General features: G+C 40.1%; 1 protein-coding gene across 11 annotated transcripts; it reads right to left on the bottom strand.

Moving 5' to 3' along the window:
• Positions 1-629: 629 nt before the first annotated feature.
• LOC143421385 (uncharacterized) lies at positions 630-111,774 on the bottom strand. 11 transcript variants are annotated; one of them, XR_013101021.1, is made up of 6 exons: positions 94,678-94,843; positions 93,530-93,667; positions 92,277-92,313; positions 53,384-53,490; positions 23,386-23,546; positions 630-829 (listed from the first exon to the last, which is right to left on the bottom strand). XR_013101021.1 is itself a non-coding variant. In XM_076890495.1 (6 exons), the coding sequence occupies exons 2-6, from the start codon at positions 93,579-93,581 to the stop codon at positions 23,536-23,538; spliced, it is 279 nt and encodes a 92-aa protein (XP_076746610.1). In that variant the 5' UTR covers positions 93,582-93,667; positions 94,678-95,005; the 3' UTR covers positions 22,809-23,535. The 11 variants fall into 11 exon arrangements, 6 of the variants coding, with proteins under 6 accessions (XP_076746610.1, XP_076746608.1, XP_076746611.1 ...); XM_076890495.1 differs by lacking the exon at positions 630-829 and adding an exon at positions 54,357-54,428 and having other exon boundaries at positions 22,809-23,546; positions 94,678-95,005; XM_076890493.1 differs by lacking the exons at positions 630-829; positions 23,386-23,546 and adding exons at positions 47,732-47,978; positions 54,357-54,428 and having other exon boundaries at positions 94,678-95,005.
• Positions 111,775-135,353: the final 23,579 nt, after the last annotated feature.

Genomic DNA, 135,353 nt, shown 5'->3' on the forward strand with positions numbered 1-135,353 from the left:
GTCCTGGCCATATATCTCCCCCTGTTCACTCGCTCGATGTCCAACACTCAGCAACTCTTGGCGAGGCATCATTAGGTATAATGTACTGCCCTCTCTCTCTCACAGGGATATTTTGGAGTGGGGTGAGCAAGCTGACCTTACTGAAGGGCTCAGACAGTGTTGCTAGCTCTCTCTCTCTCTCTGTCTGCATTGATGCCGCCCACACACTCCGCTCACTGCAACCATAGGACTGTCACACATGACAACATAGTGATTTACTCTTTAATACAAAGCTACAGTTTCAGCCAGTGACTCTTCTGTTATCACCTGCTTGTACAGATGGGAATCTTTGCTTGTACTGTTAGTTCCATAGAAAACAAACAAACATTCCTCTAAATGAAAGGTGTCTTAAGCAGTTTCGAGGTAAAACGTAACTTAGAACAAAGCCCCTTTGACTTGCTGTACCCCACTAGGGGTTAGGAACAGACTGTATATAAAAGATGGACATGGCTTCCAGTGAAATGAAGTGAAAAGTGAAGCCAATGGTTAAGTGCATAGAAGTGTATAGATTAACACACAGACACAGAGATAGTGGGGCATTATGGCCCTATAAAAGCACTCGCAGTCTGGTCAACTTAAAATTTGCACTTTTGCAGCCCAGTTGCTGATTTATTCCTACTGCTCACACAAACAAACACCCTCCTCCCAGCATGCATCCCCCTGCCACATCCGGTGACATAAGCAGGTGCTAGGTCCAGGTGGGCTTGCCAACACACGAGGCTGGCACGGACCAGTGGGGGGTCTGACCCGGCCAGAGTCCACCGGGGTTAAACCTGTTGCCAACCTCCATCTGCAAAACACATATACTGAGTGAGCGCAGTAAAAGGCGAAGCGGGAGGGGGTGTACATATGGGGACGAGCCGATTGTCAAATGATGAACTAGAGGGACAAATTAGCCCGAAGTTTGAATCGGAGCATGTGCGCGTCTGCGCTGAAGCTGATGAACCCCGCCTGGAAGACGATCATTAGTGAGTCAAATACCAGCACAAATGGCCGCCCGCGATAATGGCTGACATTCATCTATGTCTGAGTCTTGTCCAAGTCGCCGCTAAACACTCAGACAACGAGGGAGCTGCACACTGATGGGTGGAAAGGAAAAAAAAAAACTTTATACAGGAAAAAGAGAGCAAACTCAAGCTGAGGCGTGTCAGTTTTCCTCATGAGCTCACACTGGCGCTCACATTGAATTACCTCAGATTATCTCAAGAGGACTTAGTAGCACAAGATAACAAGTGAATAACAACGGAAGGTGTTAAGACACAAGCTGCAATCCTGAAAATAGATTTAACAAAATATTCCTCTCACCGTAGAAGAATCATGTATGATGAAGCCCTGCAAAGGAAGGAAATAAAAGCTTGTTGCGTAACATTTTAACACTCACCCACTTTAGTGTGATCAATCAGGCGCCCGTGCAGTCCATCCCTCTGCCCCCCCATCTGTTATTGCAAGTGCTGTCCATATAACAGGCGCCTGTCAATTTCGCCTGCTTTTTATTGACTCATCCTCTGAGCCACGGAGGGGTTTCGATCACAATTATCATTTTTTATGAATACATTTTCATGAATATATTAGCAACGTCCTCCCCACCACCGCCACCCACCACACACATACACATACACATTTGGTGGAGTGTTGTTTTCTCACAGTTAATCAGTGGCCAGATAAATCAGAGGCCATATTTGCAGTCCATCTGCTGGGAAGGTGCAGTGGGCTCCAGACGCCATTCAGACATGCTGGACAATAACAGGAAGTGGAAAGACCGCTCACAGACGTTACAGGCATCACACTTCACTGCTCACTATGTTCTGTCAATACAGATGTCAGGCCAAAAGGATTTCTTTTTTCCTGGAGAGCACACATGGCAACTTTGTTGGTTCGACTGTACATGATGTAACTTCAAACATTTACAGTACTCTCTCTTTTGTTCTTGTTTAACCCACCAGCAGCCCCCAAATGATCAACTCAAGACACACAAGAGGAGATGAGTCCCAATCTTACAAATGCAAAACACACGCTGCTGATTTACCCTGAATAACAGTGGCAACATTTTAAGGTGATTAATAAAGAGAGAAGTATTATTAACGGTTAATGGTGCTGCTAGCTTTGAAGGTGACAAGTGTGTGTGTTTAGCAGTCTATAGGAAAATAACCCCACTGGTCATGTGATCGTTCTCAGTAAACACTTTTCTGATCTCAATCACTCGTTTCAGCTTTTAGTTAATACAAAATATTGTTCATTGTGTGAATTACCTCATTATTTAAAGTTACAGAGAAAGATAAATCAGAGTATGCTTTACTGTGTAAGCTAGCCTATCAGTGTGCCCTCAGTTATTTACTGCTCCTCGCCCTCATCTAATTTCAAAACACCAAGATGGCGATGGCAAAAACGGCAAACCCATTTGTTCTTATTCTTTGACCCGTTCTTTGCTGTTAAATGAGGCCGACTCTAAAAGCGAGCCAATGCTCATAGACACCCGTGTTAACGAGCCCACCGGCATATTTAAAATAAACATTTAGAATCGGATACAAAAAGGTTTTGCTAATGTAGCTACAGCTGCACGGTGCGTGCAGTATTACATAAGTCAGGCTGAAAGTTCCAGGTGCTTTGTTAAAGGAGTGAGCAGTCTGAGTTACGGGTGGAGGCTGACTCAGGTTGTTGTAGTTGCTGCTCTACTGGCAGCTATATGTACTTACAGCTAGCACCAAAAGCCTGTGCTCCAGTTTTTTCTACTGAGTGAAATTATTGGACATGTGAGGTTTCCAGTGTCTGTGGATGCACATTACTAAAAAAGGAAGCTAGTGTTAAAAATCTTGAGACTTGAGAAAAAGAAAGAAACAAAACAAAACAAGAAGGTAAAATGGTGTCAATGCTTCAAATCAACAGATTACAAACAGTTGGTGTTGCCATGTTTGTTACTCCCATGTTTCTTATAAAGTATTTGTAAAGTAAAGTAATTGCTTCTCTATTCACTTTTTTTTACTTCTTGGCATTAAGGACAGTTACTTCTTACATGGACACCTAGTAGTTCACTTTGAAGTCTTGTAGGTTTAACTCCTTCATACAAAAAGATGTGCCTTATCAGGAATCAGCGGAAAGAGAAGAAAAACGAAACAACCTTTTAGACTCAGACAGGCTTTACTGGCTAGAATAAAAACTTCACCGCTAACTCTCCGAAACCTCTGAATAAAGACCCAAATGGGAGTCGGGTGCTTTGTTATTCCAGATGGCTTTATGGGTCATGAAAGAGTGATTCACGCGTCACATTAAAAGTGCTTGTCGCTGGCCTGCCGTCTAACCGCTCCTCTCCTTAAAAACCAGGAAGCACCCCATCAATTATTTGCTAAGCAGCCATACTGAAAATCTCACTTTGAACAGTGTGTGGGGACGGCAGCCCTGTCAGCGTGATGATAGATGCACTGGAGGCTCACGCTGCCCTCAGCACGCCTCTCTGAGGGTCGGCAGCTGTACAAAGCCTGAGCTGTGTGTGTGTATTTGTGGGCATCAGGGAGAAATCCCATCTATGTGTGCACAAGCACTCCTGCACAAACCTACACTTGCACAAGCGCCATGCCTGTATGTGCACACACACTGTAGACTTTAGTGTAGAGACTTTGTATATTAGCATAATCTGAGGAATTCAAGGTCAATTTAGTTCACAGCAGTAATGAGTTAATTATGTTTTATTTGTACAAAATATAATTTCAGTTTTACACATAAAAGTATTTACTTTTATATTATGAATCGGTAGATTCATTGCAGATTTATTGCAGAAAATAAATGCTAAATGGTTAATGTTGGAGGCCACCAAAAATATCTTTTATTGCTAATAATCATGCAACCTATTTAACAAGCCTCTATTAGGTTCTCTATATTATATTAGCACTTAATATCTCTGTTCTTGGGCTTTGTATGATTCTCTATTCAAAATAATCCTCATTTATCTTAAACTTTCTTCTGATTGGCTGCCCCTCATAACCAGGCTGCTGGTGAGTGGGGATTAAATACTGGCTATATTAGTGAAATCCTCTGTCTGTGACATCATAGAGATCTAAGAATAGAAAAAACTGTCAGAAATGGAGCATTCTGAGCAGTGCTATCACAGGGATTACTGTGGCCATGTTTAATATGAGAATCCACCGCTGTTACAGAGTGTATATATGACAGAAGAAAAGAAAATGATAATGGTTGATCTTAAACAACAATCATCTTTTCATACACGTACACTTGCATTGTTATTTCAGTATATAACCTGCTGAAGAACTGCATGTGTGGAAGTATAGGAATAGGAATGTCCAAAGGAATGCACAGGAAGACCCACTACAATACAAATTAAATACAAAGACAACATTTTGAAGCTTTTCAGCAGGAAGTATTGCATTACATATTTTCTGAGCTGTCAAATTAATTTGACCCAAAGGTCCAAATCTTCATCAGTTTTACTAATACTCAGACATTACCCATGATCTACCACACCAGTGTAAAGTGGTTAACCAGGAAGTCATCCTAAAAGGATGCTAAAAATATCCCACGTGGTTCATCATTTATTTGTAAATGATCTGTTCTGTAAATATGCAGTTAATTGATTTTATAATGTACGCACAAAGAAAAGAAAGACCTAGAAGAGTTCTTATTAGACAGGTTATTATGCAATAGCTTCACTGGTCTTACCCACTTTAAATGTCATTGGGTTGCATGTTAAAATGAGATTGACTCTAATTAATCAGTTCAATAAAAGACCAAACAACAGAAGAACTGACGATTTCAAATTTAAAATAACATCAAATAAAAACATTGGCTTGACTAGTAAATCATCTAAACTCTGCACAGCTGCAAACCCACTGAGGCTCAGACCACTAATTACACCGTTTGCCACTTTAATGTCCAATATAGCCGTTGACAGTTCAACTGGGTCTGATGAGAATTAATAGAGCATTAATCAACATGCACTAATTAGCTAATAACATGTTAATTAAATCAGGTATTTAAAGTCTTGAGACGTGTAATGCTTATCCCACCGTACACGTCTAATTTACTGTAGACACGCAGTATGTCTGCACATGCATGCTGTAGCAGTGCAGTACAAATGTCACCGTGTTGTGTTAAATCCAACTCATCTCTCCGCTGGGATTTCCCTCTTTGCACAATAGTTACCCCCCTCCACCTGACCTCTGACCCCGCCCACTTCGACCCTTAACTAGTCTAATTTCTTCTCCCCCGAGATCCGCTGTGACATATTTGCACAGAAAAGATGCTTTCAGATCAGTGTTGCTGTTTAGGTCGCCATACGCTGCACGCTCAGCTGATGTTCATAGATCCTACTGAGCAGGATTGAAAATGGCAGAAAGCCAATAGCCGAGCTTGTCTTTGAAGTCCAGATCAGTGAATTACGTTGATAGTGTGGAGACGGTCTCGGTTCCTGTAATGTAAAATCAATACACCCTCTTCCACCAAACGGAGTATGACGCTTGACCTGAGGCTGGACTTTTTGTTTTTTTCCCCTCTCTGTCTTCCAAGGAATGGCTCCATAAGTTTGGTTTTTTGCAGCAATGCTTTTTAATATAAGCTGGGGCCTAGCTCTAACCATACAGGTACCTGAACCATTAACCCCTGCACATAGATCACTACACTTAATCCAGAATTTACAAATGTATCTCTTCAGGTATAAATTTGGTTGAAACATGAAAGGTTTAAAGTTGCCTTTTCACACAGTTAAACTAGCATTTTACTAATTATGAAAGTTTTGCGCCACAAACAGTCACACAATGTGCTCTCCAGGTACGCATACAATTTTTATGCATAAGCATGTAAACAATGTTTATCAAGAGATCATGTCTTATTGTGCGCTGCTTTTTTTAAGATTCTGGATTCAAACTTTCTGGTCATTTGAAGAGTTTGTAGAGCATTTGGGAAGTTTCTCTTTTCAACACAATTTAGACATGAAAGAACACTTTTCTGTTGTTCTCATGTCTTCTCAAAAACATGCTGAACATACCAATGTTATCTCCCAGGACAGTAAAGACCAAGTGATGTTGGCATCGTCTCTTACAAGGCAAGAAATACTGTTGACATTATTGCAATAAAGCAAGCAGACACAGTACTTTAAAAAAAAAAAAATCGAATGACATTTCATTGGCAAATAAATTGGTTACTGATTGGTTGTGATGAATCATTTAGTGCATAGATACTAGATATATATATTTTTATATATAAACAACACTTATACGTTGTTTATCTCCATGAAAATTCTGTCTCATTTGTCGTATGGTGATCTTACGTGTTTGGACTGTCACTGCATTTCTGTTCCCAGGATGTCAGCATTAGAAATCTTGCAATGCAGTTGAATCGGGTCTGGATCAGACTGCTCAGTAAGATAGTAAGTTCTACTTTTTCTTGACTTTTGTGTTCTAATTGATTAAAAGACAACGTTTTTTTAAACTCTGTGTTAAAACAATAAAATGAAATCTACTGTGTAAGCTTCACTTCGCTTTGTGCTAAGTTTCTAACGGCTCTATCTTAATTTTTTTATCAGGATACTCAAAAATGACCTCTTTAGTTGTGCTCTAACTAGTCACGCTACATTGCTACCAACTAACATTACAACACACAGGGGAGAAATGCAACCGCCTCAATCTGCTTTTTCAGCATGGCTTTGCTGACATTTTATATCAGAAACAGCATCTGAACACCTGAAAGTTGCATTAAAAATCTCATGTTTTTCCACTGTTACAGGCTCTGGTTTCAGTCTTTCACCAGCTGTCACGAGCTGGCTGCTGGGATTTGCTCCCATTAGTGACACTGATGTTGGGTGATAAGTTCAACCCAAAGGTGATGGATGGGGCTGAATCACACAAGCCTTACTGAAAAGAAAAATTTGGCTTTCATTTCAATAAAGCAAAACAGATAAAGTGAATATTTCCTGTAAAATCCAGTGCAGTGGTTAAGAGACAAAGCTATCGCTTTAAGCTCTTTCCTTTTCCTGAAGAGTCACAACTGTGTAATATGAAAAAGCTGCCCAAAATCAATTGTTGAATTTTCCCGTCCTCATAGACATCTCTTTTCGTGGAACACATTTCAATAAAACCTTCACCCGTCCTCTTGACTCCACCATGTCACCATCTCTTCCTCCTGTCTGTCCCAGTGCTCCCAGTCACCTCACCTTAAAGGAGAAGGCCACAGATCAATACATTTGATGGGGAGGCAATAAGCAGCCCTATTAAGTGACAAAGGTTTACTCTGTAACAGCTGGGCTGGCGCGAGAGCCGAGCTTGTCTGACTAATGAATCGTGAAACAATCAGGCAGTAGCCATTTGTGTTTAGATCTGTAAATATGGCGCGGTACAAGTGCCAGACCATCGCTGGCACTCCAGCTGGGGCCACAGATGGTCTGGATTGGAGGCGAGGCGCAGGCAAACCGTTAGCTCCTCCGGCCCACACTGCACCGCACCTCCTCTGTCTCTGAGTGACAACTTCACTTTCGCGCTAACTTAGCCCGCATGCCCCACATTGGGAGCCAGGATTTGGTTAAAAAAAAAAAAAAGAAAAAAGGAAAGGAAAGGAAAGGGAAAAAAACACTGACAGCTCCTGAATGGGAGCCCAGCCGATGAGCAGTCTTGCTGCAATCCGGCAGAGGGAACCAGGGGGAGGAAAAAGCCAGGCGAAGGAGAAGAGCAATGATGATCCTGCTATTTAAAGACACGATCAACCTAATTAACCTTGGGATGCCAATGACTAATTCTGAAGTGGCTGGTCCACCAGAAGAGAGCTGAGGTGGAGGCCTCATAAATCTTACTAATAAGAAGCACTTTCTCAAATACGAGGAACACAGGCACAGAGGCTTGTCATTATTTGGATTGAAAATACTAGACGCAGCGTTCATATCAGTCGTGCTGCGGGTGGAGGCGGCCGGTAATGTGGCAGAGATGGACTGTAATTCACCCGGTGACAGCTGAGTAAATACAGAAACATTCAAAGAGACAAATAAGAATTCATTTCAAAGAGCTTTTGTCATTTGCCTGCACAAATAAATGATTGAAATAGAGACAAAATATACGCTTCATTTGCAGTAGGCAGAGTTGGGGGGGTTTGGGGGCTGGGGGTGACGGTGGGGGTGTCCTTGAAGATGGAGCTATGAAAGAGATGAAAGGTTTATTTAATCTATTTCCAAGGTAAAATGATCTTCTGGGCGCTTTACTCCACACATTTGGTGCGGTGGATGTGAAAGCGGTACAAAGCCATTACAATGCCCTCAAGTCTATTAAACTGAATGACAGACGTTGTTTACAACCCCAACTGCTTCTGCAACCGCACCATTATCGCTGCATACTGATGCAAGCATCAACAGCAGGATTGGCTGTCATTACAAAAGGACAGCAGTGTCTCAGAGCAACGTTTACCAGAGTTTATAAAGGATTTGTAATCTGCTAATCACTGGATGGCAGGTTGCATTCATTGCATTCACCAGGATATCCAGAACATTACTGTCTGCTCAGCTGTATGAAGCCTCACTGTGACATCAACCGGTGCAGAGATCCAGCTAGCTCATTAACACCTACACAATACACTAGATGCTACAAAGACGTGCTGTACTTAAGCAATACAATGAAAGCTATTTCCATATATTGTGTCTTATCCAACTGTTTGCATAAAAAACATTTACAGCAAATCTGTGTTACTTTATGAGGATACCAAATCAGAAAACAGCCAGAAATGTGTTGGTAAATATCAAAATACAGCCATGATGTTCTTTAGAAAAAAAGGGGGTAATTACCCAAAAGTTTCCTGCAATTCATGAAATATTTACTTTCCTATGCTATGATTTTGTGTTCGATGCCATCAACTTGATAACTGGTGTACCAAAATGTTCTCAGCTATTTGGAGGTTAGGGTTAGGTACCTAAGCCTTGAACTAATCCAACCATGAGCATAAAAAATGTTTGAGTTATATCAGAAAAATAAAAATAAAAAGTACAAGACTGTGTACGTAACTACCCTAACCCTAACAGTGAAGAAGCTACTCGTCCTATAATGCATTGGAAATTCACAGCTTCTTAAATTTAATCGATTTTTATTATCGCTTTTTAAAATATATTTTATATGTAGTCCAGTTTTTGATTTGATACATTTCATTCCTGAGTACAATCACCACTTTCTCAAGTTTTCTCAATAAATATAATTAGTAATATAAAAAATAATAATAAAATTGTGGTTTTTATATTGGTTCATAACGCTGTAGTTTGTAGTAGGGCTATGCGATATGACCAAAATCTTATATCCCAATATCATCCCGATAACAATATAAATCACAATAATGTAACATTTTCTGTAAATTCTGTGAGTCTCGGGCAGCTCGACTTGCATGAAGTGTTTCCAGCTGGGCGTCGTGTAGCTGGAGTCGAGCGTTTTAACCGATGCATGAAACGATACATTTTTAGACATAAGTTGTAACGGCGCCGTTATCCATTACACGGCGTGCTGCGGGGAAAAGCCTGCTCTAACGTTTGAGTCTAAGGTTTATTTTTTAGCACCTGGCGGCTCTTTTTTACTTCTCATCCATAAAAAATACTCTGCATACTCTTTCACGTGATTCAGTTTATTTTGAAAGGTTTTAACAGGATCTTGAGCTTTATTGTGAAAGGTTTAAGTGGAAAATAAACAAGCGGACACGCCATGGTTTTACCGTCATTGTTGCTAACGACAACGCATAAAAACAGGCGCTTGTCCGTCCGTAGTGTGGTTATATTAAATATAAGATAAAGAGAGAACTTTAGGAAATTAATATAGCCACTACAGCGACCATCAAAACGATGAAAAAATATTGCTGTAAACAGTTTATTTTGCGACACCACGAAACAAACGATAGCGTAAAATGAAACGATAGATGTTTTTATATCGTTATCCGATATATATCGTTATATCGAACAGCCCTAGCTCGTAGTGAGACTACTTTGGATGGTTACATTATTATGCCTCATTATCAAAATCCCAGTGAAAAGTATCAATGGGATTTTTACTTCCAGAACATCGTTGTTGTTCACATTATTATGCCTAATGTGTCAAATATATGTACAAAAAACAAAAGTGTTTACTTTATGAAAATCAGTCTTAATTAAAAGCATAACTATTCAGTGAAGTAACCTAAACTTTAAGCCTTCAACTCGACAGTGTCTTGACTCGTGTGCTATCAGTTAGGAGATCTAATTCTTCTTTTTGGTTTGTTTTTTTTTTTTTAAATAAATATCTGAACTTTAATTAGTTTAATCTATTTGGACTGATATTTAACTGTCTTTACATTTCTTTGTCATTCCTGTATTGCCAGGAATTTCCCTAACCTAGGGTTAGTGTTGGCTAATATCAGACCTCACTGAGTTAATTAGCTGGATTTACATGACAACGATTTATTTATTTTTTGGTACTGGTTTTGTTGTCATGCACGGGGCTTCGGTAGAAACCATCGTACAAACACTGTTCAAAGTATTTTAATCCTGGTGTAAATGCAGTTTAAACATTTTCTCTGTGTTGTTTTCATTCATAATTCAAGAGTGCATAATGCGCTAAAGCTCACGTACGAAAGCACGCTGGTTTTAAAGTGCTTTAAATCACTTTTAAGTCCTCTTTTATGTGGTGCTGTTTATATGATTTAGTCAAATCCATTTACCTCTTACAGAAGTGCAGCTTCACATTCAACATTCAAATGCTTCACCTTTAACACAACATGCAGTCTGCTCCTGTGCCTACATGTTCTGCTCAGATATTTATGGGCGTCTAAATGCGTGTGAGCAGGTCTGCAGCGCCTTTGTTTCACAGCGGTAATAATGCCAGGGCCAGACCCAGCGTCCTTGCCCCTTCAGCCCTGTGAATACAAACCTAGGCAATGGAACTTTTTGTGCAACGTTAACTGTCACAACCCGCGGCGGTGGCTGGAAATGGCTTAACTAAACTGTCAGATCTAATAAAGCCAATAAAGGGATCAGATAAATGTTTATTACATAGTGGGAAAAGATCATTTCTGGACAGAAATTGAGGATGACCTTTCCGGATAATTCCTCGCTGCCTTTGCTCCCCCTCCTTCTGCTGGATAAATCACCGGGTCCCTTTTGTTTCACGGCTGATGGAGCCTTGCTGACGTGGGATTGTTAAAACCTCGCCAGCTCTTCTTTCTTTGTCTCCCCAATTACAGGAGCCCTCTGAGTCTGAATGCCACCTCACCACACAGACAGGGGCAGGCTGCTGTGCCCCTGCTGTTCCAACAGTCACAGGAGATGATAATATAATACCTGAGTCTAAGTGCAGATGCAGACTTGTTTTTTTATTGAATATCTCTCCACAGCATTAATGCTGTACAGGAAATGGTGCAGATAATGATCTCCAAACTGGTTTGCATGTCATAACATGAGCTTAGGTTGATATAAACACTTTAAAGCTGCATTAAATGTTGTTTTTTGGTCAAGAGGGAGTCAGCAGCATCTAAAAATGAAAACACTGACTTCACTAAAAATCTGTCTCTAACAATCTCAAACATGGCGTCTAACAAGATGCTTAACGTTGGCCTTCTGTACTACTGTATGGAAACTTTGAGTCTTTTACAAACACAATATGTCTCTTAACTCACACAAAAGACAAATATTGAGAACTGGCTTCCTTCATATGTGCCACAATATTGAAAAACGAGCACTGCTTACTTATATGCTGGACTCTTTATTAAAAGCTCCCTGAAAAAGCGCTTTATCAAAACAACAAACAGGGACTAGAAACAGATGTTTCTCTCACATGAGCTTCTCTTCACTGGCTTCCTGTTAAACCAAGAATTAAAATCCTTCCTCTCACACACAAATTTCGTATCTTAAAGACCTCGTAGTATCATTATTATCCTAATAGATCACTTTGCTCTCAGACTGCTTGTGTTTCATAGTATTTAAAAGTAGAATGGGAGGCAGAGCCTTCAGCTTTCGAGCCTGTTGTCCCAGCTCCCAGTTTAGATTCAGGAGACCGACACCCTCTTTTCCTTTAAGATTAGTCTTAAAACTTTCCTTTGGTAGAGCATATATATATTTATAACCCTCGTATAGCTGTGCTCGGACTGCTGGGGGACTTTCCATGGTGCAGTGAGCATTTTTCCCCTCTTTCCACTCCTAATGGATGCCACACTGCACACTATCAACTTCTGTCTTTACTTAATAACATGCTTTAATGCTTAAAAGGGAGTTCTTCCTCCCCACCCATGCAAACTCCTTGCTCATAGGGCTGTCTGATCATTACGGTTCCTTCCTATTATTTCCAACCATCACATTGTAGTTATTTTCTTTATACTTCATGAGGCTAAAGCCTGCGTAAAGAACCAAAGCAGCCAAGTAAAGACCAAGTTTTCAAAGTCAAACGGCATTAGATCTGAATTCATTATTAATGCAGAGGGGAGGTCGAACTTATGTTTCGAAACACTGTAAAATTCAACTCTTACCCACAAAAAAATCCCTACAATACTCATCAAATATGGATGACGACGCCTAGCCAGGAGCACCTGCACTTCACTGATTCACTGAACAGATGTGGCGTGATGAGATCAGGTTAGGGGGTGTTTGAAGATGCTTCCTTTCTGCCCCGATCCCCCTTATTTTCCTCTCACACACCCCGCTCCCCGCCCCTCCTTGGCCTGTCCTCTGAGCTACATGTGGCACGGTTGCCTACTGCTTCCTGTGACAAGCCAAGCTGTCCACTGACCACTTCATTTTTGATGTTGGCAGGCAAAACTCGAGGCGTGGCGGCCAATCCGCACACACACACGAACACACACTGAGTTCAAGGGAACATCATCCAAGAAGAAGAAGAGTTTCCAAATGACCAAACACAGGCTGCTTGATGAGTGTTTGCTTCGCCTCTTCTTTGTTTTCTCTGTCTTTTCTTCAGAAGTCCATCATTGTATCTCTGTTTATCTTTCATTTCCATTCTTCCTACCCCTGCTTTGTATTGATATTTGTATTTCTGTCTTTATTGGCTGTCCCGTTTTTCTTTCTCTGAGAAGTATTTTTATCTTTTTTTTCTGCTGCTTCTTTCTGTCTTTTTGTTTCCCTCCTGTTTTACCGTCTTTTATTGTTTTTGTTTAGGGTTTAACTTTCTCTTTACCTTGTCTGTCCAAAGTGTCTGTCTTTCTCTTTCCTTATAATCTCTGTGCTTAAAGTGTTTGTTCTTCACAGTCTTTCCTGCTTTAGTCCATCTTTCGCTCCTTCTTTTTCGCCATTTGCTTTCTCCATATTTGAAGTGTCTGTCCCTCCTTTTCTGACTTCACACCATCAGCCTTTATAGACTTTTGTCTTCTTTGGCTGTTCTTATACTGTCATTTTCTGCTTTGTTTTCCCTTCTATTTTTTGTCATCGTCTGTCTCTTCAATGTGTTTCTTATGCAGCTTCTTCTGCAGTCGCAGTCTTGCTTCACTCAGTATTTCACAAATTAAATCTTTGTCATTTCTATCCGGATTTTTAGAAATCTGATTATAGTGACTGAAGTTGTATAGTCACCTATAATTAGCATTTTAAACTAAACTAAAGGATCATGAACCCAGCAGGGCAGCTGCAACTGACCCCAAACATGCTTATCTGGCCTAAAACAGGGATTGTACTAAAAGAAAAAAGAAAAAATGAGATTTTAGAGCACGCTTTAGCATCCAGTGGGAGCTACCTGCATCCGCACGATCTGGTCTACTTAAGATCAAATTGTGCAGTGCGGCCCCATGAACTAAACTAAGTTTGACATCCTTGTACTAAGCAGTATCACTGGACTCCAACATTAGTTGTTTGGGGTCAGGATAAGAGGGCTTGATTGCTGCTATCCTGCTGGGTTCATGATCCTTGGAAGCAGGAGTAGAGAGGCTCTCAGTGTGTGTGTGTTCATAGCTATAGTGTGAGAGTATATGAGGCAGGAGGGCCTCACCCAGCCCATTAGATGTGCGCACTGGCCTGTGAGATGTTGTATCACTTTAATTAGTGGGGAGCTGTGGGCCACGGCAGCGTGAGGAGATGGGGAGAAGGTTGATCGTGTTTTAGTCATTGCCTAAAGCCACGGACCCACCTCCCCTCACCCCCACCCTGACTCCAACCCCTGCCACCCCCTCCTCCTCCTCCTCATCTAAAAAGCTTTGTCAAGCTTGACTTCCTCTCTGGACCTTTTGTCAAAGTGGCTGATAACAACATGACTGTTGTAATGTTTTGTTCTTTCGGGGTTTTTTTTTAAATTTATTTTTCATTTTAAGCCCTGTGGTCAGGAAAATCACCTTCATCATCTTCTATTCAGATCTTTTAATTTACACTGCAACATTTTTTTGTCTTTTCACATCGTTTTCTTTAATTGCACCCACATTTCCATACTAGGCGATCTCTAAGACCGCTCATTTAGCCATTCTGCCTCTGGCCTCTGAGAAAACTGGGCAAAACTTAAACGCTGTCACACCTTCTGAATACATTGGAAAGTAATGAACATTTTAGATAATTACGGCGAATCAGAGCACGCTGAATGCATCCTGGCAGTGAGCCAGCCCCCGCAGACGGTCAAAGATGGAGCCATAGAGAGCGGGAATGGGAATTCTGGGTAATTGGACTCCCATTGTAGGAGCTAATGAAGTGATGCGATTGAAAGGATGATTCTTTGCCATTGTCTTAAAAGTAATTCGACAGCTTGTAGCGTTTGACAGTTAATGTGAACAACAATAATTGTACAACATTTAAGCAAAACAACACGGTTTGCAAACACCGTGAAACCAAGCAGAAAATGAAAGCAGGTGTTCATAATTTTAACGTCGAAATAACTTTTCTTTTCTGAATTTCAATCTGCATCCTTCATTCTATTAAAAGTGAGTAAAAAGAAAATGGAAATTATGACGAGAGTGGCTGATTTTAATGTGCGTTCTTAACTTTGGTGCTTTCTATAATATAAAGTGACTGGGGCGTGATCGTGACAGGAACCTGCTGTAATGCATGTTGCAGTGATTTCATGTCAGAGGTCATGTTTAACAAACACGACATCAAACAGTGAAGATTGATGAAAATCATCGGACAATGGCTTCCTAATGGCCAGTGTCAGATCCCATGTTTCTCTCTGTTAGGGCTGGGCTGCCGCTGGCTGGATTGGATGGGAAATGGAGGGGGGGGGTAAGCAGGGAGGGACGGAGGTTATTGGTGGGTGGCGCTGAGGCTCTTTATTGCTGTCATAAAAGTTACTTAAAGACTGCCATCTTTCACAATCCATGTTGACAGGACTTTTCAGAAAAAGCTTTTTGAAGCACAGAAAAAGAAAAGGAGAGCAGGTCGTACCGTTCTCTAGCCTTAGGTGCAACATATCCTTGTAATAGGAAAAGGAAAATATAGACTTATGGAAAATGAAATGAGCCACGAATGACCATAAGCGTGAAGACAATTACACCCTTTGGAAATCGTATATTTGTGAAGATAATTTCTTGTAGAGTCTGCGCGTTTGGACCCGGTGGGGTTACGGTTTCTTTTCTATGCTTGAACTCTCCTTGAACTTGGGATAAGCGTTGCCGGAGTGGGACGTGGCTATCTGCCCCTGCATCTGGTTATTTTAGCTCCAATTTGCTGCCTAATGCCACAATTACCCTGATCTATGGCTCGAGTCACCCCTTTAATGGCTTGGTGTCAAAATCAGCACATCTGTAGAAGCAAGGCCCTGAGAGCAAGTCCTGACTTTGCTCTACTTTGGACACTTTCCTGTCCTTCGACAGGCCTGAGACGATAAAGATTGGGCAGCAAAATCACAAAAACACAGGAAATATTTGTGTAAATGGTTTGTGTATCATTAACTGTCTAAAGTTTTTAAAATGACTGTATTCATTTATTAAAGTATCAAAAAGGTTGATACAAACATAAAACCCAGTACAATAAAATCAAGTGAAAACAAGAGAACAAAGCCAATTTGAAAAGGTGGGTTTTGAGCAATGACTTTGTCCAAGAGTCCCAATGTGTTGGAGCATTAGCATAAATCAGGTTACATGACCAGAAGTGACACGTTTGTATGGGATCTCACTAATAACACAAACAAATCCACCATAAAGCTGCTATTTCCATGGAATGTGCGATTTGACATTTAAAATTTTGGACAAAAAGGGAAAAAATATTCACTTGAATAAAACAAACAGTAGCTAAACACAAGATCAAGCAACTTGCATCCCATTGTCTGACATCAGAGAATCTGCAACAAGTCTATCAAGGTAGCTCTCCATGATCAGCAACTATTTACAAGGACATTATATTCAAGGAAAATAAATCCAGATGTTGTTTTATTGTTTTTTCTATATTAGCATTTAACATGCTAACTGAGCAGTCCACCATAACTAACAGTGTTAAGGTTAATAGTGTTAAGGTGGACGATAAAGAAACGTATTCTTGTAGATTACACAGAAAGTGTAATTTATGGTTCTGCAAATGTGTCGTGGTTTCAAAAACCACAAACATGCTCCTGTGCAAACTGCAACTGCAAGTCACTGGACGCGGATGGACGAAAAAGTCGTCAAATGTTAAAAATACTGCATAAAAAGTACAGAAAGTGACTGCAATGGAGACTTTTCACTGTTTTTAAACTCTCAGCTTCACGTCAGCTCTTTCTATGTAATAACTTGGCTCTCCTCCACAGCTGGCTGATGGACCAACAGCAGCACAAACAAGAGTAGTATCACATGTTTTTGACACTGCCTCCACTGACAACAAACACTCTCTGCAGGTGGACTGCCTTTGTACTACCCCCACCAAAGCATAAAACAAGCATAATTGTGACATTAGGCTACATTTTTACACATTATGACTATCTGCTTTAAAATTGGACCACATTAAAAGGTTGTAAACACCTTTTAAATGCAACCTTTTATAAACTGACAACCTTCCTCCAGTTGGATATAAAATGCTTAGCTCATACAGACACGTTTACACCTGTAACTGACGACACCTCGGTCACGGTGCTAATTCTGTAAAGCTTAATGAACTCGCTGCTCAGCTCTAACAACATGGTGCTGTGGAGAGATACTGCAGTGTGGAGAGAGTGACTCCACTTTGGCTGCCCAGAATCCTCTCTCAGCGATGAAAAGCAGCCCCCTGAAGTCCACTCCATCACGGCATGGCTCTCTGCCCTCGCTGTGGCGTGACTGGGACAAGGATGAGTGGCGGTAAAGGACAAACTCATGGACACCAGTTGGGCTCCCAGAACCAGCACACATTATTACCCCCAACAGAAGCCGAGTGAAGGCGGGAGCCAGGAGCCTGTCCTCGGCACAGCTTCGGTGGGAGATGCAAAAACAGATGGCCACCCCCAGCAAGACATTAGCAACAGAGATTTGAAAACATCTTGAAGCCCCTGTCGCCACACAGAGACTGCGGTCAGGAGGCTAATGTGTGAATAGTAAAACATCGCAGTTAACGGTAAAATGAGCTGCGATAAGAGCAACAGCTGTCCAAAATTACAAGTAACTGCACACTGCGATGTATTTACGCGGGTCTTCAATGTAACATTCAAAAGGCCTTTGTCTGCATGGATGAGAGGACGCTGTAGTTAAAACAAGGGAGAAGCTATTGAAATGAAACAAGCCAAATAAAACAGAAATTGCTGCATCATCAAGTATAAACTATTTATTGATATGCAGCCACATCAAAAGAAGGCACAATAAAACTGAAGTCTGCTTATTCAAAATGGATGTTCAGCAGGTGCCAAATTATGCTTCAGAAAAGCATTTTGTGTTCAAACAAAATCGTGTTTTTGTGCCCAGCCATTTATGATGTGCCATTACAGCCATCATGACCTGCCTGTGCTCCTTTGGATATCAGTGTAATTATATGTGTATATGCATATTAATATTATGAAATGCCCCAAGCACTCAAATTTTCTCATCCTATTAAGCGGCCCTTATCGGTTGTAATCATTCCCATAGATGTGGCGTGGAGGAGCCCTCTTATACTCGTACTTTAGGTGATAAACAGAAAACAACCCAGATTGTGCATGAGACCTTGTATTGGATATGAAATCTCTTCTCCAAGGTAACCTAGTAAAAGGGAGCTTTGTGCAAAAGGGTGTATTCTAACCAACCATCCTCCTTCCCTGACCCTAACCAAGGAGATTTTTCCCTAAACATGACCAAAGATCAAATCCAAATCAAGGTTAAATCCCAAATGTAGCCAGTGCCACCTATTCTGTCTCTCAAAGAGAAAATATTGCGAGGATATTATTTCAGCAGGGCGAGACCACTGCCTTTCAGTGAGGCATCTCCTGAGCCTGTAGGGTGGAGGAGGTGTCCACCTGATGGCAATACCTTAAGATGGTGATATCAACGGGTATAAGCCACTCAGTGGCTGTTACCACTTCAACATGTTGGGCTGTGCCGTTACAGAATTAGTGATATAAGAAAATCAAGATTGTGATTATATTAAGGCAGCACGGTGGCACGGTGGTTAGCACTGTTGCCGCACAGCAAGAAGGTCCTGAGTTTAATTCCACCATCAGGCCGGGGTCTTTCTGTGTGGAGTTTGCATGTTCTCCCCGTGTTTGCGTGGGTTCCCTCCGGGTACTCCAGCTTCCTCCCACCGTCCAAAGACATGCAGCTTGTGGGGATAGGTTAATTGGATAATCCAAATTGCCACTAGGTGTGAATGTGCGAGTGAATGCGAGTGCGAATGGTTGTCTGTCCCTGTGTGTTGGCCCTGCGACAGACTGGCGACCTGTCCAGGGTGTACCCTGCCTCTCGCCCTATGACAGCTGGGATAGGCTCCAGCGCCCCCCGCGACCCTGAACAGGATAAGCGGAAGCGAATGGATGGATGGAAGATGTGATTATTGTGCCACGTGCTCTTATTTAGCCTGTCAACACTCCAGGAAAGTTCAAACTCATTCTCTGTCAGGGCCAGTTTAGTTCAGCTCCCATATATTAATTTATTTATTTATTCAGCCTACTGAATTATAATTAAGATTTTTTAAAAATCTAATATTTTTTCATAGTCTCTGAGTAATCGTGTTCAATAATTGTGATCTCAATAGTGACTTAATAAGTGATCGATAATCGATCGGACCTGTAAAATGACCACTGTATGTACAATATGAAGACATTTACCTGCTACTTTACCTACATTTACATACTGGAACCAAATAGACTTCCTCAGGAGCTGTGAACTGTAATGCGACATATTTAAAATTTAAATAATGACACCAAACGGATGGTGATTAATCTCATAGTTGAGAGCAAATCAACAGTTTCCTGTATTCTAAACACTCCTAGTAAAAATGCCAATTCATGTTGCCAGGTTTAATAATAATAATATTAGACAAAAACTAGAAAAAAAGACGAATGATAATTCAGTTAAAACTGCAACAATTAACAACTATCCATCCGTTATGTTAACTGCTTCTCTAATCCAGGGTTGTGGGGGCAGCTGGAGCCCATCCCAGCTGTTATTATTATAGTTTAATTGGTTTCATCCACTTTTGGCCGCCTGAGTTTAAGATTTTTGGTTGGTGCTCAACAGAAAATAAAGAGTTTACAACCTCTTAAACCATATTCTTTGAAGGAGAGCCATCCATATAATGTCTGGAGAAGAGATTTTCTTTTGAAATTAAAGGTGAACAGATCACCACCGCCCTGATGCAAACATCCAAACAAGTGCTGCGGCAAGACGTGCACAAAAAAGACAGCAGAAAAAACAGAACCCAAGGTGACACGTATCATTGTCTGAAGTCCGGCGGTTGTTCAGCAGGGGCGATATTTGTCGCAGCGGTGTCAAGAGACTTGTGAACAGAGGGTTTGGCTATTCCTGGACATATTCTCCACACCTGCGCCCCGGAGTGCGCTGGGTTGGCATTTCAAACTTTATCACCTGTCACAAGAGAGAAACCGGCTGCTCTGGAGAGCACTGCACCCCACCGCCATCCTCCACGCTCCGCCTTTTAATTCACGAGACACCACACCTGTCCTTGGAAGTTGCGCTTGGAAAGAAAAGACAAAGATTTCCCCAGTGGGAGGGCTGGAGCTCTGTCTATGTTGCCTAATTGATTCGAAAGGCGTGACGTCATGTTGATCATGTAAAGCCAGAAGCTGCCTTTTCATATATCTATCCATTCGTATCAGCAAATAACATCCAACTTACCAGCATTATTCTCTCTACAGGCTTTCTGTCTCTTGTTATTGCCTCCTGAATCCTTTCATTTTTACTGCTGCAGGAACCAAATGTCCTCATAGGGATTATAATCCACAGGACTGCTGTCCTTTGCCGGTTATTAGGGTTATAAAACGATAACTGTACAATAGTCTTTGAAAAGAATGGATCCATTAACGTGATCTCTGATTGGAGCAGGAGGAAGGCTGAGTTCTTACTGCTATCACATGACCCGCATCAGTTTACACAAACAAAGCTGAGGAAACGTCAGTGAAGAGGTAGTCAGCTGGGTTTAGGGTGCATATTAGCATCTTTATGTATAAAAGGTTGATGGCGAGATGATGGGATGGAGGCATCTGCAGCAGGAGGAAGCCTCCATAACCACAGGAACGTATATTTTATAAAGAGAAAAGGAGAGATGTGTGTATGTGGTGGCAGTCTCCCGGGGACACACTGATCAAGGTGACATGTCTCTCTGGTCTCCACAGGGGGTGTCTGGGCTCCAGAAGGCCATGGGTGTCACGACAGCAAAGCCCCACACTGGATGATGTCACACCACACAAACACACACACAGACACATGTGGACTGACAACACCACCACTGGAGATTGTGAAAGGTTAAGACTGTTCGTCTAAATATAAACTGCTGTTTTTGTTAGAAAACACAGTGTAATATACAAACCATGCTGGAAATGCATTAGGAATATTAAAATATTCATCATCTGTTCACTGAAACTTTAAATCACACTGAAACCCCGGTAAACCCACCCCGCCTACATGACGAGTCTTCTTCTCCGTTTACACAGATTCATTTTGATCTTCTATTAACTGGTAATGCACAAAAATAAATAAAGAGTAACACGTAACAGAAGTTATTAGCTGTGGCTAATTTAAACAAATTGTAAATATCACAAATATTCAAACTTAATTAAAAAGTAAAAAATGAGCCACTTGACTGCAGGAGTGTGTTTTTTTGGATTAAAAGTATACATACTAATGAGTTTTTCCCGTCCACATAGACAAATAACTTCTCTTTGCACAAACTTATCTTTGTTGTGCGTCCAATATTCAATAGAAATCACAAATAAGTGGATCAGTTAACAGGTTTTAAAGCTGAAACTGGACAGTAAAGATCCTTAAACAAGAATCTGGAGTTGCAGAAATGAATTTCTCTCACAACTCTAACAAATAGTGCTCAAACAGCTACGTTTAGGGTGATGAATGTTTTCCTCTAAGGAATCTTGTTTCCTACAGTAAAAACTGAACTTTTAGTTTTTTAATCTAATCTAATTTACAGCTATGAGAGCTACATTTCCACAATAAAGTATTTCTTAAAAAGTAAAGCTACATTTCACCTCCACTTTGTAATAACCAGAGGGAACACTGTGATCATGTAATTATTGGGCAGCTGAAGTGGGACGGTCAAAAGCTCCGCTCTTTAGGCATTAGCAGCTAAGTGCTGGTCATTATCTGTCCTATAGTCCACTACGCCCACTCATGTCTGTGTCTGCATGTGCTGTGCGATCATCAAAAGTGCACGCCGGGGGGGAGTTAGGGAATGAAGCATAATGTCAGCAATAACACAAAGGACCTTGGTTTAACATTTCAGCCTGCACTGTGTCCCTGCTACAGCCCAGAGCAGAGCCAACACTGGCCTGCTGCTACTCTCTGACCCACCCATCCACAGGCTCTGCTTCACCATCTGAGGTTTGGAAATGTGTCTGCTGCACATGCATACGGTCCACGTAAACACACCACCCCCTGCAAACAAACACTTGTTAATGTGTTGCTGGTAAATTTAAAACTGGATTATTTTCCCCAACAAATGTATATAAATATGTGAAGGAGTACATGCACTTTATACAGGGCTACATCTAAGTTTAGTCTACTAAAAGATACAGGAAAAAAGAGCTACACTGAAAAAAAAATTACATTTTTAGTTTCAGTGAAGGAAGCATTTTAGTTTGACATCTATACCAATAAGGGTCTCCATATCATCCATCCACAGGCAGTATAAAGGTGACCGTAGAGCTACAAAAGATGAACCCCATGCTGATGTGCCTTATAGAGGTGTATAGAGGTCTATGGGAAATGAGTCTTGGCTTTGACCTCTATAAACATTTTCCAGACAAGTTTATGCACTCATTACAGAATAACACATGAAGTCTACTTTGGTCATTCTAAGAAAAATAAAGGAATAAAGTCAGCTGCATAGAGGATGAGCGTGCAGCTTCCTGTTACCCGTTGCTTGTTATTTCTGCCTTCAAGGTTGCAAAACAGGACTTTAAAAACGAATGGATATCTGTGCATGAATGAACACTGATGAAGTTATTTAATACTAGAATTCATCATCATATAATAATAATCTAATTTGCCAAATATTTTTTGTCAAATATATAAGATCTTCAACGTCGTTCAGCTGCCTCTCCACAGAGTTGGGGGAACACCAACTGCAGGTACTGGTTTTATTGGCCCTTTAGCTGGCATCGGTTACCAGAGCAGAAGGCACATTACTGCTGACAGAGGAGAAGAATGTCCTTCTGACCAATAGTGAGGCTCAACAAAACCTTGGTCAGCCTGATGGAAAAGAAACACAAACAGGAAGGACCAGTGCTAACCGGTACGCATAACTGAACTTTCAAAATAAGACTAAGTGGATTGTTCGCTAATAAATTGATTGTACAAGGCATCATTTCCTTGGATGGATGAAAAAGTACAAAAAGAGGCAGCTGAAGCAGGTTGTCAAATATCTATAAATAAATGGTTGTTGTTTAGAGATGCCTGAACAGAGCCCAGATTTCTCCCCCCATCAGCTGTGGCAACCAAGACAAAGCCTTGCTAAATATCTGACTTCTTAGTTTTATCATAATTAAAACCATATTTATGTAAACAAACACTTGCACAACTACAGTATAAAGAGACGAGCAGAGCGAGTAATGTTTTAGGCCTTATTTTGGCCTTGTTTCAGAAACTTTGACATTTTTAATGACCTCCATGATTTTTCTTGCCCATATATGCTCATACAGTACAAAGACACATATGCCACAATGCATACACACATATGTAACAGCCATCCATCCCTCATCTTCGCAGTCCTCTGTCATAAAACCCCAACAGCCACACATTTTCACCCTCTGCTTTTCCAAATTCTTACCCCTCCTCTCGTCTCTCTCTCTCACACACACACACCTCCTCAACCAAACTGCTTGAGCCACTTGCCTGCCAGGGAGGCAAGATGGCCCTCCAGCCCTCCAGCCAATCAGACAGCTTGGCTCGCACGGGAGATCACAGGACAGCTGATCCAGCCCTCTGACTTCCTTCTTCGCCTGCTCTTCTGGAAACTTTTGGACCTGCATCACCATGAGAGCGTCACTGGTCTGCTGCAGAGACAGATAATGAAAGATGTTTGTTGCATGATTTAGGATTGTGTGATTATGTATTTCTAATGAAAATGATTGCAGGAAAACAACTAGCTGTCCACCAACGCCCTATTTCCATCTAGATTCTGTGTCTTTAATCATTTCTCAAATATAATGAGTATTCAGTTAGTTGTTAAGCTTTAAATCATAGCTGAACAAATAAAGGCTGGTTTCTAATAAATGGAGAGTGATTAAAGCAAGCACGCAGCCTGAAGTCTTTAAATATGCAACTTCTGTGTGTTGAATTACTTTGGTAGCAGCTTAATAGTGATCATAAAACACAGCACAGTGAGAGTGAGTGGAAAACAATTTGTGAATACAGCTACTTCTATCCAAACAGAAGCCTGAGCAGCAGTGTGATATGTGTAATGACAGTGATAGAGACCGAATACTGTGAATGCTGACAAAATTAAAATTATACAGAATTTATCTATGCAGCAGCTAGAAACATTAAGAATTTATTATTAGCAAATTGCATAAACATTAATTTAAAAAGAAGTCTGTCAGGAAATGACACGTATAACAAAACATACCAGACAAAATCTTTGTTTACTACACCTCTTTTTAAAATTGACTAACATCTGGACTACACGCTGCAACCATACATCTTTCCTTTTGGTGCAAAGATAAACTCAGAATTTTCCACATCTCGCACAGCTTACATAGTTTTCTGTTCTGGAAGAATGTAAAATGGACTGTTTGTGAAGGTTCTCAGTCATGCAGGTCATCGTAGTCTAAGGAGCTTGGAAAGAAAAGCGTCTGGACTTCTTTGGGTTTCTTGAAGATGTTTCACCTCCTATCCAAGAAGCTTCTTCAGTTCTAAGAGCGATTGGTGGAGAGTCCCAGATTTTAAGCCCTATGGGAGTGTCCCCAAGAGGGTCATGGACCCCCTATTGATCCTCTGCCTAATCACACGAGCCAAGTGTGAAAACAGGTGTGGGTCACAATCAGTCAAGGTTTGAAAGAGGAGTGAAAGAAGCCATCTATGTCCACTGTGAACGACCATCTTTGGACAGAGGCGGGGGTTTACAACATCACCTGTCTGCCATCTATAATCCAGTTTTGAGATCCCTCCCCAGACGCCTTAACGCCCACTCACATCCTGGACCATTTGACCTCAGGAAATCACACTCAAAGTGCTCTATACAACTTGACACAGTGCTTTTTATCTAACATTCACACACATCGATACTTGGGGTTAGTATCTTTCCCAAGAATATTTGGCAGGCAGACTGGAACCACCAACCTTCGGATTAGTAGATGACCTCCTCTACTTCCTGTCACCCAAGGTGATTAAAGCGCTGCTGAACAACTTGCTGAGATCTTTTGATTATTTCAATTGGCTCTGTGAGTCTTACAAACATAAATGATACATTTTTCAATGAATAGCTACTACAATGTTCACAGTGACCACAATCGATTGTTATATTTACCCTCTCAGCTGAAAAGAATCCCTTTGAGACTGTGGGAACTCAGCTGACGCCCCTATCCACAGCCATTTACAGCACATAAAGTAACAATGTGGTACATCTAATAGATCACCAACACTATGAGCTGTCAGTAAGTGAAGAAAGCATGCTCTTAGTTTATATTCAGTGTAACATGCTTGCTGTGCTTGTCTTCCTGTCTGCAGCTGGTGGTGGAAATGCTGATCATGCTGGCATCAAGTGGCATTTGGCTAAGATGCAGAAAAACAAAACTGAGTTGTTCTACCTTGAAATTTGCCTTTTCTCTTTTGGAAAGGGGAGATTTAGACGGCAGGGGGCCAAATGAGAGAAGTTAAAAAAATCTCTCTGCCTGCTTCATCTACACACAGAGATTAAATGTAACATTTTTGTTGATACACGAACATCTTTGATTTGTCTGATTTCTGTAATTTATCTTACATTAAGGTCAAACTACAGTGAAAGTATTTGTATCAGCACCAGAAGAAGGATTTCTCTCTCAAGTTGAAACAAATAAAACATATTTTTTATAATTAGCCTGTAAGCTTTGGCAGTCAGTCCATTTCTTTTTTTAGGAAATTAAAAAAGTAAACTCTTCTGTATGCACATGTATCTTCATTTGACAACAGAATGGAAGACACCTGTAGCATGATAGTAGCAAATAGCTCAGCCATTACTATGATGACTCTTTGAATTCCAAATAAATGTAAATTTATTTGAGGAGTAAGGAGTTATAGCTATCACCTATGATGAGGGTTAACAAAAGTCTATGACTTTTATTGCTATTTCTTGCTAACAATAATGTGCTTTATGTATTAGTAAAGAAAACTCAGCTGACCATGGTGGCCAATTTTGGGGGAGTTAAGACCAAAGCCCCTTTCTGAGGGGTTTGGGGGTAGGCGTGGGGCCTGTTTTTTCTCTTGAAAACAAACACTTGTACACATCCATATAGAAACAGACATCTGCACACACAAACACAGTCCTCAGCACACACTCTGGATGTGAAAATCACATCCCTGTTCTACTGGGAAGGGAAACTGTTGTGTGATTATGATGAACTGGTTAAACTGCAATTACGCCGGCGAGCGATGGGAGAAGAGACGACAGCAGTTTAGACGGCAATTTGGGAGGCGGCTGCCGTGGCTGCTGCAGCTGGGGCCTGTTTTATGCAGTAATTGATAGACTCTGCCAGTCACTAGTGGGTTCAGAATTAAAACTCAAATTATCATCATTAGGATCTCCCCCTCTAATTGCTGCATCAAAGGCACATCAGCGTTTTTGTTTTTCATTATAAAATTACACTTGTGTTATCTAATTTCATCAGCTGCATTGACAGCGCCCACGAAGGCCTTGCCAGTGATTTGAGGAGGAGGTTGTTTGTGATTTTTATCATCCTAACTCATTCAAACGTGATAGATGTTTGTCAGATGTGACCCCAAATCGCTTCCTGGTGTTGATGCAAACCATAAACACAATTCTACTTCAAATAAATGCAGTATAACCAATTTGAACATATTCTCTTTTGAATTACTTACTTATTAATTACTTGGATAAAATCCAGTCATTCACTCTCAAACATTAAATGATTTGATCCACATTTAAACACGTGTAAGGAGAGATACAAATGCTGTACTACTAAACACACAGACTCCTCATGCTGTTACAGTGTGACAATCTTTACATGCAACTCCTTCAACAGTAGACTGCAAGCTTCCAACCAGGAATCCTGAGATCAATTTAGGAGATTTTAGGGGAAAAATAAGCAAACAATGTGTTTATTTTACAGATTTTATATATTTATAATTCCATGTTTTAGAGAAGTGCACAACAGATTAACATTCTAATGTCTTAAAAAATGGGGCCAGAAAAACTAACTAACTATGGCTCTTCTTCAAGTTCATAACAGACATTGACCATGTGAGGCTGCATTAAGGAGTCATTACACAAAATTACTGGCAGCTGACAGTGCCCAACTTAGCCTCCTATACTTCTGAAAAAGGTGATTTTCAATAACATTCCTGTGTTTTTAAATGTACTCTAAGAAGTATGCAGTACAATAAAAACAAGTGGAAAGATTTTTGTTATGTAGGCGCAGAAAATGGATAATAGTTATTGATTTGTAAATAAAATTAATACATTTAATATTACACTAGACTACATTTCTAACTAACTAGGCCACTCATTCTCTTTCTCTTGACAATACATTCTTTAAAGCCGTAACGCATTTTGGGGTCAACTTGAAAGAAAGGCAGCTTTAAAAATATAAGAGTGGGGTTAAAGGTCAAATTTCCCAAACAACAACAATAACATTTAAACTTTTTCCATGATAAAATACATTTTATGAAAGTTAGGGTCCACAGTAATGTGATATTAAGAATTCCCATATATTATTCCCTGTATGTTGCCTACATGTTGTCAATAAAAACAATGGTGGTAAGAAACACAGATGTAAAAATAGCTCGATATAGTATTATTATGACTTAGACCTTCAGATCAATCTATAGACCTTGAAGGACAGGTCAGAGGTCAAATGTGACATGATATTTTAAATCTTTACACAGTCCCTTCTATATGTTGACAAGACATACACATTGTAAGAGTCATGGCTTCTATGGCGTAAGGCATGTTTGTCCATTTTCAACCAGTAAGTCACTGAGTTGACCTTGAAGGGTTTGGTGGATTGTTAACATGACTCCGCTCTACACTCCTACAAAGTTTTATCAGATTTCATTGAAATCAGTCAGTCACTGCTTTTAATTACACCGTTGTTGTTTGTTAGCAGCAAAATAAACACTTGAAGCTTATTAAAATATTGAATTTCTAAATGTTGGCTATTAGAGTGCTGACAGTGTAACAGAAGAACACAATCAAATTATCTGTGCTGTGAAACTAAATGGCACTGTCCAACTAAACACTCTTCTGCTGTCCAGAAGGTAAAACGATTACACATCACTCTGAAAACATGAAAGCTAAACAGTTTTGAAAGCCTTCTTTATCAGACAATGTACAGAGTCTCCTTGCCCCCAGCTTAGTGAGTCTGTGTGTACTTCATAGGCGCCCGTGCCGAACATACATGCTGAAGATATTTGCTGAGCAGGCTGATGTTTCCCTTAAACCTACGACAATTGGATGCATGTGTGATTTCTGTGGGTGTGTTTGTGTGTGTCCTTGACGCCAGCAGTGTCCCGCTGTTATCCAGCTGTAACACAGTCAAACACCGAACAATCAGCTTTTGCAGGGCTGCCAAGCAGTTAGCAAGATGTCAGTTAGCCTACAGTCTGTCACACAGTGGAGCTTAAATGGTTAAAAATGGCATCTTGGGACAAACTACATATCCAGCAAGTTGCATATAAGAAAATGTGCTTCTAAAGTATAGATGCTTTGCTATTTGTATATGTAACTCTATATGTAACTTAATTGCAGTAACAATGTCTGTGCAGCTTGGGAGTTTGGGATGTGCAGGTGAGCTAGAAAAATGTCCCAGCGACATTGTGTACTGTTAACTCACCTCTGAGAGTCACATTTTGATGCAGCATCACTCCGTTACCAAAAACACCAAGAGTATTTTCCTCACTAAAATCTGGCCCAATTAGAGAATATTAATGATTGTTAAATGTGCATATGCTGGAGCTGGAAAATGGGAAGGTTAATAGACAGGCAGCATCACACGATTGCATTTATCAGTTTCTATTTATCTCTCCTTGGGAGGTGGCAGGTTTACAGTAAATACCTTCTGTCCCCCTAATTTCCTAATGATGGTGATAATGATGGAGAATGGCGCAGTCATTAGCAAGGACAGGCTCTGTGCATCACTCTGTCAGCTACGTCTCTCCCAGGCCCACAATGAGAAGTGATGGGGCCCAGCTGTTCCCCACATCCTCTCCCCAAACTGAACCTCTCTCAGAGACTGAGAGAAGAGAGGGGGAGAAAGAGGGCGGAGCAACGGAGAGGAGGTAAGAAAGGAACACAGTGCACAAAACAGAGAAAAGAAGAAAAAACACCTGAATATCTGCCAACCAACAGAGGACAGAGGGTGTCACAGGCCTGTTTAAAGAAATCCTCCCAAAATCATCCTCGTGTACCTATTACTGACACAAGTTTGGTCCCAAGTTTCAGATTACAAACGTTTTAGGATCTGTTGATCAGTCTGATAACAGTCTAACACTAAAAAGCAGATAAAAAAGTTTGCTGCTTTGACAAGGTGGCAGTTCATCATCTGACTGTTACGCGTACGAGTAAATAATTTATACTTGCAGGCTTGATGTCATTTCTTTAAATGGGGGTGCACATCACACATTTTCACATTTTAAACTGCAAATGAAGCAGAGCTACTCTGGTACAGTCAAAGATTTGGAAACTGTCTGCAGTTATGTGTGAAAGTTCACCCAACACAGCAAGTATCTCCCAGGGCTTTTTAGCAACGAGGCTAATCCATTAGTATACACTTACCTTGTTGGTGTTGGGTTGAACCCCCCTTTTTACCTTCAGAACTGCCTTGATTTTACGTGGCATAGATTCAACAAGGTCCAAATGTTGGTCCATGTCGACAGCATCACACAGTTGTTGCAGTCAATGATCAATGATGTGAATCTGCCATTCCACTACATCCCAAAAGACTTATGTCTTATGTCTTATGTATGCAAACACGCGTTGCAACTTCTTATCTGGTGCGCGTCTTTTATTTTGACAGCGAATGGGCACCTGCGGACCACTTATGTGCACCCCTGCTTATAATGGACATAAATATACAGAACCGTCAGTAAACACAGCAAATATTTATCATTTTTAGATCTTAGAATGACCTCTTATTCTGTGCACTACTGCTATATCCCTTTCTCTACTTGCAGTTTTTTTTTATATTTTGCATCCTCCTTTTGTCTGCTGTCTTAATTAGCAGTCCACACCACATGCACTGCTATCAGCCTTGTGAAACATGCTACAATTAGAGTTGATAGTCAAATATTCCTCTTTTCCAATAGATTAATTTGAGAGCAAGGCTTATCAGACGGGCCTCGGTTGTGCTGCGCACCAATTGCTTTCAATAAAAAGAATGAAAGTTAAACACTCAGAACCCACTCAATAAATTCACAGGAGACTGCAAATGGACATTTTCATTTGACTTCCAACTCTTTTGAACTGTCTTTCTTTTTTTCCTCTTAATCTTCTTGCAGTGTATTGAATCCTTCAGAGGTACATATTGGCAATTAGACACCAAGGAATGGCTGATTATGTACTGCATAAACCTCAAGTTGAATAAATTATATCCTCCCCCCCGAAAAAAATCAGTCTGTGATTTAAAAATGCTCAAAATTTCAAAGTCACCTCTGATGAATAGTGCAGGGTGATTAATTCATGATGGGAGACGCCACCTTGTCAGGCCAAACTCTTCACTGGGTAATGGCAACACATGCATAATAGAAAGGTGGTTCTCTGCCTCCCCTCGTTGTCTGAGAGACTTCAAAGGAATTAAAAATGGGGCCATCAAATTACATCTGTTGAGTTGCTTTGCTCAAACGTTGGATTCGAAGCAGGAGAGTACATCATTTCGCTTGGATTGTGTCTCCAATGTAGTGAAACGCCGGAACGAATGAAGTTGACTAGTTTGGAAAAGACTGTGAAATATTTCATCTGAAATTTTTAAAAACTGGGGGGATTTGGTGTGTTTTTTTCTGTAAAAGAGCTTGAATACATATTAAGCTTCCCTGAGGCAATATCTGTCAATTCATTAAACATTTTTCCTGCATAAGTAAAGACATTCAGTCTTTGAAACTGAACTACAACAAAGCCTGATTTCTTTCCACCTGGCATCTCCTCTACATATTGTTGGATGGCTGTGAAAACAAGTTAAACGTGAGTTTCAAAGTCACTTTTCAGGGGAAATAAGTGGAAATTGCAGCTGTAGTGAAGCAGACCCATGGCCTAATTACTCCTCTGTACATCTCTCTTTTACTGAAAGACTGAACAGTCAGTTCAGCAGCAGAGTGACCTTTTCTCTAAACCCTCCAATAACTCTCCAGCTGACAGGCCGAATGAGCAGATGATCCCGGACTCCTTCATGGTGTGTTGCGACTGCACTCGGTGCAAAATGACAAGTGAATCAAGCTCTATTTTTACCTCCGGGTGGGGAACTTGTGTCACTCTCGACCACTGCACCCAAGAAAATCCGCCATGAAGTTTGGTTTTGGGCAATCTGACCGCTGACACCGCGGAGCTGTCACTGTGATGCCCTTCCCTTCCATCAACCAATCCCCTGCCTCGACCTCACACTACTCCTCACACCTGACTGGCACCAGGGGTAGCGTGCCAGGCCAAAAGCATGATTGACACCTCGCCCGATCTTCTGTAAACACCTTGAGATCTCAGCACCTCCAGCAGGGAAGATCAGTGACTTGTGTGAAAGAGGCCTCTCCTCCTGGCCTCAGCTCAAGTCCGCTGGCACTCGCTATGATGCAGCTCGACTTGTCAGAGGGAGTAACAAGATGCTGAGTGACTTAGCACCTCTGGAAATGTCAGCCCCCGAGCTGGCGGACGCCAGGCTGAGTGGAGTGGGGAGTGCACAGACCCCAGTGCGACTGGCTCAGCTGCTGCCTGTAAGAAGCAAAGGACAGCACATACGCTCGACGAGACAAGACAAGCAGCAGAGATGAAGCCGCGCCCTTGTGATATGTTCTTGCCCCATTCCCCCATATTTCTGCCACACGTCTTACGCTTGCGTCTCTTTTTCGAGAAGTGCATCTGCTATCGTCCAGCTGCTGCTTTGCCTGAAACGGACCTTTGCTGCCCTAATGCTCAATGTGCAGTGGAAACGACAAAGTCCATCCGCGATGATGATGATGCGGGCAAAAGCAGAAACCAGAGCACGCCTAACTGCCCCGTTATTGCTCTGGTGAATCATGCTATAGGAGACAAGGCACCAAAGAGACACCCAACGCAGGGAGGAACTCGGTCACGGCACAGTTTGTCAGACTGCACTTACTTACAATGCCGACAAGCACATTTTTTCTCTCCCCGAGGAAACTCGAGGACGTATACTGCAACATATTTAGTGTTGCATATTTATTGAAGTCAAGCAGAGAGTCAGTTTGCTGAAGCATTAAAGAATCATGAGGCACAGAAAAGAGAGCTTTTACAAAAAGTGAGCGAAGAGAGTTAGGTTGGAGCGTGATGATGCTCAGTTAAATCTAATGGGCTGTTTACTCGCTGCCTGCTGAGATTCACACTGCTACACTGACTCGTGATTTATATTTTCTGATTCATAGAGGCGCATGCATCTTACTTTAATCAAGGTTCTCCCTATCATTCCCTCCTCATCCCCTCCATCTCCCTGGCTGCCATCCTTTTTCTCCCCACAATGCACATTAACAGCAAAAAATATAATCAGTTTTATGACAGACTATGTTTTTAGCACATGATGGGTGAATATAGCATTTTCAAAATGGCCCGTCCCCATCCTCAATCTCCAAATAGATCCGCTGGGACGGAAGGCAATATCAACTGAAAGGACACAGTCTCAAGGGTGCGAGTGTCAATGAATGGCTGCAATCTGACGCCTGCTATTTTTCATGTTTGTTAACAAAATACAATTTGAGCGAGTAAGTGAGTACAGAGATAAGGACATAAGCACATTATTTGGCTGAGTTGACGAATAAAGTTAGAAGTCTGCAATGTGAGGAAAAGAGTTTCTTAGTGCAAGTGTGGTTCAGTGCTGAACACAGATAATTGATTTCTCGATAAACTAAATATATTTTACATTCATGTTGGAAAAGGCATGTCCGATTTACTTAGCTTTATGACTGTGGAGTGTCATAAACATGTAGGACTAAGTTAATAAAGAAGAACTAGATTAGGGTATGCTGATTGGCCAAAGATGTTGGTGACTGAGTCATCACATTATTCATTCATTATTATTATGGACTATTTCTAACATTTTGAGTTATTTTCCAGTGTTAGAAAATCAGCACTGCTCAGTGTTAGCCATTGCTAATCTTCAGAACTGACTAGGTTACTTTTAAACATATAACACTGTCAAAAGTGTTAATTTAACACTCAACAGTGTTGTATTTAACACTCAGAGGTGTGGACCCATATAGACACTCTCTAGTGTTAATTTAACACTGGAGATTTTGCTGTGCACCTTTAACTCCAGTATCCAAATGGAGGACTTTTTAAATAAAATCATCCCATTACCTATGATAGAGCAAACTATTCATTGGCGTACCAGGTTGTAAGCACGTGTTGTGTTTTAACATGGCACTCTCTGGGGATCAACTCACTCCTGGAGTCATCCTCAAGTGGTCATTAGAGGAACTGCAATTTTTGGCAATTTCTTGTTGTATATTTTTGTTGTATATTTTCTCTCTGAGGTTGCTGTTTAGACACAGAGTGATGGAGATTCTGATGATTCTCACTGTGAAGTAGTATAGAACAACGCACCATATGACAGCAAATAATGACAACACCTGAGCCAACATGCTAGTTAAACTAGCCAGGTGCTTTGAGATTATTTTACCCCCTCACCAGGACTATCACAGATTACAAGTTGTGTATCCTGATGTTGTGCATACACTTCCCCAAATATATCAACGTCAGCTGGACCAACACAAACCTGTTGCGAAATTTGAACCAAAAACTTTGCAAACCTTAACTAGAAGCGTCCTCACACCTAAATTCTAGGGGTGCAACGATACACAAAATTCACAGTTCGGTTCGGTTTGATACTTTGGTGTCACGGTTCGATATTTTTTCAATACAAAAAAATGTTCATGCCTTTTTAATTTGTCATTTATTAAAATTATACATATATATTTTAACTCAAACGTACAGTTTTTAAGTGTAATGTTGCTGAAACAAGGAAATCACTCATCTTTGGAAAAGAGAGTTTATTACAGAGAAATGGCTCTTTCCAAAATAAAAGCTATATTATAGCTTCTTCTGGGCTATACTCTCAGCAGCATATTAAACATATCAGGTCCCCATAAGGAGAATTAGGTGCTAACGGCTGACTCGGGTAAAGTTTGTAGCATGCTGATTGTTGTTTTTGTCTGCTTCCACTTGTCTTTGCACTAGGATGATGTCGGCGTAAATGTGCAGTCATATTTGTTGTGTTCCCACTAGTGCTGTCAGCGTTAATCTCGTTAAAATGACATTAACGCCATAACGCGGCAAATCTCCGTTAACGAGTTACCGCGGATCGCCCCGTGCGTGGGGCTGGACGGTGTCAACATGTTAACAAGCTAACTGCGCTAACGCACTAGTTCCCACCAATTGAGCATTGCGTGGCACACCCGACATACTGTTTTACTTTTGTCCATGACGCGCTTACCTTCAGGGTCATGCTTCACATGAAAACCAAGATAGTTCCAAACGCCAGATCTGCATGAGGGTGGGGGAGGTTCAATTTGCCATGTTGCAACGAGCTTAGCTTCTGTCTTGCTAGCTTGCACTGCGCTCAGTAGATCTGCACTCGACAGTGCAGCCTGGGCGGAGTAGTCGAACACAGATCCACTGAGGATCGTCAGGTTCTTTCTTTATGCAAATGACATCTCCCTACCAACTTTAATGAAATTTTACTTGGAAGATTTTCCTTGATCTACTTTTGTCAAGGAAAATCACATCCAGCCCTGCACTTCAAAGTGCATTTAGTATGGAACCAAACTTTACTCGATGAACGAATCCTCTGGGCAAAGTCTGCCTCAGTCTCTCAGGAGTTAAGTTTCAGCTTTATTTATTGCTAGCTGCTATTAGCCGATATAGAAAAGGGCTAGAAGTCACAGGTTTGGTAGATTAAGACTGGGGATTTCTCTTGACCTTTCAGCCAAATGCCATTCTGTTTGAGGTATACAAACATAATTAGATCTGATCGTCCTGTGTCCTTCTAATCTTTGGCTCGCCATTTTTTTTATTGGCAAATCGTTGTTGTTCATTAGCGCTGTTTAAGATGTGGAGGGCACAGGCTAATGACAAGAGGTAGTGAGGTTGAAATAATCCTGTTGTTTCTGATGCTTCCACATGATGCCCACAACTGTTGCTTTGCTCCCTTTCAAGGAAGCCCCCTATTAATGAGGATGATGGCATACCAAAGGTCCATCTTAGTGATGTACATATATCGTTGGGAGGTGGTGGGGGGGGGGGGGAGGAAAATTGTGTTCTCTCCCCGCTAATGTAGGAGCCAATTCACAGTGACATTTGCCATTAGCTCCATGCTGAATTCGACTGGCGACAAAAGCAGAAGAAAAAGCTCAAATCATTCCCAATTAACGGAGGCATCAAACAGTGAAAATCCTAGCAGGAGATTTTACGGGCAGTGCACGGAGAAAGGTCAGGCTCCAGTGGAACAAGGCAAAGTCACAGGATTTATTAGAACTAATGAGCACTTTCGTTAGACTGAATTAACGCTGGTACACAAGGAAAATAATAAATAGTCTGAGCATAACATTTGGTTTGTGACACATGTACACACACAGACCTAAACACACATAGCTGACTGAATGACCCAGACAGAGCCCTAAGATTAATAATGTCACCTTAAATATGGTAAATTTCTCAAACAGAGCCATTGCTGTAAATCAGAGTTAACCATGCAATTTGTTATTATTTTTTTTAACAATATTAAATCTACAATAGAACCATACTTTTGGAAATGTAAGGATAAATAAATACAAATCAATAAAATAATGGTCTAAAAAACACGGCTTATATGTAATTTATTATTTTAGATTATGGTTTTACAAAATCTTCTCCTACAGTTTGATTTATTTTTTATTTAAAATCAAGAGCAGGTAATAACCTGCTTCTAACATACTATCACTTTTACCATAAGAAATAGCTCGTCTTACAGTGACTGTGCTAATAATTTCTGATACTGTAAAGGATTCATGCAAATCAGTACTAAATATAAATGTTGTGTTTGCTTTCTTGGTGTCTGTCTCCATCTACCAAAAACACCTGAGCCTCCTTTTACAATTCCTCACATTACTAATGAGCTGAGAGTTGTCGAACAGAGGAGAGAGTGTTTATTGAGATATTTAGATGTGTTCTCTTACCCGGTCTTTCTCCCTGTTTGAAACGATGGAGGTCTGGGTGGAGAGCTGTAACATAGATTGGCTGTGACAGCACCAAAATGAGGCTAACGAATATCCTAATGAGGAAATGCCAGCCATGCTCCCTCGTTCCAACCACACCAGATCGCTCTGGCCCCGGGAGAGACGAGCCAAAGCTGCAGCAAAAACTCACCAAATGACTGACCCCTACTGAAGCACCAGCTCAGTATGCATTTTTTGCACACTTATTTTGTGCCTTTATCTGAAATTTGTAATTTAAATTAATTTAAATGTTACTTTAGATTTACTGGTCAAACTGTATACATATGATCAATGCACTGTAGCTTCTGAGAGGCCATTCTTTGGTATGCAAAGTTATGTTTGAAGACTTGGCGTTAGGTTGTCTTCTAGATGTTTTGAAATCAGACATCAGGGACAAAGATCTGAATTAGAAGCCAGTGACATGGTAACACCTTGTCAGTCATAAGAAGCCTTAACGTAAACCATACAGTGTTTAATTGGCAATTTTATTCTAGGTCAAAGCATAACTTACAAAAATTAACACTCCATTGTTTCTGAACTGTAAACTACTGATTGAGGCTACGTCCACACTAGCCCGGATAGATTTGAAAACGGCATTTTCGTCTGAACCATAAGACCATAAGTTCATCAGGCAAGTGTTTTGTGCAGTTTCTGAGACTTTTATATAATCCAACTTATTTTTTCACCCTCTGCAGGCCTTTTAAACAGAAGGGGGGATCTATAGATAAAACAGGGCTCCTAAAAAAACCCCTGCTGTGCCTCTAAAAATGGACCAAGACTTCCATGTTAAAATGCCCAAGTATAGTAAGGGCGACACTATCCACAGACCAAAACCCTTGTAAAAAAAAAAAAAGAAAGGTTTTAGTCTGTGGCTAATGTCGCCCTTACTAACAGTGTGTGGGGTAAAACTTGACTGCATGTGTGCAGTGAATGCCTTGAAGAAAAAACATAAGACTTACGGTGTGGTATAAACCATCCAAAAAGTTTGCACAGTTTTGATGAGTGAAATTCTTGTATTTTATTAGTCTCCTACTTATCACTTATTAAAATGTTTCTGTATTTTTGCTATGCATCTGTACAGTTTGTGGTACTGCTAAGACAGTGTTTGACATCACGATGTCTACAGACAACCTTAACTCATGGCACACTAAAGTACTCCGAGTCACCTTAGCAACCTCTGGAAGTTTTAAAACCCTGTTTATGACAAGCACTTTCCAAATCAAACTCTCTTTCCCTCTCATTCTGACAAGGCTTTCTGAATTCAAGACAAGGCCTGATTGTGACGAGTGGCAGCACTGCATACAGTCATCTCAAAGGTCTCAGTGGAAACTATATTCCATTAGAAAACAACAGGGACGGGTCCCTCAGTCCCCCAGGTCCTAAAACAGCATATGACATAGAGCCTGAGGGCAGAGGAAGTAACTCATCCTTAGATAATCCACAGGACAAGCTGCACAAGAGACAGACTCGCTTAATGCGAGTGAGATATTAACAGAATCCGCTGCAGGACTGGTACATATTACATTAATAATAAAGACTTAATAACTGAGAGCAAATTCAGACTAGCGCACAGCATGATTATTCAGTGTGTTTTTGGTTTTTTACATTAATTCACAAATTAGGAAATTTTAATCAATTTGCTATAATGATTTGTTTATATGTAAATTGGATAAATGTTTGACTAACACCATTTTAAGAAATCTTTGTAGCCCTGAAGAGCGCACTGAGTGTCCAACTCTAATAAAAATATAATGTACTTCTTTTTTTCTTAGTCTTTTACAACTGGCTACTTATTATGGGCAGTAATATCCATCAAGTACCACAACCAGAAACTAAATGAAGAACATATGAATAAATCGTGTTTAGGAAGTACTTACTAGGACTACAATTTGTAACAAGAACAGTTTGCGCCCGGGTATCTGCACCAAGGCAAACAACAAACAACAAAACTTTCACAGCATGGCTGAATTGATTCCCTGGATCCAGAAGGACATTTGAACATTTTTACTGCTTACCTGGGTTTGCTTTTGCGGGGGCAGCATCCTAAGCAGACCAGCCCAGACCTACCTTTCCCAGCCACCTCCAACTCATCTAGAGGTACACCGATGAATTCCCAAGCCAACTGAGAGATCTATCTTTCCCCACGGCCTCCTGTCAGAAGGAGGTTGTCAGAACCACCTTACGAAACACTCAAAACTTCCTCCTGTGGGCCTACCACAAGCAGGAGGTGACATGGGGTCATGTGCAATGGTGGTTTGATCCCCAGCTTTAAAAACTAGTCTCTAAGTACTTTAAGCAATTGCACTATCATATACATGCAGTTTTAGATAATCAGGAGTGGTGAGTCTTCCTTTTAAAAGAGCTTTGGTTTGTCCAATCCCCTACCTGTGATAAAACTTTAATGCCAATGCATCTATTTTTTCCAAAAGTCAAACAAACAGAATCACTGATTTACCTCCTTGGCACTGATGACATCTTTACCCATACACCCACACAGACTCAAAAGGAGAAGACAATACAAGAAAGACTGTTGTGACTAGTAACAAATGACACTAGTCGCACACTTTTAAACTAAACCTTGTGTATTAAAAAAAAAAATCTTCTTTGTAATGACAGGAAATTCTTGATTTGTGTGAATAAAAAAATGAAACATATTAAAGGTGAAGGAAGTGCACGCAGGAGGGGTTTGCTTGTGAAATCATCTTCTATAACTTGTATGCATCCCTATACACGGAAGAACATGCTGAGGGGTGATGAGGTTGGTTGAGGAAGTGTATAGTGGAAGGAGGGGAGGGCGGGGGAATGGAAAGGTTGGCGTACGGTCACACGAGCGGCACTATCACGAGTTAGAGAGCCAAAGCTCTGCCTTGTGTAGGATATGCATTGTGGGAACAAAGATAGACACGTGGTACACGCGGGTGGTGGATGGGTGGGGGTGGATGAGGGTGAGGGGTGGGGTTCCAGTTTGGGGGACGTATGATGATGGCCTGAATTGAAAAGAGCCACCTTTTGATTTTGGACGGGCCCCGTTCCTGGCAGGCTGGCCGGCCATAAGGTGGGGTGGGGCCTGAGGATAATGGCAGCAGAAGGGAGAGGAGGCCGACAGCTGGCGAATTCTGCCCCAATATGTTTCCATGAAAGAGGCGAGGAAATTTCAGAAGACGTGATGCCCGAACGACACGCTCGGCGGCAAAAGGGAAGATTAAAAATAAAATTAGTTAACATCTTGCCCGTTTCACCCCACGATGCACATTTCAGCAAAGGGAAAGGGAGGGAGAAGGGTGATGACTGCAGTGGCCATTCGGATTTCAACAGCTCCCCCCAAAAAGAAAAAAAAAATCTTCCAGTTAATTAGAAGAAGTCATGTGTCACCTCCCGAAGCTTGTTCAGCACACACAGATGTGGCCTGGACTGTTTTAAAGCTCTTTCCATCATCTCGCGTTCTCTCTCCTCACTGCATGAATATCCTGTTTTCCCTTCCTAAGCATATTGTGACTCTAAAATGCAAATGACTCCCCCTTTCCCCCCCTCTCCTTTCTTTTTCATTTTTTTTCCACCTCCAATCACGGTGCCTCTAATGAGGTGTAAAATATGTGCATTAATGACAGAAAAGTTATTTAGATCTGGGGGAGAGTTAATTGGTTTTAATCACGGCCTACATCCATCTGGTTACGCGAGACAACAAACTACTTTATCCTGATGCCTCATTAGACATATTGTGGGACGCTACGACTCAAGGAGACGCTCGTCTCCTGCTTGTTTCCTTTGCACATGAGCATTGTTCAGAGGTAAAGTGATCAGGAACTGAAGATTAAACAGAGCGCACATGATATTTGACCATTTGAGTTATTGTTTAAAAAGCCTGTCTCACTTTTATGAGACACATTCTACACAAACCTAAATAACATTTTTTTTTAAATCTAAACATGATGACAATAGATAATCATTTTGACAAGGATTCCCCTATCTGATTTTGGTTGTATCACACAGCAGTGTTTAGGGCTAATTTGGCATTTTCCATATTCTACATGAACATGCATAATGTGCGATTGTATTATGTGCCTGTTATATACTGTTATAGGGCCACCACTGAAAAAGAGATGTGGATCTCAATGAAGAAAACTTTATATCAACTGAAGCATGTAATGTAACAATAAATCAACATAGACAAAACTGATACATTGTGCTAAATGTTGCATCACTGATGAGAACTAGAATATTATTCATTTAAAGCAGAGGCAGTTTAATCCACAAAAGCACAGTAGCATTATGTATTTTTAGTTTACCAAAAAACTGTTAACCTTTGACCCCACAACAGAAAATCTTTAGACTTGACATAACATGCTGCAAAACAGTTTGTCAATCAATGCTTTTAACATCATAAGGCATCATCTTCATCGTCGCATTTATGCATTTAAGTAACTTGATGAAAGTCGCATCCCCACAACATCCACGAATGGTCACACAAGTTTGAAATCTGACAGTAATTATGCCTCAGGGGAACATACATTTCATTCACTGACCTGAAGAGTTTCATGTTTCTGGGGAAGGGTCTCTTTAAGCAAAACACTCAGCTATCTGCTGTCATTCTCCATCCGCTAAGCCTAAAGATGCTCTCACCATCTGTTGGCAGTGTGACCATGTCCAAAGGACCATGTTTCTGAGGATCCTAACAGGCCAAGAACTAAAATGTGTGAACTGCAGGCCTGCTAATCTGAAGTGTTGATAAGAGGCTTGAAAACACACTATGTGTGACTTGCACCATAAAAACTAGGAACTCTTTGGGGATTCAGCCAAGATGAAGAGACTCAATATGCACCTCAAGGTTCTTTAAATAAATAAATAAATATTACAGCACCCCAAAGCTGTCTTCGTTTTATGAGTCTCAAAACGCCTCTATAGTTGTCAGCCACGGATTGCTGGTTTAAAGATCTACAATCCAGATTTTTTTTTTTAACTTTTCAAACTTTAAGAGAACATTTTATTGCAGATGGCAACTGCACGTGGGAGAAGAAGCAATGTGCAGCTAGGTTTACCCACGTGCCTCATTAATCATTAGCATTCGGCTGAGAGGCTGCTTTATATGCCCCCATGATTCACGTTGTCACTTACAGTAGTCCATCTTCATTTTATACACTGGGCCTCTAATGGGTTCTTTTGAGATGTGTCAACTGAACTGGGTGTGTGCGGGTGCAGCCTCACCTATAGTCGCATTTTTTCTCTCCAAACCTCAGAGTTGCAGAGTTTTCTTATTTGCTTCATTTAAAGTTACCCTGCCATGCAGAGCAGAACTGCATGAATGAACAGCTTTCACAGACGAGTGACTAATTAAAAGAAAACCCAGGATAAACACAACAATGCAGATGCTTCCACACAGGAGCACTGCATGGTGCGATGATGCAGAAGAAGACAAGATTATTTTGAATTAAGATGGTGACAGGAAATGATCTAAGTCAGCGGTCCCCAACCCCCGGGCCTCGGACCGGTACCGGTCCGTGAGTCGTTTGGTACCGGGCCGCGAGAGTTGAGGCTCAGGTGTGAAATGTATGGTTTTCAGGGTTTTTATCAGTTTTCAGCGTTATTTTGTTATCGTTTTTATCGTTAACTCGGTTTTCCTGGGTCTTTTCACGTGTGTTATGAATAAATTTTCTTTTTTTCGGTACCGGTATTAGTTTTATTTTGTTGTATTTATCCGCGACACCTTAAAGGCCGGTCCGTGAAAATATTGTCGGGCATAAACCGGTCCGTGGTGCAAAAAAGGTTGGAGACTGCTGATCTAAGTGATACTGAAAGAGAGCTCATTGTTGTGGCACAGATGGAGGAAGTCCACCTGGCTTCTGTTTCGTCTTGATAACAGACTAATTATGTGACATATGGAACATTTTTAAGAAAACTAACGAGCAACGTGTAATCCATTACATTTTCTGAGTAATGACCCCAACACTGTTGCTACCCAAACTTAAAAGCCTTAGCTAACAACTTAGCATGAAACCCTCTCTAAATATGGTAACTTCTGTCTCAACATGCTAGCATGGCAGTAGCAAAAATTCTAATGTTGTCCAAAACCATTTGAAAGTGGTGCCTCAACATGCTATAAACAAAAACACTCTGTGTTTCACTTATCACCCATGTCCTGTAAATATGTAATCTGCTAAACGCAAAGAAAAACATAGGGAGATATAACCGTTTATGCTGTACTGCCTTATGTTTTTCTCAGTATCCTGCACACCATCAGACAGAATAAACTCCTAAGAATACAAAGTATATCTAATAGAATAGTTTTTTCCATTTTTAGGCTTTGAGTAGCTCTCTCACACCGTACATGTTTGCATCCATCTAATTCAATCTATCCAAAACCATTAAAGAAGTCACATATTCACATGATGGATACAGAGGCAGATGGGATATGTAGAAAAAGACTTCAGCTTTCTATATTTTTACTCAGGCAGCTACAAGGGCTTCTGGTTGTTGTCCAGGAATTTCTGTCAGATTAGAAAAAATATGTTAATTATAGACATCAACATAGTTGCAGGCTTGTTTGGAAAAAGAAAAGTTTGCAATTTAGTGATTTGCAAGATGCTGCAGTTAAACTAGCAGCAGCCGTGATGGAAATTGCTGTGGTTATAATTAAGAAGACCTTAGCATATTTAGCTAAATTAAGCAGTGGGATAGACTCCATATTTACGGCGTCATTTCCTGACTAATTTGCCTTGCGCCCTTATGTGAGGTGTCAAAAAATACTCCCTGTGTTTACATTTGGTTCCCGCTTCCCTGCTAGTTCAATGTGATTGACATTTCTAAATATGTTAGGCCCGAGTGTGCCGATTCCCAACTAAGCACAAATTGTACAGGCAGGTAATGATGTGTGGTGACAGTCATTATCTGCTACTGAACTTTGACACCTAATCATGAGAACAGTATGCAAGTGGTGCAGATAATTATCTTTGGGATTGTCAGTGTGTGTATATGTTTCTCTGCATGTGTGTGGACATTGAAGGCTGCAGTCTTTTTAAAAAGCCTAAATGATCACATCTAGATATGCGGTAGGGTTGTGCTGGTAGATGGTGACTGAGGGTGATTCCAATCAAGGTGACATTTAGGTTATTTTCCCATGTATTATAATTACAGTTAGCTTTCAGTTAATATCACACTATAGTTTTTACTTTTGCTTTCCCCCAAACCTGCAGAATTCACACAAAAACATGACAACAATGAAATGAACTTGTGTAGGAGTGGCTGATCAGTCACAAAAGAAGAGAGCATAGACCCTGGGTATTTTTGCATGGTGGATTGATGGTAAATTAGTGCTTAATATCCAAATGGGTGGGAAATTTAAAGAAAAAGCACCTTGATAATTCTGGTTTTGGACTGAAGGCCACAGCAAAGTGATTGCCGAAACTATGCAAGAAATATGACCCCGCAAAACTGCTGGATCACCATGTTGCACCCAAGGCTTGTGGTTTTATCTTTAATTTGACAATGTGTGTAAATGCTCTCTGTCTCACCATCCATCCCATGAGTCATTTTTATTCACTTACAAGCAAATGGATATGAATTACATTTGCGTTCAGTTTATGAATACCCTCATTTTCATTGCAGAACAATGTATCCAAGTGACTATGTGAAAGAGAAAAATGCATACAAAAGTAACAGAAATGTTTAGAAACCTGTAAAAGTACGAGTCTCGAAAAATATCCTTGCTTAAATGAGAATCTGTAAAACAACAAAAACACTTTAAATGTGTGTTGTTTGCCGTCTCTCTGGATCACGCTGAAGGCCTCCACTCAAACAGCATAAATGTTCCCTTGTAACACTGTTGCATCATGGGATAGGATGTGTTCAAAGAGGTTGAAGCTGAGGATCCAGGCAAACAGACACAGAGCACCGAGGCTGTAAAACCACAGTGGATTTTTACATCTGTCTGGCCTCATTGCTATGCATGGAGCCCCGAGCCACATTTGTCTGCTTCCACCTAGGGGTAGAGCACACTGGCTATGATACCGCCCTGACAGATTACCGCCTTAAACAGTGAGAAAGAGGCCTGCCAGCAACAGCTGTCCTTTAGCATTGGAAATGCTAAGTTCCCCTTTGACAAAGACTGAACAGGAATGAGTGTCAACAATGCTTCGCCCTGGAGCGGTTGCTAACATCTTGTAACTTCCTGTGCTGCAAACCATTTCTGTTGGATACTTTTGGATCAACAGAGCAGCCGAGTTGTAATATGTATGGTAATTTTTCATTTCTGGCCCTTCTGATGCCTGCTGTAGAGAAAGAGGAAAAAAACGAAAAACACTATGTCAACAGTGCTCTTGAACTCGAGCGGTACGTTAGTCGGCTGCTATGCAAATGAGACCGGGGGAGAGGAAAGCAAACAAATCTGTTAATTGATACATCCTGTCAGTGAAGGGCCTCTGGGATTACCAGGAAGAGCTAGAGTGTCATTGTTGGATGGCTGGGACACACTGCAGGAGTTTAAAGTGCATCTAATGGGGATGTTAGCGGTCATCCTCTACAGGCTAATGGCAACCATTTTGTTGGCACTGGAGAGGTGCCCAAGCTGTCGAGGACCAGGTATTCGGAGTGACCTAGGTGACCTACGCCGACCTGGGCTTACAAGTGTGCGGATAAGTTCAACAGCCTCTCCAGAAAAAAGCCATCCGTGGCAAGACGACACTAATTAAGGTAGCACACGCAGCTAAGTCCCACAAGTGTAGCACACAGTTGGAGTGTATACTGAACCTTGTCATGTAGGTCACTTTGGCGCTTTTAGCAAAGCTATGCATATTAATGGACCTGTGATACACAGTTGCTGCCTCAGTGCTCATGGGGGGGGTTTGTATACTGAATGTGAGGCTCTTTTTGAAACATATGCATTGCAAATTGAGATTACGGGTGGTTACAGTTAGCACAGTCCCTGTGGCATTATTTAGCCATGAGAAAAATAAGAGTACACGATGAATCACGAGTTACCCATGGATGAAATGATAACAATAGGAGAGGTGTAGAGAAATGACTTTGTACTCTGTAACATGAAAAAACATCTGCCAATAAACCCAGGCATATTTAGGTTCTAACATACTGTTCGTGTGTTACACAGGGCAACAGGATGTATGTGGGACAATCAGAGAGAACGTAAAAGGGAAAGAAAGCACCTAACAACTGCTTTTAATGCAGTAAGTGTAGCTGATGTATAGATGTGCCACTAAGATCAGTTTTGCTTTGCTTTAATTTGAGATTTTCAGCTTTTCATGATGATAGAGAGAGGGGACTGTTGCCTTTCCACTCTAGACTAGAAATGTTTATATGTTAAAGAGTCAGGATTACATGGAGAGTGCTCTTTTGGTGCTCTTTGGGGTTTTGGTCCCTTTTTTGGCCATTTTGGATTAGGCCAATTTAATTCTTAATTCTTCCACATACAATAATATTTTAGATAATGATGTGCCTCCTCTACTATACGAGTGCAAAAGTATAATTCAATTTTCCAGTTAAATTGAGACAGCAGTGCACAAAGCTCTGATCCTACACACAGATTTTATTTAGGTAGTCAATATAAATATGTATGACTGCTATTTTTGATCTCTTTAGTTTCATGCACAATTAATATACTGGTGGGCAACCTCCTTGCTTTCATTCCGAAAGTTACCTCGTTGCTAACCAGCTAGCCCGGGGCTTTGATGTCTTTCATCTGTGGAGGCTGACTCATTGGCCAGCTTTCAGTTCTCAATATTGCTTAGCAGGAAGGACTTCTTCCTGCAGGTGCACACTTCAATATCAGCATCTCTCCTTTACAAAGAGTGAGGAGCCCGAGGAGGCGCTCAGTGTACAGCTGCATCTCTACATCAAAAGGAGCCAGATGAGATGTTTTGGGGATCTGACCAGGATGTCTCCTGGATGCTTCCCAGGTAAGGTGCTTTGGGCCTGTCCTACTGGGAGAACAAGCCTTGGCAGACATGCTGGAAAGATTCAAGCTCTCAGCTGGCTTGTGAATGCCCCTACTTCTCCCTGGCAGAGCTGGAGGAGATGGCCGAGGAGGTCTTAGCATCTCTGCTTAGAATACTGTGACCTACGCCCGGATAAATGGTAGAAGATGGATGGATGCATGAATGGAAGGGCTATCATATAAAGGGAGGAGTTTGAGTTTACACACATGAGCTGATGGACAATTAATGGTCTAGTGAGGAACATACTGAGCCTTAAGCTGATGATATTACCCAGTTATTCAATTTTGCAAAAAACTTCAAATGAAATATTTGAAGGGGAGAAACTTTATAAAACAGACATCTTTAAACTCTCACAAATTATTTTACCTAATATTGCTGAAGTTTGTTTTTCTTTTGGCTAAATTCACACAGTAGAGGAAAGCCTAAAACTTCAGGGTGGAACATGGTTTTGGGCTAACATGACTAAGATTTGACCACAAAGGCTTTGTGTATCTATCCATCATTCCTTAACTCATCGTCCATTTAACAATGTCATCTTTTCACATTAATCTCTAAATGTGTGTATTGTTATGTAATTTTCTGTTTTGCATAAATTGTAAATGTATGTATCAGAGTTTTTCTATCATTGTGATATATTTAAAAAAAACAGACAAAAGTGTGTCACAAAGCTGCACACAAAGGTGACAAAGCACTGCCAATTTGGTCCGTGTTGCTCTGATCTCCTTCAGTTCAGTGGCATGCATGTGGCACAGTTCTTCAGCTGAGCCTCACAAATCATCTGCCACCACGTCAGTCAAGCCTTGTTTACAGATATCCAACATCCTTTCCTTCTCGCCTGGCTGACTCGCTGCAAAGTCGGTCGGGGATGTGTGATGTACATCATCGGTAATCAGATAAGTTGGGTACCATCCTCCTGCTTTCTCTCCAAAACAACATGTCCACTGAACTGAAAGCCAGAGTGCAACTGTCACATTAGCAGCCAGAGAGTACTCACTCCACTGCATGCCTGGTAAACAAACCCCGAAAGATGTTTTGCATGACAGACAGACTGACGGCTCTTTCAGGCGAGTCCAGAGTGTCGCCGAAAAGACCCGCCACACTCTCCTCTCTGTTGTCAGTTGAAACTCTTTAACCAATTAAAATGGCAGCGCAGGGCGCATATTTGAATATGCATGAACAGAATGTTGCATTTATGAAAAAAAAGGGGCTGAATCTGCTAATTATGTGTTTAACAGTCTATCGCCGAGCTGTTTCACCTTATATTTAATTTGCACATGAAATGTCCCCTCTCATGACGGCAACCTGCATTTTGATCTCACATCGATTCGTGCAAGCTTTCAAGTGTGCTGCTTTAATGAGGCATTTCATACTCACTGAAAGGGACTGACTAAAAGAATTGCGATAAAACCTCCGTGATCCCAACTAACTGTTGTTTGTCACTTTTTATAATGAGCCACAGCCTCGTTAGATTTCCTTTTCCTGTAGATCATAATGGAGTCGTCACAGTTTTTCACCTCCCCACAGCTATGTTCTCCTGTGGAGGCGATGCTAGGCGGTTAGAATTTACCACTTGATGAGTTTTGCTCTGAGCACTCTGGCAAAGTTGGACAATTATTTTTGAATCCCTGGGCTCTCTGTGTAGCAAATGTGATGGAAAAGGCCAATTATGGAGCTCGATTTATTAAAATGTTACAAAGCAGTGTTTGCCATGTTGCTGGAAACGTCGTTAGGAAACATAGGAAATGGTTAAAAATGACTGACACATGTGGCTAAGGTCAAGAAAGTAGTTTGTAACCAATTAATACATTCATTTATTGCACCAAATTGCAGTTAACCAAAATGTTACTAAATGTTTACAGTGTCAGCGCTTCTACTGCCGGCCTCTCCGTATCCCAGCTGGAATTCCAGTAGCCTTCTCTTCTGTTTCTGAGGTACGGAGAAAAAATTCCAGTCAGATCCCGTGCCGCTTGCCAAAAACACTGCTCATCCAAAGTCATTTGCAGCAAAGTCCATTATCATCATCACTTGTGGTGATGAATTCCCTATGATGGTGGCAGGCCCGCAGCAGCCTCCACTCATAATGACATTCTGCTCTTGTTGGCAGTCACTCCCCGTCAGATGGCTCATTCCCAACAGCCAGCATGTCAGACAGTGCACACACACAATACTGGGTTGGGCCTTTACACCGTAAATGAGGGACAACAGGACTGTTGCTTGAAAGGCAGACTTCATTTCTGGTGTTCTATTCTAGTCAGCATGTTGTTTTTAATGTAAACATCTGTGACATCCTGCTATAAATATGTTTAGCTCTTTTAGATTTGGGGGGCTTTTACACTTGTTTATGTAAAAATACAGCAATGGGCAAGTATTAAAGGAGCTACCTATACATAGGGCGAGAGACGGGGTACACCCTGGGCAAGTCGGCAATCCATCACGAGACCAAAGGTATATCAGGACACTGCCACTGCTTTCAGTGCTGTTGTTCCATTTTCTTTCCATTCTGAAAGGAACCCCAAATATAAAAATTCTATGTATTTCAAACTAGGGCGTGATTATGGCAGACATGTTAAACTCACAGGTGGATGCTGAAGGCTACTTGACAGTCTGAAGCATAAAGAGAGGCAGCGTGGAGGTAAAAGGGAGAGATGGCGATGAGCTTCCCTGATTTCACTGATAGACTAAATTAAGGTCGATGCCCCATGAAGAGAAATGGTAGAGGTTCTGCAAAGCCAATAATATTTAAAGCACCATGCGACTAAGTCATCACTTTAGAAATAAAACAGCTCCGTAGTCACAGCGAGTCTGCTCACTCTGGCAGCACAACAACTCAGGCAAAGACGTGGAACCAGCTGCTGACTGGCTCCCTCCAAAGAGAAATACTCAGAAAGCACATCTTTAAGCTGAGGCCTTATGCAATCACATTTCTAAGTATCTACAAAACTGGGTCCTCAAAGGTGTGTCAGCACACGATGGTTATTCCTGAATATACATTGTGGATTGTTATTAAAAAGTGAACATAGTCTGCTAATCATTGTTAAGTAAAAAAACAAGAATCTGAATCACCCCAAATTAATCACAAAATCTTGCATGGGCTGTACCACACACACACAAAAGCATAATATCTGTGAGGTATACCTGTATCATTACACCTACATATAAAATCACCTGCTCTCCAGCTGTTATGAAGATGGGAACATGTTGGGCTGTAACAACTGTGAATGTGGACATTTTAACATGAAAAAAAACATTAGGGGGAGTTACTCGCCTTTTGAGTCAGCCTCGTGTGTTCATTGGAGGAACTGCAGTTTTTGGGACTTGCACAGTGGCTTCATTTTTCAGCCCTGAACTTTGCCACTTGCCTGTAACATACAGTTAATGTGTAATGCCCACGACCTCAAATTAACTGAGCGTGATTAAAGTGTGCAATATGATGAGAAGAAATTATAGTCCCCTTCCCTCTTTGGAGTGATAATAACTGAGATCGAATCATAAAGGTCACGAGCACAATGAGTTCTGGGACCACCCCTTTCTTCAAAGAACATAAAAAATGTGCAACAGCATATTTGCACATCAAATGCCAAGAGCATATAAGTCAAAATAAAAATAATAGAAAAGAATCGTTTGTTTCATGGGTTTTTGTAAACGTGTTCCTTGTTCTGTTGTTGGCAACTGTGTGGTGAATTTTAAGAGGTCTGTGGTAGTGAGCGCTCTGTTTATACTTTCATTTACTAAATTGATGTGTTATTATCAGAGATGGGATGGGTAATCCGATTACTTTTTTCAAGTAACGAGTAAAGTAAGGGATTACTATCGCAAAAACGGTAATTAGATTACCGTTACTTTCCCGTAGGAACGCTGCGTTACTGCGTTACTAAAACCGTGATTTTTTTGTGCAAATGTCTCATGACAGTGACGTAAGCAAGTGCGACGTTCGTGACAACAGCTGTGTGCAGATCAACAGTGGATCATATATCGAGTGCGGGAGAGAGTATGAGCGTGCAGCGTTTAAAGCGTGGAAGTACGGACCTTACTTTGAGTTTGATTCCATAAAAAGTGACAAAAACATTAGTGTCCATTAGCGTTGTGCATGGGAAGAAAACGTTTTTTTACAGCGAAAAAAACCCCTAAACTTCCAAGCAAGCACCGAGTGCGCTACGACATAATGGGAAACTCACAGAGAAACTCGTGGATTCTTCCACTGACCGCTGCGGCACACCTGCACCAGGGTAAACCTCCGCCTACCCTACTCCTGCTTTACAGGTGAAAATAGAGCAAAAGGACCGCTAGTCTGTGACTTTATTTATTTTCTGCTGTGTTTTACTTGCATCTATTTGAAAGACTGAGTGTAAACACACACACAAAAAAATTATGTGCTGGAATGTGCAGAAAATAGGTTTAAATATTAAACAAATTTCTTCCAGTCAGAGAATGTTGCATATAATTCAATTTTTGCTTGATGCATAAAGTTAAAAGATTAAAACGAATAAAACAAGTTTTAAAAAGAGACTTTTCCATTTGATTACATTTTGTATGATGGATTATGCAGAAAAAGTAGAATTGGGCTGAAAGATCTATCGCTTTATCACCTATTCAGGTTGTAAATCGTGTTTTTAAAAAGTAACTAAGTAACTAAGTAATTAATTACTTTTGAAAATAAGTACCGTATTTTCACGACCATAAGGCGCACTGTGCTAAAAGGCGCAGTCTCAGTTATGTGTGCCCTTACTGTATTTAACACACACATAAGGCGCACTGGACCATAGGGCGCATACAAGTACCGTATGCGTATTTAAAAATAAAGCGGGAGCAAACCTGAATTCGGTACCTTACTCACATTTCTATTGCCGGTAATCGTCATCATCAACAACACACAAGCATACAAGTGTGCGTATTTAAAAATAAAGCAGGAGCAAAACAAAGTTTGGTACTCACATTTTTATCATCAATCAAACCCATCGAAGTCCTCATCCTCTGTGTCTGAATTGAACAGCTGCGCTAAATCTCCATCAAACATGCCAGGTTCACTGTCTTCACCGTCAGAGTCACTTTCCGTGCCGTGCGGCTCCTCGGAAATGATGCCGGCTTTTGCGAAAGCTCGAACAACAGTGCCAGCAGACATGTTAGCCCAAGCATCTACAATCCATTGGCAAATTGTGGCGTAACTCGCCCGGCGCTGCCTTCCACTCTTAGTGAAACTGTGGTTTCCACCGGTCATCCATCGCTCCCAGGCCGCTCGCAGCCTTACTTTGAACGGGCGGTTCACACCGATGTCCAGCGGTTGGAGTTCCTTTGTCAGGCCTCCTGAATGACAGCAAGCTCACAGTTCATTTGCTTCACAAGTTTTTTCACATCGGCTGTGAGATGGGCACGCATAGAGTCACAGATCAACAGCGATGGTGATGCGTGGAAAAAACCACCTGGTCTCCTTACATACACCTCCCTCAGCCACTCTTTCATCATTTCCTCATCCATCCAGCCCTTTTCATTTGCCTTAATGATGATTTCTGCTGGAAACTTCTCTTTAGGCAAAGTCTTTCGCTTAAAAATCACCATAGGCGGCAGTTTCTGTCCATTAGCATGGCAGCCAAGCACAACAGTGAAAGAAGACTTTTCATACCCCGTTGTGCGTATCACTACCGTGCTGGTCCCCTTCTTCTCCACAGTGTGACTCACCGGGATGTCAAAAGTGAGCGGCACCTCGTCCATGTTTGTGATGTGGCTGGGCTGGATGGTTTTGTCGCCGATGTGTTTGCTGCAGTAGGAGCGGAAGATGGCCAGCTTTTCCTTATAATCCGCTGGAAGTTGCTGCGCTACCGTAGTCCTGGTCCGGATGGAAAAATGGCACCGTTTCATAAAACGAAAGCACCAAGACGGACCTCCTTGGAAATGTTCAATGTTCATCTCTTCAGCTAGTGAAACTGCTTTTAGCCGAATGGTGACCGTTGAAACGCTTCTCTCGCTCGCGCTTTGCTCGATGATCCACCGCTGGAGTCTTTCCTCCAACTCGAGCCACCTCGCCTTATGTCCGCGGAAACTCAGCTGCGTTTTCTTGACCTGCCGGAGCTTGTTTTCCAGCTTCCTCCATTTGCGAACCATCGATTCGTTAATCTTAAATTCTCTCGCCGCTGCTCGATTTCCATGTTCCTCCGCGTAGCTGATGGCCTTCAGTTTAAACTGTGCTTCGTAAGCGTGTCTCTTTGCCATTTTCAGGGTTGTTAAAACAACGATGTCCTGCATAATGCACATACCTGTTCTTTTATACAGGTATGTGCGATTGTCCCGGTATATACGATCAACGCCCACACTTCACCCTTTAACGTTCTCATGGTGTTCTCTACTACGTCCTCCTTACAACACATAGGGCGCACCGCGCTATAGGGCGCGCCGCACTTTTTGAAGAAAATCTAAGACTTTTAAGTGCGCCTTATGGTCGTGAAAATACGGTAATCAGTAAAGTAACGGGATTACTTTTTTGGGGAAGTAATCAGTAATTAGTTACTGATTACTTTTTTCAAGTAACTTGACCAACACTGGTTATTATCAAGAATTTGCTTTGAATTTCTCAATTCAAACAATTAACCGTGTGTTAAGTGTTTGAATTATAGTTGTTACATTTACATTTGTTTATGTATTTAACATTTCTGATGTAATCAGTAACATTGATAAAAACACCAAAATAGAATCTTAAAAAGGTACTTTGTTAGGTCAATTAAAAAAAATTGATCAAAATGAACTAAATACTGTCTATAAGAAATGACAATGTTGTCTTTGATTCTATTGTTGCAGCAGGGGTCAACCCCCCTTAGGTGGTCTGGGGACCGCGCTAGTATTACAGTAGAGGCAGCTTTTGGGCTATTGGCCCTCCTTCTGGAGAACTTTAATCGGTGCTCTTGGAATGATGCCTGACCTTCATTTACATGTCAGAAATATGCATATCATGGTGCTTAAGTTCTTTAAACTGGCTTTGTGGTAGTTGCTGCTAGAGTACATGTCACCAGGACCACACACATAAACACATACAGACAGAGTTACAAGGTGAGAACAATACCAGCCGCGCTGTCATGAACGGTAAAGATTGAATTGTAAGATACAATAGGAAACCCTGAGAGGTGCAAAGCAAGATGGCTGAAGGTGACTCTAAGCCTGAGCTTATCGGGGGATTCAGTAAACAAGAGGCCTGGCAAGCATTGCACTCGGCTGTTGACAACCGGTGATGGTGACCAGGTGGGATATGTTATCCTAACAGTCTGGAACTCTTGTGAATTATTTGCTGATAGATATAAACAGCTGTTATTCTTGGTAATGGAAAGCAATTAGAAACATCTGCATACTTGGCTGTGAGCGATGCCTCCGAATGGCGGCCGTTGCTCCCAGGTGCCGCTGGGAAATAATTACATCATCGGGACGGGGGCCGGGGCTGCTGAGGACTGCTAGTGATCTGTGAAGAGCGAGGAAGAGAGCCCAAAGAGGGACACACACAAAAAATTATATTAGTCAAACTTTTAAAGATGTGCAAGTTTGATCATTCTTTACGCTTAAAGTCACAGACCAGTCAGCAGTTAACCTTCTTTATTTCATTCATTTAATTTGGGGATGACTGATGCTAGTAGTGAGAACAAAAAGTGTTAGCCACATCACCTGTTCTGCTTTTGTATTGTGTAGGGAAGTATTGAAACACCCCAAAAATAACCTCTGCAACATTATATGACACACATTCTTACTTATCCTCATAAGGCTAACAGAGGTTACTGTGTGAAAGTGGCAGGAAGGATGAAGTCACTCCCCAAGACATTTTGAACAGCCCACTGCTCAACCGGCCAAAAGGATTTTAGATGATTCTTTCCATGTGCTGAACTCTGAGTATCTGGTAATGAACTCCTGGAGATATAGGCTCCCTTTGTGTAAGCTTAAGCATTTAAACATTCATTTTTCAGTAAAAATGAACAGTTAATACAGGATAGACACAGCAGTAGAGGCGCTGATGTAACTGCACTTTTTTTCTTTTAATTTTAGGTTTGTACTTAAAAACTAGACTTAAAGTATACTGCAAAAAAGATGGGTGCTCAAAAATGCTTAAGGAATAAAAATATCTCCAAATGATCTTCATATCCTACATGTTATTTAGTGACAAAATGAATTGAGAGAGCACTGGCAGTGTCAGCACGACAGGTGCAACCTGACAAACCTGATCAACATTTCTCAGAGAGCATCTGCAGCCACGTTAAATACACACCGTTTAGTCGTTTCAGTATAACCAACCTTAAAGATAGGCGCAAATGAAAAAGTTATACATTTTGGACTCACAAAGACTTGGGGATGATCCAAAATATTCTCACTTTGTAAAGCTGTCCTCTCACCAAATGTCTGAAATTCGATCTTCGTTGGACAGAAGCACAAGTACACGAGCACACTTATAAACACATACACCCACAGATGAAGACAGCAGACATTTGTTATGGTGATAATTAATTCTGTTTTCCCAGCAACATAAAAGATCTCTATCTTTCTGATATTTTCTTGAGTTTGAAGTTGAGCTGAATGTTGCCAAGTGAAACTCTTCGACACTCTGGAACTCCAGAGGCGTTGGCCGACACCATGACACATGGAGTATGAAACATATGTGAGAATACACAAACAAACAAATCAGCTTAAAATAATGACTTTAACTTGTTTAATTACATGTAAATGTTTCATGTCGTTCTGTTACATAAATACAATGTAAAATATTGCATTTAAGGGAATCTGGTCAAATCAAATTTGACTGCTGTACATTCACAGTTCACAAGTACATTCTCCTTAATGACTAATTATCTGAATAAATAAACCTTTCATTACTTTATACTTCAGTTACATTTTATTCAAAATTACTGCTTCATGTTTATTGAGGGTGAAACCATCGTTTCTGAGTGTGCCCAGCGCGCAACATCCTGAAAATGTCAAATAGTTTAAAACTAGATCATCTTTATTGTCCTCAATGTATTAAGAGCAAGCCAATCAAATCTGGAGACTGGTTTTACCTTTTTACTGATGATTTTTAATCCATTTAGGAGAAACATTACATATCTGTTTTTGATCAACATCTGAGCTAGATTCCCGCTCTCTTATTTTGAAAGTTCAGTTGCTACCGAGCAGCTAGCCTCAATGCTTCCTATCTCAGGTCTCTGGCTTGCAAGCTAGGTTTATATTGTGATGGTTTTCAAATTCATTCACCTGCGTTTTCAGAGAATATCTCATCAGTTAGCCGGCTGGACTTCCACTCCGCTGCCTTGGACTGTGCCTCACAACGGCCTTGCTGCTCTGCAGACCTGGGATTGTTAGGCCTCCTCTAAGTCTACAGCAGCAGAAGAACTGGTTCAGGTGTCACTGCTTTGTAAGCCTTATTTGCAAAACTATGAGAATGAGGTCCATAGCAAACACCTCCAGCTAGCCTCACAAGTCTGCCACAACTATGCAAATTTATTTGAGGTGCATTTATTTGAGGTGAGGGAAAATCTTCAAAGAATAGTCCAACAACGAATAGTATTTGTGATTGATGCACCTGAAATTAGCTCCTTCCCCTGTTTTGCAGAGTATATGCATGTGCACATATCTCCACCACAAACAATCTAAATCTGTGAGAAACATTGATTTTGTTTTTGATGACCTCACAAACCAGTCCAAACTGGGTTTCCTTGTTCTACCTGTTTCTTTGACATGCAACTAAGGTCTTTATATCAGATGACATGTGAGGTCACTGATATTGGCAGTATGCTCTTGACTGTAATTATGCAGAAATATTTTCTTCAGGCTTGGAGACTGGGTGTCTTGTCAGCTTTGGTATCCACAGGCAATTATGGTCCCATCTATAAAAATACCATCTCCCCAACACCTTTAGCACTCAAGCAGCCCCATATCCTCACACTCCTACCTCCAGGACTATGCCTTCTCTGTGGTAGTCCTGGCCAGGTTCACGGCAAACATGCTGGACTCCATCTGAGGCAAACAAATTTATCTCTGTCTCATCTGACTGGAAATGTGCTAGCAATGTGGTGTTTGCTATTCTTCTGCAAAGTTTAATTTAATTTTACACCAAGAAGTGCACACCTTAGTATCCTTTGATTGATTGATTTATTTATTACGAAAACACTTGTTTTTGGAAACTGTTTAAAAAAAAAAAATCATTTTTTTAATGCTAAAGAAAATATGATCATTTTGACAAGATGGTTAGAAGCTGAATACTAAACCAAAAGTCAATACTGGCTTGTTAATACTCCACAGTGCACCTATCAACATCAGATACATGGGCACTAATAAAGCTGTAACTGATGTTGATCTTGATGGTGGCAAATCTATATTTTTAGCATTTCTGCTACCTCTTCGGTTAGGTTGAGGCACCAAAACATCTTGATTAGGTTTAGCCTATGTTTATCTTATATAAGAAGTCTATTGTTCCAGAGACTGTGCATCTGTCATAGGACAGAACCAGAGAATAATTGTTCCTCTCTGGTACTTCAGTAAATCTAGTTAACATTTTCTGCTACTACATGACATGCACCTCTTTCACCCATAATCACTAGGCCCTTTACTGAAAATCTCTTACAGATATGCAGTCAGTCACGCCACAGTGTCTTCCTCTAATTGTGTTGTGTATGGAGTCGCTGACCTTCTGCACCAACGTCCCCTTTTCTCTAAACAATACTGAAGCTGTGAGAACCCCGACTGTGCGATGCCTCTGAATTTACCCCTGCTAAAGCATGACTGTGACTCTCCACATAGATCAACGTACAGGCCCCCACTGAGCGTGCTCATCAGCTGTAAATACCAGCAGTCTGTGCTGCCGTGGTGAAATGAGCAGTCTGGGGGATCTGACCATGTTGTGAGGTGGCAGGTTGGGCCCGACTGTTAAAGAGTGTGTCCTGTAAGCAGAAGGTCACAGGCCTGATTGGCTCTGCAGGCAATGAGTCCTGACTGGATGTCCTTGAGCAGCATAATGACCCCTGAGGTGGCCCTAACGAGACTTTGTTCCCAATAGCAAATTTTCTGCAACACTGCAATTACACTTTTTTTTTCCAAATGTATTTATATGTCTAGGTATATATGCATGCATTATTCTGTTTAGCAAAAGAAAATAAAAAGATTAACAAAAAGATTCCAAAAAAACCCCCAAAACTCAAAAAATCTTGCTCATTTCATCTCGCGGGAGAGTGATGAAAAACTGCTAAAATAAAGCAGATGGATGAGCAGGAGTCACCCACAAGCTTAAAAATGTTTTCCAAATTCAGCTTATCCACAAACCTGTGAGCAGATAATGTCCAGTCTGGTGGTGAAATATCACTTTGAACAAGATCTACACGAAAACAACACAGCAAAAAACAGACGGGGAAAAAATACTTTCAACTGCATTGTCTGTGAAGCAGACACGAGATAGAAGCAGCTCCAACACAAAACATTATGTTTGTGCCTTTGTTTCATTGGGCCTGTAATCCCTCGGGCAACAAACAGAAAATATCCGTCAGAACGGATGAACCTGCGGGCCGTGAGTCGCGGCTGTTGTGGTTGGATACGGTGATGCTGGCTGGCGTACCTGTCACAGAAAGCTGCAAGCGTGGTTCAAAAACGAGGTGGCTGGTGTCACACGAGTCTGCTGAGGGAGTCTGACGAATATGAGCACAGCAGCGCACACACAGCGAGTCTGTCAGCACTTTCTCCTCCTCACTTTTGTTTTCCCTGCTTTGTACTGTGTTTTGGGTTACATGTGCCCTCCTCCGTTTAACTGCAAATTATACTGTTAGATTCTTTTATTTGCTCTTTATTTTTTCAGCGTCGTTTTTGTTCTTACTGTTGAGGCAATGAATGGTCCTAAATGGCTGTTTACTTGAATGTCATGTTGAAATTGTATTAATTTTTCTCGTTTGTTTATATCTATAAAGGAAATGGAGAAACTCAAAAAAATAAAGGTTGAATCATTCATTGTCTTTTGTCGACAGGCATCGACAGGCCTACGCAATAGCATCTATGACATTCAGACAAATGCTCTACATGCTTCAAATGCAAGCAAGTTTTTGCTTTGTTTCTTTTTTAATTTAGGAAAGTGTGTATGTGCCTCCTTAAACATATGCATGCATGCATATCCACAAGCACCACAAATTCCAAATTAAATCTGCAGCAAAAACTAGATTTGGGTTTTTAATGCATGTCATTGTGGAGGGGCGTGGCCTGCGGTGCCGTGCAGAGGAGGCGGACGCACCTGCACGGCATCCGCAAGCCACGCCCCGCCACAGTCATCTTCATCCAAATTAAGATTAAGAAATTAAGAATATATTTTCTAAGAGGGGCCAGATAGGCAGGATGTGGACTCCAGGTCCAAACCAAGGGCATTCTTGGGTCAACTGAGGCAACAGTAGCTACTGCTCAGCACTCATTGAAAAATGTTATTACAATGCAGGTGAAGAAGCCAAAAAATCATGAATGTCATTGATACTGGACAATCCTGAGACCAAACAATTTACATCCTTTGAGTCTTATTAATTTTTGTGTAACATAAACTTCAATCTTTTCCCAGTAAGGTGACCACTGGCACTGACAACATGTACACTGTTGGTGTACATGTTTCTGGGTGGAGCTGTCCGATATCGTCATCTTGTTTAAATATAAGTAGAAAGGCTCCACTTGTGCATTTTTATTACTTATCAGTAGCATTTAAGGTCAACAGATGGTTGATGGTTGGTGCTTGCATCAGACCGGTGTACCCTTTGTACAGGTTAAGCCGCCCAGTACTACAGCAAAAACCACTGTACATGGTGAATAATGTGATTCTGATATAACACAGTCTGTTAATCTATTCATAGAGACTGTGGTGTCCTCATACTACAAATCAGGTACATGGTCAGATATACTTTTGTAAATGCTTTTCATTTAAACTGACCCTGTGGTCGGGGCTGATGAAAAACAATAATAATAATTGGTGCATGGAGGTATGGTACAGGACATCGCAGTGGATGAAACTAAAGTACTTTCCTCCTCCCAGATGGTCCGTTCAGCCTTTTAATAATGAAATCTGCTTTTGTGTTATTTAAAAAATTACAATAACCTTTCTACTAATCCTCCGACTTACAACTCCATACACCTGGATTTCTGCAATACACGTACGTCCAAAATCCCCTCGGCTCTGGATAACATATTAGGATTATATCTCGGATATGGTTCTTTAATAAATAGTTTAGATAAGCATATCTGTTTAATTTTATCCACCCGCCCTCCCTGCGTGCAGGATTACAGTGAAAGGATGGGTTTTGTTGAGCGTGTGTACTGCAGTCTGCAGACAGAACATGCAAACATCTGTACAACAATTCATCAGAAAGAATTATGTATGGCAGGCTGGAGGGCTCTAAGCTGTGTGTATTTCAACATCTCAGTGTCCTCAACGACAGAGGCACATCATAAATAATGGAAGCAGAATTAATTGGTTTATGCTATGAGCATGTGTTATATGTATTGATGGCATAGCATTGGTGCAGGGTTGCTCTGTATTGGGCTAGACATGTATACTGCAACTTCATATTTGATGAATGTTCTGGACTTGGTGGCAGGATTTATAGTTTTAACTTTTAGCTAATATTAATAGATAAATTAGCAGAGGAAAAACAAACAAACATGAATAAGGAACCAAGGAAGGAACAGGCTTTTGGAAAAGTAACAGAAAAGGAGAAAGACAGTTGTGTTGACAAATTCCCACAGTTGTCTTCAACCTTGTTGGTTTTTCCATGAATTTGGTCAAAATCTAAATGTCTTATAAGTAAAATTATAAAAGTGTGAGCAAACTGTTGTCCTGTCTGAACAAAGCTTCATCTAGCTTTGTTCAGACAGGACAACAGTTTGCTCACTGTTGTCCTATTTTAAAGTGGAAAAAACTACACAGCCCCGCTCTCAATCCAGTTAACACCTTTGGACGAACTTGTCTCGTGTGAGCCAGGCTTCACAGGTCTGAGTTCTCCCATGGACATGGTGCAGGTGCCCAATCTAAAATCATTTAATTTCTTTGCCAACGACTGAAAGCAAAAAGCTGACACAAGCATGACATGACAAAATAGCTGGAACCACTGATGTCAGTGGCTAACTGAGGGGCTACCAAAAGAAATTCACCACTGATTTGGGATGGGATCCTGGGACTCTGTCAGTAATAAATTTTCATGCCATGGAAATGACCTCAACTTTTGCCAGAACCATATTCAGATGTCTTAAAATGTGAGCTTATTTTCAAAAGACAGAACTAGCTCCAGACTGGCACCGCTTTGCTGGAAAAGAGGTATTAATGGAACAAATTCCTTCAGCCAGGTTCCCACAGCTCATGAACAGTTTTCCCAGATCTGGGGCAGCAGCGGATTCACTGGTTTCTGTACATAACACTTACTGGTTTCAGACATCAGCAATCCACTGTCTTTAACATTCTCTACATGACATCTATTTTACGCTGCTCATATTTTAGTGAGTACATGATCAGCAGAAGCCTTGCAATTATTTAAGTACAACCGCCTGCACACATTGTGGCATTTAAAATGGACCTTAGATACTCCTTGATTCTGAAAGATGCAACCCTATAACCAACCTAAATGTTCTGTGCCAACAATTTCAAGACTCGTGTTTTCTACAATATCTGTACGTGATAGCTACTTAAAAGTTTGTGATTACATGTCAAATCTATCCTTCAATCAGCCAATAAACATCGTACGTGATGAGGTAGGAGTAGCTGAGCTGCAGAAGCATTTTGATGTCACAATGAACAACAGACTGGACAAACAGCATAGCTGTGCATAAGAAGGGGAACAATATTTCAGCACATTGAACGCCTTCATATCTTTAAATGTGCAGACAATGTCAATCACAAACAATCCATCCAACACCCTTTACTTAATCCAATAGAGGGTCCACTGGATGGCCAAATAACCGTACACCCATGCACTTCAGTATTTACTGCACACACTGATTTGCTACAAATAATACCCAATGGGGATTTAATTGGGATTGGGGCACAAATCCAGTATTATTACTTTAAAGGTAACGCTTACAAAGATCGTGTTTAACAGCTGCATCATCATTTCTCAAATTTCACTTAGTTATACAGTATTTTACTATATTCACATCTTATACTTGAGTTTTTTTCAGCAGTTAAACTCATCAGAACAGCAAAAACATAATGTATTAAACAACCGGTCATCAGTTCACTGAGTTTTTACCATCACAAAGCAGCAAGATAACCAGTTTTCAGAAGCAATTAGCCTTTTGTGGTCTAACCAAAAAAAGTGTGACAGACCTTTAAATTATGCATGCTGCACTTGACCATGAGGTCTGAATTTCTAGGCCAGACACCCCACTCTCTGTGGGTCCTGACCCCTGCTTTTTTTTTTTCTTTCTTTTTTTTTTTTACCTTGCGTGCTTGGATAAATACCTCAGCACCTGCATGTTGCACTGATTTCACCCAGCCCCGGCAGATGGTCCTCACCCTTCACCGAGCACACACTCTGGCACCTGGGACGCTGGGGAAATCCTTCCGTGATCTTGCCACTCTGTCACGCCATACATGCACATATTATAAACACAGATGCAATGGCATGTGTGCAGGCATGCGTGTCTGCAAGCATGCACAGGCAAACATGAGCAACAACGAGTGGGTGAAAAGATCCAAACAGGCTCTTTATGCATGTGATTAAACACATAACAGAGCTTTTCTCTAGCTTTTATCTGAGATGTATTTAAGTCACTGCCCCTACTTTCAGTTTTTCACATTGTCAAGTGTTTTAAATCAGATATGTGGTTAAAGTAATGTGAACATTATTATGTATGTTTTTTCTAAACACATAGAAGTTTTCCAAATATAATTTATTGCAATAATTAGCCTTTTAAATTAACTTCTGATCATAAAATACACGTTTTTCAATTTCTTGATAATCTTGCAGTTATTTTACTTTTTAATTAATTTTCACATTGTTCTCTTCTGTGATTGATGGATTTATACAATCGCACTATGTTGGCATACTGTATTCTATTACTTGCTGCATCACTTAAAGCGCATTGTAAGGGCTTTAGGAAACTGACTTAAATAAAATTATTATTACAATAATTAACTGCTACATTTGCAATGTGAAATCATAATATACAAAACACATTTAAATAATGCATTTTTGAGTCCGAGTCAGCGTAGCAGCTTAGCTGTGTAAAAACACGCTGTTGTTACCCACTCACAAAGAGTCACACAGAAAACAAGCAGCCGTGCTCAGATTCATTGTGATGAGGAGGAGCTGTTCCTTCCTTGAGCTTAATGTGAAAATATGCCCCACAACCGCATGACTACCTGCCTGGACGGATGCGTCCGTAGGCACACTGTATAGACAAATAAATGCCTTATGGCGACTGTTGCAGCACTCCTCGCTGATTTAATTAAAGAAGCCTTCTGTGCTAGCAGTGCTGTACGAAGGAATGTTAATGATGGAATTAATGGCTGCTGTTTTCCACACTGAGCATCCACCAGCCGCACGCCGTCCGACAAGTATCCCTGAGCACTATTACAGGCCGACGTGAGCTACTTCATATGGACACAGGCTTCACTTCTTATATCTGGACTGTCAAAATGAGCAGCAGCAAATGCCTTTTGTTTTTAGCGTTAATTAAAATCTCCACCACACTAATGTGATGCTTTGTCTCAAGCAAAGTCACAGCTGAAATGTATTTAGCGGACTGAATATAAACAGTTTTTGTCAAGTGGAGGGCTAGTGGAAAAAATGCTTCATCTGGGTTTGAGGCTATGATTATGTTGCAGTTTTAAGGGGTTATTCAGCTGATGCTTCTTAGAGCGACAGTGGAGCTGAGTATAAGGGCGTTAAAAAAGTCACACAAGGCTAGGCTTGGGTGCTTTCCATTATTTCATAGCTTTGTGACATTTCAGAACAACAAATGTCTTTAAATGTATTTAAAGAAGAAAAATCTGTTGGTGACTGAACTTTTTGATGTAAAGGATTAGCCCACAACATGAGTTTTTGCTGCCCTTGTTGTTAACAGTTTGCAATTATTAATATTATCAATGTGCAAAACTGGTTCACTGTTGGGATGTGCACCACCCTTCATGCGGCAGTGGGTTACACTGCATTCCTGTGCTGCCCGGCTTCAGCCAGTGGAGCTCGTCCACTGAGGCTGCAAAAGAGCCTCAATCCTTACAGACCCCCATGTTAAAATGCCCAATTTTACAGTATATTACAGGAAAATTACTGGTGGCCACGACTGCTACAGCTCACTCTAGCAGATACACCTATTTTAGAAATGTGAAAATCCTAGGTGTTTTTCAGAAAAGCTGATCTCTGACCTTAAGGTCAAAGTCACTGGGATTCAAACTCTCCTGAGAGTTTAGGAGCTGCACCTATACTATGACACATTCTAGGCGACTTCCTCCTTGAGTTATTGCATACACATGATTTTCAGAAAACTTTACCTCTGACCTTGGCCTTTAGGTTGAGGTGGTTCTGCCGGAGTTTCTTCCTGTTAAAAAGTTTTTCCTTCCCACTGTCACCAAAGTGCTTGCTCATAAGGGGTCATATGATTGTTGTGGTTTTTCTCTGTATCGTAGGGTCTACCTGACAATATAAAGCACCTTGAGGCGACTGATGTTGTGATTTGGCGCTGTATAAATAAAAATGAATTGAACAGATTTTAATCATCTGAAATTTTAGCAGCTGCACCTATGGTATGAACTTGAAAAACCTACGTCGCATCATTCTCGAGTTGTTGCATTCATAAACTTGAGTGTCCGCCCTCACACGGCAGCGACAAATTTTGTACAGTTCTCTCGGAAAAGAGATTTTGATCTCAATGGGACTTATTTGTAAAATAAATAAATTAAAACGATGTCACAGACAACAGAAGTACCCATCAGAAGAAAGAAAAGACTAGAGTCAAAATCATCATAGGTAAATAATAACGATATCCAAACATGTCATCCATATTATTGCAACCGAGGCCTGCAACTTTCCTCTTATTAAACCATAAAGCCATTTCCTCTAATCTGATAAGTGCGTTTACCCTTGGCCTGTCGGGAATATTTATACACTAAGTGCCGCAGAACTTCCCTTCATCACAGGTATCATTTTTGTTAAACCTTTGAAGATATTAATGAAATTTTCCACAATGTTTATTCAAGAACTTAAATGAATCAGAAGCAATAAATCACGCCCATGTGTCAGAAGCCCCCAGACATAGTCAAGGGAACAGGGAGATAAATCACTGGAAGAAAAGGTGATCTGGCCTTACACTTCAAAGTTTAATCGTCATGCAAAGAATCACTCTCTCCTCGCTGGCGACTGAGGCAAAGATACTTTGAGGTCTAGACCTTCACTCCTGTCCCACATCAATCATACCTGGGCGTTTTTAATTTTCTAACTGTAGATCTCTCTGTTGCTCAAGATATTAAGGGTCAAGTTATTTTTTGACATTAGCTTGACACTTACCAAAGCAGCTGTTTTAACATAGAGCTCGACACAAGCGTGACAAAAAGTACTTTACAGTTTTTCAATATCCAGAACGAGATTTAAAAGGTCAAGGACAGACAGCTCCTTTGTATAAATGTTATAAATATCATACTGTACTTTTAAGGAAGTTTATGGGAGGTTCAATAGAGTAAACAACTTTACCCCTATGAAAAGAATAAAGTGATCTACAGCAGTCAGGGTCAACATCTGCACGCATGTTTAACTTTAGTAATATGACAAATACACTGAAGCGGTCAAGGTCTGACAGGATCGGAGGATAAGTCAACCCTTCTTAAACATTCATCATACATCCTTCCTAATTTCAATATGTAAAGTATCCTCCCGAACAGTATTTAAACGAAATGGAGCAAAATGAGATTAAATGAGTAGATGAGATGGAGATTATACCCTTTGTAACAGGTGGTGGAGTCAAAAAGGGGGTCAGAAATGGAAGCTACAGGCTAGACCAGGTCAAATCTTAATATCTTAATGTTGCTATCTACTGTGACAGCACTTATTGTTTATTGAGAACCTTCATATGCTGATGGATTTAAAGACAGAGTTGTGAAAGTAGTTTACATTTGAACTGAGTAACAAAAAGACTTTGAAGTTCAGTTGGAACAAGATAAACATGGTATTCAGCTGAAGCTTGCATTTTAAGGTGACTCAATTTTTACTCTCTCCCCAAAAACAAAAAACTGTTCATGCTGCTTAAATTACTGCTACGATTACAGCATATGGTCTAAGAATTAGGCATCTGTAATATTAAACCATCAAGCCCATAATCCGACAGTAACCTTATTCTTTTGAGGGTAAAAAGCGTCACATAAAAGATAAAATACAGCTATCATCCTGCCGTTTTTTATTCTCTTTTTTCCCCCTTTTACTTTACTCGTGTCATTTTCCTTTGCTTTCACATCCTCTTTTCATCCTCTCAAAGGTATCAGACTACTATACAAATTGGTAGAAAACAAAGTATTTCCATGGCATGAACAACTATACAACTGGTTCATACAGTATAAAATATAATATGTTATAATGGCATGCTGTAAATATGTATGCCTACAAAAAGAAAGGCTCTCAGTTCTCTCAGTTCAGTTTTTGACATAAATAAGCATTTTGTATAATTTTATACAAAACCTGATGTGCTCTTGCAGTAAAATGGCTAGCCATGGCTATTTTACTAAATGTGATAATATTTTGTCAAATAAACTCATGCACAATCATGCTTTTTTATGGAGCTCTTCCACACCCACATGAAATATCTGTAACCTCATGAGCTCCATTACATTCATAAGCACATCTGCTACATCTGCTTCAGCTTTTAACCACCTCTTAAAACTCATATTTATTGACTTGCATTTTTTAATGAACTTTATTTGACGAATTTGTTTTGTGTTTGGACTTCCTTGGCTATATATTTACTATGGTTGGTTTTATGGTTTTAAATAACGGTTATAGGCACCCTTCTTATTATTACTGCAAACAGTTTAAAGCAAACTGGCTACAGATGGGAGCTGGGAGAAGAGCATGATAAGCATTGCATTAGTGGATAATAACTCGAAGTCCATGTTAGTTTCACACTCACAATTTGTGTTGACTTGCACATGACTCAGTGACAGTTAGTATGCTAATCAGTGAAAGTTTCTCACATCTTTGTATCGCTGTACAGTAAATGCTCTCTGCATATTTGTCTGCACCCAAAAGATTACCCAAAGACATCTGTGCCAAAGCTCTGAAACCCTTCATGGTGATGAGGATGATGATGGTGCAGTTTTGGGGCCAATAGATTAAAATCCTAAGCTATTGACCCATAACTAAAGTAATGTTTGAGCTCATAATCATCTTGTGGTAAGTGAAACCCACTTTGTTGGATTTGTACCAGCAGCAGACAATAGAGAGGATCATTTGAACAGGGCTCCATGCTGAGCAGGCGGGTGGGGGGTGTGGGGGGGTGAGGAATTCAAGTAAAAACATGGGGGAAGTGGGGGAGGCAAAAAGACGGATATTCATTGTATCCATGAGTCTGGGTACGTCATTGTGAATCGAAGTATTACCACTACGTTCACTTCAACAAATGGAGCAAGACATTTCTTAATTTAAATCTCAAAGAAACACAAGTGCTGAGGAGTATCTTCAGCATCCTCTCGGGCTTTTCCCCATTGTGTCTGGCAAAGCGATTGTTCCAATACACTGATGCAGAAAGGAGGATACAGTTGGGATCCAGGCAATTTCATTACACCGAGTCAAGCTGTTTCAGTTCAGGATCCAGGCCTTTGTGCCGGTTGCCCGGCACTCAGAACTGGAAACATGGCACAAACAACATTATGTGTTATAGCAACTTCGCGCCGGGCCTTGTGATATGTCCATCTGCCGTGACTAGTGTTGCAGATCGTGCTGATGTCCCTGCCTCCCTCCCTGTGTTCCCTCGCCACCTCTCACTGAAGCTCTCCAGGTTGCACAACCGTCCAGCCATAGAAGCCCTAACTGCAAACTACATTTGTTATTTACAAAAAAACAAAACAAAAAAAAGAGTCTCAGCGCAGTTATGTTTTTATGCAGAGAAGTTTTCGCTATGAGAACCAGCCTCCAGCGAGCTTTATGGATTCATTCTAGCATGATGATATCAGTAATTACATCTGTGTGTGCACAGACGTCTTACTAATGTTTGTGACAAAATATGCATGTACGGATAATAGAACAAACTATTATATTCAAAGGGTTTTTTTCTGCTTCTCCTTTCACAACAACAAAAAGAAAGACATGAAATGATTGGAGTTTCTAAGAAAACGTATTTATGGCCTTAATGAAACGATCCAAAATCCGAAGACCAGCGCGTAACGACATCCCCAAACCAAGCAAATAACAATCTGAGCCGGATCTCAAGCTGTCATCGAAAAACACCAGAGCTGATATTCTGCTTGTCACCTTCCAACTACCCCTCTGATCTGATTTCATGTCGTTCCCCAAGATTACAACACCAAAGACTGCAGAGAGCATATTGACACACTTTAAAAGAGATGGTTTACAGATGCCTCATCCTTAAGTCAGAGCAAAATGAGGCAATGATTAATTCATAGCATACATGATTTAGGAAGTTTTTTTTTTCTTTTTAGATGGGAGGGCAGGCAGGACGTTGTGAATGGGTTTATTGAGGTCGAATTGCAGCATCTTACAGGCTAAGCTCTACTGCGACATACTGAGACACATTTTCATCTTGTGGATTATTCTTTCCTGGGGAGGGATGAACAGACATTTGTAGCCAGATGATATTTGTGAAATATAAATAAACAAACACATGTCACTGAGTATAAAGGGGTGGGGGGGTGTTTGTCTGTTTATATTGGGCCACGGGGGAGAGGAGTGGTCCTGAAGAGCCTCCAGCTATCTGCAGAAAGCTGATTATGCTAAAGTCGGGGATTCGACTTGACAATTTATGTCTCTATTAATAAACGAAGAATGGTATTAAAATCTCACACGTAGCCTCTGCTCTGTGTTAACTCGGTACATAAGCAGATAAGGTGACTCTTAGAAGGCAATAGTTATCTACAGTATGGCAACATATGGTGATGACAGCAGTTCAGATGTTCTAGCTGAGACAACACAATAGTGTTAATTTGACTGCTGGTGCAATTTTATGGGTTTAGTGGTGTGATTGGTCAGTGCTGCCTCAGCCAGAGAGAAATTACCCAGGCATTAATACAATACAGCAAAACCAAATTATGATTAACAAGAAATCCTTAATGTTATCAGAGCTTCTCTTGTACCCACTGATAACTGAAATGAGAGTCAAAGTACTATTGGTGCAGACAAAAAGAGCAGCACTAATGCAAGTGTATCTGTATGATTTAGCCACTAATTAACCCTGACAAATCATAGTGCCATAAAAGTAGAAGAAATGTGCTATTGTAAGTGTATAGTACAATCCACATTTCATTACACTCCCTAGTGCACACAAAGAAAGCTGACAATTTAGTGATTTTTTTTAATGCTACAGTCATATTTGGTACCACATGACAGGTGAACAGCCACATGTTTAAAAGTAATGTGTAGTTACAGATGTTTTATAGTGGTCCTAAGTCCAGAATACACCCTCAAACGCACGGAGACGCATCTTCGGGGTTTTTCCTGATGTCATGAAGGTGTTTCATGTCTTTCATGACTTCCCCTCTTCAGTGGGCTTGCAGTGTGCCTTTCAGCCAGCCTTCCTGCAGTGCTATCCTCCAAGGAACTGTTAGCTCTTTAAGGAGGACTAACTAAAGCTAATCTCAAGTTGATACAAACCTCTGCTGCACTTGGATAAAAATGATTTGATGAGCACATCACATAATTATAGACAAGTTTGAATAGAGTAACAAGCAACAGATGAATACAACTGGGAAAAGTATAGTGTAAGAGTATAAGTTTCAAAATAAAACAGGAAGCACAGGAGAAGCAAATTTAACCAATACACAGCACCATGTCAATAATAAATGCTATGCACTCAGCTGTAAGTAGGTTCAATGTTGTGTCTGATTGGTGAACATCAAAATCCTCTCTCTTACGACAGTGTTCAGACTGCTAAAAAAAAGACCTTAATTATCTGGAAGGATTACTGACAGAAACGATTTAACATTTTTGGTTGAGTGCTTTCAAATTCAATTGGCTCCAATAAATCAGTGACCTCTGCTTTCAAAAACCGGATGTACACTGATGGTACAGGCACGACAAAATCGTGCTAGGATTGTAGTTCCTATGATGGCCATCAATTAAACTTTTAAACTTACTCGTCCCAAAAGCACCAGTCAATGTGACTGAAGAGGGTACTCTGTTATCATAATCAGCAGGTAACGCATCGACTATCCGCTAATAACTACCGTCTTCCTCTCCCCAGCTTTGACTCTAATGTATCTCCAATGTCATCAATGGATGAAGCTCATTTCTGCTTTATGTTGGAGTAAGAGGGGAGAGAGGCACATTTCATTCGCTGCTGTAATGACATAAACATCAATCTGTCTGAACTGCTGCTTAAATGACTGTGTAACCTTTACAGCACTGTTAAAGAAAGATGTATAATTTCTGCATAAAAAGAGAAGCAGAGGTAATAAAAAGAGGAGTCGAGCTGACGCACTTTCGCTTTACTGGACCTGCAGTCTTTTTTATGTGCAGTCAAAAAGTCGTACCCCAAGAGTCACTTTGTAAAAGACTCACTGATATTTCCTGCTTTTAACACTCGCACCAAGTTATTCGCTGAATTTTAACAGATTTAAAAATTGCTGGGAACAACAACAGATTGAGAGCCATAAAAAGTAGAATAAAGCCTTTATTACCCACTGACATTCCCCACATAATGGAAATATTTTACAAGGCCTCCCATTTATGGACCTCTACCCACTATAAATTATATTATGCAAGAAACATCATCATGACCACTGGCATTAACTACCTTATATTAAATAGGTTTCCAGAGGGAAGGATTGACTTGCTATATGTAGCCTGGAACAAAATTCAATCTGCTGCTATGTTTAATGCCACATTTTTTATTATCTCGCAAGCATATGTTGGAATGGCTACAGATGATGAAGCTTGCTGCTGGGCAAAGTGATCATCAGTGCTGTTTTTTCCTTTTTTTAAAGCACTCTTAATAACAGGATACGACAAATTGTTTGTGACCTTTGTCAAGGTTTTGCTCGAAACACACTGGCTAGCAGCAGCAACTGTGCTAGCCTGCGGCGTGTGTGAATATGCAAAGCTCCTCTATTTTTTCTCCTCTTTTTTTGTGTGCAAGGTTTCAACATGAAAACGTGAAATTGTTTGGAAACATTTTGCCTCGCAGGGCCTTCACAGAGAGAAGCCACATAGAGCTGAGCTCTGCAAGAATGTTTGATGCGGCTTCCTTAGTTGAGCATATGCCACATTGTGTTTTAGGGAGGCTGTGTTTGTGTGGTGGCCTTTTTCACAGAGTTGTGGCCACGCGGAGGAAGGGCCGGTCAGGGACAGCAGCTGTGCAGCCCTCTGTGAGCATCATGGCATGCATGACCTGGCCAAAAGCACAAGGTAAGCAAAAAAAAACAAAAAAACAAAAAAAAAAAAAACACACACACAACTACCAACGATGCAGTGCAACACAGATCTAACAAATCTTCCGTGCCACTCATGTTGTACACTGGAAATGACACAGTAGGAGAAATGTGTGGGTCAAAAGGGTCAAAGAGAAATGCATAAGCAGTTAAACACAGTAGCCGGGAGGGAAGAGGCTTAATGGAGAGATCAAGGCTGCAGCTCAGTAAGGAAGGAGGGATAAAAACGGAGGTGGCGAAGAGCGGATGGGGTGGGGCAGGTGGTAGGCATGGGCAGGAGGATGCTGGTGCATCTGCCTGCGGCACTGGTATTGTCGGACATATTTCCCACAGCTCCATGTCACGGCAGGATCATCGCACATGATTACGGGGGGGATCAGCATGATCGGCTGTCACTGATTTCACTGACATCTGTCGGTGAGGTGATACAAGCTGTGACAAGGATTGCCCAAGACATGAAATCTTGAGCAGGTTTTGAGCCGAGGCTCCTTGAACTGTGAGGAAGAGAGACAAAGTGTCTCCTTGTACCATCAAAATTCAAAGACAAAGTCCTTCTTCTTCAGCTTGCAGAAAGCCCACACTTTTTGTCCTTAATACGGCACCAGTAAGATTTTCATACAGGTGGATTGTAATGGATCATATGACGGATATCTGCTTAATTCCTACTTTTCTCTGTATTAACGACCCAGATAAATGATGCCTCACAAATTTGTAGTAACAGCATGGTATTGGTGCTTGAATTTAATCCCACAAAAATTCTACAATTTAAATGGTTCAGCAGGAAAATGTCTTATTTAAAAAAGAGGAATAATCCAAGTTTCACTCAGCATTTTCTGGAGATCTTTTCCAGCTGATGGGATTTACCAAGCTATCAAGGAAATAGCTCAGATCTAATCTCATTATTTACAAGCGCTTATGTAAGTAGAATGTACTCTATTTTATAACATATATCCAAGGCCAACTCCATATAACGATCAAGTTGTGTGACTGAGAGCATGGAGAAAACGTCTCCTCTGCATGTCTTTAATTTTTAGACTAAAGCTCTTCAAAGGAAGGTGTGCGTTAAATAAAATACAGCACCTAGAGACTGCAGAGTTAGTGTGTACATGTCTACAACATATTTAAATAGTGTGAGTGAAACAAATTCCCGCATAATCCACTGATTGAGTGACCTTTACTAAAACCAATATCTGCTCAGCTTCGCAAGATGGATTATTCATCCCCAGTAATTGCACGGTTCGTAACAATGGGATTCGGATTAAGGAATTCATTATGTTTGGAGCAGAGAACAGCTTGTATACAATTACCTTCCAGTCCAGCCCAGGAGATAAAAATCATTTCCTCAATATGCAGAGCTGGGACTGCTTTGATGTGACCCTCATCACAGCACAAGCACAGAAAATGATCTCCCAGCTAAATCCTTTCTTCATTTCATCTCAGAGATTTGAGGGAAATTCTTAAACATATGGCTTAAATTGTTGGTGATGTCTGGGTAGTGTGTCATCTGGGGTAGGAGACTGAGCCTTTCCTCTTTTCCTCTTTTGTTTGATGCAAGCTCTATCTTTGATTAAATGTCAGGCTTTCACTGTCACATATGCTGGAAGAAAATCCTCTTTTTCCATAGAGGTTCCTTCCAAGAAAAAGAGATCTAAACTGCGCCTTGACCATGATTAAGACATCAGACATAATGCTGCCATTCATGTAATGAATCATCTTCAAAGCTCAATTCGACAAACCAATCAACAAAAGAGCTTTTACTTCTAAAAATGTTTTGTGGTACATTCAAAGAAAAGGCCCCAAAAAATCATTTTTTAAGACGGACTTCAATCCCATCATCCTCGTGCACAGGCACAAAGTCAGTTTCCAGTGTGGCCACATGGATGGAATCTAAAACATCTCTGATTATTTAATTAGGGGGTTGGAGAGCTGAATGAGAATAATTTGATAAATCAAAAAATAAATTCTTTGGCATTTGTTCAAGCTTAAAAAAACACTATCTGATATTCAATTCAATTAATATTATAAATATTTAAATATTATTTTAAATATATGAGCTTACAAGCTACTGCAGAAAGCGCTATCTAGTATTTGTCTTCTGCTTCCATCTGACCATTAGCTGTCTGCTGACGCACAAAAAAAACACAACTAAACACAGAAAACAAACCCAATAAAACACTGAACCTCAGATAGACGTGCAGATCATGTCTATATTGGGTCCGTCGGTCCATGACCAGTTCTGGACATCTATATGACGTCCAAACACGGTCCGCAATTTGGACGCGCAACCATGACCCAACTTGGACGTCAATATGGCGTTCAACATTTGAACGTTGGACTGGGCATTTTTTTTACAAATATCAACACTGTTGTTATCGAGATGATACACATGAATACAGATTATTTAAGAACAATTATGATTTATTATGTGTTGTCTATCGATGTGTTCAGTACAAATGAGTTTTTTTCTTAATTTAACATTTTCCTGTTTTTTTTTTTTACTGGTTTATTTATTTTAACTCATGAACTTATTTGTTTGTTACTAGGTTAAAACTGTCATTTATTAAAATGTGTTGAAATATCAAAAACATCCAAATCCATTTTAAAATGTAAAATAATAATGGTTAAAGTATTTAGAAAAACGTTGGAATACCTTTTAAAATGAGTACAATGGTTTTAATAAGTTTAAAAGAGCATTTGCATTATACATGATATCCTGTTTTATTCTGAAAAAAAGCTCACGATTGTAAGAGGAAGTGGATGTGGTTGTGATCGGTAGCCTGCTCCAAGAGAAGCTGCGACAGAGGTTTGTGTGTGTATGAACTGAACTTTCTGCTCGTCAGTGTTTGCCTTGATAACTGGAGATGCATACAAAAGTATTAATAAATCTACACAAAAATGAAGTGATGGTCTATAAAAACAACAACCCCTGGAAACACGGGCATACAGAGCCTACAGAAGCAGAACAACATCTAAAATGAGTCTGACATGTAAGTTTGACATTGAAAAAAACGTTCAACACGGACGACAACACTAGACGTTTAGTAGATGTTGGGGAAAAAGAGTCGCCTGGTGTTACAAAACAACCCCCTAAGTGGACAAAAAGCCCACGCCAAGAAATGACATATAAAAGACGTCACCCTGACGTTACTTCGCGCCGTGGGAACTTACAATTTTGAGGCAAAGTAAATTACGTAAGACTGACTTTACCATCAGAGGTTTGGTAAAACGAGCGATTGTTTAGAGAAAAGAATAAGAGCTGTGGCACTGAACACAATCTGTAAAATCTAATCCATTTGTCTAAATGATGTGTGAATACAATTTAAACATTAATCGTTCCATTTAACAGCTGGGTCGAGCAAATAATGAATAAAGATTCAACGTGCACACGTGGTTAAACAACAAACAGCTCCAGTGACGTAGGAAAACGTCACACATGACAACAGTTATATAATTAGAGAATTTCAGAAACTTGCCAACTAAAAACAAACACTTTTAAAGATGATCTCATTAATGACTGTTTATGATGTAGCCATATCACTTATTTACCTGCTGAGTAAGAAATGCAAAGCTAGCTGTGATCCTAAAGGCTTTCTGCTTTACCACCAGAAATGTTTATGACAGATTAGAGGCCAGCATCCAACTGCACTTTCATTCCAGTTATTTTTGTTTTAATGCATGCGTGAATCAATTAATTCTGTCATAAAAGGCCACCATAAACTGTGTGCAGAAGTTAATGAGTCTGGCATTACCACATCATTACACCAGCTGGCATAATGGAGCATGTGTTGTTTGTCATAATATATGCTGCCACGCTTAACAGTCATAAATTGTTTGGATTGGTAAATTTCCTTTTCTGTTTGATGACAAAGACAAAAGGCATGTGCACTGAGATTAGCATAGCAGCAGCAGGCACATACTTCCATACCATGTGTGCATACAGGTGTGAGGTCAGGCTGCTCCAAAGGATGCCAGGTTCAAAAGTGGAGATTTCTGGGAGGTTCAAACACCTTGTTATCAAATGTTTGAAGATGCCCTAGTTATTCTTATACAGCTAAATTTAGCGTAGGTCACTACATTTCAAAACTTGCATACTTTATTAAACATTTTGGAGTTTCTCCTCTGCAAAGAATAGTTGTGAGCATATTGTCCGCTAATTAATCGACTGTAGATTCGCTGTTCACAGATGTAAAGCCCAACAGACTGAACATGAGCAGGAAAGATCTTTAAAGAAATCTTTAAATCCATCCATTCATTTTCTTAACTCCACACCCAACCAGGGTTGGGGGACAGACTGACACTTTTCCATGCTCACACTGGAAAAGTTTAACACACGTTGGATTTCAAAACATTCAAAAACTTGAGGGCTTATCCCTGCAACACTGCACTGCCCCTTGGCAAACATGCTAGGCACTAATGCCCGATAAAGCCTGCAGATGCATCACACTGAAGTCTACTCATGCATCATGTTTCTTGTCGAAACAGAGGTACAAAATGTGCCTCCATCCATTCATCCTCTTATAAGCAGTCTAGAACTCATTGAGGGGGGAGGAGCCCATCCTGTCTCAAGGTCACCAGGCCCTTCACCACGGTGGCATGATGGGTAGCTCTTGTCTGTGCCAGCCAGTCAGCCGGCCAGGAACTGTTCTGGTTTGCCTGGCCAACATTACCTTGACTGAAAGGAGAGAAGGAGGCACCGGCAACCCCTGCCGCTCAGTAACTGGTACCAAATGGTGCCTCCCCTCTAGGGTCCTGACCTGCAAGCAGGCAAAGTCCCAGGACACCTCAGAGCTAAGCTGGAGGATGGGCAGACAGCTGTCTTCTGTCACTGGGCCCGTGGACCTTGAAGATCACTGTTCGCTGCATACACAGTCATTTAGAAACAGACCTGCTCAAAAATCAGGACGCTACATTTAAAATTAAGCTATATTTCTCCACCATCTATTTCCAAAGCTAAGTTTATTGTTCTCCTTTCCATTTTCAGCTTTAATACTGGTTTGAGACAAAGGCTACGTGCAGAGTATCCAGAAATAGGGAAAATAAGTAAAAATAATTGAGCACACAAGGAACAAGGAACAAAACATAATTACCAATGATAAGCTTTTTTTTTTTCTATGAAATGACACTTCATAGTTGTTCTCTTATTTTGGAAAAGCAGACATACTTAGCTTTGTCACATTCAGTTTTATGCATTTATCCTCAGCAGGATGACGTCAAAAATAAAACTTTTTTTAGGTAGTCACTGTAGTAATTATGCTCTGTTTATTTTCTCTGCATAATTAAAGATCAAATATGTAAAAATCATGTTTAGGTAAAACAATATGAAAACAACAAGTGAAAAATACTTTTATTTCTTAATTCTCCTGCAACTATTGTTGCCTCAGGAGAATTAAGATCTTTTTGAAGATCTAAAGATATAACAGAGAAGACGTAAACGGTCTCATGTCCTGTACTGACACCTTCCCCTGTGAAGCCAGCGAGACTCCGAGGAACAATGTTATATGGATTTTGATGGGGAGAAGCTGCATAATTAATTTGTATATTCTAGCATGACAGATGTTTGATTTTGGCCGTAAAAGTAATTAATAAGAGAGTGAAGGGAGAGGCAGATTGCTGGAAGATTATTTATGAAGACTCCTCACTGAGCACGTTAGAAGTAGGGGGGCTGAGAGAGAGAGAGAGAGTGTGAGTGTGTGTTACACAGGGTATCTCCCCTTGCTTGAGCCCTAACATCAGCTGCCCCAGCTGTTAGCCTAGCTGCTGCCACTGCCATCAGATTAGTTTTGTCCATCTATATGCTCAGCTGAAATGACTGCCATACACACTGAATATGCAGGTTTTCCCACAAATAGATTTTTGGTGATTGCCAGCTACGCATGTTCATTTAGCATCTCAGAAAAACTTCAGATAGTTTACCAGTGGAAAGTCCAGTCACTGCTAATCAGCTAGCCACAGTTTTTGCCATCTTGTGTTTTACTACCAGTTCACCAGCTGGCTCAGTGGTTGTTGTGGCAGTCTTCAATACTGTTCATCTGCCTGCCCACAAAGGATCTTGTTTCACAATAGGCCATCCTCTAAAATCTCCTTTTGCACTGCAGATAGTGATGGCAATCTTCGGGTCGGGTGGTGGCTGTCATAAACTAACAGTATTGGTAGTAAGCAAAATCCTTTAAGTAGCACAAACTCTTTAACAGTGTTGCCAACTCCTCAGTAAGGAAAATCGCTATTGGCTGTCCTAAAAGTCGCTAGAAGTCGCCAAATGACGTCATCGCTTAATTTGAATAATTGGTGACCCGAATTAGGCACTCTGACGTAGTTAATTTTTTTGTTTGTATGTCTTTTTAAGTAGTTTTAAACCATGTGATCCACAAAAAGTAACAGTAAAAGAAGAACTTTTTTAACCATAACATTGTAACAAACTACATTAACTATCAAAATGGACATAGCAAGCCTCACCAGACTGCTTCAGTCGAAATCAGATGTACAAGATGGAGTTAAGGCTCTGCAAGGACATCCGTTTTCCCAGTTTGCAGTGATTGGAATTAAATTAAAAATTAAAAAATTAAAATTAAAACATACAGCTCTGCTATCACTTCCAACATAAATGAAGACAGAAAACTAAACAGCAGTGACGTTTGTAGGGTTACTGAAGTTGGACTAGCTGGTATATAATGATGTGCTACGTGACCGCTAGCGACATAGCTATGTTAGATAACATTAGCACAGTGAAGCTGAAGGATGAACGCAAACTTTTTTCCACTTGATAAAAGTTAACGTGAGGGTTTCTAGTGGTTAGGGACAAATGCAATTGCATGGCGGAGCAGCTGCGAGAGAATTCAGCATTAATGAATCAATGGTACGGAAATGGAGGAATCGCAGTTTTTGGCTTTCCCCATATTCCAAAAGTGCTTCGTCTCTTTGCTTTTACTGTCGCTCAGCATAATTTGCAGATGATGTTGTGTGCAGCCACTGCAATGCTTTCGACCAAAACAGGCGCAGCTTGATGACACCATCAACACGCGCTATCGCGGTAGAGCGGTATAGTCGAAATCTCTACCGCTGGCCAAATTTATATTGTTTCTACTGTATACCGTTTATACCGCCCACCCCTAATTGGAATGATGTATTTTAGAAAAAGAAAAATACACATTTACCGCTACTCTCACCCTGTGTTACAATCTGGGCAGGAGCAGCAGCTTCGTTAATGCACGATTCATTTGCAGTTTGGATGCGTAGGAGTGAACATCTCCTGCTCTGACAACAGCTGGGGGGGGACTGCTTTTACGTCAAAAAGTCCTCATATAAGTCTCCAATAACACCAGAAATAGCCGCCAGATTTGTTGCTAGTCGCTCATTAGAAAAAAAGTCGCTAAGGGGGTCTGAAAACTCGCTAAATATAGCAACAAAGTCGCTAAGTTAGCAACACTGCTCTTTAATCGAAATTAATGCTCAAATATTATTTCAAATTCAAAATTTACAAAAAACAGCAGACTGTAGTGAAGGATTCTTTTTTTAATTAAGATGCCAAATTACAGTTATTTAATTCCTCAACAGAAAGATTCGTTTTAGTGGATGAATGTTATACTTGATTAATTTCTCAGAAACTTCTCAGAGAAGCCCAGTGTGCCAGCACAAATTTGGGTATAAAAATGTGAATTCAGTCATTTTTAGACTTAAAGTTTGTCAGATTTCTAAAATATTTTTGGTTTATTTGTTTTTGTCACAGATGTTATAATGAATTTGTTTCAAGAAAAAATTTTTTTTCATATTTTTTGTTTTTTATGTGGCAGCATACAAGAAAAATCCTGGTATTTCTCATTTTTTTATCCACCATAAAATACTACTGGTATTACAATTTGTTCAGAGAAGAAGAATAAATTAGTATAATAGTTAATTTGAGAAGATGCATGTCTTTTCTCAGTGCACACTTTTATGCAGGTGCACACACACACCAACCACCATGGTGTCTAAATGTGTGAAAAACACAGATATGCGATATCACCAATAAAATCCAGGTGAGTTTATTGCCACAATTCTGCTATACTATACTGATCTGACAATCAGGGCTGGCAGGTTTTATTCAGGACTTCATCATCATCTTCCTCTCCCTTCCAAACCCCAAGTTTTGCAAAAGTTTCCTGCAACTGCTTAAATCCTCAGCACTGTACAGTATGTTTAGTGGTTTCAGTTCCCATGTTAACATGCATGCCACAGATTTGTTTTATAAGATGTGAATTACATCTAACTGAATATGAACATGAACATACTTGTCAAGATGCTTCACAATCTCGTCACCCATGACTAGAAAAGAAAGAAAGCCTCATATGAATCAGGGCTTTCCCACTTTGGTTAAAGGCATGCCTGGACTTACAGAAACACAGGCCCAACAGGAGAAAGAAAATAATTAGATACGGCTCGGCGTTTTGCAACAGCAGGGACGGGACAATTTATGCTCCAATCTAGGCACAAACTTCCGCTTTTCTTTTTTTTCCCTTTTATTACAGAGCTGTACGCCTTCAGAAGATAATAATGAACTGTAATGGATGCCAAACAGTGAGGACAGGGAGTGAATGTAATTTTCTCAATGAGGGCATAAATCTCACACTGAGGCTGTTACTGGAGAGTCTTGTGGATATTCAAATCTGCTGGTTTGATTGAAGCAGTCACTGTACATCACAGCCCTTGTAACTCGACAGAAGGTTAGTGCAGGTGATCTGGCACAATGTGATCTTGTTCGTTGTAAGCACAGATGCTCTGTAGGATCTTATTAGTCGCCATTGATTAAAAAGAAAGCAACAAGAGTGGTCCATAGGAAGGGTCTACTTAATCAACCCCCACTGTTCTCACTGTAATATGCAAAGATGCTGTTTTAACAAAAGAATCTTGTTTTACTTAGCTGTGAAATCTTTGAGCTCACATTAGCAGATAGCCAGATCAATGGAGTTTAGGATCTGAATAAAACTGAGGGGGAGAAAAACCCATGAGTGGATAATTACAGAGTGATTACAGCCTGAGTGATTTGTTTAGCTGGCTACATGATGAGACCTACAGGTGAACATCTTTATTTAATGGCTTCTGCAGGTGTCGCTTGCAGAAAACTGAAATCTTTATTATCTCGAAAACATTCAAAACCAAAAAGACATCTAGCCATGATTCCCTCTTGCAGATGTGAGTGTGGGAGAAGAAAAACAAACAAACAAACAAACAAACAAAACTATAGTCAAAAAAGAACAAAAATCGTAATTTGGCTGGTGTTATATGTACTGGTTTGCGTCCATGTAGACCAGGGGTGGGGAACTCCAGGCCTCAAGGGCCGGTGTCCTGCAGGTTTTAGATCTCACCCTGGGTCAACACACCTGAATCAAATGATTAGTTCCTTACCAGACCTCTGGAGAACTTCAAGACATGTTGAGGAGGTCATTTAGCCATTTAAATCAGCTGTGTTGGATCAAGGACACATCTAAAACCTGCAGGACACCGACACTCGAGGCCTGGAGCTCCTCAGCCCTGATGTAGACAAAATAAATATTTTCCACTTTTAAAGAGGCAGAAAAGGCCTATATTTTGGCACTGGTAAAAAAAACACTTTCTACTCACACCAAAAACCACAATTCAAGCACTAAATAAGAAGCAACTTTGGTGATGGGTTGCCAAGCAGCAAGCAGAGTGGAGCAGCTGTGGGCAGGCTATAGCTTGTGGCCTATGTGGCCAATACTATGCTCAATTTATGTCATAAAATTTTACATTTTTTTTCGTTAGTTAATGATTAATACAGACCTGACACATGTATTAGGGTGTCGATAAATCTTTTAAAATAATAGAAAATTATACAATTCGACTATAAAGTGTATAAAGTTCACATTTTTCAGCCGTGTTCCACCGTGTGCATCCCACTGCTTTGACTAAACACAGGTTTATGTAAAGGCTTTGGGTTAAGTATTTCAATAAGCTAATTATCCCAAGGTCAAGAAAATCTTTACACTCAAACAAATGCTGTGCCAACGTGACTGAAATCTAATTATGATATGGTTTTGTTTTACAACGGTAGGCAAAAAGTAAATACAATTTATAATATTAAACGAAGGGAAAGACACAGAATAAACAGGACCATTATGATCATTTGTATACTTAGTGATGGAAAATTACTCCAATTTCACTTTCATTAGTAAATGTGACCTCCAAAACAAGATAATATTATACTTTATATTATAATTCTTATCTTTACCATTACCAATCTAGTACACACTTTGGCTTTACTTTTGCCTCTCCACGAAAAACCAAATTTTCTAGCCACCAGGTTGTGGCAGTTCACATTTATGTATCCATTTATTACAAAGTTCAATAAAAGCATCGTTTCCAGAGTCGATGAGTAACTGTAAATAATTGTGATTTAATAATGACCTAAATAAATGTCTCTGATGATCACTGTCACAATTAAGCAGCCTTACACATCTGCAGTTGTTAAATCTTAGGACTGTGGGAATGTTAGCCTTTTATATCACGGCTCAAAGAACTGATGATGACAAACTTTCTTTATTATGTCTCTTTTTGGCAAATAACTTACACTTGAACTACAAGCATAGAATTACTCATAAAACAAAAATGGCAGTTACTTCAGAATCATCACATGTGCATATAGAAAAGATTGGTGTAAGAAGATCACCGACTATCAGGACAATTCTTAGTCCCGATAGTCTCAGTGCATTCTTACTCAAATCTAATTTCACTTTTGAAAAGCAGTTTTACTTTTAGCACATCTAAACTCAGATGGCTGAATTCAGTGGCTCTGGAGCAAATTTATCCATCTGTATTTCTGTTAATGTTAAACCACAAAAGCAGCTGTAAGATTTAGTTTTCATTACAAACACAGTTTAAATGATAAATTACTAGTGAAATCCTTTAGGCTGAAAAGCTGTGATCATTTCACAAGAGGAGAAAATAAAACACGATAAAAGAAAATCTGCAAAAATAATTCACAGGCTGTTAAATTACATTTGCAGTTACCGGTATGTGACTGAGGTAAATTAGTTTGAGTGAATTTGTTTAATCTTCTCTTTCTGCATTTTAATTCACAGATTTTAAGATGAGTGAGAGAAAATGATTTATTAAAACCATTCTGTACTAAAAAAGTGAAAATGGTTGAGACAGTAAAATCTCACTTCAAATACTTGTTTGACCTCTTTCGGGCAATCAAATTAGATCTCTTTGATGGTAAATGGTAAGGCTGCAGAATTGGAAGGTAAGCTAAAAGAGAGATTCTTAGCACATAATTGTACAGATGTGTCTGATTAATGGTTAATGCATTTGAAATTAATTACAAGCAATAAATTAGCGCTCCAACACAAGACAAAGTGAATTGAATCTTTCTCTTTCGTGAAGGATAAATAGAGAGATGAAATATAATGAAGGATGAAAGTGATCATAAAGAAATACATTTGCATACTAATTAAAACCAACCTAATAATCTCCCCCATAGTCTTCAAAGAAGTGTACTCAATAGAAGTAATTTCCATAACTTACTGAATTATTGTGCCACTGTCCTGCAGCACTGTGCTCGTCTGTCTCAGCTAGGTGAGCTCTTCTTTTGTTTTAAACTTTTTATGCCAACTCTCAATGCTGTTTAGTGGAATTCAAAGCAAACTCTTAACACAAGGGTTAACTGTCCTTTCAGTGTGTTCACTACAAGACTTTAAAAAACAAACGAGAACATTTAAGACCTGTTATAAACGGCTCTAATGAATTCCTCCCCATGACATTGCAGGTATCATTTAACTGGAAGACATAAAAAAAGCTTGTTAATAAATGATCCATGTTAAAAAAAAAATCATCTACAGATTTAGGTGTTTCTTTTGCAGCGCGACAAAGTTCACTCCAGTATTACATTTATGAAGCAGGTGCTAACCTACATTCAGTGAGTCACTGTCCTTTAGAGCAGAAGAAACATATGGCGCCCTTTGACAGTTTCCTACACACAACCTGTCGCCTCTTAAAGGCTCCACAGTCAACGGGGAATATTAACCTGTGAGGACCAGGAAGAAAGAACAAAACAAGTTCAAATACCAGTACACACCTGTTCAGAAGTTTTGGGTCACTAAGCAGTTGCTTTTTTATTTATTTATTTTTAAAGGTAAGCACAGTAAATTCTTATAGTTTATAAGTTTGGAACTAAGTTGGCTGTTTCTCTTTAATCTCAAGAGTTTATTTTTTCTTTGTTAAATAGAAATGACCCTTGGAGCTGCAAAAGTGAATTAATAGTTAATGGAATTATTAAGAAATCCTTTATGACTTTTAACTGAATATCTATGTAAACTAAAAAGGTCATTTTAAGTAACTATCACTGCAGCGTTCCTATTACACATTAGCTTATCATCATGTTCCCACAGCTGAATCTGTTAACAAAGACAGCAAAAAAGTAGCTTGCTAAGTGTTAACAGCACCACCCTGTATGGTTTCAATTAGTCTCAAAACTCTGTTTTACTGTAATTTAACCTGCAACTGAGAGCCTGTTGTTGCTACATAGATATGACTACATACATAGATACTCTACATGGTATACCAAGGTTGAAAAAGCACTACAGCTGAACTTGAGCTGTGTTTCTTCTGCTGCCATCTCAGTTAATATATGACTACCTGAATTCCATTAAAATGTGAATTGCTACACTGAGTCTGGAGTAGCAGCACCCAGTTCTCCACCTACCTGCAGGATGTGGTTAGAGTAGATCTCCAGCTTACAGCATATTGTCAAAGCACAACAAAAACTACCCATTTAACTGTGGTATGAAGTTCTTTAGCAAATAACTGCAACTGATAAAAAAGGTACACCAAGACAGCCAGCCTGTCCAAGTCTGTGTGAGGGAAACACTGTATATGCAAGCATGGATTTAGCAAAACTTTCCTCCATTCACATTCAATTCAGTTTTATTTATACAATGCCAAATCACAACAAGTCGCCTCAAGGCGCTTTATATTGTAAGGTAGACCCTACAATGATACATACAGAGGAAAAACTCAACAATCATATGACCCCCTATGAGCAAGCACTTTGGCGACAGTGGAAAGGAAAAACTTCCTTTTAACAGGAAGAAACTCCAGGCTCAGGGAGGGGCGGGGCCATCTGCCACGACCGGCTGGGGTGAGAGAAGGAAGACAGGATAAAGACATGCTGTGGAAGACGGCCAGAGATTAATAACAAGTATGATTCAGTGCAGGGAGGTCTATTAACACAGAGTGAGTGAGAAAGGTGACTGAAGAGGAAATACTCAATGCATCACGTTCTTAATTATATTCAAGTCTGCACCTTTGTTCAAACCTGAACCTGGTTTATACTCAGCTGATCAGCGCTTCAACTGTATCTAAGGGCTTCACTGTATCCAAGTCAGTGCAGCCTTCTGAGGAAAAGTGTTGCACATCTGTGTGTGCACAGCTTATGTCCTTTATAAGATGGCCTCTTTTTCTTTATACAGCCACATGGAACTAAATGTAGATGTATTATCATACAAAAACTTTCACTAGTTGAGATTAAATAAATCCTTCTGTTAATTTTCCAGCCTTCTCCCTCATCTGCAGTCATGAGGACAGCCAGTGGGCTTCTTCATCCCAGTGGGGTAAACCTCTCAGAAGCAATATGTAATTAAACTCGGAGAGCATATTCTTTAATCCTAAAGGCTATTATGGATTTATGGTCAGTGCATTGTCTGAGCTCCACAATGGCTTTTCCTCTCTGCACCATATATGCTCTTAAATGGGTAGATAAAGATTTTGTAACCCTTTTAAATCCAGCTTCCTCGTGGACTAAAACGTCAGCCTTTGTGTTTGGCCTGGGATGGATAGAAAAGCTCAAAAAGGATAGAGAAATCTGTAATTATAATGCATCAGCCATCATCAATGACATATTTCTGAATCCTTTTCCAGTCACATTAGTAATGAGCAGAGCTGTACATGTGGAATTGTAATTACGTTGTATTCATTTTTAGCTCTCAGGGATTAAAGTATCGACTATGTTTAATTGCAAGTGTTCTATATTTTAGAACAGTGGAGCCCTGATTAAGAGTGACCCATCCCCACCGCAGGACGCTTTGAAATGCCGTGAATACTTAACTTAATTGCTACTTTCATTTGCAATATTTTGACTCAATCTCCTTTCTCTGGCTCTGCGGGGAACTGCTGATGTAACATTTCCCCCATCTGCGAACAAGCATTGCTGGAACAGGGATTTTTCTCAGCTTCCTTTACGTTACTTGTCCAAGTCAGAAGCACCATAAAAAGTTCTTTGTTTTCATCAGGTTTTTGATTTTAAATATGTACCATATGATTATGTTTTGGATAGTTGATCGTTCATCAGTATAAGTTTAAGTCTTTATTGATTCCATTTAATCATTTTCAATGTTTAATGCCCAAGTAGTGGCTTTTCAAAGATGCAGTCCTCTTGGGGAAAATAGGAAACCATGTCCTCATATCCAAATACACAAGACTGAACTTCATGCAAATCAAATATATCAACAAACACTATCACCGAAAGTGTTTGAATTCTAGGCTGAAAACCAAGGAGGAAAAGAAAAACTGTAAAGCCAGAATCTATTTAACCTGAGGCTTGTATGCTGTATGCAGCTGTATGCAAAAGATGGAAATAGCCTCAGTCTAAAAGGTGAAGTCAATGTGGAAGAAGCTTAGACCTGCATCCTATCAAACGGGTAACGAAGGTGTTGAACCTGGTTTTTTTTTTTTGTTGTTTTTTTTTGGGGGGGGGGGGGGGGGGGGGGGGGGGGTTTACAAGATTTTCAGAAAAGTTGACCTCTGACCTTGAGGTCGAGGTCACCACAATTCAAATGTGTCTCAGATTTTCAGTATGGTATCAATTTGAAATTCATTGGTTACTTCCAAGATTTTAAGAAAATATGACCTCTGACTGTGACTTTGAGATTCACATTCATCTGAGATATTTAGTAGATGCACCTAAGATACGCTGCGTTTTTGCATTTCACCACAATAACAACAGCAAACCTTGATTTCTTGGATTTCTTGGATTTCTCTTGTTTGTAAAAGTCACAACCTGCTAGAACCCTCTCCAGAAAAGCCACTTACATATTCCAAGGATTTATATTTACAAGAACTAGTTCTTTTGAAAGGAGATCGAGAATTACGAGCGACCAAAAAGACATTTTAATTGTAAACTGGACATAAGAAACAATACCAGCTGTGATCACACCCTTTACGTGCCATAAACAAATAAAGACATTTTCATCTTTTCCAATCAGCTGTTGGATCACTGCGTCCTTTTCTGTCACACACACACACAACTGAAAATGATCAGGTCTTGGTGTCTCAATGATAATGTATTCTCTCTTATTTGACTTTTTAATGGGCTTTCACCTAATTATCATCACATGGTTCCAAAGATGTGTGCTGGGGAGCAAACTGAGGAGTCTGGGAACAAAAGGAGGTCAGATCTGGAAGTGTTGGCACATGGCCTGATCCGCTCTGGTACCCCCCTCTCCCTGTTTTTGTGCAGTGATAAATTTTCCCCTTGAAGATGATGTCAATATGTTGATGTGCCTTCCTTTATTAAGATACCATCCAACTGATAACAAGTCCTGCTGTGTATTACCAACATAAATAATTAGAACAGAGACCAAGGAACGGCAGGTGGCTTTTGGCACAAAGAAATAATCATACTTGATGTGGAAAATAAAGTAAAAGGACCCATCTGTTCACGGCAGGGGGAGGCGAAAAAACACGTTAACATATTGTCAGTAACATTATGAAATACACAGTTAATAATTTTGTCATGGCACATGGCTCTGGACACTTGTTTTAAATAATCTAACAGAAGTGAGCCAGGCCCTGCTTCGATGCTTCAAATTAACCGCAGATTTGCACGCTCATGACTACCGGCCATTTTGTCACACGCTCTGCCAATTATTTACTCAAAGGGCTGATGAAGAAGGAGGCTGAAAAATATGTAACGGAGAAATTACAACATGTGGTACAGTATCTGACCAGATAACTGTCTGTCCAATACTTTGATTCAGAGTAGTGCACATAGGGGGAGATTTTAGGCAATTATTTGTGTTGTGAGCAAATTTGTGCCATTGAAAAATTTACAGTATGCGCCTAGGCTCAGCTGCCTTTTTGAATATATTAGAAAGCCAAAATTACCGCAATAAAGAGGTTGTCTATGATGGCCACTTGAGCCAATCAAAGTTCAAGAGGGCTCTTGTCAAGGGCTCTTTGACTGCTATGAGAAATCCGTGGCATATTTAGGCCACCTCAGGTGCCTGCATTGATATAATCTCCTCTTACTCCATTGTGTACCAACAGGTTCATCAGTGAGGGCTGTTCTACAAATCAAATTTATTTACTTGCTTGATTGAGATGATCAGTTTAATGTTTACCGGTGTGTGGAATCATCTTTGGTATATAAATGAGATGATTAAGGCTGCAGGGCTTCCCTGCTCAGGGATCTAACAGACGCCTCAGAACACAGCACTGACTGAACTTCAGTGCACATTTCCTGCTTATTTACTGCTGTTTTCTCACAGCTTTTTCTGCATGACTCTGGAAAAAAGGAGAAGTAATTTTAATCAAAAAAAAATTAAATTAAAAAACACTGTAGCCTGCAGCCAAACCACTGATTATTATCTTAGAAGATCACAGGTACCATGTAGGCTGTAAACAGATAATCCACTCCTCAAGGTTCATGTAAACATTTTTGAATTATAGGTAATTTATTGATAATGTAAAAAAGTGAAATATCATTAAATAAATAACATGCTATAGCCACTATCCAAAACAGCAGAAGTTCAGTTCATAGTTTTCAGTTAAAGCTGTTGCATGTTGATTTTAGTGACTCACTTAATAAAAAAGTAATCTGTTCTCTACAACAGTGGCTGATTTCTATAATCATATTGATATATTACAGGTGCATGACTTTGAACAACTATAACCAGGTGACAGTAGAAACGTACATGATGTTTTAATGTCTTATAATGTTGAAGTAAACAAGGCCCCTCTGTTTGTAGCCTTCACGGGCCGCTCAACGCAACATCTCATTAGCATTTCTGGTTACGTTTAGGAACCTTTTAAACTCTCCCAGCTGTATGCAATGAAGATCATTTCTATTTTATGTTTCTAAAATCTAAAATATAGCTTTAAAACCAATGAAATTGATTTTTACTGAGAAAATAAAAGTCTAATGACCACTGAGGAGCGTGAAGGTCAATACACATAGCAGGGTAGTGTTTCCCATACATAGACTTAACCTGGGTAGGCTAACATGCTGAGATCTGTTTTTGGTGCAGTTTAGCATTTGATTCCTTCTTTAACAATAATGACACACATGTTGCTACAGTCCAACACCACGCAGTATAAAGTGCTTTAAGACCTCTACAGTATCTTCATCTTTCTCACAAACATTATCAGTTTCAACCTTAACCTATTACTTCAATCCTCCTAAAACTAAACACCCATTTCAAGCCTCTTTCCGATCTTGTTTCAATTAAGAGTAACACGCTCAGCGAAGATGCCGAGGTGCAACAGCAGCAACAGAGGGGGGGAAATGCTAGCACGTCTTCTCTAAAATGGCTGCTCCTGTATCCCTTGCAGGGAAACATTATTCCTAATAAAAGTTCCTTGGAGAGTTCTTTGAACCTGAAAAGAAACACTGCCTATACCCAGGAGCAAAGAAGGCCATTACAGCTTGTAGTGGAAGATTTAATAGGTGTCATAATTTATCATGTAAACCGAAAAGTGTTTCTTAATTAAGTGCGAGCGTTAATGAATTTTTTAATTTGATCCCTGTAAGTACTTTGCCATGCTAATTGCAATATTCCACACATTAGTTATCGGCTATTGCCCTTGGCTATTTGCTGTCGTGAGGGAAGGATCCTCTTTTCCCTTCAGCTTAAGTTCATTAACTGAGTCTAAGCAAAAACTACGGGCACTATGAGTATGTGGAATATTTGGGTCTTATGTTCTGATAAATATAAAGATTTTATTGCAAAGTTGTTTTCATGATGGCCACACTGACAGTGATTTAAATGTCTTTTGCTCTGAAAAACAACGATCAGTTGTACTTGTTAGACATTTGGGCATCTGCTTGCTCCTAACGCCACATCCCTGTACCTCAGAGATTGCACATGAGAGTAATCATTGAGTGAGCTATTTAAAATGACTAATGTAAGCCAGGCTCAGTCTTGATGACTGCCTTTGTATCCAAAGTCTTGCTATCACTGGTGGCAGGCTCATATTGTTCAGCGCAATTAATCTGTTTGAGAAACATAATAATGAAGTTGCCAACTGGTGCCTGCGCTAGTATTTTATTAATCAACTGCAATTAGGCTGTGTCGCTATGTCCTTAGGATGACTTTTCATTCACTTGCAGAAAAAAGCAGTACGCCAGCCCAACAGTGCACTCAGTGAGAAATACCGTTCGCCGCTACAGAGATCACAGATGGGCTCAGACAGACATAAAGCAATAACAATGTGGGGAAATTACTGTCAGCCGCTATGCAAATGCTAGTGAGTTTTGGCTCTGGGTATTAAATTTGTCTACTTTATAAGTGATTTCAGAAAGAACCAAAGCCATTTTAGAGTTGCTGAATTTTAGTAAGGATCGGCACCGTCACTTACGGATGATACAACTGTATAATCCACACTGGTTACAAACAGAGACAGGCTACTGTAAACTTCCTTTGCTGGGAGGAAAAATGGCAACACAGCTGATGATGTTTCTGATTTTTTACATACCCGAGGGTCTGTTCAAGTCTGAGCAGGTCTAGGTCAATAGTTAACCTAGACCTGCTCAGAAAGTACTTAAAACCACAGTAGTTTACAATGTTTTGACATTGCAATGTTTAATGAATACTTGGAAACGACAATGTTTAGACAAGTGAAATTCAAGGTGGTACTCTGTTCACGGCCATCAAGTCAAACCATCAACCAATCTCCATTTAAAAGAAAATAATATTTAACACAATCGGTGTTAAATAAGTGAGTGAAATATAAAGTATACAGCAAACATGCCCAACATGGAAAAAAAAAAAAATCTGCTTTCTGTGTTTTTCCTCTGATAAAAATTTAAACTATCTACCGTTTGTCAATTAAATATGGCAAACAGTACATAAATGTGGTTGATAGAAAGCTGTTTTCCACCACAGAACTAGACAACTAGTTCATGATGTCTTTACAGCATTTTCAGGGGAAGAAATCTTGAAAATTGTACTTCTGACTGACCTCAGATAGGGCATGGATTGGTATTGATTTGTTACACTCAATTCTCTATTTGCTTTGTTTCAGCTACATTTAGATTGAAGCACTAATATAAATGTTTAAACACAGAGTGTCTTGCCTAAAAATCTCTGTACTTCGGCTGTTTGTGAGTCCGCTCGTGTATGTTTCCTGTCATCATTTTAAAAACCTCAAATTATAAGCACCCATTTACATCTTTTCTCCTCTGTTCTTCTTTTCTCTTTGTTTTCTGTCTCTACTATCCAAATTCATTCATACAGTCACTTTTTTACTATCTTCCCTCCCTTTAAAAACATGGAACTACAAGGAGTGGCTGTGGGGTGAATGTGTGTGAATATTAGATTAGCACTTCAGTAGGAAAAAGCATAGAAAAAAGTGCTTGTGTGAATGGTTGAATGAGGCATGTTGTATAAAGGACCATGAGTGCTCAGGCAGAGTAGAAAAGTGTTATATAAGAACCATTTACAACAAGCTGCATTCTGCTTAAACTATCAGGAAAAAGGAAGCTGACAAGCTGAACTGTTAATGGGGACGGTTATCCACTTCCAGCAAAGCATTTCAAGCAAAAATACCATTCAATTTTCAGAGGGAACCATTCAAATATTCTTTAAGGATCACGTCCAACCCCAAACTGCTCTCCAATGACTGCACAGCTGCAGTCAACTTGCTAGTTTTGCACTGGAACTAATTTTCACTTATTTCTGACTACCACACAACACAGTTTGAACTTGTTTTTATCTCTGCATGTTGCTTCTGTTCTTACAGGATCATATCATCATATTTCACCTCACACACTTTGTTGTTCTCATGCCTGGTAGTGTGTTGCTGTGTACTGGCTCCTGCCAAACGTATTGGTAGTATGACTTAATTAATATACTGCGTGCACGTGTGCGTGCATATATAAACATGCATAAAAGTGTAAGAGGTTCCCTTTCAAACAGAACAATCAAAAAACAACTTTGATCAAACTGTGTGTGTTAGTTTTTCAAACTTAACTAATGCATGAATTTATTCAATTCATACCACACACTGAATCAGAGCTTCAGCTGATTATTCTAAGATATAATATCCTGCACAATGCTGCAGCGGGTTTCTCCTCCCTTCACCCCGTGGCAGTATAGTCACGGTTAAGATGGATTTGCTAAGCCCTTTAATTTAGCCAAAGCCAAAGGAACACAAGGCCATTAACACAAATTTTATCCTCAAACCCCGCCCCTTCGTGTCATGACATTCAAGTTTAATGGAAAACTCAGGAAAGGCAAACGCCTCCCCATAAATGTTTCATGAAGTAATTCCACCCATATGAAGAAACTCAGAAAAAAATCTGTTGACATTATCCTGACAATGTTGCCGGAGCATCTGCAGAGGAAATGTATTTAATATTCACAGGGCTTCTTACACTCTGACATTAGCCGAAGAAGATAATCCCTCAAAGATTAAATTAAATGTGGGCTGAAGTGTTTAGTGCTGCTATTGTTTTCATTAGTACAAAAAAAAAGGGAATTGTACTCAGTGTGTATGGTATTAAATCGTGCATCTGGGCGAGCACTTGACATCCACACTCCCCCGCTCCTCTGATAAAACATAATATCATTCTGTGTCCATAATCTCCAAGCAGCAGGTTAGCATTAGAGTTTTTAACTACACTTAGCGGTTACTAAATATGCATTTCTGGTATTAAAATAAATCTTCTGTTGAGATAAGAGCAGAAGGTGCACTGCACTCCTCTGCTGATTCGGGACATTTGCTCATCTTCACTTCATAGAGGTGAAAAGGGCCTGATGGTGGATTGTATGGATGATAATGTGGAACATTTTGGTATTTATTAAAGTAACCTGATGTTCTCTGTTCCAAGAGCTTTTTGGGGAAATGTCAACAGGTTGAAAGAAAGCAACATCTGTGAATGTTGATTAATTATGGTTTGACAGATGTTGCTAAATGTCTGCGTACTCCGGGATTTGAACGAACAGTCGAAGGTTTTTCTAAATCTTGTTACCAGCAAGTTTTAAAATAGATGTCATACAGCCTTGGGTTTGTTGTTGTTGTTGTTTTTAATCCATGTATACATAATAAATACAACTATTAACTCACAATTGTTTAAATTTTTAAATTATAAATTGACCTAATAGAATTAATAAGTGACATTATATCACATCTCACAGTAGGATATCTCAACAATACAATAATAACAATAAAGTCATAATAATGAATTAAATTGTGGAAGAAAATAACTAATGAATAAGCACAATTTTATTTTGCTTTTCATTAGGGATGGATGGGAATTGATAAGAATTTAGCAAATTCGATTTCATTATATAATATTATTGGTAAGCTATCACTTTGGGTCTCATCCTCACTGGGGTCTCATTGGCTCTGCTTTGAGGGTTCACCAAACAGGGTTCACAAACACAAAAAACAAAACTGTTTCTTACCCAAGATGATTGGAAATCCTAAGATCCATCAGTATGTCTGCAGGGAAATAAAAATCTCCACATTACAGTCTCCTTCACATACATGTGGGCTTCGCTTTTGATCACTAATATAATAAAGTAATTTAATCAGTGAAATGATGTGAGGGGGAAAAAAACAAGGTCTCCAAAAAGTGGGCATCTCTTCCTCGGAGCACTGCAGACGTGCTGATGTGATTTGTGCTTGTGCTTCAGTAAGAAACGTAGTTACATTTGTGGTGTGATGTGCATGTAGTGAGCTGTTATGTTGTAAACTGTCTGAATTTGCTTGTATAAAATAGCACTGATCCTGTCGCTCGGTACACTCGGCCAGAGGAGGAAAAATATGTTTCTGTCAGTCTGAACAACCTTACTGCTAAAGAGACAGACAGCGAAAGCAGACAGTATATACTCGGTTTTAACATCCCCTTGGTGTCATTTTTTCATAATCGATTCTGTCACTAGTTAGACTTACATTAGTTTATGTTAGCTATTAGCCGCAACCAACCAACCAACCATATGAAGTCACGTTCCGTACTGACTGAAGGTGGTGCTAAACATTTTTTTAAACTTTAACTTTAAGGACTTATTTCTTAAGTCCAGCTTCACAGACAGAGTTACATCTATGTCAGTTTTTGAGAGCAGGACTCAATGGTGTAAATTAGCGTTTATATGTGTAGTGTTTCATGTCCTCTTTTAAAGTAATGCAGTGGAAGTAATCAGTTACTCCCAAGAGAACAGTTTACCAAAGTAATTTATTCATTTATTCAATTTATTAATCAGGGTGTGCATGATCTTTCTCTTAGTATTTAGGCATGAACACAAAGCTGATGGCACACAGCAAAAATGAAAATCAACACAAAGACACTTTGAAGCTATCACTACAGTGATTCTACTGTAGAAGCATCAGTGGATAGAAATGGAGGCTGCAGCCTGACTGTTCATCACTGCCTTTGTTACCTGTTGAAGTTCAGGGTCTGGCTTCTGGGCTCGGCATTCACACAGCTTTAACCAAGTATTTTGATGTTATTTGGCATTAATGTTTTTGATTTTGTGCAAATAAATACAAAATCCATAAAATAAATGCCATATTTCCTTTTTTTTTTCTGGACAGCTTTCTTGTCAAATCTGACACTTGTATATTGGTGTTGAGTTTGGCAAACTGGACATTGTACAAATTATAATGCAACCCCTGGGGTGACATGTTTCAGCAAAATACCTTGAGATTAAAGGTTTACCTTCAGCCAGCCGACTCTTGGTAATCCAGTGAAGGTCCATCCCCTTCACCATGGTTGGCCCCTGCCAATTTAGGACCCCTGACACGCAGGGTTGCCCCCTCTGTCAGCCTGGTGTGGCTGATCAAGCTGTTCCAACAACTGGAAGACATCACAAGTTAAACACTCATTATTTTAATTTGATGCTAATCATGTGTTAATGAGACTAATCCTTGCAATGATTCAGGTAATTTGCTTAATGGCTGCCTAGAGTCCAGATTACAGCAATCAGTCACGTTTGATAAGACGTCTGTTGCGGGGCAGGGGGGAAAACTCGGTGGAGGAGTAGAGGACAGGGAACAGGTGAAGGCCAGCAGGCCTCCAGGAGAGTGGAGACATGCTAGTTCATCGGCCCTCTCACCTTTGAGCCATTAATGTCTTGGCGCTGCATCGAGGGGAGAGCTTTTTTGATATTTCCCCTCAATCATCACTCCACACACTATTTCTACACTGTTTCCACCACGATGGATGCTGAACATATTGTGAAGGAGCATCCTCATCAAGAACAGTGGCACAAGTTGTCAAATGAAATGTAAATGAAAGTGCTCATTCGTCAGATCGTGTATTATTTAGGCCATACCTGGGATAATTTAAAGGCTTGCACCATCATGAAAATGCTCATTGTTTTAATGTTTTTAATTTCCATATCTTCTATATTGTACGTTTTATCATATTTGCAGTTTTGTAACACAATATAGAAAAATGCTCAAAGGTTAACTTGTTTTGTTTACATGTTATTTTCTCAGCTAATTTCTCTGGTAAAAGTATTGTCTCAATGATTAGTAGGAGTTATATTTAAAACTTTCATCAAATATGTTCTTTTAGGATTCAGTGAGTCAAACGAGTCATTTTTAAGTTGTACTTCACAACTTATATTTGAATGACCATGTATCCTATGTATCAAGTCTTGCAGTTGACAGAGCCTTCCTGGCTGCCATGCAGTAACACCTGTACATTTAACTAGCTAGTGTGAATCTCAGCTAAGCTATCAACAAGCAAGCTCAGGCTAGCTAAGCTAAGCTAACTAAACAAGCTAACTACATAAATGTAACGTATTTTCCACTCAGCAGTCACTATGCTAACTTTACTGAACTATTTTTGGTACGTCTTACCTGTCGACATTTTTTCTCTCTGGACACAGTTCAGACTAAGCCAGGTTGTCAAACTTGAGCTTCCAGAAAATTATAAGCTAGCTAAGGGGTGGGGCAAGCTGACTTCAAATTCACTGGAATGCAAAAAACTCATTGTTTTCAGTGTTGCCAACTCCTCAGTAAAGAAAATCGCTATTGGTTGTCCTAAAAGTCGCTAGAAGTCGCTAAATGACGTCATCGCCTAATTTGCATAATTGATCATGCTAATCTAATTGTAACCTATGTTGTTGGAGAGAGAAATAACATCGTGGAAGAGACATAAAGTGAGTAAAAAACGTCCTAAATGCATTTAGAGTCTATTTAGAACTACAAATTAAATTTCTTTTAGCAATTATTGTTTTTTTTAATGTCACAATTCCAACCCTGCTCCTTTACCCGGGCTTGGACCGGCAAGTGACCCGAAATAGGCACTTTGGTGGAGTTACTTTGTGTGTGTGTGTGTGTGTTTATAAGTAGTTTTAAACCTTGTGATCCACAAAACAGCATAAGAGTAAAAGAGTAAAAGAAGAACTGACTGCGTTACAGCACCCGCTGCTTGTTGAGAGTAAAAGCGATACGCGCTTTCACGTCTTTTTTTAGCAACTTTCTTTAGAAAAAAAGTCGCTAAGGGGTCTGAAAACTCGCTAAATATAGCGACAAAGTCGCTAAATTGGCAACACTGATTGTTTTGAATATATTCTTATATATATAATGTTTTGAATATATTCTTTTAGCTCTTAATGGCTAATTCAATACAGTAAAACGTTTTTTTGGGAAATTTTCTTAACATAACCGGTTAAAAATTTATGAAAAAATTAAGTTTGTAGTGTGACAAGTATCTCTGCCGTAACCCTTACCTTAGGGTGCCCCTTCCACCCCAAAGTTTCCATCTTCCTTTCCATCACATTTTTCTAAAAGTCATTAATAAATTATTTATTTATTGCAATTTATTTAATTAACTACACAAAATAGACATTTTAAAATACATTGGAGGTGAGTTAAAAACAAAACAACAAAACAAAACATAAATCACCTAGGAAGTTTTAAAAACGCTTTTAAAAAATGTAGTTTGGGGCAGTTATGATTTGACTGACATGGCTCTAAGCCAAAGACAGCGTAGAGCTTGTTCATAAATCTGTGCATCAAACTCTCTCTTTAAATTATGGCTCTGAGACTCCAAAGAGACAAAAACATGACTTTGTCTATTTATTTAATGCATTTAAAGCTTTACACAAAAACTAATAATAGCGTCAGTTAAATTACGTCAGTGGAAAAACTAAAGGTAGTATAAACCATAAACAAATACACCATAAAAGCAACAACAACAACAATGACAATAATGATAATACTACTACTACTACTACTAATAATAATAATAATAATGTCTCTTAGAAATACAGCTGGATCTTTGTCCCAAGAGGAAGAATGAATGAGTGATCTCTCTCCCTGACTCAGATCAAGCCGGGGATGCTACGCCCCTGACAAATAGCTGCAGCATAATGACCTGTGAGTGCTAACAAATATAAATCGTTTTCTCTTGCATTTTTACTGTCGTCAAAACAAATGCTCATTAGCCTTTTATGAGGGATTGTGTGAATAATAAATAGATCCTAATTACCCCCTATCACAAATGCAAATGTGTGAATTAAAAGCAACGGGTAGTAAAACAATAGAGCTACTTTTCCTAGTTAATATTATATGTACAGTTACTGACTTATTGAGCATGAATGGCTTAAATTAATTGTTGTGACCAGTTGCTTTACTTTACATTATTGTAGTGACGATTAATCTTTAATATGTCCCATTCCCACTAAGAGCATGTATTTCTTGGCGCTAATAAAGCTCTAATCTTTTTGTAGCTGTTCAGTATAAGATAACTTTTAAAACATCTGCACTTTGATCTTACGACTATAAAAATAACAAATATTTTTTAATGATTTCATTCAGTTTATGGGTTACGTGTCTAAGCATGCAATAAAGAACTTGGTTTATGGCACGTGTCTATTTGCATATTGCTTATCAAATACACAAATAAACAGCTTTATAATGGGGGAGCTTTAAAACAGCAGCACTGTGTCAAATCAGCATCACTGTTTAGACTTCTATGAAGCCCATTTGTCACCTCGGAGGATAACCTATATTTTACACACTAATCTGAGCTAAAGCATGTCAGATGCCTGTACAGGGGGCCCAGTCTATTGTTCAGGCTGAGGGCTTATCCCTGTTTCACATGCTGAGCGACAGCAGACTTATGAGTCAGCCATGTTGTCACCACTTTCTCCTCAAATGCAGTTAAATCTGTTTCGTGTATTACTGAACACACACACACACACACACCTTTTGTTGCCCTCCTATCCCACTGAGACTGCTGGGTTCAGAACATGCATACCTACACATTGCTGTCCCATTAGAGCTGAGCTTTCATCAAAGATAACAAATGAATAGTATTCAATGAAATTTTCAATAATATTAATGAAATAAATAATATTACATTAGCCAGTGTACAGACTTATATAGTATGATGTTTAATCAAGTTAGATTTTTTAATTATCATTGATCTTTTTAACTTACTTGGCTATACTATAACACTCTCCAGTGTTAAATTACATTCAAGTGCTGGCAGCAAGATTTACCAAAATAAAAGTTTTATTTTACGTTGCGCTTACTCTAATCTGTCTATGCGGAATCAAGGAACACACTGAGACTTAAGGCTTCACCATTTACAGTATTCAGCTCTATTCACATAATGGCTAGTGTATAAACTTTATTTACTTTTCTAAATTTCTGTAGAATTTTCTTTAGTGGTTTATTAAGCTCATGCTTCTGTGGTTCACATAAGGTTTTGTCTCCTTTTTCTTTTTTCTTTTTTTTACATTGGAATGAGTCCACATGGCCCCAAACTTTTGAACAGGTGTTAAATAACACTCGGCAGATTGGCTCTCCACCATTCTTGAGCATTTCTGCTTGAATTCAGTCTGAGCCCAGTGACTTACCACTCTTCAGTTTATTTATCACTCGCTGGACTTTACTTAAAGTGATTATTGTGTCTATTCCTCAATGTCAATGATTTGGATTCCCATCAGGACTGCTGGGTTTAGCCAAAGTTTGTTAGGGTTCTGCCGTTTTCAGCGAGCAGCGACGGTTTAGTTAGACGTTAGCAGTTTATTCTGCGATCACCTAAATTTTCCTTCATGGTCCAATTTACAGATGAACTAAATAAAAAGTTGTAATAAGAATGAGTGACCCTCTGTTGCGTCAGTGAAGTTAAATGTGTAAAACATGAAGATCTAAGGTTTAAAAAGTTGGAGGGAATCAAAAGTAAGCTGGGCTCAAGTATACCCCCCCAAACTACAGTCTGATAATGAAAATGTAATCAAACTAAAGATAACTGAAAGCTCCTTTTAAAAGCAGGAGTTCATCAAATTTAACCAACATTTAAATGCTAACAAATATTTTAGATTAAACTAAAACCTCTTTCAGTGAGGCGATAAATGCACCGTGCGTTACGGTGGTTCAGATCAAAGCTGGGGTGACTGTCCCCCGCTGTCACGTAGATTACAATCTGTCCAACAACAAAAAGCTTTCTCTCCTACACTTTAACTCATCACGGGGATTACAAAAAAGGTAGCTCGCCACAACGACTTCAATTTCTGTTATTGTTTGCCAGTCAGCTGCGTGTGGATTTAGCAGCTCAAAGCTCAACTGTAACTATTTGTGGATTAGATCAGCCTGATCCATTAGATGGATCGTGATTATAACCATGTCCCAATACACTTCCCCTGTCACACCCCAAGGCTTTGGGTTACATATGGGCACATAGTTTATGGCCGAAGGATTTCAGTGATAATGTACAGCTTATTGTCCACATTCCACACTTACATGACATTCAACACAATCCCAAGAGGAACGGTCAAACTGAAGGAAATTCCCACTCATAAAATTGAATAACAATAATAATATCAAATGAAGACCCAGGGCTTGGATATGACCAGCAAAATGTCTGTGTCATATCGGGGGCAAAGCCTTTTTGGGATTTGGGTATCAGTTATCAGGCAGAGATGGCCTGATTAAATCTCAGCACAGGCTCGTGGCATTTCAGAAAGCAAAAATCAATTTATTAACCTGTTTTCTTGGACATTAATTTTCTATTAGAGGGAAAAACAATGTTTGTTTCTCCCGCTACAGTTTTATAGTTATACAGCAGTTTATAGTTTTTTCTTCTGTAACATATCTCCAATATAGTCTCAGGTGAGTTCATTAAATACTCAGGAAATATTACCCTCTGATTCACCGTCATGGACAAGAAGTGTCTCGGTCCATGTCTGCTCGTGTGACTCCTTGGCTAAACATGTTAGCTTAAATGCTCGTTAATTTAAAAGTTCAATGTGAATTTTTCACAACAACAGTCACCTCAAGGCACTTTACAATACAAGGTAAAGACCTGATAATAATAGAGAGAAAACTCCACTTGGTGACAGTGGGAAGGATAAACTCCCTTTGAACAGGAAGACACCTCCAACAGAACCAGGCCACAGCAGAGGTGAATAATGGACACAGCAACCATGACACAAGTACTGGTTTTGGATTGGTTTTGTCATTTTGATGCTTCCATTTCAGGCGCCACTGTGTGGAACTTTTGGACCAAGACGTCAATATATTTGGAAGCCAAGTTATCTGCTATGAAGCTGGCTAACCAGGCGCATCCATAAACTGTATTATTGAAGTGCAAAGATGCAAATAAGAGCTAATTAGTATTAAGGGACAGACTAAAATAATACTAGAATTTTATTCACTTATCCTGAAGCAAAAACCTTTTGGATGATTTGTAGTGGACAACAAACCATATTATTTGTCAATAATATGTTCAAAAAGCCACTGAGAGCAAATACAGTGGAGAGGTCTAGTAGTGACTGGCTCACAGATACTACCTGCCCGTGTCGAGACAGCTGTCAATTAAAGCGGCCAAACCCAAAATGAAAAAAGATGAGCTCTAACAGGGGAAACTATCCAAATATGGGCAAAAACATTTTTGTATGAGTCTATAAACATGATTTGTAATGTTTTAAACGCTGGATAGTGAAACATGTGAGTCTAAAATGGGAGGAACTGGCTTTTAGATCCAGCCTCAAGTGGACGTTAGAGGAACTGCAATTTTTGTCACCTTTGACTTGGCTTCATTCTTCAGCCTTGAAGCTTTCTGCTTCATAATCACATAAACGTAGAGTGCAATGCTGTGACTATTGACTGGTGTGACTGGGACAGAATTCCAGGTGAAAGCTTTTTCTGCACTGAGAGCTAAAAGTCAGAATATCTTTGCCTTTGCTTTTTCAATTTTGACCTTTTCTGTCTGTTTCTCACAAGTCATATTACTGATAAGTAGAATACTAAATTGCTGGACTTCCACTGTGATTATTGGTATGTTTTCAATACACAGTGGAAAATAAAGCAATTAAACAAAGGTCACAAATGGTCATAAGGTAATGAGATGCATTGTTCAAGAAACACTGTCAGGTGTCTGTAGTCTGGCATAGCAGCCATTTTTAAAAATGTCAAGTTTAATCAAATTAAAACAAAACGTGATTTTAACTGACAATGTTACATAAAAACCCATAAAACAAGAAAAAGCTCCTCCAAAACCACAATCTGATGCACATAAACTAATGAAAAAGGAAGGAGATAAAGTGAAACAACTTTTAAACAGGATGTAACTCTCTGTTAACGGTTGGTTGCTTTTGTGGCACAGAATTAACATCCCCCCTCCTGCAGTTTAAGCCCAAACACTGAGAGGCAGAAAAATATTCCCCTCAGAAACGATCCTCTTGTTGTGAATCAGACACTGCTCCCTTCACAGGTCTCTGCAGGAAATGCTCTGTGGCTTCTGCCTTTCTGATCACTGGCCTGATTAATAGGGGGCTGAATTGAAAACTTAATTGGATGTGGTTACAATTATAAAGCCTTGCTCTCCTCGGAGCGGCAACTCTGACTGTCGGATGGCGCCGGCGGGGGAACAAGATATCAGCGGGGGAAACATGTTCTGTCACACCACCCCCGCGTTATTCCAATAGACAGGGATGTGAGGTGTGTCAGATCGGAGTCGCCCACGGTGGAGCCGTTAAAACACCCAGACTGCTCTGATGGTGGCATCCACTGACCTCCCCAGAAGTCCCCACTGAGTGACCAATTTATCAGTTTGGTAGATCAGTTTCAGTAATTTTTGCACTTTTAAACTCTAAGTGGAAACATCACTTTTCCACAAAACACAAAGTGCTCTTTTCCCCAGCACACCTGGAATCCCAGTTTCCAGCTGAGGAACTGAGCAGTGGGGAGGGAGCCTCTCTGTGCTAAGCAGTGGTTGTGCAGACATGCACGTTCTCTCCCTCAGCATTAGTATTTTTGATCTATCCACTCAGATTTTCCAGCCGATAAACCCTCTCTGAGCTCACCCTCTCCTGACTCACATGCCCCTTCACTGCAGCTGTAACCCTCCTAAGGCCTCCAGAGGTTGAGGGAGCCCTCTTCTGGTCGGAGTCAGCATTACAACCCATCACCACACCACCACCACCACCACAGTCAAGTCTTATCAGGGAAATAAAAAGGGCTCTGTCATAACCAAGGGATCATTCCACGAGGTTCTGGCATGTCCACGAGTGCAGTTTGTCTGGCACACATTATAATCTCTGACATATGTAAGATCCTTGTCATGCTCTTTGCTCATAACTAGAAAGAATTAAAAGAGAGTGAATTTGAACCTTCCTTACATATATTCTGCATTTAGCAGTCTGAAGCAGCAGCTTGCACTGACAAAGGAAAATGGAGCAATCACTAGATTGTGGGCATGAAGCAGGGACTGTGCACTGGGCTCGGCTTTCAATGTACTGAACTATAGACAGCAAAAGGGCATCAAAGAAACTGTTCTTCAAAACCCAACTATGGAGTACTCACATCATAGTTGCAGTACACTCCATAGTAAAATGTACAATCCTGCTTATATCTATAGATATATTATTTATATAGACAGACAGACAGACAGACAGACAGACAGATAGATAGATAGATAGATAGATAGATAGATAGATAGATAGACAGACAGACAGACAGACAGACAGATAGATAGATAGATAGATAGATAGATAGATAGATAGATAGATAGATAGATAGATAGATAGATAGTAGAAATGGAGGCTCCAACGCTACAAGTCTGACTGCTCATCACAGCCTTTGTTAGCAGCTTTTATACAATACATCAAAATATGGAAGTAACAACATAATTGTAACTGTAATGTGATTACTGAATTTAGTACAGTAACTTGTTACATTACTGCATTACTGAAAACTGAAATCTGATTAGAGTGTGTGGAACATGCTGAGATTTGGTTTTGGTGTAACTTTTATTTATAATATATTTTTTAAAGAACATAAAATCATTTAAGAGAATTTAAAATCTATCCTTTTTATGAGTTTAATAACATTGTGTTGTCATGGCAAAGGGTTTTCCCTCCACGTGGGCTGAGGAGAGGCTTTGATTTCAGCACAGCACAAGTCTGAAGCAACAGTGTGTGTGTGTGTGTGTGTGTGTGTGTGTGTGTGTGTGTGTGTGTGTGTGTGTGTGTGTGTGTGTGTGTGTGTGTGTGTGTTTACATATGTGCACATGCATTGTCAAATGACTTCCCTGACCGGGCTCATGGCTAGTTAGCCATGTGTGATAATATCTTTCTCTGTCTGGATACCCCTCTGTACCCTCTCCTCTGTCTTCAGAGAATCTTCCTTTCTCTCCGTCTCTCCCCCCTCAGCCCACACTCTCTCTCTCTGTTGACATGCCAAGTTGATAAAGAGAATGTTTCATTTCATGCCCGGCATCAGCACCATGGCTGCTCTGCATGAGCAGGCCGTCCGTCAGAGCATACGACAAGCGAGGAAGATCCTCGAGCGGCCAGCGCTTCAACGCACAAAGTGAGATGCAAAACAAATGGGCCAAACACAAAGACCGACAGACAGAGAGAGACAGAGAGAGGGAGGGAGCAGGAACCAAACATATGTGCGCATCAGAAAGTCATGTCCTATTTAAGTGACTATTATTAGAGTGGGTCACCATCTGCAAGTCTAGATAAAGCATGGGGGGGAGGAGGGTGGTGACTTGGTGGAAGATGCTCCAAAACAATTATATTAGCACATGCTAGTGCTAGCTTGTTAGCAGCAGACGAGCAGAAATCTCGTGCCACTGAGTATGATGACTTTTCTGAGAGAGCGAGAAGTTTGGCAAAAAGAGTTCCTTCATGAATTTATCCTGTATATATATATATATATATTCCACATTAAACTGATCACTTTTAGTTATAAATCCAAACCTCCTGACTTCACAAATGAAAAAGAAATAGACTGACTGAAATCCAGTAAAACCATTTTCCCCAAGTGTTACATGGGAAATCATATATTTATTTTGTCATATAAGACAATTAAAAAACATAACATTTACCACTGGAGACAATGAGGATATTTTAAATGATGTTTTCTGCAGTTGTTTGTATATGTCTTGGGATAAACATCAAAACCCTGTGTCCTGTTATATTAAAGAAATGACCTCCTGGTCCTCCGTGTTCATATTGAATGCTATAACATCTGGAGGGAGGTTTAGCCACATGCTAGCAAAAACCCTTTCTAGGAAAAAAGAAGAAGAAGAAGAAAACAAACCAAACAAACAAACAAACAAAAAACCCTGTAAAGCCAATCATAAAAGCTCTTAAAGGTCTTTACTCTTCATCGGATGTTGGGAAAAGTGGCCTAATGCTAACATGTTGCTAAGCCAGAAGCACTTGGAAACCAAACATATCCTTATGAAAGCAACTTAGCCTACTTCAACAGAGTGCTGAATCTGAGCCAATGGAAGCAAACTGTTAGGGCCAGATTTATGGTCTGCAGCAGTGCAAATACCAAATACAGTCGGTGTTTACTAAACAAGCATAGTGCCGATTTTGGTACTGAAACGGTGTGGGCGGTTATTCTTTGCAGCTGGTCGTACTGCATACGTATTTGATGGAGTTCACACGTGTCCTTACTAAGGCGTGTGTGACGTGGTTTACTGTAAATTACATTAAATTTAACAATGAACCAAGTCTCATTTTAACCCTGATGCTACTTCAATAGCTGTCACTATTAATGTACATTTAGCTGGCGTGCCTGGAGGATTTCAGAAACAGTACGCTACATCAAAACTTTACAGCGTCCTCTTCCAAATGTTTGGAGCCAAGCCACACAGATTTGCAATCCACAATAATACCGGTATTTTGATGAAAGCAAACTTAACTGAACTGTACACTGAGTGCCGAAGAACCCCAATGTGGCTACAAGGATGTGTGTAGTGTTGGGCATTACATACGTTTTTTTTTCTTGTACAGTGGTTTTTAGCATTTCAAAGCTAATCATAAAAATCTGCTGGTTGTAAAAAGCAATAATAGGTTAATAAAAAGCTGAATTGTTGCCAGATCTTTAGCAAACGGCTGGTTTTCAAACATTTTGGAGAGAACGAGGAGCGCAGTACCGAGGACATGGCCCCACTAACTTGTGCTTGGATATTAAGTTAAAAGAAACCATATTTAAACTATGCACATACTGGGATATAATGTATAAAATCCAAAACATGCAAACAAACAAAGATAAACTCACTCAAAGAATAAGCACAGATAATGTGGCCCGTCGCTGAGATTAAAAAGCATACGACACAAATAATTCAAATGAAAATGTGTCCAGTTGCACCAGAGGGAGTTGAAGTTCCTGTTAATCTGTGTTTGTAATGACGTCATTAGCTCTCAGCTGTTTAAATAGTTGATTAAGGCCCGTGCAGCTTGCACACCGACCCCTGACACCCACAACATCTGTTTTGTTTGTGTGGGCTGAAAACCAGTTGCTCTCACACTGCGCAATATGTGCCTTCATAGCAAGGTGACATTAGCTCTGAGAACAACATACTCACTCCGATTAGCTGCACACTGGAGCGACTGCTGAGGACGTTTTTTTAATGTGGTGTTGCTCGACTGCTGCTGCCCTCTGTGAGGAACAGATATTATTTAGGGAGAATTTGCCTATTTGGTCTATTTTGGGTGAGAAAGGAGAGAAAACGTTTTTTATTTAAAGATATTATACAGATACGGTTGAGCACAAATTTCATTTAGATATTTTCCCTCTAACCTTTGGTGTTATTTATCCATCTAGTTTGTTTTGGTGTTTGTTGAGATATCAGCTGTAGATATGTCTGCTTGGTCTTAAATATACTGAAACTAAATGGCACGAACAGGAAATACTGAATCATGTAATTATAGAAAAACAGATAACAGAGGTTGTTCTGAGCAGTTTCATGTAGGAACAATTTTCTGTCTGTCGACCAACCACTGCAGTGACAATGCACTTACTTGGTCCTAACATTGTCAGATGATTTAAACATTGTTTATTTATTTATTTACTTGACAAAAAGATTTTGTTTTTTTGTTTGTTTGTTAGAAACTGATAAGCAGTACAACTCATGGGAAGAGAAACATCTTTGCAACTTGGGGGAGATGCCATAGTCGTGTCGGTACAATAATCCATTATATTGCAGATTACCGCAGGAACCCTAAACCTGCAAATTAACTAGTATTTTGTGTCTTTGGTTCATTTGCTCTAAATCAATAAATTATTTTGAATTAAGCTCTGTTTTTGACACAAGCTCGATATATTTTTACAGTTTAGTTTTGACGCATAAATAAATTTATGGCAAATATACAATTTTATGAATTTTGAAGCTTTAAAGATGGTGGTTTCTTTTGGGTTGCTCCAAATAAGAAAATGACCAATGTTTTTCACATCCTACTTACTATGAATTACAGTTTTATGCTGCATTAATTCCCATCAACACTCAACTTCCTGTAGGGACACAGTTCCATTTACAGTAGATTTGTGGGTACAGGACTCGTTTCTGTTACTCTTTGTAAATGAGTGCCTAAAACATTTGGATACAGTAATGATTAAATAAACCAAAAATGTATCCATGACTTTTTGTATCCATGTGCATGTACAAATAGTTAATGCAAAATCCAAAGACACACCTGGTCTTGCATCACAGCACAGCATTTTGGAGCCAGTGCTCTGTGTCTCACTTAGGGCCTGTCCATCTTTATACATTGTCTCTAACCAACATTTAAATATTTTCTGAAGCTCTGTTTATATGTCTGCTTGATGGACTTGATGGATATCTGATAGGAGAGCTCCTTGTAACTCCATTTTGCTCCTCCTATTTGCCTAACCTTCTAGCTTTTAGCTACCGATGTGAAAGCCAGAGAAAACAGTAAAGATCTGGGTTGAGAAGTCAACACTGACTTGAGCGATAGTGAAAGTTTCCAGGTCAGTTTGGTGGATCCACTGAAGTTCCAAGTGGCTCTGCTGAAATGGTGATTTATTTTTAAGTGGATCCTTTGAGACAGCCTCTGTTAAAGCTCAGTTATCACAAAGTATTCTCATAACACCGGTGTATACACTTTCACCTCATCTTTCATTGTAATTGCCAGATTTTCCCTTTGACAGCTGTGGTCCAGGCTGCTTAGTCAGCAACACTGAAAGACCACAAGCACAGAACAAAAAATGGACGGACATATCACTTTGGGTTTCTAGGACCTCCTACTGGCTGCTGCAACAATGATGATGATGGCTTCCCTTCTCGCTGAATGACAGAACAGTGTGGTGGTAGTGGTGGAGGGGATGTTACAGGAGTGAATTGGACAGATATAGAAAGGAGAGGGAAAAAAAGTGCCCCAGGGTGTTGCAGTCAGTTTGTCAGAGGAACTCAACGGCCACCAGAGCTCCAACCTGCGTCACTTTGCATTCCTGGTCTCTTCATATGATATCCCCCCTCCCATTCTGCCCTTCCATCCCATGCTGTCCGCCTAGAGATAGCAGAGAGATACCCTGGCTGGGAAGTAAGGCTGGCTGTAACAACATGTAGGCCCTGACGAATGATTGATTCTCTCCTAATTCCCTCAAATAGGATGTAGGAAGATGAGGAGGGTGCAGAAAGAGGAAAGCGGGATTAAGAGTGGTGGTGATGGTGGTAGATTTGATGGGTGGGGGTGTGGATGAAGAAAAGAGACGGGAGACAATAAGTAGGCCACCCTGTGTCAGGTAAACTTTGGGCTTGTAGCTAACTGGACTTGTCAGGGCAGCTAAATGTTGAGCTGTCACTACAGAACAGTGGGGTTAAAAATATGGCCTAAAAATCTTATGCTAGCGTCACATACAGAGAGACATGAAGACGGACTGGGAGACAGAGAATGGAGGTGGGGGATGGGACATGAGACAGGAGGAATATCCTCCTTTGAGTTTTTGCTGATTGATATGCAATATAAATATAAATATTATCTTAAAAAATTATTTGGTAATAGAAAGTGTTATTTGACCTAAATCTGCTTTTTGCTTTTTACAAAGTATCATTAATATCTTTTAATGGGTGTAACAGGGGCTAATCTGGAACTAATTTACACATCATAAATAAAGGATATTTGGACATGGACTGGCTTGTGATATTTTTTAAAGCATGTTAAGGTGATATTTCAGAAGTTTCCTAACATTCGCACTGCTCAAAAATATCAGAGGAATAATTCAAAGACAGCCCAAAACACAACAGAACAGAACAGTTCTCAGTAGTTTGCATGCCCCCCCCCGTCTGCTTGTAGGCATGCCTGACGTCGAGGTATGCTTCTAATAAGACGAACGATGGTATCCTCAGGGATCTGAACCAGGGCATTACTCTGCTCCAGGACATCAGATGTTCTGAAACACAATGTTCCAGTGGAGTTTTATTGGATTCAGTTGAGGCGAGCGTGGGGTCAGTCAATGGCATCAGTTGCATACTCTTGCCTCATGACGATTTGTCCTGCACCAGGAGGAACCCAGGACCCACTGCAACGTAGGGCCTGATAGACTTCATTGCAACACCTGGCAGTCAGGGTGTGGCTGCCCAGCCTGTAGATTCCTGTGTCCCTACATGGATATCCAGACCATCATTATCCCACTGCAAACCGGCCATGCTGATCGATGTTACATGCAGCATAACATTCTCCACGGCTTCTCCAGACCTTTTCACATCTGTCACATGTGCTCAGGGTAAACCTGCTCTCATCTGTGAAAAACAGAGGGTGGCAGTGGTGGACCTGCAAATTCTGGTATTCTATGGCAAAAGGCAATCAGGCTTCATGGTGAGCATGGGCAGTGAGCACAGGGGCACTAGAGGACGTTGGACCCTTAGGCCACCCTCATGAAATCTGTTTCTGATCATTGGTCAGAAACATTAACACCAGTGTCCTGCTGGAGGTCATTTTGTAGCTCTGGCAGTGCTCATCCTATTCGTCCTTAGCTACCAGTCTTGCTGATGAGGTAAGGACCTTCTACGGCCATGTCCAGCTCTCCTAGGTTAACTGTCTGCCTCCTGGAATCTCCTTCATGCTCTTGACACTGTGCTGGGAGATACAGAAAATCTTCTGGCAATGGCATGCATTGACGTGCCATCATGGAAAAGCTGGACTACCTGTGTAACCTCTGTGGGGTCCACGTGTTGCCTCATACTACCAGTAGTGGCAGTATGAGGCAAAACTAGTGAAAAAACTGGATATTTATACAGATCTTGATTTGGATTTGCTCTTAACACAGAAATGTGGGAGTCTCTTATTTGACCAGTGTTTTTAATATGTAAGGAAGCATGTTAACCACTGTGTTTCTACTTTTATATATTATTTGTTATTGAAATCAATCATTTGCTTGTCACAAGTTTGTTCTTTTGTCTGACCAGTTGCAGCAGTTGCATCCAAAACTCAAAGATGATGTGGCTGCAATGATATGAACTGACAAAAGATGTAAAAATCAAAAGTGTACCAATGCTGCAATGAGGCAGATCATGATTGCTACTTTTATTTTGGGCCAGAAAAAAGAAACAACTGAATTAAATGGACAAACATTGCTGACCTAAAGGATGCAGTTTATACAGCCTCTCCTTCTACAGAGGATATTCAAAGGAACAAAACTTTTCAAACTAGGTTTTGTTAAAAAAGACAAAAAAGAAAAATCACCCCAAAAAACAAACAGTGATGATCACATCTCAGTTTTATCTTTGTTTACCACACAATTTTCACATATTCTTAATTTTCACTGTGAACGACACCTTTTTCACTCCTCATCATAACTATTCCACAAATCCCACAAATAATCAAATTGGTGCAGTTATCTTTTCGTTAATGTGCTAATTAAACAATCACCCATTTAACACACACACACACACACACACACACACACACACACACACACACACACACACACACACACACACACACACACATCACAGTGACTGTCAGAACATTTACATGTTCCTCTACCTTCGAGCCAGCAGTCTCGAGCTGTTCTAATAACTCCTGTAAACGTACGGGACAAACAACAGCGATCCGGAGCTCCTCTGCAGAGACTGGGCATCTGCCTTCGTTAATCAACGGGCCCTTCCCCCTCCCCGAGTACGAATTGGAATAATGAGTCAATTAATGTGCTAAAGCGACGATGAGAGATTGCAGAGAGAAAGGGAGAGGGGAGGGGAACAGAGAGTGACGGGGAGAGAGTCGGGAACACGACGTGATGTGGAAGAGGCTGAAAGGGAAACAGTATACAGAAGAAAGAGAGTGTTGTGCTATTTCACTGATAATTGACTGTTTATGTGTATTCGTGTGTGTGTGCGTGCGTGCACAGCAGCAGTTGTTTGCAGTGCCTTGCTTTGGTTTTTATCACATCCACAGAGCCACACAGCAGCGTCCATGCATGACTGATGGTCTCAGCTGACACCCGCCTCCCCTGGCCTGTCGGTCTTAAGTGAGGAACCCCCGGGTTTAATTGCAAAGGGCACATTGGAAATGAATCATGAGAGAAATGAGAGACAGCCCAATCGGAGAGAGGAGAGTGTGTTAGACAGTGACAATAAAGAGAACAGGAACAAACATATAGCATAATGAGATTCATTGTGCTTTTACTTTTCAGTTAACCGCCTCTGCAGTTTCTATTATTTTGTGAGTAGCAGCTCTTTGTATGAGATTCTAACTCAAAAAGGTGTCTGGATAATATGGTGTTTATTAGCAGTCTGACATAGCTGCAGAAAATTATTTAATTAGTGCTTCATCAATGAGGGGTTTACTAATGAATTAAAAGACTTGTATATGTTGGTCATTTCATGGATGTTGTGTTGTGTCAATAATTTGTGTTGTGTTTGTACCGTTGTTGCCTTCACCTTGTTTTTAATTGCTGATTCCTTTGGACTGAATTACTTTTTACGTTTTCTTTCCCTCACTGGTTAAGATTAGGCACCAAAACCTACTTAGTTAGATTAAGGTACATTACTTGGTTTGAGTTAAAATACTCAGTTTATAACAGTAACCATCCATCCATCAATCCATCTAAGCTTCCATCTTCTTCCGCTTATCTGGAGCCGGGTTGTGGGGGCAGCAGTCTAAGCAGAGAAGCCCAGACCTCCCTCTCCGCGGCCAACTCCTCCAGCTTATCCAGGGGAACAGGTTCCCATAACAGCTGAGAGATATAATCCCTCCAGCGTGTCCTGGGTCTGCCCCTGGGCCTCCTCCCTGTGGGACATGCCCGGAATACCTCACCCAGGAGGTGCCCAGGAGGCATCCTTATCAGATCCCCGAACCACCTCAACTGGCTCCTTTCGATGTGGAGGAGCAGCGGCATCCGTGATCTTGTTCTTTTGGTCACTACCAGTAGCTCGTATAACAGTAACCATGCATATTAAAAAAAAATGACACAAGAAATGTATTTAAATGTGACACCAAGGGATCCTTTTCACACACAGAGACTTTTTGCACTATTGCTGTAAACCAGCGCATCAAGCTCTGACACGACACAAACAACTCAAACAAAAAACAGAACCCGGAATGACAAACTGGGAATACCCAGTTCTGGACTGAATACAAAACCTTTTCCATGAACAGTGAGGTGTGAAGAAGTGTCACCTTATACCAAAAAGTTTGTATATCATATAAACATATTCAATCTGACAAACCACATTTATGCTTAGGGTAGTTCTACTGTAGTTCAACTTCTCATAGTGTTATCTAATGTCAAGCGGTAGTAAAGGCTGAGTCATCACTGCGTCGCACATTCGGCACTGATAATTAAGAGAAAACTGACTAAGAGCTGCACTCTGAGAGGTGGGAGCCCAGCTGTGTTGCAGTATGTGAATCTCTATGTGAAGTGTTGACTGAGCTCAGTGTAGTTATAATCATACTATAGTTTGATTATAACTACATACTGAATTTATTTTGCCAGAAAAGCAATGTGCTGCACCAAAAATACATATATAAATATTTAGTCTTGTAACTAAGTAAATACTGCTGTTTCTACAAGCACGTTTCTGACTAGTGAATTCTTGCACAGGCCTATAATTTTCAGTAATCACCTTCTCAGCAGTGACACATCATCCCTGATTCCTCAGTTGGCGAGTGGAAACAAGGTACTAATTGGTAATTTCAGACACATACGACCAAGGTGACCAGTCAATATGGAAATGGATCAAAGCATGGCAGGGGATGGTGGATGGAAATGACTGCATCTGGTTAGCATTATCAGCAGTGCAGATGCACACTCACATACTACCCTGAAGCTCTTGGGAGTTTACAGTAAGTGCTCCGACTCAAGCTAGCTCCCATGCTCCCTGTTCCTCTTTGAAAGGTGACAAAATGGAAGGAAAATAAGACTCCTTATAAACCACATACCAGTAAAAACACAGCAAACTTTCACACTTTATATTTAAGTCTGAACCAATTTTAGATTTCGTCTCCAAGTATTTACCGTATTTTTCGGACCATAAAGCACATTAAGCGAAACAAGACAGTCATATAAGTCAAACGTTACTCAACTCATTCTTCTTGCTTCCTCCACTTCTGTACCATTGATTGATTAATGTTGAATTCTCTTGCAGCTGCTCTATTCCCATGTTGTTGCAGTATATTAATGACTAACCTCGTATTGTGGATGGATTCTCTCAGTTGTTCTCCTGACTGAAGTTTGGTCTGTTTACAGCATCCTGCCATGCGATTGCATTTGTCGCTGACCATTGGGAACCCTCACGTTAACTTTTATCGAGTGGAAAAAAGTTAGCGTTCATCCTCCAACTCCACTGGTTATGTTATGCTAACATAGCTGTGTCGCTAGCGATCACGTAGCACATCATTATATACCAGCTAGCCCAACTTCAGTAACCCTACAAACGTCACTGCTGTTTATTTTTCTCTCTTCATTTATGTTGGAAGTGATAGCAGAGCTGTAAGTTTTAATTTTTTTCAAAAATCTCTCAGTTCTAATGTGCTATATCATGCTTAGGTGGAAGCTAGCAAGCTAACTTCCTGCTAACTTCTAACTCCGCTAAATTTAATAGATTCTGTTTTCATGGATGCCTGGATGTTAAACTTAATTGTTACACCTGGTAAAGCAGCAACAGTGACCATTTTATTAAAGATGAAATAATTCAGACAGTTTTTACCTCTCAATGATGCCTCAGTGTTCGTTTGACTTTAGATTACTCCTGACTACAGTAGCCGTAATGCTCCGACAATCCATCAAGCGGTGCGGCTTCGTAGCTTACCAAAGTTGGACTAAAACATTTTTTGACAGATTTTTGAGCGCTGTGTACCACATACAATCAGTTCAAGGTCAATAAGAACAACCAGAATTCATACATAAGGTGCACTGGATTATAAGGCACACTGTCAATTTTTGAGAAAATTAAAGGATTTTAAGTGCGCATTATAGTGCGAAAATACGGTAGTCAACTAAAACTACTAAAAATAAATCTACTTTAATATTTTGAAAAGTTGGATGTAGTATTTCCATAAGGAAGCTGCTCAGTAATTGGGAGCACCACCAACCAATGACTGTGATCATCTGTGTCAAATGCAGAGCAAAAAGAAAATCTGTTAGCTTAAAGCTTGATACTGCCCGCAGACAGCGGCGTACACACTAGGCATTAAGAAACGCTGGTATTACAAATTGGCTGTGAGTGTAATTACCCCTGTTGCTAATTATCCCCTGTGAAAGTGGCACTGCCCATGCCATTACAATCCACAGCCACTTCAACCTTGCTGATCAATTATTTCCACTCTTGAATAATTAATAACAGTTTAATTGTCCACGATTCTGGCGAAGAGTCAGGGCCTCATTTACATTGATGATGGCAGCACGAGCTCTCTGGGAGGAATCTATTCGTATTCTTGTTGTACATGACGTTTCTTTGTCACTTTGTGAGCTGCTGTTTTTCATTATGGCTAAACACACAAGCAGAGACGGGAAAGTGTTCGCACGGTTATAATCCGCAGCTACAGTGATCCGACTGATCAATAATTCAGAGCCATTTGCCTTTGAATCAGTCACTGACACACTGCACGGACGATGGGAGCTTGTACAGCTACTAGGAGAACGCCAGGGGGTCCAGGTCCCTGCGGAGCTTCAGGTTCATACGCCTGTACACTTACTTTCAGCCTGTCACTAGAAATCACAGACGACCTTTATTGCTGTCACCCCCCTCCACCCCTCCTAAAGCTAAAGTAAATTAGCATGTGTCTCTAAGGAGCTACTTTACAAGGCAAGGGTCTTTTAAAACACTGAACGTCTTATGAATGTGTGATAGTTAAATGGAAGGAGAGCTTCTATAGCTTTCAGAGTGATAGCCACAGCCCTGCACGGTTTTGGGCTTGTGAGGCCCTGAATGTTCCAGTCAAAATCAGTATTTACATGTGCACGTGCAACATGTGTTACACCCTGAAAGAAAAAGAAGCAGAGAGTTAGGATTTTTTTTTTTTTGAGGGTACCAATGTAGAGTTGGTACCCTGACTCCACCGAATGTCAGTATCAGTACCTTGCCTTCCAGACTACTCAATACGTCGATATCATCTATTGTAATCAGTGACAGAGAGCAACAGAGATCATGCTGGAAACATCTAACAGCCTTGTGAAGAAGTTGGTAACATTTTAACACACACTTAAAGGCCATTACACCCTGAGCATACAAATGAGCAGTCTGTTGTGTAACATATACAGTAAACATACAACGAACGGGCTGTGTGTTTGTGGGAAAATATGTTTAAAGTCAACGTCAAGCAATGATGAGCTGGTCCTGAAGTTTCCGAACAAGAAAAGGAAGAAACAAAGGTAACATCGTATAATACTGTGTATCAGTACCGGTGCGTGCTTTGAGCTGTAAGGGCACTCTTCATGTTCATTTAGCATTCACCATTTGTGAACTGCGCTGACAGTGACCTGCCATATTTTTACATGGGTGTGACTAGATATCACACAGACTCTGTGCAGAGCTTAAACACATAAACATCCAACCACGTCCAACATTTGTATTCTCACATGCAGCTGTTTTCAGGGCTGCAGTGCACGTGTGAAAACAGCTACAGATACTGAAGCATCAACTCCAAAACCCAGAGGAAGAAATCCACCATGTGTCAACATGCCCGATGAAGCTGACGAGACCAAATTATTTCCAAAGAGCAGAGAAACAATTCGGAGGTCCCACTGATATCTTTAAAAAAACATGCTTAACATTTTCATAAGAATAAAGCATTCATTGTTCCTGGTGCTCATCAAACTTTCAGCATTAGAACATCTAGAAAACATTTCCTTGTCTACACCCTATTGGTCTTTGTCTAGCCACACTTTTAAGAAATTTCCTTGATTGTAGTCACACACAGCCCACTCAGTCTTTAAGACAGTGAGGCTTTGAAAGCACTTTTTGTTGTCCAGATGTTGGGGATATCTCCCAGGCCACTGAAGCCTCACACAGACAGACTAAGTCACCCTGAGACTGAAGTTAGAGGGGAAATTACATGAGGAATAAGAGCCAGTTTGTGTGCTTTTTTTTCATGCAGGCTTAAGGGAACAGTAGGGAGGGCGCTTTAATAGACAGTGCGAGAGGTGGTGCGATGGCACTGGATCCATGGCAGCTGTTTCCTTCAATGTTTCATGCTCATAGCCACAGCTGCTCTCCAAATGAGAGTTAATATTGCAGGGGGGCCGTCCACCCTGGGCCGAGCCTTGTCGCATGGTCTGAATGTCAAACTCCGCCCAGCAGGGTGACACCGGCTCAAAGGACACGCTGTGTGTATTTTCCCCTCTCTCCTCTCTTGCCCTCTCCTCCCTGTTGATGTGTCTTTCTGCCTCATTGGATCTTTTTCCCCCAACTGGACAAGGGTGAAATCTGTATTTTTCATGGGCACACCAATGTGGTTTCAGCTTTAAATGAAAAATAAATGAGGAAATCAAAGAGGGCTGTCTCGTTGTGGCTGGGAGAAATCTTTGTTGACACAGGCATTCGATGGGTACGTGTTTTTGAAGGCTGTCATCGATGATGATTGTGTGAGCCTAGTAACGGAGCGGGCCACATTTCATGATTTGTTGGCCCCATTGTATTATTATCTATCATCTTTTGCAGGATTTTGATGGGAATAACAACACAATGCTAATTTTTGCTTTACTTTTCTCGATTCATCAACAACAACTGTTGTCTTTCCATTCATTAATCTTTAGTCTGGCCTATAAACTGTATATGAAAGACAGATAGAGTGACCCAGTGCCTTTGGGGATATTAGTTTGAAGCCTGGATGCTAGCATCAAGGCCATTGCTATGCTATTTTTAAAAAAAATGGGTTAAGACGGTTGAAGTTTTACATTGTCACCTAATATTAGCGAGCTTGGTCACCCACCTGCATCCATGTATCATAAGGCTGGAACACGCAGACACAGATATCTTCTAAGTGCTGAATGACTACTAGAACTGCATTCACCAGAACCGTCGCACACACTTCTGCAGAGGTGTGCAATTGCACAGTAGTCCATATTATTCGTCAGGTTAAGAATGCTCCAAAAGGCGCTAACATCTGAAGCTTGAGGTCCAGTTCGGAGATTAGAGTCAGCAGAGGTGAGGGGCCACATCTCTAACAAGTCAAACGTCTAGTCTGAGAAAATTTAAATGAATGTAGATATAAAAGTGAGGGAGTCTTACATTTAGGAAAGTTTAAAATGTAAACTATCTGGTTCAGTGTTTGCAAGAACTCATCATATTCTGTCATCCACTTAGTCTTCTCTTCAGATATGCAGCTACCTGCCACTGTTTTCAGAAATACTGCTCATATATATAGTCATTTATATTTTTTACATTTTTTAAGTGACAGCTTATTACTGTACTGTTAATCCAAGTGAAAAGGAGGCTTCTTTTTTAATACCTGTTCTGGGAGGTGCACATGCCAAACAAAGGTGCACCCCCCCAGAACATCAATCATAAGTTAGAGCTGCTGCAGAGAAGACACTTCATTAAGGTCAAATGTGCAAGTTTGCTCACAAAGAGTATTGAATAAAACTGAAATTAAAACAGTATTTAGATGAGAAGAAAAAACTGAATAAAGGATAGAAACTCAGCTAGTGATGCTCTGTTCCCACAAACACGACCTGCCCTCTCTGCAGTGAACCTGTGCTGATCATATCCATAGTGATAGATGTAGGGTGTCCCTCGTGACTCTGTTGAGTCTCACTATGACGTCAGGGACTAGATCCCTTTGGACTGCCACACACACACACACACACACACACACACACACACACACACACACACACACACACACACACACACACACACACACACACACACACACACAGTGGTGGCAGCGATGAGCATGATTTGAAGTGTCCTGTCTGCAGCGGTGCAGCTGCATAAAGGAAACAGCTGCTGAAATATTACAGACAGCCCCCCCGTGTCTCCTAGTATCTATCACACAAACACAGTGGCCAAGTCAGCCCGGAGAGAGAGGACACAACAAAGACATCTGCAAGATGGCCTCGGACACACAACCCCACTGATGCGTGCACTGCTGTGATGTCGACTTTGCTGTGTGGTTGACGAGCACGCTGCTGTGATGCGCTCTTCTTCTGGCTTCCTCCAGCTCCTGCTGTTTTGCTTTTTGTGTCGACTGACATGCAAAAAGGAAATTCTGTTCAGAGGCTTTGTTTCCAACTCAAACAGATTCCTGATGCCACATTCCTTTCTGGATCAGGATGGCCCAGGCATTTGATGGCTCCTCTGATTCCTTTGCTTATCTTCTAAGCTTCAGTTTGGCTGATTGTTATTACCTCTGGTGGTATTTTTTCCTATTCATTCATTTTTGTTTACATTTTTTAAAAGCATCCCTTTCAGTCCCCGTAGTTACTCTTAACACCACAAAATAAAGTCTAAAGATAACAGTCAAAGACATATTTTGACCTAAATTGTGACCATTTAAACAAAATCAGTGCATTGACATAATGCATCAGACTCCTACAGTTGTACAGCTTTTACTGAACTTTTGATTATGTGTCATTTCCATGTAATTACTGATTTATAACACTGCTGTGATACAATTACTCACATTTGAAATGGCAGAAATCTAATCTCTGTAGACAAATATCTCTGAGCAAAGATTTTTAACAACTAAAACATCCTTCTGGTTTCCAGTTTCTGGTTTGTCGTTCTGTTGACCGGTCATGCTTGAGCAGGACTGGCATGTAAATAAATGCTACTTGAGCAAATCACAGTTTGCATGTGCTTACATTAAATCTCAAAAACAAGTTGATGGTGATTTAAATTCTTTTTAGTTTTTTGCAGATGTTTATCTGCTTTTGCAAACAGTGACTGGTGATCTGAGGAAAGGGCCCAGATTCTGCACCAGAAGCTTTGAAATGTTGCAAACTGAAGGCAAAAAGAGTTTTAGTTGTATAAATCTAATAGAAAATAGTCAACAGCACTGTTGATAAATCCATTCTCGTTCGATAATTCTTGTCAGGGTCGTGGGCAGTTGGAGCCTATCCCAGCTACTGTAGGGCAAGAGGCAGGGTACACCCTGGAGAGGTCGCCAGTCTGTCACAGGGCTAACACATAGACAACTATTCGCACCCACATTCACACCTATCAGTTAACCTAACCCCACTAATTGCATGTCTTTGGACCGTGGGAGAAGCCGGAGTGCCCGGAGAGAACCCACGCAAACAGTCTACCTTCAGACTGACAGATCCCTGTCGTACGAGTGTGCCATCTCTGTTGATCTTATAATCAAATCTGACCCCTGGGCTTGAAGTTTGGTTACAAAAAACCCACCAAAATGGTGTACTGTATCTCTAATTACTAACAAAGCCTGGAAAATTTGGTTTTCAAGTTGAAGTACTCAATCCAGCTCATACAGTATAATCCATTGCTGTCATTCATATGGGTGTCAAAACATTGATAAAAGTCTGTTTTAGGTAGGAAATCCATGAATTGTGGTCAAACTGTAGATAAACAATAGACCAGTGAATGTAAACAACTCAAATTACAAGAAAAACACGAGAATACATTTTATGATCCTCATGTGAATGATGGAGTTATGACCCCCAGAGCAGACAGAAAAGAAGCAGAAGATAATATATCACTAAACATCTGGTTATGTTCAGTTAATGTTCATGTTTGATTGCACTATCACAGACTATATATTATAAAGATTAGATTTCTTCACAAGGTTTTGGTTTCACCTCATCAGCTTCAATCCTCAGTGGGAGTTTTAGGTTCCTGCACTCCTTCAGATTTCACAATGCCGTCTTATCACACTTAGAAGGGAAATATAAATCTGTGCCAAGTTATTTCTCATAGGTTTCCCATTCAGCCCCACACCTGTTGCACTCCAGCTCCTTAGGGGATATGTCGTAGTGCTGACAATACCAAATCTAAGAGAAAAAAAGTTGATGGCATGTGGATCCCACTTGAGCGGCTATAGCTCAGCCAGATGTTTTGGCAGTCCAACTTGTTGAAAGGCTGAGTGTGCTATTTGACAGATGACTCCAGTGATCTTTGAAAAATTGATCCTAGTTTCCTTTCATGCATAAAAGCTCCACTCAGCTCTAGAAAGAGTCCCATTCTCTGCCTGGAAAGTCTGCAGTGGCTATTCTCACTGCGACTGACACATTTATTCCAAATAATTTAGGGGCTGATGCTTCAATGCTGCATGTGAACATACAAACAGAAGCATTATAACTTCTCTTTGGTTCGTGGTAGCTTGTATTGCTTCACAGCTGGACAGGTCAGAAACTCCTTACTCAGGCGATGTCCTAATTAAATGCTGAGGGCTTCATCCTCTCTAAAGTACGGAGCCCCGCAAGGGACATGGGAGAGAAAAAAAATTAAGCCGGACTTTTGTGAGATCTCGCAAAACAAACTTGGGATCTGTGATCGTATTCGTTTGGTCGACGCCTCACAGATGCGAGTCATGGATTCATAGACGAGAGCAGGACTGTGGTATCAGTAAACTGACAGCTTCACTTCATACACTTTGCTACTAAAGAACAATCATAAGGATTTCATAAGTCTTTTATTGATAAATGAGCAAAAAATTGGTTCTGGCAAGAAGTGAAACCGGATACATACACACAGTAATGACTGGTTAAGAAACAGGTGGGAACGAGACACAGGTGGAGCCAATCAAACACAGGTGAACCTAGTGAAGGCAGGGCAACAAAGAGGGGAAAAAACAAAAGCTGAGCCAAATAAGTAAAGCATGAAGACTAACACAACTCAGGAACACAGAAGCAGCACACACTAGAAACAGAGGAAATACAACAAATACAACAGGAACAACAGAAAACAGCACCGGTTTCCCTGGGTCTTTTCCCGTGTTGTAGTTGTGCGTCTTATTTTGAAAGAAATATTTATGCGTTACCATAGCGAACAGAGAGCATTAAGGGGCAGAGAGGAGGACATTACTCTCAGCGTTGTCAGGAGGACACTGCTAATGTGGTGTGGTGTGCTGGGGGAGCAGCACAGCAAAGAAGGACTCATCCAGGCTGGAGAAACTGATCAGGAGGGCTAGCTCTGTGGTCGGCATGAAGCTGGACACTCTGGTGACAGTGGCAGAGAAAAGGACATTAAAGAAACTGATGGACATTATGAACAATGCCAGGCATCCTCTGCACACGGCCATTAACAACCAGAAGAGTCTGTTCAGTGACAGGTTGCTTCTCCCAAAGACAAGAACTAACAGACTTAAAAACTCCTTTGTCCCACACGCCATCAGACTGTTTAACTCCTCTCTGGAGGGGAGAGGGAGGGGAAACAGGAGGACAAAGGAGGGGGGAACAACTAAGCTGTAGTGCCTCTTCACCTCACTGTGCAATACTTTTGTAAATAGTCAACGGTGCAATAGACTCAATACTTGAAATGTGCAATTCACTTGTATTTTTATTTTTATTCCTATTTATTCTATTTATCCCCTTTGTATATTTTATTTATATTGTCTCTGTATTTATATATATGTGTGTGTGTATATATATATATATATATATATATATATATATATATATATATATATATATATCCCACCCGAGGGATTAATAAAGTTCTATCTATCTATCTATCTATCTATCTAATAAAGTTACACAGATACAGAGTGAATTTGCGTTTATTATTATATTTACAAAGTACCACAATTTTTGTCTTGGTTGTATTATTTTATTTTGTTGTACTTATCCACGACACCTTAAAGGTTGGGGACCGCTGTCAGTGTCGCCTGTAATAGGACATGATGTTGGAATGTAAAAAGGAAGTAGCCTGAATTGAGGAGAAGGCTTGTGCAGCATGGTGGCCTTAGCTAGTTAAATTCAGCGGCATCCACATACATCCTATGCCTTTGGTAGAATTGTGTGTATGTACAGACGTGTTTTATGTTTTATGTGCATGTAAGGATCATTTTCTTTGAAGGCGATTTTTCTGCAAGTTTAATGTTAAAAACAATCTCCTACAATTTACGCTAGCAATCGCTTATGGAGTTAGTTAAAGGGCAATTACAAACAAATTACAGGAATTCATCACAGCAAAAGTTGTTAGAATCATAATTTAATATTTGTATTTGAGTTAAAAAGGGAAGTAATTCATATGAATATTATATGTTGGCTTGTATTAAAAAAACAGGTTATATATTTTCATCATTATATATTTACATGGTGAATAAGTAAACGTGATTATGCCTTGTACTGTATGTTGCAGTTTCACCTCTCCCTGTGTCATTAAACCTGTGAACCGGGAATCTTGTTATCAGAGTCTTGATGTGGGAAGGAGTTTAACTGACTGCCCAGTCATAGCTAAGGCAGTACACTCTCCATTTATCCACGATTAGAATGAATGATAATCACCATCTGAGCCTTCTGGTGACGAGAACAAGACTGATAACTGGGAAATGATCAAATCTGCCAAAACATCGGAAATATTATTGATGTGAAATGCAAGCCTTTAAAACAGCAGTTCAGAAACCAGTGGGTTATTTTATGGTGGCTACATGCATCTTTATAGCTACATAGTAACTAATGAAGACTTAGTGTTGTTATTATTTGTTTACTACTGGTTTTAAACCAATTTTTTGACTGCATGGTGAATGTTCATATGTCAGGGATTGGTTAGCCTAATCTATGATCTCCATCACTGCCTGGTGCATCAGAAATAAATCAGCTGTACTCTGTCTGCCTCTGTTGTAGAAACCATGTTCCTCACGTCTGTTTTTCTCTCTGTGCTCCTTCTCACATATGGCCTTTTTCATAGAACGAGATTTCTGCAGCAGCCCGCTTCCCATCTGGCAAAGTCATATAGAAACTCTCAGAGGAGAGCACGCAGGGTGACACTGAGCTATATCAACAGTGACAAAAGTATATTGAATAATTATCTTTGGAATTAATACATTAGCCCAAACTTAAGTAAATGTCAGCAGATCAGTATATCTGGGAATGAGAGGGAGAGTGGGTGAAAAATGTGAAGGACGCTGCGCTTCATTAATCACGTCTTCCAAAGTAATGTAGGCAGATGAAATGATTCTTACAGAGAGCTGTCATTACAATCGCACTGGTCATTTTAGATATCTAATTCACCATTCAACAGCACAATCTAACTCACCGGATGGGAGGCAGATAATTAACTCATTCGGTGCCTCCAGTGGCTCCACTGAGATATCCGATCCTTTCTCACAGGCATCTGAAGATGGGAGCTCGAATTAACCGTGCAGGAATGCTGGCATTCCCTTTACAGTAAGGTCTGCCTCGCTTAAATAAACTTTTGTAATTACAGTATTTTCTGACATTTTTCTAATCTGCTAGTAAACTGAATATCTCAGTATAAGATATACTTAAATGAAGATATACTATATCCTTCCCGGGGTGTCATATACAGCCATCAGGAGAGTGTTCACATTGCTGGTTTAACATTTCGTCATGTTACAGCCTTATTCCAAAATGGACTAAATTCATTTTCATTCGAAAATCTATACACACAATACCTCATAATACATGCCATAGAAGGTGAAAAAGAAACTTCTTGCAAATTTATTTAAACGAAAACACAAAAAATATGCTGAAAGATGAATAAATTGATGCATCCGAACAGAGAAATACAAAACGGAGAGAGCAACAGGAAACACTGAGAGATAAAAATGGCAAAACCAAAATACAAAAACATGGATAAAAAACCTCCCACAGTAGCATCAGTGTCAAAAATACGACTTAAAACACAGTACATAAGAACTCAGCAATAAGAGATACTAAATTTAAAAGTACAGGGATGTAAAATGAAATCAAACATCCATCCGTCTTAACTGCTTATACACTTCAGGGTTGCAGCTGTCATAGGCCAAGACGCAGGGTTCAGCCTGGACAGGTCGCCAGCTTGTCGCGGGGCTAACACAGACAAACACTGACGCTCACATTCACAATTTAGAATCCAATTTAAAATCGCCAGCTAAACTAACAGCATGTCTTTGGACTGTGGGAGGATGCTGGAGTACATAAAAAGAACCCACCTTGCATGGGCAGAATATGTGAATGCCACAAAGAAAGTCACCACCCAGCTGGCAAACCCTCAACGTAACATAAAGAAACTAAGAATGATAAAAACCAAGCAGAACACATCTTATCTTAAACATCTTCTAAAAAGGCTAAAAATCCAGTAATAGACCAAAGATCATGACGGCTAAATCATGTCACACTTGTTGCAGGATCCAGTTTTATTTGTATACCTTCAATTCACAACAGTCAAAGCGCCCTAAACGTATAATTACATATAAGATCTTATATAAATATATATAAAATAGAGGTTAGGAAGCTGTAAGATCTCAGCGATCTCAGAGAAACCTCATTTCTCCACATCTGTGCAGTTTTCCCCGACATGAGACATGATTGTTATTTCCTGTGACGTTAACATCAGTTTGTCTTAAATTGAACCGAATCACACACACCCAAAGCAGACTGCCGCTCACTAAAAAGTGTGTTTACATTATTCACTTCTATGAATAAATCACTCCACACTCCTGATTGTGCAGCATATGTGGGTCCTAAGTTGTGTTCATCTGCCATTCCCAACATCTGTTCAGCTGGAGCTGCTGAGGAGCGCCGCTCAGGAGTGACCTATCCTGAGCCGATGGGACACGGGGATGAAAAATACATGACAAGTGTAGAAAGGAAAACACTGAAGTGAGTGCAGGGCGGTGGGTTATTGATGATCTCTCATCCCGTCTCCAGAGCTGCTACCTCTCTCATTTCCCAGAACTTCTCTGTAGTTCACGGTCATTCCAAGATCAGAGGTTCCTGCATGCAATTCTCCTGTTTTAGTGTGGATTGTACTCATTGCATCCATTGCACAGTACATGAACGTTGACTGAGACAAACAATAAATATAATTTAATAAAATGCATAAGGATTATCTAGTGATATAATCTAAATCGCCATTAGATAAGGAAAATGCATATTTGCTCAGTGACTTCTTTTCTCCCTTTGTTCCTCTTTTAATGTGTTTGTCATTTGGCTGCTATAAAACAGAAAAAGCAGATCAGTCACAGGAATAAAGCTTCAAAGACTTATGAAAGAGGATTTATTTGGCATATTAAATTGTGAAGAAATCAAGTGAGCTGAATATCTGGTGGCAGAAATGTTTTCCTTCTGCTATCCCATCTGAAAGTTTGTTTTGAAGCAGACGTTTTAGCGGTGATTTCTAGTATGTAATACAATCCACTGCATCTTCATCTTCATTAGAATCAGCAGAATCATTAGAATGCGGTCTTGCGGTGTAGTAGGATAAATAAACCTAAATTATTTTATGTACAAAAGTATATAGTTCTGCAAATACATCCACTGTGGCACAAATCAGTGGCATGAAGTCTACCTTCAACTACAAAGCAGTATAGAATAAAAGAAGTTAAAATATCCTATACACCAAATTCAATTGTTATGAATTTACTTGTTTAGTTTAATTCATCCCCTCACTGCAGTGCAAACACTGTCTATATTTCATACACTGTCTTTCATTTCTTATTTTTTCCTGAACCAGAATCTGATCTGAGCGCTTGCTTATTGCTTGTAAAGATGATAAAGTCCCTCAAGGCCAGTTAAACAACACTGTCAGTGAAAAGGAGATTAACTATGAATGCTGGATGCAAACTTGCCTGCTTCACAGACAAAGACCATAATATGTTCAACTTTTAGAAGAAATTAAATATTCTCAAGTAAGTTAGAGCTGAAAACTCCCACTTTAAAGTCTTGCTTAATTCCAAAAGTGCAAATGATTTGCTGGTAACATGATTTGATATTAAAAGAGCTTCACAGTAAGACTGAGATTTTAGCTGCGGGAGGGGTTCATCACTCTGTGAGAGACCGCTTGAGCAAATGGTTTAATAATTTAAGACTCACGTTTTTGTGGATTTCATAATCTACAAGCATAATATCGTTAAAAGATTGAGTGAATCCAGAGAAATCTCTGCACTCAAGGGACAAGGCCCCAAACCGTTATTTGGCTGTGATCTGTGATCATGCAGAACTGCATTAAAAAGCAGATGTGAATCTGTAGTGGAAATCAGTGCACGAGCTCAGGAACACTTCTGGAGTCTGTGCTCACACTTAAAACTCCATGCAAAGACAAAACTATGTTTATGTTAGATCCTGTTATGGAAATCTGAAATAAATTGATCTCATCTTATCTGATTTTAAAGTATACTTATGATAGGAGGGCCTGTTAGGCCGTAACACAGGAAAAAAATTGACTCGCTTTGACACAGAGAATATGACAACAGAGGCTATTGAACGATTGGGCAGCTGAAATCCTGAATAAGAAAACATGTTGCTTTTGAAACTTTTAAGACAGTAATGGGTCTCTTCAGTGAGATAAGTACATTTGCAGCCTGGTAGAAAAAGTTTTATGCTCTTTAAATGGGTTCCCTCTTCATAATAGCGGTTACAATTACACAGACATCTTACTATTCATCACTGATTGAAGAAAATCAGAGCAACCCTAGGTTTCTCTTCAGCACTGTAGCCAGGCTGACAAACAGTCAGATCACTGTTGACCCAACCATTCCTTTAATGTTAACTAGTCTGACTGACTTGATCAATTTCTTCACAGATAAAATTTTAATCATTGGAGAAAAAAATGACTCACACCACATCACGGACGTAACATTATCTACAGCTACTTTCAGTACCATTTTTTCTTTTTCTTCAGTTGATCTTTCTGAGTTAACTTCAGTAATTACTTCCTCCAAACCAGCAACATGTTTTTAGACCCAATTCCTACAAGACTGCTCAAAGAAGTCCTGCCATTAATTAATGCTTCAATCTTAAATATGGTCAACCTATCTCTAATAATCGGCTATGTACCACAGGCCTTTAAACTGATAGTAGTTAAAGAACTACATAAAAGTCTTGAACTTACAAAGATTAAAAATCTAGTTGTCTTGATTAATTATAGGCCAATCTCTAACCTTCCTTTTATCTCAAAAAATCTCGAAAGAGTAGTTGTCAAACAGATAACTGATCATCTGCGGAGGAATGGCTTATTTGAAGAGTTTCAGTCAGGTTTCAGAGCTCATCACAGCACAGAAACAGCTTTGGTGAAGGTTACAAATGATCTTCTTATGGCCTCTGACAGTGGACTCATCTCTGTGCTTGTCCTGCTAGACCTCAGTGCAGCGTTTGATACTGCTGGTGGTTGTGGTTTGTATCATTGTAGCTATCTGACAAGGTCCAATTGTTCATATAAATGGAGAGTCCTCTTCACACATTAAGATTAATTATGGAGTTCCACAGGGTTCAGTGCTAGGACCAATTCTGTTTACATTATACATGCTTCCCTTAGGCAGCATCATTAGGAGACATCGTATACATTTTCACTGCTATGCAGATGACACCACCTTTATCTATCAGTGAAAGCAGATAACACACACCAATTAGTTAAACTGCAGGAATGTCTTAAAAACATAAAGACCTGGATGACGTCTAACTTTAATTTTCCTCCTTTACACTGCAACAGGTCTAGGCTGCGGGGGCTTCCCATGAAGTGTTTCTTCTTCACTTTGCTTTTTCACTCACTATGTGTTCATACAACGTTCTGCATTTAATCATTAGTCATGATTAATCTCTGGCTCTCTTCCATAGTGTGTGTTTTAGTCCAGTCTTCTTCCACTCACCCTTAACCAGCTGTGGCAGATGGCTGCCTCTCCCTAAGCTTGGCTCTGCTGGAGGTTTCTTCCCTTTAAAAGGGAGTTTTTCCTTCCCACTGTCACCAAAGCCCTTGTTCATAGGGGTTCATCTGATTGTTGTGGTTTTCTCTGTATTATTTTAGGGACGGACTGGGTCAGACTGAAGAAGTCACTTGGATGAGTGATGATGTGTTTCTCACACTGAAAACGTTTCATCCAGATGAATAGAATCAACTCTCTGGGATTTCCTTACCTGGATGATTGAGCATACATGAAGACATGTTTCTCTTTAAGCTAAATACAGGTTTTCAGTGATTGTTCTATTTAATTTTTGCACAGCATTTCAACTTTTGGAGCTGTTGGGATTGTAGTTTTAGTAGAATATCTGCATGCTACACTTTGAAAAAAATTAAAAAAGGAATTTTACAATCTTCAGAAATGTCCTCAGGGGTGCAGGGACCAAGATGGACCTGATCCCATGAGATAAAACTCTGTGTGAAAGAGCAGGATGAGATCAGGGACATGGCAGACATCCTACTGGCACAGTCCGCCGTGTTAATTTGTCTAGATTAAGTTGTCTGAATCCTGTTCAAAGTGTGACCTCCTCCATACAGTAGCAGGTGCTGAGGCAAGTAAAATGGCCCTTGATGATTGATGCCTTTTCAATTAGTCACAATGTGAGACCTTCACATGTCACTCTCGCTTCCTTATTAATGACACGCTGTGTTAATACTGGGTCTCTGAGTGAGGTTTATAATTAATGTGCATAGCCTTAAAGACAGGAAATGGCTGTGGGATCATATAACAGGAGCTTGAGGTGTTTGATCTAAACTTTTCATTTTATATTTACGTACTTAATTATCTGCATGTAGTTCACACATTTATGCAATTCACAAAGATTCCTTTTTTCAATTAATTTAGAATTAATGTGCTATACAAATAATTTAACAGTATTTAGAAATTAATATTTATGGAAATTGAACTAACATGCAGTTCTGACTTTTGATTGATAGAGAATTCAATCTTATCTCTCCCCGAGGCTTCCTATAATTATGTATACAAGAGATACACGAGTTTTTGATGCACGAAAATTTAGACACGCTTTTAATGCGTATTACTTTTTAACTTGTTTTAGCCAACAGCATCAATAGGAGCTAATTTGAGTGTGTGTCGTAATTAAAAGACAAGGGCTGTTCCTAGTCCTAAGAAGTCCCATTTCCACGATTGAAACAAAAAACGAGTGTGTCAGAGAAGGAACTGCCGAGTGTCTGTCACAGCCCGGTAAGGCTGCGGTAAAGCTTGTGCCTTCGATTTTTATTGTAGTCAGATACACAACAAGCATTCACACTGTTGTAGTGGGTGACATGTTCCCTTATCATGAATTAAAGTATTTTAGTGTCAAATACACAAATTATATTCTCCAGAGCCTCAAATGTGTGTTGATCTGACATGAAAAATACTGATTATGAAATAAACTGTTTTATTGTCTCAGCTCCATTTATGGGAGGGTCATGGTCATGAAGTCAAACCGGTTAAGATGTTTTCTAATGTTGGTTTAAATCATATGAATCTCACAATTAAGCACGAGGCGTTCACTGGCATCAGTGCACAGACACAACAGCAGAAACGTTTTAACAGAATGAATAGGATTACATGGGAAAATTCAGGAATGGCAAAGACGACAGTTATCCCACAGTTTCTCCCCCCAAATCACCATCAGCAGCTGAAATGTGGGAACATATGAACCAATGCACACATATAACTGTGGCTCATGATGACTTACACTGTGTTTGAAGGCACATCTACTCATTTTCAACCCAAAGAGGTCTTTGTCTTTTTCCTCTGCCCACTTTGTCTTTAATGTGCATTAACATCACATTTGAATTATATCAGAATCAGAATACTTGAATAATCTCTAAGGAAATTATGTAAATAGATCTGTTACTGTATCTATGCATCTGTATCTATTATTTATCTGACAAATACTATGGCCTGCTGGATGGTGCAAATCATGCAAGACGTTCATAATTCCAGTATTTTATTATTTACTTACTTAACACATAGCATGTGTGCCTATATGTTGTACACACACATTTAATGAATGCAGCTAGCTTGCATGTTTAATGTTAAAGTTCATGAAAGTACAGTAAGAAACAGACTAATAAGTAAGGCTTATGTTTGCAAAGGTTGCCAGGAGAAAGCCTCCTGAACCAGGGATGGGAATGGAGAACTTGTTTTACAGTAAAGCAGTCACCACAGCGACTCTAAAGTCTCTTTGGTTTTCATATTTGCTTTGAGCTCCCAGCTTGGTGTTTCTACCTAAATACTAAGACAAAGAGTGTATGCGTGTCCTCATTAGGATGGGGATTTGTGTTGGTGTGTGGGACTGTTAAATATTGTTAACTAGTACTTATGAGAAATGCATTGCAAGTCATTTTACAGAATGTTCTGTGTAAGATGTGTAATAATCCAACAATAACATGATTCTCAAAGCGGAACCAATTAGAATCCAATGAGAATCGATTAGCTGTCATACCAACTGTCACCACGATGGTGGAGGGGAAATTGTTTAGGCTTGTTTTGGAGCCACATGACCTGGGCACCTGCAGTCACTGACCCGACCTCTGTACACCAAAGTATCCTAGAGTCAAATCTGAGACCATCTGTCCAACAGCTGAAGCTCAGCTCAATGGGTAAACAGGACAATGATCCCAAGCACAGCAGGAAAACTACAACAGAATGGCCGGAAAAAAATTCAGACCTTAACCTGACCGAATTAAAAGAGCTGTGCATGAACGCAAGCCCACAAACCTCAATGAACTGAAGCAACATTGTAAAGATTGGGCCAAAAATTCTCCACACTGAGGGACTGATAAAGTAACACAGAAAATGAATACTGTATTTTCCGCACTATAAGGCGCACTTAAAATCCTTTCATTTTCTCAAAAATCGACAGTGCGCCTTATGTAGGAATTCTGGTTGTGCTTATTGACCTCGAACCGATTTTATGTGGTACACACCTCTTGATGGATTGTCAGAGCATTACGGCTGCCGTAGTCAGGAGCCTCGCGGAGTAATCTGGGTCCAAAACGCCATCTACTTCAGGTCCCAAAGTCAAATGAACACTGCGGCATCACTGAGAGTTATAAACTGACTAAATTCTTTCATCTGTAATAAAATGATCAGTATTGCTGCTTTACCAGGTAAGTTTAATATCCAGGCATCCATGAAAAAAGAATTTATTAAATTTAACAGAGTTAGAAGTTAGCAGGAAGTTAGCTCGCTAGTTTCCACCTAAACGTGATATAGCATGTTCTGACTGAGAGATTTCTGAAAAAACTAAAACGTACAGCTCTGCTATCACTTCCAACATAAATGAAGACAGAAAACTAAACAGCAGTGACGTTTGTAGGGTTACTGAAGTTGGGCTGGTATATAATGGTGTGCTACTTGATTGCTAGCGACACAGCTATGTTAGCATAACATTAGCACAGTGAAGGTAGAGGATGAACGCTAACTTTTTTCCACTCGGTAAAAGTTAACGTGGGGGTTTCTGGTGGTTAGGGACAATTGTTTCGCGTAATGCGCCTTATAATCCAGTGCGCCTTATGGTCCGAAAAGTACGGTATGTCCAAGTTCTTACCGCTAAACATGGATCTACAAGCTACTGTATCGTGGCTATTTTGTTTTTCCCCACACTGCTTCTGAATTTTAGTTTAGTTTGTGTTTAATAAATAACAACACAGTGGAATATTCTATATGCTGTTGTTCATCTGAAGGTGTATTTGAATAATTGTAGATGCTAGTTTGATTCATCCAGCAAAACTAATATGCCAAAACAAGAGCCGCCCGCTTTAAATGATCCCTTTGTGAAGTTAATATTTTCAGTCACAGAAAACTTTATGGGGATATTTGGAGGATGTAGTGATGTTACATAGTGCTAAATTGTATTTATAATAACATTTAATCATTTCATGCACTATAATAGCACGTGACTGAAACTCACAAATTGCTCCTCTTCAGTTCCCTATAGAAAAGACATGCTCTACATATTTTAATCTCATCTGATTTTCTCTAAAGGAAGGTCTTTAATACGTGTCTTTTTTTACAGGATAGCTGGAAACAGGATAAGCTGTAGGGCCATCCTGCCGTGACTTCCGCTCTGCCTTAAGAACTCTAAGAGTTAAGCTGTGTAATATGTCAGAAAATTCCCCAACAGATTTTCATTTGGTCCACATAATAACATCAGCGACCCGCCAGCCAATGATCCCCCCAGTGTAAGTTTGGAGGTCACGTAAGTTTGGTCACGCTATTGGAGATTACAGCAGTAACTCCAGACAAATAAAATATACAGGATTATGTAGTACATACAGTACAAATGAAAATACATATGTGCTCTCTCATACTGATTATTGTTGTTGGATAAAACCCTGAGGGACACATCGGATCTTTATACAGCATTGACTGAATTCTCTGAAGAGACAGACAGATTTCTAATGTAATCAAGACCATGGGTTTTTCACTGATCCCACTGGCTAAAGCCCTTTGAGGAAGGATATGTGTGTTAGCAGCAAATTCAGTAAATGCACAGTGCTGTTTTATATGGAATCAAACATATTCTGACATGTGACACTCAGGTAATAAATGCATTTAAATGATGTAGGTCTAGATCTCTGCACAGATCTCTGTGGAAGCAGGCGAAACATGTAAGTAAATGTGGAAACTTTTGATTAGCTGTATTTATTTCTACAGAAAGTTGGAATAATCGTATAACTGTTGTGGTTTGGAAGCTCTGCACACTGACTTACCTGCATTAACACAAACCCTCATCTGCAACAACATTATACAAAAAAGCCTCCTCTTCATTTATTTTAAATGGACTGTGACACAGTGAGGACTTTGAGGCAGATTCTTAGACAGACAAAGACATGGACGTCAAACCGAGCAAAGATTTTTACTGACATGCAATTCATTATCAGTGCACTGATCTGACAAATCAAATATGTAAGAAGACACAAAGAGGGGACTTTGTAGCAGCAATGATGTAATTCTGCACTAACTCACATATGGACAGTAATAAACACCGTTTATCTAAAACTTTTAACTTTATGCCATTGTTTAACTTTTAGAGAAACGCAAGTGCAAGTACACCACTGCAGGTAATCTAGGTCTTAATAAGTGCCAAGTAAATAAACTTGCTACAGGTCTAGATATGTCCATGCTGCCACGACAGTGAGAATTAATGACATCGTAAATACTCGAGCTGCTATTTAACAATAGAGCAGTTTTTCTCGAAGTTTTTCTAGAAGCAGAACAGCAGCAGTGACACGGTGAAAAAAAAAAGAATTTCAGTGAGTCAGTCCCAAAAGACTGCCATGTTATTTCCCTTTATTTAACCAGGAAGTCCCACTGAGATCAAATCACGTTACAAGGGCTAGCCAAAGGAGAAGCCATACTATGTCAAAGTATTAAAAAAGTACAGCAAATACAACACAAAATACAGGATCTACAAATAGCCACAACAAAACAACACTACTGTCCTCTCAAGAAAATAATCATGCCACACATTACCACAGTCCTCATTACACTTTTACATCCAGCAGTACATATTTAGAGCAAAGTGTTTAAGGGCTCCCTGAAAATTATTCCATGTCCAAGGTCTGTATGAAAATGCCTCCAAACAGCACATTGAAAGCAGCTGTTTGGAGTAAACAGCTGGAAACTGTTGGAACTGCAACAGAGAAGGTTGCAAAGGTAAACTTTATGTAGCAGTGACGCAGAGACCTGGCATGTGTAAAAAAAAGCAGCGATGCATTATACACTGAATAAAGACTGAATGTTTACCATCATAACCAAGCACAGGCACAAAGCTGGTTCGACGTGGTTTTTCTTAGAGAAAAAATAAAACAATATGAAAACATTCAACTTTACTGAGATTTTGACATCGGTACCTAATATTCTAATTTTTATCTGCCATACAGGGCAGAGGGTTTTTTTTATATAAGCTGGCCCTTTAAGTGTTTGAAGACTTTTTTATTATGGAAAGTGAGGTATGTGAGACAGTTTGTACAGTACTGGGTAATATTTATTTGCCAGACATTCAGTACGCGCTATTTAGTATATGCTATTTTTCATGGGAGAGAACTTCCCCTAGTGCACACACATTCATCTCTCTTTCTGTATGAAATTGATTAAAGTTATGCCTGATTGAAGGTGTAGCCATAGGTTGGTGCCAGTACAGGCAGCTATCTGCAAGATGTCTTGATGCATGCTCAATCATCGATCAAACGCTACGTCCAGATGAACAGAATCAACCTTTTGGGACAATCTGCAAACTTAAGTGAGTCACCTCATTGTGCCAGTCTCCTTTGCTTTTTGGTTTAGGTGAGTGAAATGCTATTATTGTTATTATTATTATTAGTTATGACTAATTAGCAAGCATAATGCGATCTAATGGATAGTTTTTTACTTTATTTTCCATCCATTCTCTTCTGCTTATCAGGGTTGCAGGGGTGGGGGATGTTTGGGGCACCCTGGAAAGGTCATGAGTCTGTCACTGGGCTATCACATAGAGACAGACAACAATTCGCACCGATGGGCAATCAGAATCACCAATTAACCAAATCGCACTAAATGCATGCCTTTGGACTGTGGGAGAAAGGCGCAGCACCTGGAGAGAACCCACAGAACATGAGAACATGCAAACTCCACACAGACAGGCCACGGCAGAAGGTGGAGTCGAACTCAAGACCTTGCTGAGAGGCCTCAATTTACCACTGTGCCACCTCGCTGTCCTTATTCTTTTTTTTTAGTGTTACTTATTCTTCAAGAGTCCACAAACCAATAGCTGACTTAAGAAGGGCCGTGCCCATCCTTTTTATACAGTCTTTGCTCCAAACACATGACCCTATTTTAAATGTAATAGAGACATTTGCTACTAATAAAGTGGAAATTTGTAAACAACAGAGCGCCACATGTACAAAAAAAAAAATCCAAAATATATAAAATGTGTGGAAAAAAAAAAATCGTATAGTGAAACCAAAGACTAAAACTCAATGTGATGTTTTTGAAATGTTACACATGGCACCTGAAAACAATACCTGGTGTCATCTTTTCTTGCCGTTTACTGCTGTTACAGTGCTGACAGTTACCATTAGCTTCAAAACAAAGAATAGATGAGACTGGATGACGCTGATGGTGTCACAGCTTGACAGGTTTTCTAGCCTGGACTGAAAGGCTGATATCAGTGACTGTGTTTCTTTAAAGAAGGGGGGTATTAGAAGGAGGCAGCGCAGGGTTGTAGATGAGGCCAACCTTCGCCCAAGGCCTTGCTCAGGTGAGGACATGTCAAGGAAATCTTGAGCTGGAGCTAGATTTCTTCACGGCAGAGCCACACAGGCCCCCAGGGGCCACTCTCACTTCATTTTAACATCATTCACTTTCATCCGTCCAGGCGAGCGAGATGATGGAGGCTGTTCCAGCCAACTGTCCGAACAGGATTTGGGAGAAGTGCAAGTCAATGAGGAAGAGGCGATAATAGTGAGAGCGATACACGGAGGGTTCAGGAATTATTTTTGCTGGTGCAGGTTGCTTTAAATCAGAATATTGCAATAACTATGGAAAGTTCATCCATTATAGGCACAGAAACAGCAGTCTCTAAAGCTCTTTCATTAACTCCACTAAATTCTTGGTTGTTAAAATATTGCCTGGGTGGCGGTGACTCAGATGGCAAAGCGGGTCGTCTATTATCTGATCCCTGGCACAGACACATGCCGAAGGCGCCTCGCATGGCAGCTCTGCCACCTTTGGTGTGTGAGTGAGTGTGAATGAGAAACAAACTGCAAACACATTTACAGTAATTACACAAACAAAAATGTAAACGTGATTCTGATTTTAGGGACAGTATGTATTTTGAGGTATTTCCACAGCCATACTCTGTCCATCATCTGCTACACTGTGGCAGTTATTTGAGTTATCAATAAGTAGTAACTTAATAGGTAAATGTTTAAACAATTACTTGAAAAAAGCTGATAAATAGTTCTGATACAATCTGCATATATGACATTTCATCCTGTGTTACATGTTTGTTTATGATAACGAAATGTTTCTCAGTTTGCCTTCATCTAGCAACGACCTCCAACTTGCACTCGGGAATTTGTGGCCAAGACTAAAGAAGCTGAAAACGGTGGATGAGAGTTCAAGGAGGAGTTCTGTCAATTTACTGGTCAGACTATGTTCCTGTAGAGCTGTTACTCCTCCACATTGAAAGAAGCCAGTTCAGGTAGTTTAGGCATCTTACCAGGACGCCTCCTGGACACCTGGTAGGTGAGGTGTTTTAGCATATCCAACATAAAGAAAACCCCAGGCATGACCTGGGACATGCTGCAGAGATAAAGCTTCTTGGTTGCTTGGAAATGAGTCATTGTGCTGTCAGAACAGCTGGAGAAGCTGGAGAAGGTGGCTGCAGCAAGGGAGGTGTGGCCATCTCTGCTTAGACTGCTGCCTCCATGACCCGGGCTGTCATGGAGACCATCATCTATCCATCCATGGATAGATGGATGACGAAATAATGGCTCTGTTTTATGATACATATTTTGATTGATGATTAGTGCACACGTTCTCTCTCACAGGGTGAAAAGCCTGCCATTTAACCAAACCTGCTGCAGTGTCAGCAACTCACATGGTGTTGGTTTAGTGATATTTGTGTCTCACTTAATGTTTTTATGAACTAAAACCATTGCTTTTTACAAATTTCACAATTTTGGGGGGGCTATAGCAAAAACAACTATAAAGGTGAAACTTAATAGGGGATAAAGAGGAAGCAACCTATGGGCTCTATGGTGCCTCCAAGTGTCATGAACATCAGTAAAAACTTAAAAAAACAGTCAAAACATTTATTTTTTTCTTGAAAGTATTATTTTTAAATTTGATTGTGAGTCAACATCTTTTTTTATATGTTACAAAATAGGTTTGTTTCTTTCTATTTTTACCCCTAAAGTTTGTTATTAAATGTAATCGTTAATATTTGTTAACATACAGGACAAGGGGTGGTGTGTGTGTGTGTGTGAGAGAGAGATTGGGTGCTATATAAAT

Source organism: Maylandia zebra, linkage group LG12 (genome assembly GCF_041146795.1).
Source record: "Maylandia zebra isolate NMK-2024a linkage group LG12, Mzebra_GT3a, whole genome shotgun sequence".
In the NCBI taxonomy this organism is placed as follows: Eukaryota; Metazoa; Chordata; class Actinopteri; order Cichliformes; family Cichlidae; genus Maylandia; species Maylandia zebra.

What these genes read in the sequence shown, in the direction of transcription:
- LOC143421385 (XM_076890492.1), bottom strand. Translation starts at nt 93,581, where the DNA reads ATGGTGAAGGGGATGGACCTTCACTGGATTACCAAGAGTCGGCTGGCT. An exon ending in CAAGAGTCGGCTGGCTGAAG is followed by an intron (nt 92,314 to 93,529) that starts GTAAACCTTTAA and finishes ATTTCCCTGCAG; the next exon opens with ACATACTGATGGATCTTAGG. An exon ending in TGGATCATCCCCAAGTCTTT is followed by an intron (nt 53,491 to 54,356) that starts GTGAGTCCAAAA and finishes CGCTCTTCACAG; the next exon opens with ATCACTAGCAGTCCTCAGCA.